The sequence below is a fragment of the Chamaea fasciata genome, unplaced genomic scaffold, assembly GCF_029207755.1.
Source record: "Chamaea fasciata isolate MVZ Bird 193981 ecotype frontalis unplaced genomic scaffold, bChaFas1.0.hap1 SCAF_3, whole genome shotgun sequence".
NCBI lineage: Eukaryota > Metazoa > Chordata > Aves > Passeriformes > Sylviidae > Chamaea > Chamaea fasciata.
Window position 1 is genome coordinate 42773825 of NW_027094088.1, and position 121896 is coordinate 42895720.

The window sequence follows — 121896 nt, forward strand, 5'->3', positions numbered from 1 at the left end:
TCGGGCATTTGGGAATACGGGGCTCGGTGCTAAGCTGCGGGTCTACAGGGTTACAGAAATCGACATTTGGATGCAAGTCTTGCCGGTGTGCTTGGTTGTGGCACTGTCGGGACACCGAGCTGGGGAGGCATGAGGCTTCCGGATGCTGGGCACAGGGAAATGTTGGGCTGGAGGGCCGTGGGATCCAAGGCCGCAGGGCCACTGAGTGGAGCGGCTGAAGGACTGCGGGGCGGCGTATAGAGGCTCTGCGGGGCTGCGAGGCTGCATGCTGGGCTAGGAAAGATGCAGGAGATGAGGAGCTGCTGCGCTGGGCTGGGCGTGGAGCTGCGGCGATCCCGGGATGCGGCAGCGGCGGGCTCCCTCTGCTGGCCCTGCTGCCTTGGCGCCCTGGAGCGGCCACGTCCCTGCACGCCCGTGCCCCGCTTCAGCCGTAGCAGCAGCCCGAGTTCACAGAGATACCCACAATATCTTGGTGGGGTTTCTTTCCCTTTGTGCATAGAACTGGCAACAGGAGCCTGCATGCCCCCTTGTGCGGTGTCCTGTGGAGCCATCGGGTTACTGATTTATTTCATTAGCCACAGCTTTGAGATCACAGCTTTGCACTCTGAGGCCAGTTTTCCACTGTCTGGAGTCACTCACAGGACGCCAAACCTTGGCATCATCCTTGTTTGCCGCTTGCTGTGGCCGTGTGTGTCGCAGAGCTGCGAGCAGGAATGACACTTGATGCCCTCAGCATCCCTCTTGTCCAAACTGCACAGCAATCCTACTAAGAACCACAACAAAATTCTGCTTATAGGTACTTGATGAATCTACCTCTCCTTCTTCCAGAGACAACGGGGGCACATACACAAGCACTACATGGTGGGAGTATTTTTATTTCCTTATTGGATACTTTTGCTTCCTACTCTCAAAAACTTCCGATATCAGGCATGTCCTGGTGCAAGTACAAATGGACTGTGCTGCACTAGTTTCTTCATCTCCTCTTGGATGAACGAAATGATTGCTCACCTGGTTCACTACTCATCAAATGTAGGCAGTGCCAGCCCCTCAGACACAGCACACAGTACAGCGAGTTTCCCAGAGCTGTCCTGTACCACTTGTGCAGTGTTAGCAGTACACCTGAGACCTGGCACAGTGTTTCTCAGCACTCACATGCTCCATGGATCACTTCTGGAGCTTTTTTTTCAAGCACACAAAACCTGATTCTTGAACTGCTCGTGAACAGCAGGAGAAAAACACACTGGTTTTTACCCAATTTTTAATTTGCAGACCCCAATATTTTCCAAAAGAGGTGCAGACCATGTATCACAAATTTAAGGAGACTGGTAACAGGGTTGGTTTTCTTAGCTCCCTTTTCCCAAGAGAAAACCCTCAGGGCCTGCAGACAATAGGCTGCAAACTGTTGGCATTGATAGATGAACTTCCTCCCCTTCCATGCAGCTTGGAAAATTGCTTGCCTGTCCCTTATTTAAATAACTGAAATATTCCAACTCCAGACAATGCTAGAGCTAATAATAGAAAGAAGGACCGGTTTAGGATTTGAGTCTCCTACCTCCTGGTTCTTTCTATCCCTCCCCACTCTCTTCTAGCACCCCCTTCTTAGATTTTCATTTAATAAGAAAATTTAATAACAAACTCAGAATGTTAACCTCCTGCTGAATATCTGTGTGAGGTCAAAGACAGAAAAATCATTTGAAAGGTATCGGTGCTTTAAGCTGTAACCTTGATGTAGGATTTGAGCTGGCAAGGTGGAGATTTACATTCTTTTCTACACCAGCAATACACACAAAAAAAAATCACTTTCTCCCTTTCCTACTCCTGACAGTCAAGCCTCAGCCAGCCGATATTCTCTGCATCAGCACCCAGGGATGGGAATCTGTCACAGAAAGGACCAAACACATATAGCTGCAGCACCAGCATGAATACAGATACACAGAGCAAGAACACATTTTTTGTTGCAGACCCCTGGAGGCAAGCTTGGCTTGCAGCTCACATAAATGTGTGCCAAGATACCTGTGTGCTGCAGTATAGGCGTGTTCAAACCCTTGCACTGCAGAATACTGGAGCTATTTTAAGGATGGGGAAGCATCTGACTAAAAAACAAGCCTTGTGTGTTTGGGCCTGGCTCATTTAAAACCCTTGTTTCTTCTAGAATATGGGAAGTAATGAAAGTGCCTGCAGTAAAATACCTGATAAGCCTCTCTTCCTCCATAGAGAGGGTAAATGCATGCCATTTTCCAATTAGCTCTTGCTCTGAGCAATTATGTTGATCAAATAATTGAATAAGTGACAGGAATGTGAATTCTGGAGACAGTTAATTTCATTCATCTGCCACTTTATAGCCTGACTTGCATGAACACATAAACCAGGCTAACGTGTTATTTATAACTTTGAAAATGCAATTATAATAGTCAAAGATGAAGAATTGTGTGTGCAGAGAGAAAGGTTCCTGCTAGTAAATTATAATAATAGCATAATGAGGGAATTTGTTCTTTATAGCCAGCCTGTAGGACAGGAAGGATGTGAGACTTGCGTTTGAAAGAGTGAACAAGGCTGGTGTCAGCATTAGCAGGTGGAGCAGTGGCCCTGACCTGAATGTGGGGCAGCTAAGCCTTACCCTCCTGTTCTGTGAGACATTGTGGGTGTCCTGCCCCAGGGACTGTCAATGAGGGCTAAACATGTTCCCCAGCTCCTCATACTCTTCTCTCCAAGTGAAGCTGAGCATCATTTTCTTGATGGAGAACCAGGACTGTGATCCTTTGCATGGAAGTGAGTGCAAGAGATACAAACAAGGTGTTTTCTGCTTGGCGTTGGTCTTGGATCAGCATCACAGTGCTCTGGGGTAAGCTCCAGTTGAGCTCGACTACAAGTTACTTGGAAAAACCCTTGAAATCAAAACCAGGTCTGTGACTTTGTATCAATCCTTCTTGCAAGTTTTCTTCATTAATTATTATTATTTTTATCATTATTATTAAAGCTCATCAGGAATGTAGACCGTTTGATTTTCTTCTTAAAGCTATCTTTAGATTGTTGTAACGGATTGTACCTTTTATCTGAACCCCCTGTAGCAACCTGGCCAACCATCCAAGGGGCACTAATTAGCAGAGATACACAGTAGTAAAAGTAGTGTGCAGGCATGAGTCACTGCCTCACAGGGAGTATTACCTGGTTGAGTCTACACTGGCTGCAAGGAGGAAATCCGTGCCATTAATTGCTTCCTGATTAAAGGCATTCGCAGTCTGGCTCTTAAATCTTCAAGGCCTAAAAACACATGCTGAGCTAAATATGGAATTTGCTCACAGTACTCAAAAACATTGCCCCAGACAGCAGGATTCAGTGTGGTAATTTTGGTTGGAAATAAACGCTTGTCAGTCTAAGCATATTTTACCCCGAGCCGAGTACTTAGAAAGTGCCCCAATCCAAACTAAAAGGCCACAGAAGGACTTGTGGGGATTTAAAACAGTTGAGCCATCTTAGTTGAGCTCTTAGCCATGTGAGGACATGCTCTTACAGGAATTAATTTCACAGGGCACGAAGCAGCAGAGGCAGAAACCCCACAGGACGTCTCAGGCTGAAAGGCTATTTAAATGGTAATAAACTTCAGCGGATGACAAAAAATAGTGACTGATTAGAGGCACACCAGGAGAGGGGCTATCTGGTGTGAAGCTGCTGGGCAGCGGCAGCACCGGGGCCTTCTGTTCCCTGCACACATCTCTTGTCACCGAGCAAACAAGATGAGGTTAATCCTGCCGGCAGGGAGGAGGCCTAATTCAGGCCAGTGGACAGCAGGAGGAAAATGCTCACCATGGGAGGTTCTGGAGCTGAGCACAATGAGGGAGGGTGGTGTGTGTCAGGAGGCTGGGACAATGGCAGCCAGCGCTGGTGTCAGGCTGGGGGGGAGCCACATCTCAGAACAGCCGGTGATCCAGCCTCGATTTGCACCCTTCCTTAAGTGTCGTCGTTTTCCCGGAGGGCATTTCCTCTACCCCAATGCGGTGTCACCTATTACAGCCGGTCAGATGAAGTGACTTTATTTTAGCATGTCCAACACTGTTATTGCTGCCTCCTGGGAAGTTGCAGACTGATGATTTATGGAGCCTGCTGCTCCCACCAAAGAAGGGGCAGGCTTTGTTTGGGACCACCATTTGTCACACAAGAGTTGAGATGTCCCAGAAACGCACATTTTGTTTACTCATGTGGTGCTGTTGCTCTGGTGCTACTCTCCCACCTCTTCTTTGCAAATTGTTTTTGCAAATTTCAAAAGAAATTTACTGATCCTCCACTCGTGAAACGTACTTTAGGATTTAATTGCCTCTGACTATAGAGTGAGCTTCCCAAATTCAGGGGGGCATCTTCAGTGTGTGTTTAAGTACCTTGCTGGGTGGAAATCAGAGGGACAAAGATTACAGATCTTTCTTTGCAAGCCTCCCAGTTCCCCTCCTCCCCATCAACTTTGTCAATGACAAGAGCAGGCACGGAGTTATATAGCCTGAATTGTGCTAGGACAAATGTATAGATTGTAACTCAACATTCAGTTTGACATCCTTCCTCCACAAAGTGAGTCTGGCACTTCTGCTGGAGAGGTTATATTGTGGAGTGGAAAAACAAATAATCCTGCCAATTGTTAGTTAGGGGGAAATAAAGCAGAGCAGAAGCTGCTTATCAGACATCTGCATTTTGAGAGAAAAATTCACTGAATCCAGAAGAAGGAAGGATTCTCTGCAGAGCATCAAGTATTCTCCTGACAATCCCATCCTGCAGGAGCTGGGGCTAGGGGCTGGGCTACTTCCTATTGTGAATACCGGGTTTCAGAAATTAATGTAACAGGAATCCCCAGACTACAGCAGTGCTGCAAAGCTCTAATTAAAACAAAACAAAGCAAAACACTTTAGTCTGACTGGCACAGATGGTTGCCTGTGAATTGTGATTTTTAGAAACAGTAGGAATGACTCAAAGTCCAGAAGTTTGGAAGAGTCTGAGGCAAAGTTTTCCCCCATCCCAGTCACTTTGGAGAAGGTCTGAAGTTCAGATCCTAATTTTGCCAAAGTTTGCGGCATTTAGATTCACATGCCTTGCATAACAATGGGTTTGGCTAACTCTTTTTTTCTTCCATGAGACTTCTGATTTTGTTTGGAACAGTTTCTGGAGGACAGAGGAAGAACTGTGTGTCTTGGTGCAATTAGATAAAGAGCTGTATGCTTCTATTTTTTTTTAATAACTTGAAAACATCATTAATCCAAGCATCTCCAAGGTTTTCCCAAACAGTAGTGAAGTGAACACTACCTGCTCCTTCCTTCTGGTGCACCTTCCTAGTGCATTGCATTCACTACTCACATGCCAAGATATTATTAGCACATCTCAACAAGATTCCCAGCAGCTTGAGGGCCACATCACATTTTGGGCAATCTAAGCCCACGCCTCAGGGTCCAGTTCCTGCCTTGACACGAAGAGATCAATCTTTCCACTTTTGCGCCAGCTTTGCTCTGGCAGTGGATGGTGAGAACAGACGGAATGCAATCGTGTCTGCTGGTGTTCCCTGCGAGGGGATGCTCCCCAAGGCACAGCTCCCGTGGGACCCCCGCTGGTGGCCCTGCGCCACCTCAGCTCGCTTCAAGAAATTTGGGGAGCAGCTCCTCTCCATCCTCCCACAGCATCTTACGCTTGGGTGGGAAGCAGGATGCTCTGCCCATTGAAAGGAATGTGCCTCCTGTGTGGGGAGGGAGAGAGAATAAATACCACAGGGCCTCAGACGGGTGATCTAAAATTGCTTTAAAACTGCCCTGATCAGCCACATAAAGCCCCAGGAAGGGTACTGCTGCTCAGTGGTCAGCACAGGCCAGGTCCCTTGCCCATACTTTATCTCTGCTGTGTCAAATTGAGCACATCGGTAGCAGATAATCTAGTTCAGCTTGTAACCCTGAAATTGAGAACTGTATTACAGGGCATGTTGAGGCTGCTGTGCTGTATAAGCAAAGTTTCCTAAATACACAAGAGGTAACAACTCTGTGTCCAAGGTGGCTCAATCAAATTCTATATATTACTCCAGTCAATATCCCTTGAAGTGGTAAATGACATAAAACTATTTTCCCCACGGTTAGAAGTGTTTCTCTCTCCACTACCCCTCAGACTTTGTAGGGATCAAAGACGTATCACAACTTCTGAACTTGTGAGGAAAAAGATGGCTATGGTCACAGAGTTGCTTGACAGATAAGCCCCATGGAGGTTTGATTTTCATCAGAGAAAATACACCAAAGAGTCTGCAAAACTACTAATATTTTTAAGTAAAAGGTAACCCAGTTAAAAACAGTTGAAACAGTTGGGCAGCAAAGGGAATACAAAGAGTGTGTAAGTTATAATGATAGGTGGTGGGGACCTTTTGTGTTACCGTGCTGGAGTGTGAGTCTGCGCTGCAAGCGTGAAATTACACAGGAATTTCAGTCCAATATGAAGTAAAATGACCAGAGGTCACACAAACTTGACTTTGAGAAGTCACTTACGTGAACATCTTACATGAGACCTAAAACTGCAGCTGGGACAAGCAACTTTTCATGTCTCTGCAGGGGCTTGAAGTATAGCAAGTGTTTTTCAGGCAGAACATAAGTCACATATTGGTACCTACCTTAAACAAAAGCAGAAAGGCGAGATACTCTGAAGGACACCAGCCAACGGCACAGAAACACCTCAGGAAAACATGAAGAACCAAAAAACAAACAGTACAAGAACTAGAAAATGCAGAACACAATGACTACCAAGGAACAAAAAAGACCTGAACCTAACACCTGGATCATTCTCTGTAGCATGCTTCTTCCCTCAGCATGCTACCCAAAACCTGCCAAGCCACACTGCAGGGCAGAAGAGCTTCCATGCCTGTGCCTGCTCCAGCTTGCTGAGGTTTCAGTGCACAAAGCTCCACCTAGTGAGGGGACAGGCTGTACTACACATTCAGCATCCAAGGTAAGTATGGATGGACTCCAGACAACAAAAAGGTCTGCAAGACACAAACCCTTCAGCATTATGCTGCCTTGGTGTTGATAATCCATCATACACACACCTGAAGCACCATCAGAGGAGAGTACAGCCTCTCTTCTATGTCCAGAAACATTTTCTTCCAGCGTTACCTCGCTGAAGTGACTCTGTAAGAATGTAACTGTAGTGATACCACTCGGCTTTCATCAGCTGGCTGCTGCTTACCTCTCCCTCCCAAGGGACTGACCTGAAGCTCTCGGACTTCACTGGGAGTCCAACTTCAAACCAACATCTTCTTTCTGATGATCAAAACAAACACACTACTAGTGCTGTATGTCCAAAAGTTTTAATACATGGTCTTCACTGTTCAAAAAAGTTATTGCATTAAATTCTAATACATAAATTCATCTGAATTTAAAAAGATCATTTTACACAATTTTGTCACAGCAGCTAAAGGAAAACAGATTTTATACGCAGTTGTTTCAAAAAAACCCAATATTAGTTCTTTCTCAAATCAGCAGAACTATTGTCGTATCATTCAGTAGTTACTGCAAATCCCAACTTGAACAACACAATGGCCACAAGTGTACAGCTTAGGAAAAGGAAACTGCCAATCCAAAACTGAAATTTATGACTCAGCCTACACTGATTTTTCTCTTAACTAAGTTAACATAAAAGGGTGTTTAGTTTAATTCCACACCATATTCTTTATGTTACTATTTTTCTTTTATTATGACTTTAATAGATTCACAAGTTACAAAATATCAATGCCACTTAAAGCAGTTTATACAAATCCACACCTGTTTGAACTGTGAGGCAAAAGAACATGATGCTTGATGACCCAAACGACAAGCCAGATTCCCTGATACATTAAAACCAACATCACTGTAAGCCCACTGCTCCATGGATGACGGCAGAGACAAAATCAGTAGGCTCAGTGTGCCATAAATAGATTGATGAAGGGCTCAGTGACAGAGGCATAACAGGACATGTGGCAGAATTACATTCTACATTTCATCCTCTGATGAGGGTAAGCTGTGCTACACCAGCTCACAACAGAAGCATGAACAGGGCTCTCCTCCTTTTCAACCTCATGTTAATGCTTGAGAATTGGGAAACTACAATTCAGCTATTTGCATAAAATCCCCAAGCATCACAATAATTAGTATAGAGTTCCAGATCTAACCCTTCTCTTTCAAACACACACACACAAAGGTAAGGCTCATCTGTATTTATTATGCTTTCTTCTGCTGTTAAAAAAAAAAAAGAATTATACCTGTGTTCACAGAAAAAAAAGCCAACTCTTCTCCGTCTCCTCCAAAATATCCACACCACAGAGAGCTCTCATTTATAACTCACTTGAAAGTATTTCTCAGATTAGGTTGACACCTTTCCCACTTTAAACAGATGACAGATTGTATTACTATGCTATACCTCACTAGGTTCTGATATCAAAAACAGTTTACTGAAATAACACTAATAGGACTCTCTCTCTTTGACAGAACATGTTACACAAGTTCTAACTGTCACTGTCCCTGTCCCTTAAAATAAAAGTAGAGCTATTTCACTAGTTTTCAATCAATGTAATCTGGGAGCAACAAGTTACCCTTTAAAAACATTTTGTATGACTTTGTGAGTTGCTAGCAAAAGGCCCAAACGCTGAAAAGCAAGAGACAATAGGATGCTTTGCAAAATCTGACAGTTCAAAAGGCATCCAAAGAGCAAGAGAACAAAACCCAACTGAGTGAAAAACTGCATTGAACTAGCACTATGAAAATAGGGAGAAATTAAGAAGCTTTAGTATAACAGTTACACAGAATGTTTTACTAGTTATACCTTTTGTTTGTTCAGGCAGTCACAAGGCATTCAGAACTATGATACAAACTGCAAAAACTTTAATTTTAAAGCCTTACAGGAATAGGATATTTAGTTATTCCAGTTAAGGACATTTTTGAGGGACTAATACAAGTTTCCTTAGCTGCAACATGATTTTCTCACAACTAAGAAAGTTTGCACAGAAGCAGAAGAAGTTTGCACAGCTTAGAAGTTGAAGCTGTGAAGACATATACTGCACGAGACAGCCAACACCATTCAATCCAAAGATTGAATTTGTATAAACTTTCCCCATCAACATTAAAATTGCCAACCAAATCCTTGTGATTTCTGCAAAAAAGATAGTTCTTCTTGCTTATTGCTGTATTACAGGAAATTATGCTAGCTCTCACAGGAGACAGCATATACTTCAAAGTTCACATCTCTTACAAAAAGCCTCACAGTCTCTTCTCAGAAGGTGCTGCTTCTGTACAGCAAAACTAGCTTTCCATTTCTTCCAAATGAAACAGCCCCTTTCTCTGCCCTGCATGTCTCAAGAGCATTTATGCCTCTTCACTATGGTTCCAAACAGGAGATGACGGCACATAATGCATTTGTGACAGCACCTCAAACAGTGCACACTTCACTACATGGACATGACCCCAATTAGATCCATGAGAAAACATGGAAGAGGAACACAAAGAGGAAGGGGAGCCATTTATTCTCACTTCTCTTGAAGGGAACAAATGGTTCTGACAGCAGGTTTGTTTTCAGACAGCTATAATTTAGGCTGACAGGCCAGCTTATTAAACAGAAGAAGCCCCTTCACCCAAACACCAGAACCTATACTAAAAACATTTTTATTTCAGTCTGCCTCTGAAATGAATGAAGACAATCTCAATGTTAAAGGTAAGTCTACACTGCTACCACAAAAATCACACTGTGCAAATCCATGTCATTTATCTGCAGTGCTGAGTCACATCTGGGTGGTGGATGTGCCTTCCTGAATACCACACCCTGGAAATGCTTCAGCACATCCCCTCCTACCAGAACACTGCCTTAAAAAAGAATTGCTACAGTGACATGATGAGAGTTGATCTTTTCCTGCCATCTGCTGTATATGTGTGTAAGACTTTCACAAACAATTGGCCAAAAATTGTGTATTACAGTTATTTCCCAAGTCACAAATGCTACAGAAGCCCTTCGTACAGGACATGCTGTCCAAGGACACGTGACCTCCACCTTCTCACTTCCCTAAATCCCGTCCACCAAGTAAAGCATTGCATGCTTGCAGGCATTGATTCAAAGTCTTCAGCTTCTGGAATGCAGCAGATAAGAGTTCTGCATCTTTCAGGGACTCAAAAACCCCCCGTTCAGTTCATCTGTTCAATATACAACATCTTCAGTAAGTGCTGCCACCTTGTTCCCAGGAACAGTTAGGGTCACTTCACACCACAGAGGTGGTACTTTCCGGATTCACACGCATCAATCTTGAGGCATTTCTCAGATCCTGGAGCTGCTTGGCTGGCTTTCCAACTCCTTCCTCAAACCTTTTTTCCACAACAGGAAGGACAGTTTCATACAGGAAAGAGGCATTCTGCCTAATGAACGCTTTTTTCTCAGGGTCCTGTTCACACCGTAAACTGTAATCGACATGCTGGACAGCCACCAGGATGATTTCCACGAGACTCTCCAGAAGAACCATATGCAGCTCTGGAAAGTAAAGCTTTAATGCTTCCTCCAAAAAGGCCATAGTCTGCTTAGTGAAAGCAACTACAGTGTAACTGAGGTTGACCCAGCAGTCATCACCCGTGTATTGGTCAAAACTGCCCACCCCACAGCTCCTCATCTCCTCCCTGAGCTTCCCCAGAGCCTCTGGAGTCATCAGGTTCATCTTTCTCCACATCTCCTCAGAGTTGCGGTGCTTGGTGGCCTCGATGATGATATCCTTGTAGCTCTGTAAAGCACCTTTGATATCCTTTACCAGGAGGGCATGAATGATGAAGGTGAGATCCAGTCCAATCTCGCTCAGCTGCTTGCAGTGCTCTTTAGCTACCTGGGATAACAAAGAAAAGCAAAGGATGTTATTACTGTGCAGGCTCCCTTTACATCTTACACGTTTATCAAATTTATCTCAGAAAACTGAAAAGTGTTACTCACACTTATTTCTCATGCTTTAAGAATCCCATTAATGAGAAATTAATAACTGAAAGATACACCCTGGCTGTCAAAAATACTCTGGACAATTATACTACAACCCACTCACACATAAGCGCTTTTTTTTTTCCCCTCCTCCCCGTTAGCAGCTGAAAGAAAGCATAACCTGAGAAAGTTAGTCTTGCAAAAAAAGTATGAAAATGTAGCTAAGGACAGCTCTGGAAAACAAAGAGAAAATTTTGACGTACTTATAATTCAGGCGTAGCTTATAAGACCTCCTACTAGTTAAAGGCAAATTAAGAATCAACACATTTTGCATTCCTGATAAAGGCAGGGTTTTCCTTGACACGTATTATAGCCTTCAGGCTCTCCTCTGTTTAACTGAAAAAACCCAAACAAACCTCGAATGAATATTAACCTTTCAACTCAGGAAACATCTCTGGAGACCCACACAAGAGTCAACAACTACACTAGAGTTAGAAAAGAGAATTGAAAGCTTTGAAGCCTTTGTTTCAGCTATTGTGCCCCACCAACACCCTCTTTGGGCTCTCTTACCTTGACGCACTCTGCCGCAGTTGACAAACTCTCTTTGCTATCAAATACTTGCTTACTGAAGGCATCCACAAACATCCTCATGGACGAGCGGGCCCAGACAACAAAGGCCGAGTAGCAGCCGTTGTTGCCGGCGAAGTCCGTCTCAAACTCCCTGGCCGTCTCCAGGAGGCTGGTGAAGAAGACATGGCAGAGCTTGTGGATGTAGAGCAGCGTGGCGCCCTCGATGCGCAGCTGCCGGATGGCCGTATGCACCGCGGCCGCCCGGTTCTTCAGGAACAGCTCGCAGGCCTTGGTGGACTGGCCCAGGCGGATGAGCTGGGACACGGCTCGGCGGGTGGCCCGCGGGCCTCCTCGCAGCGAGCGGTCCGGAGACAGCTCGAACACCAGAACATCCGTGAGCTGCCGGACGCGCTCATCCACCTTGGCTCGCAGCTCCTTCACGGGCTGGCTCACAGGCTTGTCCGCCAGGTACTCGTTCAGTTTATCCAAGAGGTCCACCGCCCCCTCGAAGTCGCGCTGGGCAATGCACACGTCCAGGTCCTCGGGCAGCTCCTGGATCCACTCAAGCGAGAGGTCAACAACCTCCTCCTCAGCGGAGGGCTCATCCTCCTCCTCGTCCTCATCCTCGTCGAAGGGGTTGGTGGATTCGGGGGGCGCTGGGGCGGGCCGGGGCAGGGCCTCCTGCTCCAGGCGCCGCTTCTCGCTGAGAGCGCGGTTGCGCTTGGTCTCCTCCAGCACCTCCAGCCACTCCTTCTTGATCTTGGCGTTCTCGGCCTGGAAGATGCGGCTCTCGGGGAACATGAGCAGCTTGAACATGTCCTTCATAGGCGGGTTGTCCTTGACGTTGACCACGGCCAGCCCGTCGAGGGGGTACAGGGCGTCGTAGCGGTAGGCGCCGCGGCGGTTGGGCAGGGCGGTGGCCACGAGCAGGCAGTCGTTCATGAGGAAGGCGTGCACCCGCTGGATCTGCGCCATGTGGTCGGCATCGTACTCCACCAGGTCGCCGTTGTAGACTAGGTACTTGCCAGGGCTCTCGGGCAGGAGGTCGCGGCAGCCCTCCACCTTCTCCAGGAGGGTGGTGAGAGTGCGCTGCCGCCCCTCCTCGTTGGCCGCCGCATCCTTGGCCGACAGCGGCAGGAAGGGGTCGGCGGCGGCGGCGCGGCGGGCGCCCAGCGCGGGGTCGTCGCGGTCGGCCTGGAGGAGCAGGGCCTGGGTGACGGCCTCCATGATGCCCTTCTGCTCGGTGAGGATGTGGCTGAGCTGGTACATCTCGCTCTCCAGGTAGCTGATCTCCCGCGCCGTCTCGATGAATTGCCGGTAGTTTTGGTAGACGTTGCGCTTCAGGCTCTGCGCCGTCTCCTCGCTCAGCGCCTGGATGCGCTGCCGGTGCTCCTGCAGGTCCCGGTCCCCGTCCGACTGCTGCGACAGCTGCTTCACGTACTCCCCCGCCGCGAAGCCGCCCGACTCCAGCTGCCGCCGCAGCCGGCTCCCGCCGCCGCCCTCGCCCAGCGACAGCGCCATGTCCGCACCGCCGCCGCCGCCGCCGCCGCCGCCCGGTACTCGCTCCGCCGCTACCGGAGACACCGCGCCTGCGCCCCGCGGCACGGCAGCAGGAGCGGCTGCCTGCGGTGACGCGATGGAGCCGCGCCGGGCGGGGGCGGAGGGAAGGGGAGGAGGGGACACGGGGACGCTGCGGCGCACGCACCCGGAAGGACTCGGCCCGCGGGTCGGTGCTGTGCGTGCGCCGCGGCGGACGCGGATTCCGGTTGTGCCTGTGCCGGCCGACGGGAGCTGCTCTCGGGATGGAGGACGAGGATTTCTTGTTGGCGCTCAGGCTGCAGAAGGAGTGGGAAGAGCAGGACAAGGTAGCGGCAGAGGCGGCGGCGGCGGCAGGAGCAGCAGCAGCAAAGCGCTCTGATGGCGCTCCGTACCGCTCGTCCCTCCGGCCGCTGTCGGTGGTGGACGAGGCGTGGGAGCTGCTGGACCCCAGCCCCGACGTGCATGCCCTGTTCGTGCAGTTCAACCAGGCGCTCTTCTGGGGCAAGCTGGACGCTGTCACGGTGTCCTGGAGCCCCCGCATGACCAGGTGCGGCACCGGGGCGGGGTGTGGGTCCGAGCGCCGGCCAGGCTCCCGGGGCTGCCTTTTCCCGGGGGCCGGGGGTGTGTGGGGGCGGTCGCCAGAGCCGGGCAGGCGGCGGGGGGGCCGATCCTTGTGTTTGGGGAGCTGCCCGGCCTGCCTCCGCCGGCGCCGGCAGCGGGCGCGGGGTCGGAGCGTTGGGAAGGACCGGCGCCCCTGGAGCCGCAGCTTGTGTCGGGGAGGAGCTGTCACTTGTCACTCCGTGCTGCTCCTCGCTGTGCCCCGCTAGCGCCGTGCCGGGACACCAATGTCCCGCATCTCTGGCAGAGCCCCTGCGGCGGGACATGAGTTGTTTCCTTTGCCTTGCATCTGTCGTCCCTGGCAGCCATCAATGGTTTTCCCCGGCGTGCAGGCAAGCCGGAGGGATGTTAAACCGGAAGAAATTACTTGGTCTGAGATGGTGTGTGTGGAAACCTCATGTGGTCGTGTTGCTCTTCTGGTTCTGAGTCTTGATGATAGTTTTACTGCACGGCAGAAAGGCAAATATGAACCAATAATAGTACATCAGAAAAAATTAGAATAGACTAGGAAGGGGAGTATAGAAGAAATCTGAGGTTAAAAAACCCTAGGAATCTTTGAAGTGCAGTCTGCAGTTCTGCAGCGGATGCAATTGCTGGCGGCTGGAGTCCTGCTACCTCATATCCTCTGCTGGTTGCAATATTCTTTAGACATTTGGAAATAGTTGGATATTGCACTGATAGGACTAACTCAGTAGGACTAACACAGACAAAAAAAGTGGTGTTTGCTGGCTTAACGTACAGAAGTGAAGGTGTGTGTAGGTTCGGTATGAGTCAAAAGTTGATGAAGGGTGGGGGCTGAAATTGCAACAACCAGAAATTAAGTCAGTGTTTGCTGCCAGCCTCCAGCCTCCGTGTAGTGTATTTCAGTCCATCACAAGGAAACATTCTTCTGCCTTCAGAACAGGTTTTTCTACTCTAAGGAACTTGTGGGGTTTTTTTTCTTTGCTTAACAATGCTGAGTTTTTCAAGTAACTACTCAAAGTGATTTTATTCCGTGTTCTGAGTGACCTAGCATGTGTTTACAGGGGATAGCTTTTTAACTTAAATTCTCCATTTTCTTCAAGTGCTACAGAAGCAAGTAGATTTTCATATTTTCTTTCTGTTTTTCCTCTCAGCTCTGCTGGCATCTGTTCATATCACGAAAGAAGTGGGTTGTGTTCCATTCGTCTCAGTGAGCCGCTTCTAAAGTTACGGCCAAGGAAGGATCTTGTGGAGGTATTTGAACCTGGGTTATGAATCTGCACACAAAGTGTATTGTGCCCACTCCACCCCTTCATACAAGCATTTTAGATTTCATACTGGGATTCTTTTAGGCAGTAACTTACAGATCATAAATTAGTGGTGGCTTTACTGTTACTTTTGCATGGCTTGTGTTGCAGTACCGTGGTAGTCATTAATTTTATGTTTCCAAGTGGGCAACTCCAAGTAGAAGTCTGAAGTCACTTGTTTATTTTATTGACTTTATATAGAGAAAAAAAAAACACCCCAAGTTTTTAACTCCTAAATTATCCTTGAATATTCAAAGCAAGCATGGACTGTAGTTTCGAAAAGGCCAACAGCAGAAAATAAGAATATAGAATATGACTTAACATGACTTTTTGTTGCTTTGTGGGCCTCTGCCAGAGCTGCTGCTTTGAGCTGGCTGAACATTCAGATTTGTCTAAGAACAGAAATGCTGTAGAGTTTCAACCTGCTCAAAAGTGGCTCTTTTTTGGGGTTGTGTAGGGGATGATGTCTTTAAAGATTTTAATTTGAGGATTATTTCTTCTTTTTGGGGTGCTGCTTATTGTCATGATATTCTGCAGCATATTTTAGTGATGTGGGAATAGGGGTAATTTGATTTGATAGATCAAAGTATTATGTTTTTATGACGCTGACTGAATATGTGAATGATCAAAGATAAGATCAGTACCACAATCAGTGTCGAAGAGTAACATACTCGCAGCTTAAACATGAAACTGAAAATACAATGCTTTTCAGCCAATATCTGATGGTTGCATCATTTCAGACCCTGTTGCACGAAATGATCCATGCCCTGCTCTTTGTTACTCACAACTACAAAGATCGTGAGTCTCATGGACCAGAGTTCTGCAAGCACATGCGTCGCATTAACCTCTTGACTGGAGCCAATGTCACAGTAAGAGTGATCCTCTTCACCTGATTTAATGGAGCTCTCTTCCTCATTTGGTGTTTTACTTGACTGGTGCAGAGTAAATAATGTTCTTGTTAGACACTCCTCAGTTGGTACCAATAGAAATTTGCATCCAAGTGTGTGCCAGTTCCATAGTTACTTTGTTGGGGATGGTGGTGGGAACAGGTTGAGGAGGATCTGGTGAGTTGTTAGTCATAAAATTTTCAGGTATGTTTTCTGTAAGAATTTTTCTTTAAGCTTTTGTGGTAGACTAGAAACAGCTTAATGGTAGCAGGGACAGAAGTGCTCCATGTGAACAGCAGTCAAGATTTAAGTCAATAGAGGGGAATGATATTTATGTTAATATTTAAAAATAATGTGTTTAATAAGATCAATTAAGGTAATAGCTGAAGGGAGAATACAATACTGGTATTGTTTGCAATGCATTCTAAACAGTCCTTCTTCTAGGTGAAATTGTAGGTAGATTTCTGAAGTCATTTTACTGCAGTTCAAACAAGATAATCAGGACATATTCCTACACATCTTGTCTTTTTTTAAAAGCTTTATTTTAATGGTAGCTAAATGTTGATCAAATTTTGCTCAGGTCCACCTCTGTTAACTGCTAATATAAAAATCACAGCAGTAGTGGAAGGAATTGAATGGAAATGGATTTTTAAAAAAATATTTTAGAGCTAGCGGTATAGAATTTGTAACTTCCTGAATGACTGGGTTTTTTGTTTGTTTGTTTTTACATAGATCTATCACAACTTTTATGATGAGATTAATTTGTACCGCCAGCACTGGTGGCGCTGCAATGGCCCCTGCCAAAGCAGAGCGCCGTACTTTGGGTACGTGAAGCGCTCAATGAACAGAGCACCCTCTGCACATGACTTCTGGTGGGAGGAGCATCAAAGGACCTGTGGGGGCACCTTCACCAAAGTGAAGGAGCCAGAGAAATTCTCAGAGAAATCCAAGCAGAAAACTCAGGCAGCAAAACCACCACACCCCAAGTCAACTAACAAAGGTATTTTATTATTATTTTTTTTTCTTTTCCAAACTGATTTTTGTCCAGACATTTTCTTGAACGAATATGGACCAAACACTGCATAAGCTTGGTTTAGATGTTACTGTTACATAGCCAAAGAACAGGGCCTGTTTGTGTGTGCATTTCTGGGCTGCTCCTCAACTGAATTGTCTACAAAAGGCAGTTTAGTTTGATGCATAATTTTCAAGCAGCGTTATTTTTTTTGTGTGTGAAGCACCTCAAATACTAAGCCCATGATTATTTTTTTAATGAAAAAGTTATTAACTTATTTTTTAATCTGATTTTGCAGGCAAGACGCAAATGCATGGTATGCAAGACCTGACTCCTTTTAGTGGGACAGGGTATCGGCTTGGAGGAGGGGATGGTGTACTTTCAGAGAAAAACACAAATGCCAGCAGCTCCACTGGAAACAGTGAAGCACATGGCTCACTGCATCACTCAACAGTAAGGACAATACCAATCCCTAGAAAGGAGATAAAACTGGAAAAATTACCCCATCATGGCATCTTCCCACTTCATACCAATGGTGCCAGTGAGAGGAGCAGCTTATCTTTAAAGCGTGAGTTTCCGAAATCCTCTGCTGCGAATACAGAAGACGATGAGAACGACTGTGGATTGCCTGCAAGGATTGCTCGTGTTGCTGAAGATACATCAAGCCAAGGCTCACCAGTTGGCAAGAGGGCTATGCCATCTTCTAACTGGTCACCAAAACAAATTTGTTTGGAGCAGACCCCAAGAGCTCAGGGTGCATCTGAGAAGAAAAGCTTAGAATGTGTTAATACACTGCAGCGATGGCCAAAAGAGGATGACAAAACTGCCTTTGAAAAGTATTTCCTCAAAAAGGAGGGTACCGATGTCACTACAACTACAAAAACCAGAGCTGAATTTACACAGTCCTCTGCAAGTCCTAGCAATCCTGTGAGGCAGGATAGAAGAGTCAGTTGTCCTGTCTGTGAGACTGACGTTTTGGAATCTAAAATAAATGAACATCTTGATACTTGTCTTGTGTAAAACAACAGAAAGTTTCTTAAAAAGATAAACCAGGGCTGGAAATGTTTGAAAAGTAATTGCTCAGGGTTTGCTTAGCCATGGCTACACTCCTGTGTGCCTGTTCTGAAATGAAATTTAAAATGTAACTGACCTCCATATCCTCGCACAAGTACGTAAAAATTGTGTGTAATGCTGCTAGGAATACTGGTAAAGACTGCTGCTGGACATGTCATAAAAGCTTTCATGATTTCCTAGTCAAACTTCCAGTGCTATACAGGACAAATTAGTAATGAAGTGACATTACCTGCCAGTCTTTATTTTGCTGCTTCTGGAAGCCAGCCAGGTTTGTGGTTAGCAGGCCTGTTAGTTGAGTACTAAAGCCATTGTGCCACAAAAAGTTATGAGTGCCAGGCACATGTGTTTTCTATGTGAGCTCCCTGAAATGTTCTCTTGCTGCACTAAGGTATTTAACGGGTTAAACAGTTTGATTCCTTACAATCAGCAAAACTGATTGTGTGTTTGCTTAAACATAAAAATTGTTTGTATAAATAGCTTTTAAACAAAGTTGTTTTATATCTTGTCACTTTAATTTTAAATGGCTGTATCAGCCTGGTTTTATATGATTACAGTATTACTCCTGCTCTCTTTACTAATTCTAAATGCTGCATATTTTAAAAAATATTGACACTACAGAAGCTTAATGTAAATTACTTTGTTCTTGCATACTTCAAATAAATTCTTACTGAAATTTAATTTTTCACTAAGCCTGGCCATTTTGTGTCACTTACCAGTGGGTTCACTTGTATATTTGATTACAGTCTTGTTTATTAGAGCCTTTCTGTATTAACAGAAATTTTCTTTTTCTTCTTAAATTTCCCTGTAAAAATAGGTGCTAGTGAATACAGATTGTATCAACTGCTGCTTTCTCCATCCTGTTTTTAAAACAGTTTCACTATTGCTGCACTTCTGTGAAAAATTTTCAAATACTGATAGTAAAACTTGCTTTGCCATGTTAATTTTCCATACTTCCTTCTCGAAGCTGCAGCATTTATCAGTGTTTCCAGTGATACTTTACATTTGCAAGGACAGGACTACCAAGAAGTATTTGTATTACCTTGTGTTTTTAAGATGAGGATGAGAGTTGCACCACAAAGCATCTCTCACATCATGAAACATTTTTGAGAGATATTTCCATTAATATTGCTCTCTGCAGTTTCCTCATTTGTCTTTCCTACTGTGACAGATGGGAGTAAAGGAGAAGGATTGTGGGTATTTTTAAATGTGGGGCTTTTTCCCTAATGTCTTCTTTTACTTCTGAATTGTTCATTTGAAGGACAAACAGAAAACGAATGAAGAATTTAGTGAATAGTGTAGCCTGTTGAGGGAGGGGGGAACTTAAGCTGTGGGCAAGTCTGTCCCTCATATACACATGTCCTAAAATAGATGATTGTCCGAACAATTGAGCAATTCTGGATAAGCTATGGAAAAATAGCACCTCTGTCATATGTGTTTGGACAAGGAAGTATTCTAATACCAGGATCTCTTTTATCCAGAGAGGAAGGCTTTGCAGTTGCTATTTATTGCAGGCTGTTATTAATGGGTCATGGCCAGCTTCATTTTGGGTATGTGACTACGAATGCTGTTTCTGTAAATTGTTGTACCCACAAGGACAACGATGACTACCAGTACGTTTTTTAAATACACTGCTCAATTTGGGTCAAAGGCGAGAAATTTCATCTTCTCTATCGGTTGTCTTTGTCCTTGAGTGAGTTTAGATACTGCCTGGAACAGCACAAGCTGTCAGTGAGCCTTGAACAAACATGCTTCACTGAAGTGCAGCGTGAGTTGCCTGAATGGAAATCTGAGCAGCAAGTTAATAGACTCGATTTCTGAGGGAAAGCAGCTATGAAGGAGGGTCTGGCCTGTGTCTGCATTTCGTCACCAGAAGGTTCCACAAACTGAGGTAAAAAGCCATCTCATTGTGTGGTGACCTACTGGGGTTGCTCTGCATAATTCAGAGAGGAGTTCCAGAGGTTAAAATTACCTAAGTGGGGGTTACTTGGCCCTTTCATCATCATTAAAGACTGCTCTTCAGTTGCCTTGAAACTGGTTATCAGGCAAGAAATGTTAAATTTTAGCAATTATTTAGTACTTTATGGAAATGTTATCAAAGAAGTTTTTAGAACACTTGAGTTCTGTTGAAGCAGTGGGAAGAATTTTTCTCTGGGCTACTAAAATGTATTAGTATCTTGCAAGAAGATCTGCAATAGAAATAGTCTATTTTAGAACATATTTTAAAAGCAATAGTGTGCATTCATCTCTCCCTTAGTCCAACCTCTGTTTGTTTTCACCTGGCATATCTGGGTCACGTGGGAGAAATGTATTTTCACAGCCAGTTCAACCCTAATGCCTGTGCATAAGCTGATGAGGAAGCTATTTATGTCTAGGTGGAAGCAGGCCCCTCAGGCAGGACAGGCCCTGCTGCTCAGTGTGGAATCAGGAACCCATTACCTGAGCCCCCTTTCTAGGAACTTTTTCCAAAAGAACAACTGGAGAAATATTGCTGATTTGGAACAGGCTGTGCTACCTGCCTCTGGGCCAGCATAATGAGGGTCACCAGGTGGTAATCTAGTACAAAATCAAAGGCTAGAGAGGGCTTGGTCATAACTGGACAAGAAGTGAACAATGGTTCCTGAGGTGCAAAGTAGCTCTTCAAACTTCAAAATTCCCTTGGTGCAGCAGGAGGATGAGCAATAGACTAAATGGCTTGTGAGGGTTTTCTTCCTTGTGTGTTCTTCTGGACTTCCTCAGTTCTCTTGCATTTTCCATACACACAGCACCTCTTCAAGTAAAGCAAGATATGCTTTACTGCAGGGTAACAGCAAGAAGGAATCAACAGCAAGTTCCTGAGGAAAAAGCCAGATGCACATCTTTTCCAAGTGGTTGGAGCAATCCATGGTGATGGTGGGATGGTGCAGGCTACTCTGGCTGGAGGACATTAAGAAACTGCCACCACAGCAGTTTGCTTCACCACTGCTGGGTCTGGTCATCCTAGAACATCATGTCTGTGCCTTTTGTTGAATCTTGTCACCTTAAATTGTAAGGCCACTAAAAGGTTGGACGGGGTGACCTGGTGAGGTTACACCTGACCTACACCCCCCTAGGAGCATGTTTGTTGCTGCCTGACATGGTGAAGGCAGCAGTGAAACTGCTAGTCTCCAGCAGCTGCTCCTTAACAGATAGCCAGCATTCATCAGTTTTACACTCCAAACTGAAATCCCCAAGTTCTTACTTGCATCTGCATTACTATAGCTGTCTTGAAGCCTTGGGATTTAATAAACTATTTTAAAAAATATGAATGTAAAGACTTCGCATGAAAGTTACCCTTGAAGTGTGGTCTATGGGCATACAGACCATGAAAGAGACTTGGATTTCACTGTATGTGAAAATACGTGTGTGTGATTTCATAAACTCATGTGTACGGGGAAAAAAAAAACAACAACCAAGACCCCAGGCTGTGTGGAGCTTTGGGATCCTTCAACAGGCCGTTAGGTGGCACTCCTTGCAAGTAAGGAAGTCTTACTTCGTCCTCTCTAATCTGCGCGGGGTGAGAACAGAGAGTGCAGGATTGCAGGCTTGTATTTCACCTACGCTGCACTCCAGGCTCAACGGGGACCAGCAGAAACCCTGACTGGACCACAAACAAGTTAAAGGAGGAGGAAGAGTGGTGGTGGTGGTGGGGAAACATCTGCAACTAGCTGGGAAATGAAAAGTAAATGTACAGCTAGCTAGATTCTGTGAGTGATTCTTTAACTTTGCTGCAAGAAGGACTGGGAAGATGAGAATGTAGCTCTAGTTTAGGGCTCAGGAGTAACCCCAAAGGCATCCTTTCGTGGGTTACAGGCATCGCAGTGCATGCATCCGTTGCAGTGACAAAGCTAATTTTCTATCACCGTTTGGGATCAACACAGCTCTGCAAGAGATCAGGGCAGAGTTTTAGGAAGTCACAGTGATTTATAAAACAAAACTCCTGTGCCTCGACTAAGCCAGGGAGCCAGAGGGGTGTAACACGCCCAGGGAAGGGTAGTGTATTAAAGGTGTGAAAGCTTAAAATGGGATGTGGCGATGGCCTTAATTCCTCTGTTCCCTTTTAGCTTCTGCCAGGCCAGGCTGCTTTAAGACTAGATTAAATTTCTAAGCAGGTGCAGCAGCTTGGCCTCAATAGCTCACCCTGTCCCTGTTCCATCCGTCACCTTTCATTCACATGATTTCACCTGCTTTTTTACCTTAGTATGTCTTGGATGTGACATTTCCTAAACTGTATAACAAAGAATTTTGAAGGGGCAAAACCCAACAAGTCAAGGATTTGGCTTCACCATTGCTTAATTTAAAAGCAGTGATTGCTTTATTTTTCTTTAGCTGATGTCAATCTCTGGATCATAGTTTTTGTGTTTACCGCAAGGACCCTCTCTTCAGAGACCTGTCACTAGTGGCATAAAAAGTCTGGGGCAAGATGTGGGCTAGACCTCAGTGAAGGCCTGGTACAGGATAAGAGGCTATAGCAACATGGTTTCCTTGGGGGTTTTCATTATTCCCGTGGCTTCAGTAAGCAATTTACAATGGCAGGAATGGCCATAGGGCCTCTCTGCTCTTACCCCACTTTCTCCCCACTGCTTTGCTGCCCTGCCTTTGTCTTCCCACTGACACTGGTCTCTTCCCTGGAGCATGCCAGTAATGATCCCCCTCCTTCCCCAAACGATCCCACTCGGCGGGTGTGCTGCCACTGATGTGTGAGCAGTTTTTGATTCACTGAGAAGGTGTTGTGTTTGGAGACAGGCACAAAGCTGAAGTGCAAGCGACTCACTTGGAAGGTGCCCTTCTGCAGATGCTGGTGCAGGGTGAGACAGGGCCTGGCTGTAGCACCAATCCCAGGAAAAGCTCCCTGGTGTGTCACAGGGGCACAGGGCTGGGCATGGGCTGCTCCGGGACCACGGCTCTGGAAGGACAAGGCACAGATCTGGGCTGTTCTGGCAGATGGCAAACAGGAACATATCCAGAGGGAAGAGTCAACCTGAGGAGAAGTCAACACCCCAAGGGCTTCAGAGAGGATGGCACCTGTACCAGGTGGAGTATGGATAGATGCAAGTAAGGGACTCTGGTCTTAAATCTTCCATGTTCCCCAGAATGTTCTGCTAAGAATCCTTTGGGTTGTTCCTTTGATTTACATTTAGCAGTACCTACACAGGAAATTTAATTTAAAGAAGAGAAAAAATTTTCTTTCAGCAAGGGTGGCTGAACATGGGAACAGGTTTCCTGCAGAGGTTGTGGAGTGTCCATCCTTGAAGATACTCAAATCCCAGCTGGACATGGTCTTGGGGAGCCACATCTGGGTGACCTTGTTTAAGGGCAGGAGAGCTGGACCAGACCAACTTCAGGAGCCTCTTCCCACCTAAACAGCCCTGGGTTTCTACCTAACAACCCCAGGAGCACTTCAGCTCAAATCGAAATAACAGCTGAAGGCAATTAAGGTCCACCTGCTTGCCCTTGCCCTGGTACAGCCCAGAGGTGCTCACACCATCTCTGACCATCAGTTGATTTCCAGCTGTGCATTTCTTCCTCTCCCTGCAAGGTTTGGCATGGGCAGCTGTCATCACTGCCACCACGCAGACCATGGGGGTGAGGGATAAGTCTCCTGTCACATGCCTCAGAGACTGGGGGACTTCAGGCAGGAGCTGGGGAAGTGCCATAACACGAGGACAGGTATAAAGAAGCCCTGCCCTGCCAAGCCTAATTGCTGAATCCTCTCCAAGTCACACTGTGGGGGGGGGAGGATTATCAGCCCTGCAGACAGCATGAATTAAAACTCAAACTTAATTAACTTCGAATGTACCTAGAAGAGATTTAGAATGCCAGAAAAGCATCCCATGAGAGGAAATAAGGGGTATTTCATGCACTGAAACACCCAGGCAGCATTTCCCAGGCAATATAGCAGTTAAGACAATTCTGCCAAGAGGTCTTGTTGCTGACATTTGGGCTTAGGCTTGGGCCACGAAATGCAACGTTGCTGAAGCAGACACACACACACTGTAAGCAATGCCACGACTTTGGAGCTGTTTGCAAGATGTTACAGACACAAGCATTGAACACAAGCATCCCCTGAAGGAATGGGGAGCCCTCAGTTTGGAGGAAAACACTGAAAAGTTGTTGCCTTAATGCCACCTTCCTTTTAATCCCTGTACAGGTCCCAGAAATGTTATCTTCTCCAAGACAATTCTTGGTGTGCAGCAGCACACTCCCACCCTGAACCAATGCCTTGCATCCTCAGCTGTGCAGGCACTGAACCATACAGAGGCTGCAGTCAGTCCATGCACACCCTGCATCAGGTATGGAGGGAAACACTGCCATAAGTTCTCCAGGAAGAGGAGAGGAATGGGAGGCCTCTGCTGTTGGGCAAGCATCCTCGCCCAGCTGTGAGTTGTTACAGGATGGGTTGATCCCAGCCCTCAGCGTGTTTTCCCATGTGGATGTGGGTTTGTGTTGAAGTGACATTTTTAGGAGACTGGCAAGTAGATGCCCTGTCCATGAAACCTACAACAGCTTTCAGTCTCCTTCCCTCTACCTCTCCTCAACAGAAAGACTATCCAAACCTGGTGAGAAGCTGCTGCTGGGTGATTGTTCATGGTTAAGGCACTCTAAATGAACTGCCATGGTTCGGCTGTGTCAGGTACAACCTCACCACCTCTGCAAAGGACAAGGAGCATCTTCAGCAATTCAAGGCTTGCAGAGGCAGTCAGCAGCTTAGCACATGGAGCTTCTGTCAGGCAGCACCGACTCAGGGCAGGCAGCATCACCAGCCAGAGGCTGTGCATCCAGCCATGACCTGGTAGCCACTATTCTCAAGGCATTTTGTACAACCCTCAGCCAAGAGCTTGGGTAGCACCTGACCACCTGGAAAGGCAGCCACCAGGCTGTGACCACCCCAGAAACCACCCCAAATATTTTCATCAGGCAAGTATGTTATATTTTAGTCCAACCCCCACTCAGGGGACACAGCAGGAGAGAAGGGCCTGCAGCTCAGTTGAAGGCAGGTAGGACAGTGCTCAGGGAGCCATGGAAGGATGCAAAAGCACAGGGGTAGCAAGGGGCTGGAGAGGGAGCAGAAATGGCAAGGGGAGGTTGGAAGCAGAGCGGTTGCTCTCCAGGCACCCTCACATGAGGAAACGAGCAAATTTTCAAACGTATTGTAAGCACTGGAGGTGTAACCACCCCCTTCCCACTTTCCCCACTCCTCCATCCCTGCCCCAGTGGATTTTTGTGCCACATTTGTGTCACACAGCATCCTCCCCCTGTAAAAGAGCAGTGTATTTCTGTCACCTCTGGGAGACAAAGACCATGTTTTTCTGCTTTGGGACGAGGCCTTGGCCTGGCTGCGACACAGTGGGACCCCACCTGCTGTCTCCTCAGTCCCATGAGCATTTCTGCATCCTGCTCCTGGTGTCCCAGCCACAGGTGGGCCCCTGCTCCCTGCCTGCCCTCTTGGATTTGTATAAGCCTTGGGTTTATGAAGTACGTGCCCTCCCTCCTCATCTCATTGCACAATGTTGCATGGCTGCGGAGTTACAGAAGCTCTCAGCTAGATACAGTCATTTCCTAATGCACTATTTTAAATAAAGGGTGTAAAGAAACCCCCAACCAAACAGCTATAATGTTCTTATAGTGCAGGTGGGAAAAATAAAAGTAGTCAAAGAAGTTTAGAAATTGCTACCTACACCCCTTCAGGAGTTCTTCTAGATACAAGGAATATTTAGGATTGAAGAGTTAACTTTGTACAGTTTTTGCTTGTTCATTAAAACATGATTGTGCAGAACACGTGCCCAGCACCACATTACTATTATGTTGTGGCTGGGGAAGGGGAAGTAAAGGGAAAATAAATATGCCTAATGTGACAGCTCAAACTTTGCTCTTTGCTATCGAGAACACCATCAACTGGACTGTAATCTCAGAAAACAGATTGTTATTACCCATGGCTCTTTGGCAAACGTTAGCAGTGTCCACAATCACATTTTCCCTGAGGAAATATTCTCCTTGACATCCAAAGATGTTCTCAAGTGTGCCTATAAAAACAGTTCTGAAGTATCTTTTGGCTCTGATAAGTCATGATACAGCACTCACCAAAACCGTACTTTTCAGATATAGGGGTGGTGGCATTTCAGTTTGTTTCTGTAGTGGTCGGTTGATTCACTCCTATCTTACCACATGACAGAAATTCTCAGTAATCCAGCTCCAAAATTCTAGTTTCCTTCTGTTCCTTAGAGCTGCCACCATGTCTTCTGCTATAATGCAATCTTTTAAAATATATTTATAAAAGCTTTCTTACATGCAGTAATATAAGCAAGATACATTTACAACCAAAGTGACCTGCCTTTGGATAGTTTTGAGAGGTTTCTTTCTTGGCTTTTTGGTTGATCCTTGGTTTCTTTAGGTAGCAAAACACCAGCTTACAATCCAGTCTGATATTCAGGCACTAGGCTTTTCATTTGTGAATAGGAGTCAAATCCCCTTACTTTAGTTATGCTGGCTTCATCTTTTTGCTTTTAAATAAAATAAAATAGAACCACATCAGCCCTTGAAACAAACCCAGGAGAGGAACTGGTTCCACCCAGGCAAACCACACTGACACAGACAGACAAGCCCACAAGGACTATTCTGGATATTCAGAATATTCAGAGATGAAATTTTACTTCCCATCTCCAACAGTATTTTTAAAAAATAATGGGTTTCAGTTCAGACACTGGTCCGAAGCGTGTGTGTTGTATCACAGCTTGCCTGTGTGTGATCCTGGTAAGTTGTTAGCCCATCTCTGTGTTTTACATCCCTCCCACTCTGATGTGAGGCATGCCCTGCAAACTTTTAGCCATATGAAAAGGATGGCACTGGGCTTAGAGGTTAAAATGAGCCAGTCACCTCTTCCACCGTTTATCACCACATTATATACAAAGGTAGTTACAGTATATTCTCCAGAAGACCTCACAAACTATTACTATTAGAAGTTTAATCCCAAGCTGCATATTTAATAAGGGGAAAGTCCAACAACTTGCTTTTGGAATATAGACAAGGAAACTAACACCTAGTTCAAGTAAAATTATGAAAATCTCATCTTCAGAGATAAAAATATGTTTGTTTGCAACACACATCCACAAAGAAAAGGATGGATGGGATGCATCAACTGTCTTTTCTGAGACAAACGATTGTGCATTCTTTTCCCCCACACTTTCAGTTCCTCTCAAAGCAGACAACTATAGCATATTTTTAATTGGAATGTCCCATATTCCTCACACCCACCCAACATGTTTTATCTTGGTCTCATATGCCAGTCGCTTCACATCCTACTTTACCATTTCTATTCAACTCACTACTTCCTCCCTCTCCTGCAGAAGACTTGAGCCTACCCCCAATAGGTTGGCAAGTTACATCTCATCTGTCCCTTCCACTTTTAGAGCCAACTCATTTGGGAGCTGTGGTTTGGGGTTTTTTTTTTCATATTTAGGGAAGGGATTAATGTTCTGTATATTCACTCAACTTCAAAGCCATTGTGAAAAGCTTGATGAAACTCAGTAAGCGGTAGTAAAAGTCAACAGAGCAAATTCTCTGGAACTGGTTTTGTCTGGTAGGAGAGAGGACCTTGAAACCTGCTTCTGTCAGCTGCTATCCACCCCTAATGACAGGGTCAAGCAACTCTGATGCAGCAGATGTTCCAGAGCAAACACAGCTCCTGTACAAACAGACTTTGGTACATCTGCAGTAATTACTTACATTCAAACTTTACATGTGAAAAAAGAAAAAAAAAAAGCTGACAACAGGAGACCCAGAGATCCATACTTCAACCTCCATCCCCTCCAAAAGGCAGGTGAGATCCAAATCTAGAGACCCATGAATTTCTTCAAAGTCTTTGCTGCTCAGTATTCATAAATCCCTACCAAGTATTTGCAAGAGCATGCAGCTATCTGCATGCCTGCAGGCAAGGTACAAATGCTAGACTTCTGGAGTTTTGTGACTTGGAGTTTGCTCTCGTCACTTGGCATTCTCTCCTCTTCTTCAGAGCATTTGGCATGCACAGAAATGGCACTTTGCAGCCTGGCCATACTTACCAACATGATAGAGATGTGATCTTTCCCCTCCTGACCTTGAAGTGGTCAGCAAAGCCAGATGTTTTACATAAGATACAGGCTCTCAGCTCTCAAATCTGCAAATGTCTTTTCTGAGAAACACTTCATTTTCCCTGCTTCAGTGTTTGACTTTACTATGCAAAACAACCCCCCTGCATATTGTGCTCAACAATGTGATAATTTAAAAAACAAAACCCAAACCAGGTCTACACAGGATGGTTGCAAGAAAGGTTTCTTCCTTGTTCAATGTAAAACTAGGATGGGGAAGAGGTGCTGTGCTTTAAAGAGAACTTGTAGGAAGTTATGCAGCACTGAACATGGAAAAAGCTTCAAAGCACTTTGCCATCAGCTCAGTGCTGCTACATTTCTGTTTCAACCTAAAAAAATGCCAGGAACCATCACCTTAGAGCAGAAATGAGCAAAACTGGCACCCAAGTGCCATGAAAGGTGCACTAATGCTGGAGACTCATCTGAAGATCCAGGTAACTCTTCCTGAACTTGCTGAAGATAGACAAGCACATGCAGGCGGCTTCACAAAAGCTAGAGTGATGTCAGAAGCACAGCCAGGCAGCTGTTTCCTTGATTACCATACAGTCATTACAAAGCTCATCAAAAGTGGAGGAATATTGTGCAGTATCTCTTACAGTTTTGCACCTGCAGACTCTACTGCTCTCCTGTCCTCTCCCAAGGGTCCATAATTCATTGGGAGCCATGTAAAACTGAGATCCCATTGAACCTTACAAATCCTGTTTGAATGAGACTCATTCTGTACCTCACATACCTGTCAAAAGTGGTGAAAAAACTAGAGCTGACTCTACATCATGATCACTCTTCAGAAAGCCTAAAAAAGGGTCCTGTTTTTGAGGGAGCAAATCATCAGGAAATGGTGACCACACCCAGGTAACTGTAGGGAGTCTAAAGAAAAAAAGTCCCAGATCCTTCTCCAGAGCAGAAACAGTTCTGATTTAAAAAAAAAAAACAAAAACCAACCAAAAACCAAACACCCAAAAAACCCCCAAACAAAAACCCACCAAAAACACAACAACAAAAACCAAATGCAAACAAAAATCCCAACCAAACTACCACAACAAAACAACCAAAATTCCACATACCCCCTTTATCAGGAGGCATTCATAAATTAGTTGCTACAGAGCAGTTTTTAAAGTTACAAAGATTACAAATAACCACATAGTTTTCAAGAACCTTTATACATCATCTTTTTTTTTAATTAGATTAGCTTTACAAGCAACTTGAGAGCTCTTTCATAATGAACACTGCTTTTGAAATTACACAACTTTATAGGCAACCTGTAAATGAATCCTGAATTTCTTTGCCTGCTATAGATAAAGGTCTCATATTTCACAGCCAGCTAACATCATGAATAAAAATAGCATTATGAAGCTTTATTTTTAACCAGGACTAGATACATACAGATCATAAGACAGTTTAAAAAATAGTTTTAAAACAAGGACCTGCTTGGTGATGCTCAAGACTGAATATTCAACCGACATGAAATGAACAGTTACTAAAGGACATGGAAGAAATGACTGACCTGATTTGTTGACCCTGTTGTAATGACTTACATGGAGTGAAAAATTAAGCACTTTTTAAACCTGTCTGGCAAGCACAAACCTACAGTGTGATTAGAATTTGATACGCTGTTTAACTGCAGCGGTTTGAATTACAGAGGGACTGAAATGAGTTTAAAGGCTCATTTCTAAATGAAATCAAAACCAAACTTCTGTTAAAGAACTACTAATGAAGATGAAGTAGAAGAGGTGACTTTTTTGCTTGTTTCATTGGTAGCCTAAAAGCACTGCAGACCAGACAGTAACGAAGATTTGCACTCCTTGGCCAGTTTGGCAGAGGCACTTACAGTAAAGGTATCCTGTCTGTTTTTCTGGGAAGAGGAAAGAGGAAGAGAACTGTACAGGGCAAGAACTTACTAAAAAAGGGAAAAGTGAAATCAAAACAAAACTGGGATTTCTGTTGGTTCTCCTAAATGATACACCAATACTGAATTTTCCCCCCTTCCGTCAGTTTGTTACTAAGCAATTAGCTTTTTCATGTTTTACATGAACAATAGTAATGTTTTTAATAAAAAATTACTGAGCTTTCCATAGAAAGGGTCTCTAATTGAATACAAACTATACAGATGTTAAAATTCTCACAAGTTGTAATATATACAGAAATACTTCTGTACAGTCACATTGTTTTGGCTAAGTAAGTAAATAAGATAGAAAACTGCAGTGGGTAAGGTGAACAACCCCCAAACTCCTGTAAATATGAATGCTGTCTTTGATTGGTTTGCTTTTGTTTTCTCAAGCTTTTAAAGCTCAGGAAAAAGAAAGGAAAGAAGAAGAAAAAAATCCGTGTCCAAAACATCCATTTCTTAAAAATAAGAATATCACAGTTTCTGCACATCTCACTTTTATTCTGTGATGTCCCATCTCCTGGATAAAATAAAAACAATGTAAAAGAAAGCAAATGTTTTCTTACTAAATATATACCTCAGTATTGATCAAAGGGCATTGCCCTTTTGGGGAAATCCTTCAGCAACAGTTAATTTCAGAAAATTTAAAGATGTATTATTGCACAAGGAGCCTACAGAGTGATGCACTTCAGCTTCAGTGTGCTGAGCACCTCCTTGATACTATATAATAGATCAAGGTGTCAACTTACAGACGGCATGGGACACCAACATTTGAAAAGGAAATTTTAAAAAGTGAATTTTAGATATTCTATTAACTTATATACAAAGGAAAGGGGGGTGGCAAGTATTTTTTAGAAAAGGGAGAAAGCTCAAAAATTTCTGTCAAGTAAGTAAGGAGGTTCTGGGTACCTCTAATAGCCTAGGAAAGCCCTTGTATATTTTTGTAACTTGTTGGTATTTACTAGGTCCCCAAAGCCAATGACAGCAATCAATAGTGTCAAGTTCACTTAGTGCCAGTCACTCAAAAAATAAAAAAAAAACCAACCAAACATCCCCCCTCCAAAATAGAAAAAAAGAAACCAAAGAAAAAACAAGAGAGACAGAAACTTCCCCTCTGTGGATTCAACATACAAAACCACAAACTGAATGTTACTACTAGCAAGATACTGATTTGCTTTTGTTAATAAGGTTCAAGAGAACATAGTCAAAAAAAAACCCCAAAAACAATACAGCAGCAATCTTTAAAAGTTAAGATTAGTGTGAGATATGATATAAAACAATCAGATTTTTAGCTGGTAATTAAAGTGCTCCTTTTCTGACTTAAATTGTAAAAAAAATTAAAGTGATTATCAGTACTGGCAACCCTTACATTAAATTAGGTCTTTCATGGCAGAGGAGAACAGTATGAATAGTCTTACAAAAATAGATCCATGTTATATTGGAGAGTACTGTAATTTTTTTCCTTTTTTTCAGTTTTTCTTTTTTTTTTTAAGACTCAATTTTGATAAACTGTACCTGGTCATACAAAAATTACCCAAAATTCAAACTTTTACCATATAAAAAAAGGGAGAGATGAAATGGATTCAGCTGGATGACAGGTCTGGCAAAATATAAGGATGGACAAATTCTATGTAGGGCACTTATTCATGTCCAGATGCATATGGTGTTTCTTACTGATTGCTTATCTTCTTCACATAAGCAGTCACAGGCCTGGAGTCACAATCACATAGTACAATGCTTCAGCAGTCAAAGAACCTTCTTTTTGATGCAACATTGAAACACTGTTTGCTTCCGTATTAAGATGTTGGTTTGTTGTTGATTTTCCTTTATCTTGTTATTCACATTCAGAAGTTAATAGATAGCATCAAGATTTATCAGGGAGAATAGCGAGGGGAGTTGCAAAATCAAAGGCTTATAAAACATCTTTCCCAACTGAGTCAGAAGGTTTATTAAGTTCAACCCTCACACCTTTTTCACCTGCAGAAATATGAAAAGGAAAATGGCATTTTTCAGCATTTATCAAACTACAGTCTAACAGTCTACATCACTTTCCAGAATAAAGTTTTACTATCAAAACACAGTATCCCATAAGCAAGAAAAACACACATAATCTGCATGGCTTCAGTTAGACTGACACTTATCCAAAAAATGAAGAGTTTTCTATTTTATGACATTTTATTCTATAATTTTATATATTATTGTCAGTAGAAAATAAATTGCATCTTGCACAATTCTTGCTGCAGATACAGAGCAAAGAATGCAATTTAAATTGCAAATGAAAACTGAAACCACAACAATATGGTAATATAAACCCATTACAGAGCAAACTGATACTGAAGGAGGAGGAACTTCCTTCAGTTCAGGGAGATTAAACATGGAATGAGCTGCACAGGGAGGTGGTGGAGTCACGATCTCTGGCAGCACCATCTCAGTGCCATTGTCTGCTTGATAGGGTGGTGTTTGGTCATAGGCTGGATTTGACAATCTCAGAGGTCCTTCCCAACTGGTTCTGTGATTCTGTGAAATTTAAACAACCCAGCCTTCTTTCCTCCTTAAGTGCCTGTAATTTAGGGGGACCCTGGAAAGAGAGGTGGGCAGAGGGGGGAGCACCTTCCCTTCAGGCTTGAGCTCCCAAACCATTACTCTGCACTCCCTTTGAAAGGGCAGCTGTCAAAGCTGTGCAGAGACAACAAAACAGCTCTGATCCAGCAAGGCTGACTCCAGGAGCGGCAGAGTTGCACACTTGTGACATGAAGGCTGGCTTAGAGACAGACAGGCTTCCTGTGGAAGCCAGGCAGGCTGACTGCCTGGGAAGTCAACTGTGCCCTGCCAGGCACGTGCCACCAAGCAGGAGAACAGCCTGCCTGGCTGGACCTGAGGGGCTCCCTTTGAAAGCCAAGCAGGACTGCTCTTGCCACTCCCAAAATGCACCGTCACCAAGAGGGACTGGACTGAACTGCACACAGCCCTGGGGCTGCTTAGGAGCTCCAGACAGCAATGAATGGAAGTCTCAGTTGGAAATGACTGGCACACATCTTCAACATCATTGGTTTCAGAGCTCTGGACAAAGCTGTGTTTGTGTGTTTGCGCGCACTTGCAGTACACCTGATTTTGGTTTACTTTTAAACTACTGTAACTAACATAAAACTGTGATGGCAATTACAAGCGTGACAGAAGTCCTAGGCCATTTCTCCTTATAATGCTAATTTGAACAGGAAAATTAGATCAACTTCCTCTTGGAGGAGAAGCCAGAGAAGAAAAACAGATGCTAGATAGTTGAAACTGGAAATGAAGGAAGTAAGTCCATTCCTTAATTACAGATTTTAATTTTAGGCTTTTGTTTCTACACTATAAAAATTCTAGTCAAGTAAAGTAGTATTCACTTGTTGAAGCCCTATATTCGATCAAAAATATTTCCAGAGCTCTCAGTTCTGCAGTGCCTTACAGTCTCTGGTGTATTTATCCTCCACATATATTAGGGAGACCAGAGTAGGGAGAAACTACTCTGAGCAGCCTCAGGTCTCAGAGGAAGTGTAAGCAGGACAGGCATTGACCTGGATTTCACGAATCACTGCCCGGGAGGAGTTCAATCCCTGGGACACCTTCCCTGTAAAACCTAGCTCGAGTTACGCCACTTTCTCTCTCTTTTTGTGCAGAGGGTGGGCCAAGGAGAAGAGGCTAGACTTGGCTACTCTTCCACAAAAAATAACAATGATATTAAGAAGAGCTTACCTGTTAGATATTTTACTTTAGCTCGTGCTCTTTCATCTGCATCAAAATACCACACTGTTATTGCGTACCTAAGGAAACAGAAGAAAAAAGCACTCCTGAACTGTGAAGCAAAATACCAATGAAGCACTTGACATGAAACACAACCTAAATTAGATGATACTTCTGTAGTCTGGCAGAAGAAAGTTTTCATAAAGCAAGCAGTGGGTTTGGGTTTTTTTTTCTGCTAGTAGGTATTATTTGAAAAGTCACTGAAAGGATGACACTTATGCTCTAAGTTTGCACTCTTTTCTTAATGATTTGCTATAATGGCTCTTGTCCAGAATAAAGCCTCTGCCCACACCACCTTGCCCTGTAACCTCATCTTATTACTAGGTCAAGTTCATCACTGAGTCACATTGCAGGATCATCTCTTTTTGGACAATATTTGCCACAAGGGACAATTAACTACCCCTTCTTACACAGCTCCTCTGGTTTTCCAGTGCCCGTAGAGGATTTAAATACAAAATTCCAGCTATTGAGAAAAGACTTTAAGGAGCTTTAGTAACTGGCGTTTCACCCTCTGACTCTTCTGGGAGTAGAAAGGGGGAGGGGAAAGCGGTATTGCTTCTGGAAAAGCTGCAATAGGATGTGCTGAAGGCAGTTTCAAGTTAGTTCTTGCAAACGTAGTTGTGTTATCTCACAGCTCCAGTCAATGTTCAGTACTCTGGCCATCCAAACATGTTAAAACATGGGCACCAGGAAGTCTGGATCAACGACTCAAATGATTTACCTATTCCCACTATCTGGAAATGTCACTTATGTGGGGGCAGCGAATGTGGGTACCTTTAGCAACAATCACTGCACTGCACTGAGGGACACAAGAGAGATCAAGTGTCCCCGGCGCTTCAGACTGGGAGCAGCTCCTCTAGTACTCCATAAAAACATCTGTGTATCAATGGTCGTTTCTGTTCCACAACCCTCACTTATTTCCAAATTAGAATGTGGTAGCTTAGCTTGAAAATTACTATTTTCTGACAGCTCCCTCCCAACAAGAGGGAACGTGAAATTGAAGTACCCAGTCAATCTTCCAGTAACATGGTAGAATGCTAAGAACAAAGGGAAGGGAGAAGGGTGAAAAGCCACTACAGAGAAGTAATGAAGATGGCACCCTTTGGCTAAGTTGGAGTCTGCTTATGGCTCTGTGTGCTCTCACCCAGTTCTGCTAAGCACACGCTCAGAAACTTCCCACCTACACACTCAGGAGGTTTTCTCCAAAGTAAGAGATTAGGCAACATTACAAACTCAGCAACACAGTGGAAGCCTAATCATTCATTAGCAGAAACAATTCCTTTTTGTCAGGTCATAATTCACAGTGTCATTAATTTCTCATTTCTTGCTAAGACAGGCATCATGCATTACAGAGTCCATCACTCGTACCTTGTAGCAAACGCTGGCTGTACTTCATGAGGGTTGCGGCGATCAGACCAGAAGAATAGCAGTCTATCAAATTTGGGTTCAATATCAGCAAATTGGGCTTTACCTTCTGGAAATATCCGAAGGATGCCTCCATTTACCTACAAATGAAATATTTTCAAACAATGCTTGAGAGCCATGTCTCATTGTATTTAAAAGTCCTGAATATCACATTTGAAAATATTTCAGACGCTTGGAACTGAAACAAAAGCCTTTATCAGGTGCTGTAGAAATTACAAATCTATGGCTTTTCTGTCAATACATTTCATTTAACAAAATGCTTAACACCTTTTTCACTGAGTGATTTCAGAATGCTATGTGCATTCATGTTTAAGTAAAAGCTTAGATGGGGTAGTGCATTACCTATTAGCAAAAAAAAAAAAATATAAGATTGACTGACATTACACAGGTGGCTAAAAACACCCTGATACAGATGGGAGAAACATTTTATTTCACATCTGAGTTTCACCTTTCCCCATTAAAGAGATTATTTCATTTAACTGTAGCACAAATTTACGCGTAATTAAAATAAGCAAAGAGTAGGAAACTTCAAACTAAAGCTTGAATCCGTACTACTCAGGGTCAATTTAGATCTCTTCCAGGTTTTGAAAACAGTTGAACCTACCTGTGAATGTCTAGAAATAAGCACAAGTAGGTGGGGTTAACTATATTTAAGTCACATTAACTTCTTCCTACTGATGGTGTTGATGTTGTTAAATTTAACTATAGATGGCCACCCTAGACCTTTATGTCATAACAGACATAACAGTGCAAGTATTAACAAGGAAATTTGATATAAATTACAGGGGTATCTGTGATCTAAGTCAGCAAACAACTGACAATTTAGATCCATTTCTTCTCCTAAAGAAAGTTTGAGAATTTTTTTTCAGGAAACAATATACTTGGTAGTTTATTAATATATAATTTAAAATAGATTTTGCAGGAAATTAACATCTCTGTTCATAAATTAAATATTGACCTAGTAAATTTTTCACAGATATTGTGAAAATGTAATATGCTTAACTTCTATACTCTGGTATGTATTTTTTTTTTCCAAGAGAGGAACCATAAATCAACTAAAAATGCCCCAAAGCTGCACTTTAAGATGATTAGTACAATCAGTATATTCATATGCAAAAATGCTATCATGGCAAAAAAAAATTATTTTCTAATTGTAGGATTCAATTTGACATGTCAAAGAGCATATGAGAAATGGAAAGCTTGAAGTGCATCCATCTGACTCAAATTTCTGACCTACCAGTTTTAAGCAAGTATGTTGTGAGGGGAAAAAAAAAGAAAAAACAACTCATCTGCAGTTTGTGTTATCCATATCTAGCGTATACAATGCACAGAATCTGACTGCTCCTATGTACTCTTCCACATGCTATTCCCTTAGCATGATGAAGCATCAGGAGTTTTATCTTGTTTTTTCCCCACAGACGATGAGAATTAACTTCACCATCATTAATGACAGAGAAATCAAAAAATTAGCAAAGCTGTCTTTGCATTATTCTTTCATGGTCTCAATACTGCCATTTAGCTACATCTGTTTTTCAAATCTACCTAGTCTCACTGAATCACTAGGAAAATCCTTATTAAAAATTCACTTTATCATATCCACTAGTAGTAAATTCTTAGACCACTTGAACTGTGGTATAAATCTCTTCTACACCTTGTATCTACAGTGATACAGGACTTGTGCTGTTTTGAACTCTACTGATGCAGCAGTGACTGTAACATTGGTTTATCTGAAAATGCTCCCAAGCTACAGCATCTTTCTTTTTATAAGCATACTCAAATAAGCAATCAAGTTGCACAAACAGTAAACTCAAAATTCAACAGGAATATAAGAAAAATTAAATTAAGAATATATGAAACTGCCTTTAATTTCTCTCTGTGTTTAGGGAGGCATTTACCACTTTCCTTCAATCTTACTGTCAAGAATGTCCTGCTGACATCAATCAAAACCTTGAAAATAAATGCTTAATCTCTATCTGCTCTCACTAACAACAGAATTAGGGAGAAAGGATACCCATAGTCCATGTGCAAAAACACACCTAAGGCACAGAAATAAGGACATGAACAAAAACCTCAAGCAAAGGCGCAATAACAAGTATGTGTGTGTGTGTGTGTGTGTGTGTATAGGTAAAAAAACATTTTAGAAAGAAATTATTGCATACCTTGGCATCCCAGTCCTTATTAAGATAATATATACATGTAACACATCTTCCATCTCCATTTGGATTATCGACGTGGCGCACATATCCTGTTCCATCGCCTGGATAACAAGCCACCATAGCCTGGAGTCAAAGAATCAATTACAAAAATTACTTTTATCTGTGTGTGTGGGAAAAGTCTACGATTTCTCTATAATAATTCTTAAGTAATTAATACATAAGCAATAAAAAATAAACCAGAAATAATGTGAAAAGGCATTTTTAGCTGTGTTTTCTTTCTAGTTAAAAACTGGTTTAGAACACAAACAGATGTTGACAACAAAGGCATGAAAGACACTGAGAGGAACACTTAATTAAGGCATGGAAGGTGGGCCTACTGTTATGTTGTGACTAATCATTCAGACTTCCCTCCCCTGAATGACATAGGAGAGAGGAAGAATGTCTTGTGTGTAATTTAATAGCTTCTTCTTGTGATAAGAAATCCTCCAGACTCAAGTTCAGACAGCTATCTTTTTTTTTTCCTGTGTTTCTAATGCAAAGAATTCCTTCTCAAAAAATGTTGTCAAACTCTTATTTTAAGGAGACTTTTAGACAAAACCAGTAGCCCATGTTACTCGATCACTCCAAGAGCATTCTTGGGCTTGTGTTTTGTCCTGTACATAGGAGGTCTTTGAACCTTTGTTGAAACAAACCTACAACAAAAACATCCTTTTCAGTCAAGAAGTGAGAAATGGAAAACAGACACCGAGCAGTAATCTGCAATAACCTTCTGACATCAAACGACTCCCAGTACAGCAGTGTATTAAACTTCCCATGCTGCACTTTGCTCAGCTGACTTGAAAGACCCCTGGAAGGCGATTTCTGAGTCTTCAGACATGCGGATGTGCGTGTGAAACAAACTGGCCCTTGCTCCCAGATGGCCTGATTAGCTTGATTAGCTATCAGAGCACACGGCTGGTTCGTTGCACAGCACATCCCTCTATCTTTATTTCTTTGCTAGAAATAACAATTATTTCAGTTTTTTGAAAGAGATCAGAACAAAGTTTTCCAGCTCAAGTCACCCACTGCCACCACAGTACTCAGATGTCTGCAGTGACAATATTCTACCTGCAAGAAATCGCAGCATGAATTAAAAAAAAAAAAAAACAAAAAAACCAAAAAAACAACAACAACAACAACAAAAAAAACCCCCAAAAAACCCAAAAAACCCAAACCAACCAAAATCCAACAAAAAGGTGAGTTTCTACCAATAAAGCAACATACTGCTAATCTCAGTGACTGCCTGCTGTATGAAAAAAATGTAAAAACTTCTATAAACAAACATTCCTGTCTGGACTTAGCCTGGTTAAGTTAGAACTCTAAGACAGACCTCTGCATTGCAAACTCTTTCATTTCTCATGTAATACATAAAATATACTTTCCCAATAAAGTGATTTTTTTGCTTCATATTGGTAATTTTAATTCCTCCCCCGCATTAATATGCTATAAATAAAGCCTTCCAGAGTTTGTACTACTTGCAAACATGGAGGAATACATTCAGAGCAGGTAGCTGGGTAAACTGCTTTGTGCAAACTGAGAAACAGTTTAAAGTACTTGCAGTTCAATCAGTAAAATATTTGTATATCACATGTAAGCAGAATGGATTTTGCTGTAGCAGCAACCTTTTAAAAAAATCTTTATTTCCATATATACTCTACTAATGGAAACAACAGTTTTTAGCAGCTCTGTCTAGGCAGAATCAGAACACAGTATCTGCCAAGGTATAAGCCCATGACTTTGAAGAATCCTAAAAATAAAGCCAAACTTCATACACATCATTTGGAAGTGACTACACTGCATGAAAGGTACTCAAAAATACAAAATCCAAATATACTTCTAATTTTGATTAGGCACTTCAGCTTCCCAACCTCTTTACTGTAATCATAAGACCTTTATCATTACAGACCTCATGTTACAAAAACGTTACACATATCAAGAATGTGATCTAATATTTGGCAAAGTCGTGACTTATCAGTTTTGCTGCAGGAAGATAAACCCACAGAAATCAAAACAGTGAGTTAAAGATACCAAATAATGTAATAGGGTTCTGTAATTTCCTTTCATAGGGACGAAAAAAAAGGAAGAAAACAAAAGCAAAGCTGGGCTGGAAGAGGAAGATACTTGGTTTCCACTGAAAGCCAACATTCTTGACAAAAAACTCCCATGTACAACATAAATCATACCAAGCTCTCGTGGAGCATGAACAGTGCTGAAAGCAGATCCAGGTCCAAATCTGTAACAGTATTCCTAATAACAGGAAAGTTTTAATTTAAGGGGCTTTGCTGAGAGACATCAAGCAAATTAAATCCTGACACTACCTGTTGCTCACTATCTGTGTGAAAACAGCTACCAGAAGTCTCTCAGAATGAGAACTTTTGAGATCAAGCAGCTACAGCAATGTCAATTCTCACTTTAAGAGTTAGACTGCAAGGCAACAAAACAATATTTCACACCACACTGCTAAAGAAAAAAGATGACCAGCAACATTTTTTGGAATGTCTGCAGAAACACCAGTTGTCGCCAAGTTCACACAAAGAGCAGCCATATTCATTTCATACAATCATTTGAGTCTAAAATACTTTCAATGTTTAAAAAGACCTCTTGCTTTTGACTTTAGAGTCTGAAACTTATATCATCAACTCCAAGTGATGAGAAACAGTTCTGCTGTGAGGACTTTTCTAATATGTATTTTTTATAACACTGAGAATGACTCAGCCCTTAGCAGCAAATTGGAAAGTAAACAAATTTGCAACTCAGCTGCTGTAGCATAATATACATTGCTTTTGCCATGTCCCCAATTAACCTATGATAAGGAAAAGGTACAAAATGTAACAATTTATCAGACATGGGAAATAGGTTGCTTTGTGCAACAGTATGAAGTGACTTCGTGCCAAACTGTCATGTAGTGCAAGATTACCCTTACATGGAAAGGACAAAGAAGTGATCCACATAAATAACGAAGCCTTTGTTGTTGTTTTAACATTTTACAGTACAAATAAGCAAGCAAAGACAAATATATCAAGAACAGAGAAAAATTCGTGTCTGTGACTTTTTTTTCCAAACACTGTTTGTGGCAGCCAGTGTAGCCAGGCATTTGAGACCTGAAAGTCCAAGATTTCCTAACGTTTTGGGCTATGAACAATAAAGTTGTTAACTTTCCAAAACAAAGAGCCACCCGTCTCATCACTTGTCCCATAAAAGTAATCAGTTAATTCAACTCAAGGTATTACTTGCATTTTCTCAACAGAGAAGGAGCCTCCTCTTTTGTCCTCCTTGGGCATCACAATTTTTACGCATTGAGTAAACTTACTCCCTGAAAAAAATATATTTAAGTCACACACTGGATTTGTTCACTTACAGGATTCCTGTGCCAACACTTTTAATATTAACCTTCTTTAACCCAAGAGCATACTGTTTTAGGTTGAGCACTCGTGTCTAGCACATGAGCGCTGTCCTAAGATACCCCCTGGAATTCATGAGTAATCAAGGAAGCATGAAAGTGCCCTCCCCACACTGATATCTGCCCAACTTGTGTCTATCAAATCTCACATGCTCACACGTTAAAGCTTCTGCTGATCATTCCCATACAGATGTTCTGTTTGCAAATGTTCTAAGTCTGGAAAATAAGGCCATCAGCTCAAATAAGCAACATTAAGTTGTTAACAAAAGAACTAATTGAAAGCACAGATTTTTTGCTAAGAATAGGCATCCCTAGTGTGTCAGACATCTCTGTAATTAACAATAAAATGCACAAAGGTAACATCAGAGGGAATAAACCATAACCCATAGTTTTTTTCACTATGTAAAGACATCAGTTAAGGCTCAGCCCTGGGAGGCACAGCACAACAGTGCAGCTGGAAAGATGATTTCATTTGGAACTAGCTCAGCCTCCTTTCACACAGAGGTATGACAGCCTCTCCCATCTACAAAGAAGGAAAACTTGCAGGTAAACAAACTGAAACTTTTTCTTCTATCCTCTTCATTCCTCTCACTGCTGGATGCCTGCAAGCTCAAGTATCGTTCCTTAAAAAAAGAGGAAACATTAAGGCAAACTCTTAGGAAAGAGAGGAGAATACCAGTAACATGAGAACACAAAATTCCATAAGGGGGGGAAAAAACCCCCCAAACCACAAACATATAATGGAGAGGATGCATGTTCAAATAACTTATTTAAAAATATATTAAATATATTAATATTTAAACTTTATTGTTAAGTTCACATTAAAGCTGCATCAGTCAAGGAGATGCCACTTTTGCTGTTTGCTGAAGGAACTGCAAATCTCAGTCAGCAAAACAAGATGTCCAAATGCGAGACCGATGACTTCCTTCCAAAATTTATCAGATGTGCTCACAAAGACTTCACTGGAAAGCCTTGGCATTGGACATCTGACAGATTATTCAAAGAAAGAAAAAAAACCTCACACACCACTGCAATGAAGAACCAAAGAAAAATAAAATCAAGTTACAAAATTACCTGAGTCTGTTTGGTCTGTAATGTATTTCTATTTCTATTTATCCCTGCCAAACAAGAGTTCTGAGGAAATATGTTTCACTTTAAGCACACATCAGGGTGTGATTTCTCACCAGTTGAACAAAGGAACAGCAAAATCAAAGGAACAAAAGATCGGTTTAGTATCACCTTCTAAGAGCAGGATCAAGATTACTGACTTACACAGGCTAGCATGGTACAACTTGGCTTGGATTCATAAGTCTTCTGCAAATCCTTCACAAGCACAGAAAGAAACTTGCAACAGAAAGAAAATGTCAACTCCTGTCAGCCTTACCCAAAACAGAGCAATCTAAAAAAGGGTAAAATAAATCCGAGACACTGCTAATCTAAGTATTTCTATACTAACTTCCATCTGAGTAAAATTTCTAGGTGGTATCCTCCGTGGTTTAGTAAGAAAGGCTAGAGAATCAAGTTTTCACACACATCAACGTTGTGAAACTAGAAAAGCTGGAGAAAATATCAGGCCCTACAGAGATTTCTTATTAAAAATTCATGCCTTGCAGTCATCATTAACTGAAGAATATACAAGGGGAAAGTAAACTACTACTTAGCAGTTTAAAAATTAATCAAAGCATTACACATCCTCAAGAAAAGAGAGGAATCTCTAAGTCAGAAACTAAAATAAAGAAAAAACTGACATGTTGCAGCAGCTTTGAATCACTGATCTTTAAGCCCTTTCTCCTAATATTAAATTACCACTACAGTCATTCAATTTGTCCATTAGCAAAGGAGTTTGGAACCATTGTTTTCTTTTGCATTTTTCTCTGCAGATATGGTAAACACCCAGCTGCAGAGTGGAGGAAAGAAAACCCCAAATACCAAAACAGAAGCCAACAGCTCCCCACCACCCAAACTAATAAACCCTGACTACAGCTGCTATCTGTGCCATCTTCTTCCAAGAACAGAGTAAGCTGCCCCTTCAGGAAAAAAACCCAAGCAACTGAAGAGGCAAGGATGACCAACACAGGTCATCCGTTCTTGTATCTTACGAAGTTTTAACAGCAAAGTTGGAAAGCTTGGCAAAGCAAAGGCAAACTGAACTAAGAACAGAGATGAAAAATGAACTTAGACAGGAAGGGAGAGAGGAAAAACTGAGAGCTGACATAGCTGCTTACACTATTAATAGAATCAGCACACAGCTATGTACATGGATTACATCTTCCATGACCTTCTAGGGAGTTCAGTAACCCGACCTACCTCCCTTCTTCCCAGGCTTTTCAATGCAATGGTCAATACAAGATTTCTACTTGCTTTGGATAGAACCACATTTCATAAACATATAGAATCAAGCAACATAACATACCATACCATCAAAAGTTTGGTACAACATATTAATACCTTTACACATTGCTTATTTCTAACTTGCCAATCAGAAGCTGATTTCTCAGACCAAATTTCAGAAAAAGATTTGCCAACCCAGCAGTTAATTCCTCTTCAAGTCATGGCTTTATTCCTGTCTTCATTTTTGTGTGACATTTACCTGCTCACGACATTCACTTCAAACATCCTAATAAACTGACACAAGCCAGAAGGCAGCAATTTTCATGCTGGTTCAGAGGTTTAGATTCAGCTGAGCTTGCTAGGGCCAGAACAGCCACATGAAATTTGGACCTAAACGGCTTGAATGTAACCATAGTGCCACTGAGCAAAAACCAGCTCAGGTATTTTTCACTGTAGCAACATCTAGTAGATGTTTACCAAAACATGTCTCCCTTTATCATTCAATTCTAATTGTGCTCAGCAGTAGGACCACACAAAGTTCATTTTCAAGCATCATTACTTTAATCCATGCATGCCCACAGACTCCAAGAATTGCTTTTCAGCTCTTGAATGCTGAAGAAAAGTGCATGTGTGTCCAGACAATTCATCAGTTCTTACACATGGCACAGGAAAAAACACAGAACTGCAGCTGCTTAAATCTGATATTCAGGAAACAACTGCACACGTGGGATGCCCTTACAGTTCGATGAATACATCTAACAAATAAAAAATAAGATAGAGAAGCTCTTATGAAACTATCAAGCAAGAGGCAGGAGGACATGGTATTGATACTCAGCATGGGGACAGCAGAAGGCATGTTCCTTGCATGGAGGCTTTGACCGAGCCCTGAGGAGAGCAGGGCAATTGGAGAAACACGTCTCCAAAGGTGAATTCACGAACAACTGAAACCAGTGCTAAAGACAGACATAACAGGAAGATCTAAAACACACTTCCCAGCTGAAGTTCTGCAGCTCTCACCGCTACTAAACTGAGATAAAAGTGCTTAAACATTTATGAGCTTTTCTGCTCTCCTATACCTCAGCTTATAAAGCTGTGAGTGTCAAATCTCCAAAGGCAAAGGAGAGGGCTGAGTCAGCTTACAAATGGCAAGGAAAAAGAAAGATTGTATCTTCTGTAACACAACACAGTGGCACTTTCCAGGCTGCGAGCCAGAGTAGGTGGGACCTGCCTATTCTCAAAAAATCATGCCCGTTTAACCAAAGGGTGCTGTTTCAAAACTGAGTCAGTGAAGGCACTGCAAATACACCTGCAGTCCTTCAATCTTGTGAAGCCCTAGTTTCCATCAACTTAATCTGTTTATCAGGAAAATAAAATGGAGTTCAAATCTAAAAATGTACACGGAGAGCTGTGCACTGGCATAAACAGAGTAATTTTTTAAAAAGTCTGTATTCAGAGATATGTTAGATAAACTTCAATGTCTTCAAGTCTAAACCATCTGCATTCCCTTAAAAAAAAAAAAAAAAAAAAAAAAGAGCATTTATATAGCACATCCAAGATATGTCAGTGCCTCAAAGCAGTAATAGCTCCCTCTCCCTAAGATTCAACATAACACATTCTGATAGTTTTGATATCAAAGTCTACTGCAAACTTTAAAAAACAGGTCAACATCACAGGACACACAAACAAAAAAATCCCCTAGATATATTTAATTGAGGCTTCCCAAAGAAAGTAGATGAAAAGCACTGTCACTAGAGGCAGAAAGTTCTCTCCTAAAAGCCAGGGAGCAAACACAACATTTGGCTTTGCAGCTAGGAAGGTCTAAAGCATACTTTGATTTGTGTCAGTCTAAATCTGTCTACGGTATGATTAAATAAGTTGACCAATACATTTCAGATTCAAACAACTGTTGAATAATGTTAAATATGTTTGTAGAATTGGCAGGCCTCCATGGCTAACTCCCCATTCCCTTCAAGAGAAGCAGACTCATGACTCACTGTTTTGGCGCTGTATAAAAATTTGACAGAAGTAAGTCAGTCAATACAAATTTTAAGAGCCTGTTTTTAATTGAACACCATAATTGCTTTGAAATGAAAAAAAAAAAAACAAACAAACCCCAAACATTTAGAAAATAAGTACTTTGAAACTTTTTTCCCCAAGATGGGGCAAAGCTTCCTGCTTACACATGAGACTACTCAACTTCCTAAGTTTCATCACTGCCCATTAAAAAAGGGCACAGAGCAGCAACATCTTTAACAACTAAATATAACATAACACTAAAGCAAATTGCAACAGTGCACTAAAATAGTACGAAGTTAAGTCTCATTCAGCTACATCACTTAAAATATATTCTGACAGCACTTTGTGCACAAAAGATTTCCAGAGCCAACCATATGACATCAGCAGGCACACTGATGCACAACACACAAAAAAGCATGGTTACTTATTTTTAGATTATTGTGTATTATAAGTTATTTTTTTCAGTTGTGTGAGATCTATTGGGTAAACTTTCAACAACTTTTCAATCAAAGACCCCTTAAGACTCAACCTTAAGGGGTCTTTTTCAACCTTAATGATGCTGTGACACACTGCCCTAAAAATATATCATGCACATTAGCCCAAACATCAAGGCTGGGGACTTCTTAGCACCAGGAGAGGCTGGGAAGGAGGAAATACTAAGGATTAAGGGTGGGCAAGAGGCGGTTATTTTTTCTTTTTAAACCAAACCTTACTGTATTATCTGTGAAAGTAAATGGCTGAGAAATTTACCATTTAAAGAATGTTCCTCATCATTTCTGCCATTCTCTCCTCAACACTATACAAACTGAAAAGCCTAGAATCTGCTTCCTATAGAAGACAAACCATACACAATCATTTTGCTAACTACTAGGACGGAGATTCATTTGTTACTTAAAACTGCAATTTTGTTTCTGTTTTAAGGAACAAAATAGCCACAAAACCGAAATTTAACTAGTAGGAAAGGTATCTTTAGATAAATTTGAATGTTGCACAACTGCATGGGAACAGGATTGTGTGTTTAGTAGTATGGTTACCCCGATACTTAGAAATACTTGTGCACTGCAAGTTCCTTAAGTTTAGTAAATGTTCATGTAGATGCAGTAAAATGTCCCAATCTAGGCCTCAGGTGCCACCTCTAGATTTTAACCACAGAAAGATTTACTGTCATAAACAGCATGCCAAGGAGAATGATCTTAAAACAGGTTTTAAGGTTATTTTCAAGGGGACAAACGTGATTCAGCATGCCCACAGAACTCCAAACTTCACAACGTATACTATAGCATTCACTCTTACTATTAGAGTCCAGACAATTCTTTGAAATTATTTATGTATCACAGAAAAAGAAGTAACTATGCACTGAAATGCTACTAGACATTCATTTATGGACAGATTTATTTTATATTAGCACTGCACAGAAGTCTGACTAAGGTTTAAAACCAAACAGCAACGAGCAGCCTGTAATATTCTTTCAAGCCACCTACAATTTAAATGCAAGAAGCGCTGACTCTGCCCATACTTTTTATGGGCTTTCACACATAAAATGTCTCCATCCAAGCTCTTCTTTACAATCCCACCACAGTCCTGTAATAGGCTGTCTTTCCCAGCTGGCATAAACAACACTTATGGGTTTTGTTGTTTTAACCAGATCACCCAGTGGATTCAGTTCAAATGCATGCAGGCATTAAACAAATCTACTGGTATTCCAGCTGTCTCAGTTCCCATTAGTCCTTGGGCAAAGCCTTGAGGAACAGCTGAGTCCATGCAGCACTACAGGCTGATGATAAACACCAGGAGCAGGACTGCTGATGTTGGCATGCCAAGTCGGAAAAGTGACTCCCAAACTCACCCCTCCTCTGTATGTCCCAGCAGAGCCAGCCATGTCATTTCAGGTTAAGGAGGCATTCTGCTGCACTGGGGAGGCTGCACTGGCTCAGTGGAACTCCTGGAAGAGAGCAGCTCAGGAATGCAATGTATGTTCTCTAGGAGCATGTGGCCTTGTGAGCACAGGAAAGATCTGAACATACTGCAGCACTGACTCCAGGGAGGAAAAAACACCTGAGGAGACTGTCTGTGCTAGTCTGGCTGATACAAAAGCCCCGCTGTCTTCTGAAATGCCAATTCAGCTGACCATACAGTGAGTTTACGTTCATGGCAGCAACAAGATCATCTCTAGGTTAGGACCTCCTGCAGAGCTCCTTGGTGCTGCTTCAACAGGTTTTTTCCCAGTCTCACCATCAATCACAACCACCGGTCCAGGAGACCAGTGTGATGGAAAAACATCACTCTCATACCCTGGAAAAAATGGAACATGCTGCATTATCAACCATAAATTAGTTAAAATGGACCCATCTGGTTTGTTCCAAGTCTGTTCATACTTGGCATCAGGAAGCTGCTATGAAGAAAACAAATCCAATCAAAAAACTTACCTCTTTTCATATTTGCTACTATTTCAACAACAAAAATAGTACTTTTTATCTATCTATACATATCTATATCTCAAATTATTCACCCTTCCTAAAAGGCAAGTAGGCTTCTCCATAGATTAGTCCTTTCCTGTGAACAACAACTAAAAAGCCTGTTAATGTTTAGGAGACAAGGCTCCTGTCAATCAAATTGGTCATGACTGTCTATAACTCAACAAGTATTGTGGTTAGAAGTCACATGTTAACCTTAAACTCCAAATTTCCCACTCTAAAAATCAGAAGGTGACAGAATCCAAACTCCACACAAAGTGGTGATGTGAGTAAAAAAGCCATGGTGCACAAAACCTGACAGGAACAAGAAAGCTTCTCTTTAACAACTTGTCACTGAGACTTCCCCCCCCCGCCTTCCAAGACATCCAGAAGAGCACAGAATCAGGACCTCTCAAGTGCTCACACAGAAAGTCAAAAATCTCCACATCAGCTGTGTTAGCATCTAAGTACTTAGATACTCTTAAACCTTCTTAAAAGGACTGTATTTAGTAAGAAAGAGAAGCACACTATTCCACACCACATCTAGAAATAATGGATTTCAAGACAGGATACACACACCTCCTTTTTTCGTGTTTCTGCAGAAAGGTTTATCTGTATGTCCCTAAAAATCCAGTCAGCAGAACCTTTCCTGGTAAACCAACGGCCAGCTAGGGCTTTGAAATCTACAGTACTCACTGGGGAGAGATTGCAGGCATTAGAAATAGTAGCCTAGATCAGAGGTGTCACGTCAGACCAAGAGGACTGTTCCACAGCACATATTTATGCAACTTACATGCAAGATCTGCAGAGCTTAAGTAAAGCCTATTCCCAGCTTAACATTGTGCCAATTAAAGAAAAAAAGAGGCGAGAGCATAATGGATGACAAAGTGTTTGCCTCAGTCTGCAAATAACCCCAAACAACTCATACCCAAGGTATGAATTTCTTACCAACTCAAGCAACAGCAGTGGAAATTACTGATGGACAGACAATGTACAGTGAAACAAAAGGAAGATGAAGAAAGTAGACACCAGAAGGAATGGCAACACTGACAAAAGTCTGCATTATTGAAAAGGGGAAAGTGATGCCGAGTATCACGAGAACTAAGGAAGAAACAAAACAGCAGCCAATTCTAAAAATCTTGGATTCCAGAATTATACACAGTCAACTTCCCCTTCAAGTCAGCAAGCAATCACTTCAGATTTCAGGATTGGCAGAAATAATCTGTCAGGCAGAGACCATATTTTTAAATAAAATTTCTACATAATTATTGAAAATAAACAACAGATCTCCTAAAACATGTATCTAGTATTGCACACTAACACTGGGTAGCAGTTTCTAAAAAGCAGATTGCACATCAAGAAATTATCTGTGGGCAGCCAATTGATTTACTAATTTCTACTATGTGTAGTAAATGGCCTTGTACCTTTATACTACAGACACTACAGATCCCAAACCATTTTTTGTATCCTCTCGAAGTCACACTTACTTGGAGATGGGCAACTAAGAAGAGGAAAGCCAATTTTGAAGCCGGAGAAAGGCTGTAGGGAAGAACAGGGAGGAAGAGGAGGAGTGGGCAAGGACCTGGGGACAGTGGATGCAGTTGCCAACCATGTACTGCAGTAATGGAGGGAGCAAGTCCCACAGCATGTGGGTTTTAATTGTGACTGCCCTGCTACTAACTCCATGAAATCAAGCTGCAAGCACTAACGAGTGAGATACCTCAGCTGTCATTGTTTTGGGGTGTCTTCCAGACCCTTAATGAACCACATCACAAAACATCTCGGACATCCAAGGTTACTCTCAGCACACAGATTTGCAAGCAAAGGTAAGAAAAAAGCTGCTGCTCCATGCACAGCACTGTGCCCAAATCCACCCACTGCGTGCAGAAGGCTGCTCACATCATCTGCACTCCAGGTAAAACGTTTGCTTGGAGCGGCCTTGCAAAAAGGTACTTACCTCTCTGAATGCCAGCTCTGCCCTCAAGCCTACTGATCAACTTATCCCCACACCTGGTGCACACACAAATAAGTAAAAAGACAGACATATTTTATTTCCAGAATCAATGCAAGCAATGTGATATACCTACCACAAAGACAACTGAGAATTACTCCAGAAAGAAAGAATTTACTTCCTCTGTAAGACAACTCTTAATTAAGGGTTCCCAAATCAAGATAACTGTTCCTTAAAAATGAAGGCTAGATGATGAAAGAAGAGTGTAACAGACTTTTCAGAGGGAAAAAATCTCAGAGGGACTCCATCTTCCCATCACTGGCAAATTCTGTTCCCTACTGAGCCCCTAAAGAATTCCATCACTCCCTCCAGAAAGCTGTTCCCAAAGGGAAGGGGTGGAGGAGGAGGAGGAAGGCAGGGGGAGGCGTGGGGGGGTTGGTGCATTGGAATTTTTGCTCTTCAAAGGCAAGTTTTCTCTGGGGTTTTAATATAGAGCTATTATAAGATGAATTGCAGAAGTCGAACTCTCAATGGTGAGGAAGCATCATTTATTACTAGCTTTGTCTTTCAGTGGGTGTGTTCCTTCAAAGTAGCAGGATGTGAGTGTAGAAAGAGTAAAAGACACAGTAAAAACTAGAAATCTGCAAAATTCAAGTTGCTTTATAAGACAACTAAACTCAAAATAAATCTAGTTGATCGTATCTTCATCTACATTTCATGTCCTGCAGTGGAATATTATTTTCCATGTTTACAAGGTCCTTTATAAAACTATAGGACTAAACAGGTAAAAATAATGTATGTTTATCTTATTAGCTCTTACAATATAATTTTGGCATAGCCTTGGCTCATGAGTGAGACAACTCCCATTTTCTATTTTCACTAAGGAAAATGACAAAGTCAGGACTCCAGTATAGGAACTCCTGTGTTGTTCTTGAGTCTGTGCCAGGTGTTAGGAGGCCTTCAAGAGTCATTACATGTCATTTTGTCCAAGCTATAGTGGAGATTTAATACAAATTTACACAAGCCATTAATTTTAATGCCAACATCAAACATTTTAAAATATAAAGCACTTGAATCACAGATTTTACTTCCAAGACATTTCGTAATGATGAAACGGGCAAAGAAAAGACCAGTAAAACAATAAATTCCAGTTGCAATTTCACTATATCAAATCAACCTCCTCTGAGTGAAAAATGAGGTGCTACCAGCAGGATTCCCAGAGGACCTGTACTATTTCTCTATGACCTGGGAAAACGGGGTGAAGAAGCAGAGTGATGGTGTTTATCTGCAATACCTAAACATGCTGCAGCGCCTCCCAGCCCTGGATGCAGAAAGGCACACAGAGGGTGTAAAATGATACCGACTGCCTAAACAACAAAATGGGAGGTGAAATTCAGGGAAGTGTAAGTGTGAAGAAAGACCCCTTGGGGGGAAAAAAAGCTTGCTTATACAGTGATGTCTTCTAAACTGGATACCATCACTTTAGAAAAAAAAAAAAAGGAAAAGTAGTAAATACAGGCTGTTCTCCCAAGAACTTCATCTTAGCACAGCAGAGGAAGCAACTGAAGTGTCATAAATCACCAAACAAGGAAAGGCAACACAGAATACATCACCCTGCCAGCACACAAAATCAGGATATATTTGTACACTAAATACTGTGCTTCTGCTTGCCTTACCTTGATCAGCAGAACCAGAAAAGCTGCACAGAAGTGCAGCAGGAATAACTAGAATCATGAAACAGTACCCATTGGATAAACACTAAAAAGACTACAATTCCTCAATTTAGGAGGGAAAGCATGTCAGCTGAAAAAAACACATGCAAACAAATGCCAAACTTCTTAAAAGAATATGACAAGTAAAACTACTGTGAAGTGAGTTTTCACAATACAGTCTAAGAGACACTGAAATCACCATCAATAGGTTTTAAACAAAAGGAAGTTCCTTTTCCATCTAATCAAACTGCAGGACTCGCTGTTACAGGATGTTGCAGAGGCCAAAAGTACAAATGGCTTTTAAAACAAGATTACATAAATTAATGGCAAACGTGTCCATCCATCTGCACGTATTACAGGCTAGATACAAGCTCTGTCTTAGAGCTCCTGGATTGCCAGAGGTAGATGGCATTTGAGAACATCATTTTATATACACTTTGAAGCTTTATATACAGAACAATTATTGATTAATTACAACAATTACATAATAGTATAATCATAGATGACAAATACTTGTGTGAAACAGATATTTGATGAGGAAGAACTCTCACTGAGCAAACACAAGAGAGCAGCCTGCTAGAACCTCAATGAAATTAACCAGAGAGCAAAAAGTGTAAGCTTTGAGCAGAGAGTCTTCAGCATCTGAACAATAGGAACAAATGGTTTTAAATTTTAGGTGTTTTTTATAGTAAGACTGGATACTCCTCAAAAACGCTTAGCTTTAACCTACAATTCATGGCCTAGCATCTAGTTCATACAGAAGGTCACTTCAGATGAACACAACCCCGTCTGGCTCCAATTTACTACTAGATATATGGCAGGGATGGCCAAGCTGCCATCTCCCGAGAGGCGCATGGCTCTTATCTCTGTCACACAGTCCCTGCCGAAGACAAGCCATTGACCGGGTGCCACAACTGCTGTACCTGGCAGAGAGCAGCAACTGAGGCAAGTCCTGTCCCCTGCACCCCTGCTGGGCCAGCCGGCCTCTCTCAGCACCTGCTCCTTCTCCCTCCTGCTCTCCGTCAACAGGAAAGGAACACACCACTGCACAAGGTCCCCAGAGGATCATAGGCAGGATGGAAGTGGGCAGGAGCAGCAAGCTTGTGTGGGGAGCATAGATGAAAGAAAATGACTAGCAGGTAGATGGAAGAGGTAAGGACTGTACTTGAGAGCTGCAGGTTTTTGATTTATTCAACAGCCTGGCAAAATACATAAGCCTGACTCTTACCAGTTCAAATGTTTCCCCCCCCACACTTATCTTTTTTAATATGGAGCAGGTGGAATTTTTCATAAGTAAGATAAAACTGAAATGTACCAAAAAAATATTTGGCCAGATGCTTGTTACAAATTTACTACATAAATAAAGTGAAAATATGTGAAATATTAAAAGTAAAGCACTTTTTAGTAGTTTGTGGCTTTGAAACAGCATATTTCATTGTTCTGTCTGTCCTGCAAGAAAAGGATAACTATGCCAGGTGCCCTTATGCCCTCTCAGTACAGAAGTGGATCCAAGATCATATATAACTTTAAAATAATTTTGGAGAGAAAGTATGAATCCCCTACAGGTAATTGACTTTAATTTCTTAAACGTTTGCTTAAATCAGTCTTGTGAAGTGTACACATGCTTTGTATCAGCAAACTATACTAGGAAAGGACTGTGCTGTGAGCATATGCACACACGAAAGGAAAAACAGGCAACCTGGGAGAAAAGAAGAAAGAGGCAGCAGCACAGACTTAGTAAAAGACCACCTGGATGACCAAAAGGGATCCAAGGCAGGAATATTTGAAACAGTTACCTTACTGGCACATTTGACACAATGATCCCTTAGGGAGCAAATGACCACTAGTAGGAAGCCAGACTCCGGGCAACTTCATTCAGAGATGCCATGAGCAGGACTTATACTGACAATGTCATTGCTGGAAAAAAAAAAATTAACAGATTGCAAAATTTGGCTTGTTTTGTATCTTTTCCATTTCAAACTGCAGTATTTTTTTTCCATGGGAGCACTGAGGTTGGCAGGCACCTTTGGAGATCATGTGGTCCAGCCCCCTGCTCAGAGGTGGGTCATCCAGAGCAGGCTGGGTGACCAGAGATCAGGTTTTGAGTATCTCCAAGGATGGAGACTCCACAGCCTCTGGAGCAACCTGCTTCTTGGTTCATCACAATCGAAAATGTGTTTCTTACATTTCAATGGAATTTCTTGCATCTCAGTGTACCCACTGCCTTGCCAGTGAGCACTGCTGCCAAGAGTCTGGCTCCCTATCTTTCACTCCTCCCATCAAGTATCTGTACACACTGCTATAATCCCCTCACACCTTCTCCTCTGCCACATAAACAACCCCAGCTCTCTCAGTGTCTCCCAGTATGACCTGAAAGAGCAAATCCACCACAATGAACAGCACTACTGCCTGACTGATGTGCTGTCATAGAGGCACTAAAGCACACACAAATAAAGTCAAGGCAAACAGAGGTACAATTCAGCCAGCATCTATTTCACTGGGCATCATCCAGTGTGCCAGCTGAAAAGGAGTCAGTTTAAGATGCCCTTATCAACTGGCCACAGTTTCCTTTCTCACAGCAGTAAGGCTGCATGCCAGCTGCCTGAACAACAATGCAGCAACCACTGAAACTGGAAGGGCCCAATGCCTTCAGCAGAGAACAGACCACACACTGTTCGAATACAGCAGAAGCTGTTGAGGGATCTTGGCATCCACGGCAAGGTTTAGCTGCTTGAACAGATGCTTGAACGGGACAGAGAGCAGCAACAAGAGAGATATGTTATTAACTAATGATAAACTGCTTTGGAAACCTTACACGTTGCATCTGTGGACTTTTTCACAGCACAGAGAACTTAAACATATGAGGATTGCTGCCTCCAAGTTCGGACAAGTTTTTAATCTATAGCAATTTAAATTCCACATTATCACAACAATGAGGCTAAATTATTATTGAAACTTTTTTGTTTCATTTAACTAGTAACTTCAAGGCTGTTATAACTATGTAACTGCAGCCACCTGACCTACTCAAGCAGGAAGACAGAAGACCCTGGTATACAAGAAGAGCGGCAAACCACAGCAAGACTATGCCCAGCAGAGTCCTGCAGCCTCTGACACCTCACCAAGAATTTCAAGGTATCAACAGAACAAATTGATATGAATTGATAATACAACCTCTTCCTGGAAACAGATTTAAAATATCTTCATACAAAAAGACAAATCAAACAAAACCCAGGCAAAATAAACCAAACCAAGCAAATACATATAAGGCCCTAAAGTCTTCAGCATTTAGTGCACTTTATAACTTCACAGGCAATGTAACAATTCCTCTACCCTGCTAGGACTAAAAGGAAAATCTCCCTCACTGCATTCACCTTTGTATCATTTTCAACATCATGTTTATTTTGCTGAAACAAAGCAAGGCAGTCTCAGGCTCCGCTCTCACCGCAGCACATTGAGGTGACACAGCAGCATCTCCTTGAAACTGTACATAATTTCTACAATGCAGAATGCCTTCATGGTCAAACTATGAGCCCTAAGCTGGTCTGAGCCTAAATTAATGTGTAAAATTAATCCTGGGGTATTAAATAACCTTTTTCTTTAGGCCCCATTAGTAACCCTACAGGCATGGACTTCATCTCTTTGTCAGAGCACTACCCACCCAACGTATCAATAACCACCCTACCTCCACACACAACCTCTGCACAGACGTGCAGGCACGCACATTTCTACCAGATTCCTATTTATAAAAATACTCTCAAGCAGTTTTAAGTTAAATACCAAAGAACAAGAAAGTCTTCAAGTGAAAGCAGCTGTTACGTGCATAAAAGCATCGCTCTATTTTTGACAGACGCTGCCCTGGAACAGAGAGTGGATTTTGACCTGAAGCTCATGACTGCCACTTACCAGCTAATTCTGGCACAAGCCCGCACTGGAAATGTGCCTGACCACCCATCATTAACCAACAACCTTCAGAAACTTGAAGGAGTTTACAAGCATTTCATCAGCACCAAACGACTTTCCCAAGAGACCTCAAAGACAAGCATTAGTCCTCCTTCTGAAGGGTCTAAGTAAGTCACAAATGCAGAAGACAAAAAGGGTATAATAAATAATGATTATTTCACTCAGTAGTAACTGCAAAGTCAAGTAACTCTACTGTTCTACTCACTAAAAATACTGCTTTCAAAATACTGTTTTCCTAGTGGAGTGTAAAAAACATGCCCATGAATAAAGAACTTGAACTGACATAATCTGAGTATGTTGATTTCCAAAAAACACTTGTACAGTCCTTGCATTGTCTGCAGTCACTCCCCCACTGAAAAGTAACAAAATACAGCAGCACAAGAGCCAGGGAGCCCCATGAGTGTCCTACTGAAGAATTCACTAACCAACCCACTCACAACAGTCCCAAAATTAATTTTTGAACTGAAAAAAGTGCTGTCTTTGTACAAGAGCTCTCTAAGGAGCCTAAAGAGAAACGATTTAGTCTCCAGACAGGCAAGAAAAATTTTTTGCTTTATATAGAGCATCCATTTCTCTTTTATAACAGGTTTCCTTTCTGCTGCAGGAGAAAGCCTTCATTTAGATTCCAAGCATGCTATGTACATACCTAGAGGTACAAGCATATGTACTAGCACCAGTACAGAACAACACAGAAGCAACTAGAAAGACAGCATCCTGCACAACTTCAATAGCAACCTGGCCTATTCAAGCCAAGAGCCATCAGATATTAGCCAAGACAGGCTAAATCCAACTAAATCACAAATCTAATGAACATGGTAAATACCACAGAAGAGAATAATATGCTGCCGACCTGTTTTTTCAGGAAATGGCTAGCAGCCTATTCAGAAATTAAGCACCATCCAGAATAAAGGAAAACATCTCTCAACCAACCAGTCAAGGTTACTGATACAACTAACCCAGGGATCTGAGAACTGCTGTTCAGACAGTCCTATGACTTGGCAGGACATCACTTGCAAAGAATTCCAGTCCAAGAGGCCACAGGGAAGGGAAGACAGCTCTTCCTCTCGAGCTGTACAGCTACGATGAGAAACATCCCACTTGATTCTTAGGCAGTATTAAATGAGCCCATTCTGTGCAGAAGAGACAGAACATCCAAGTAGCAACATGGTCAAAAAATCATTTATATCACTCACAGGAAAAAATTAATTATCCACAGTGTACTGAAATCACTGATGAGCACAAACTACAATTTACGGGTTCCTTATCTTCAGAACAGTAACAACTAAAAAACGTGAATTCCAATTACAGTCAAAAATGGTTTGGAAAAGCGAGTGACAAACCAACCCAGAATTTCATACAGCTATCCTAACGCACCAGGCAACAGAGAGGAAATGAGCAGGACATGAAGTGTGAAATAGTACTGAAACTGCCCATATCAGACAGAGCCCCTGAAGAAGAACAAGTACGGGAGCTGGCACAAGGGGATGGGGCTGAGCAGGGACCTTCCTTACCAGCAGCAAACAGTAGCAAGCTGCAGCACATTGTTCATGGCAGATGATGCCAATCCAGCTCTGTCTTGAAACTCAAGAACATCTTTGATGCTAAGTAAACTCTAGAATAATGGATAAGAACAGACAGTAAGCTTAAGAGTAGGTTGGTTTTGAAGCTGGGAGTGTGGGGGAAATCAGTTTTCATTTGGAGAAAATACATGTTTCCACTGTACATGTTACATGGAATAATCTGGTGGGTAGATGAGCAAAATTTCTGTATAAAATTGTGGTAAGAAGGATTCTTGGAGGACAGAAGAACGACTTTCTGATGGCAAGAACCAAGTCTCACACCGAACACAAAAGAGGAAAAAAAAAGAAAAGTTAAGAAAGAAAAAAAAAATACATAGCTAGTGAAGATTTCTTAAACTGTGTTTGAATTTTCAGGGGCATATTTTGGGAGAATCAGACTCCAAGTGCTAAACTAAGACCGTAGTTTGGCAAACACTTTAAACTGGCATAAATTTGCATTGCTGCTGAAAGAAAGTCTCACCATCTGCCAGTCCTCAGTGCCAGCACAAACATCCGAACACTGAACCAGGAGCACTTCTTTTGCCAGTTTATTTTTCAGATGGATCAGTTCCCCAAACCAGTTCACAGGATGGCCATGTAAATACTTGTGCTGGCAAAGAAGAGTGACTACTTCTCCAGCACTGCCAGCCCAAAATGTTCATTGAACTACAGCCTAACACAAAGGGGTGTGGAGAAGTTCTAGCAGTCACAGGTGGTGCTCCCCACCCTTGGACACACTACATTCACATCACACTTCAAAGTTGCAATCACCACACAGCTGCCCCTCAGAAACCAGCATATCTCTAGAATTTTCTCTAGTAGGAGAACCTGCCAGAATCTCAGCAATGTTAACGTTGGCTGTATACAAGAGTTTCTTCTGGATGCTGTTGTACTTCTCAACCAAAAGATCGTTTGCAGGAGAAATCTCAGTCAGTGTTCTGATCATCTGCTTCACCTGGGACCCAAAAGACTTGTACGTGAGGAACAACAAATGAAAACTATAGTCATCACATGTCAGGGCTCTACTCCAAGAGGGATTTAAGAACTGTGTGTAGGCTGTTGTGTATCCATGAATCACCACACAATCCTCTGCTGACCTGCACACTCATCTACAAGAAAACATCACCAACAGAAATTCTGCTGTCAGGGAAAGAAGGAACAGATAAGGACAAGCATTGGTGATGTTCTGTATCAAGGTCAAGCAACACAAGCGAGTACTGGGAGATGGAGAGAGACCTACCCACACTTTCCCACAACAACTCAGTGGCAAATTCACCCATATATGAGGTCATTCACTAGGAACCAATGAGATGAGTAAGTTTTCTACCAAGAAATGAATTCAAGGTGTGACAGCAAATAAAACTCCAGAATGATACAGGACGATCAATGTAATCACACATGCCACAAGCATATTGAAGGGAAGCCCCCCACACTTTACAGACATTCCTAAGCCCAGATCTCCAATGACAGCCCTTGGGTCCTTCAATCAGAGCAGGATTTACCCGAGTTGCACACCTGCCCCTGTGCTCGCTTTCCTTTCTTCTACCAGAGTATTGGCATCATCATCATTTTCCAGTACCTGCTTGGTTGCCAAGTCCTTATTTCCTACCTCTTATTTTTCATCTGTCTTCTTATTGCCACACATGCTTAAAAGGTATATTTCCTAGAATAAGATACAGTAGAAAACACACCCATAAATCTTACTTTTCCTTGGCAACATTAATCTAACATGTTTGTAGAAAAGCTGCAACACAAATAAGTGGCAAGAGCAGAGAGCCTCTTCTGTCCACTTTATAAAAAAGCTAACAGCAGGGTATGAGGAATCCACTCACTCTTAGAGAATTATTTTCTAAAGAAGCATTACTAACTTCTAAAGAATCTAATTTAATAGGGCACAGTCAGACTAGTCTGAATCCAGAGTCCTCTAGGTCTTCAGAGAACCCCAGGATCTCCGGAGTAAGAGATGGGCAATTGTCAGAAAAAGCAGAAAAGCAAGTTTGCACAATGTGTAACAAATAAAGCAATTTTTTAAGCTACAGGTGGCTGAAAAGCAATGGGTGCCAGTGGTCTACTAGAAGAGAGAGTAGAGCATTAAAATGCAGCAATTTGAACAGGACTGGTCTCCTGACAGGTTTCAAGACACAGGAATGAAGGAAAAACTAAAGGGATGCAACAGGGCCTGTCAAACTGTCTACCTAATGTCCTTCCAAAAAAAAAAAAAAAGGCAAGGGGTAGGGTTTAGGAGATGGTTGGCACTGGGTGAAATGGCAAGCAAAAAGAGGAATAGCTGATGGATTGGATGTCAGGTCATATGGTGATTATTAGGAAACCAGTCCACAACTGGGAGGTCACAGTATTACTCCAGGACCAGTAAAGGATGTAAGCTTCAGATCAGCAGAGTCCAAAATAAGGGAAAGAGAAAGCTGTCAAAAAAATGATCATAAATCTAACCCCACCCTTAACGCCTTCTTCATGCTCCAGAGGGGAAGGAGGAAAAACTTTCTCACCTGAGTGAGATTCAGGACAATTTCTTTTCCTGATTTTGATGAGCAGGCTTTTACCTCCACTAGCTATGCAAGAACAAGACAGGCAGGAAACAGAAATAGATGCATGTACATATGTGGCAACTGATAAGACAAAGGAAAAACGAAGATAATTTATGAAAAGATGAAAGAGGAAAAAACTAAAAAACAACAGGAAGTAGAAGAAAGACACTAGAGCTCAAATATGCAAGTGTCTGCTAAAGAAAAGAGGGAAGCAGAGTCTAGAAAGAAAGAGAATAAAAGCAAGGAATGCAGTAAGTCAGGACTTCCAAGATGACTAAATAGTTAGCCATTCTCTTATACTTGCTGCTGTCTCCACACACCTCAAAGGTACTTGGCTAGTTTATAACTATTGCTGTACAGATATCTTTCAGGCTGGAGAGTAATTTGCTGACACTCAGGACTAGGTAGAACCACATCAGTTTAAGCAGATCAGTTCTAGGTGGCCCAAGTAGTCTAAAGAAAACACCTATCAGAGACTTTAAAATATAAAAATCTCAGGTCACGACCAACATCTTACCCTGTTTCATGTTCTTTGCCTTAATGGACTGGCCCTGGTGAATGTAAATCAGTTTGAATTACATCCTACTAACACAACACAGCTTTTTTCCTGACAGGCAAGTTTACAACGTAAGAGATTCGGGACATATATACCTCAGACCCATATCTTCTTGCTTCTTCATACACTGCTTCTAGACAGTTTACAGAAGTGATGGCTGTTCAATGCCAACACCACCAATGGGTTACAAGTTACATGGTTATAATACAAATTAGTTGAAGTAATCCTCCAGGTATCATCTGCTTTTGTTTATCCAACTCTGAGGTAACTCTCTGAGAGTGAATGACAGTTTTCACTCTGCTTTTGCTGGCAATTTTAGAGAATTGAGCTTTCCTGCACACTAAAAGCACTGACTTTTGTGGGGAAATAAGCAAGGGAAAGTGAGAAGACAAAGTAATGCATTTCTGTGCCACCAAGGAGTAAAGTATTGTACTTTTATTTATCTGATCCCTGCACCTGTTCTGATCCCCCAGAGGGATTTCAGCAGTGACTGAAAATCAAGTAGGAATGTAAAATACACTAGTCCAGGAATTACAGGCATGAATCAGGATTATGACTCCAAAAGCCCCTGAACCTATTCTTTACAGAAGCATACCACCCCACATAAAAACAGAAGCAGTATTCCTTTTTGCTGCATAAAATTGAAATCCAGCAAAACCACTGATGTTCTTAGAGTGCAAGTTTGAAGCCTTGAAGAGATAGATTTAAGACCTCCTGAAAGCTTAGCTGGTTTAGAAAAGTCCTGCAGGGATCTATGAGGACTCTACACCATGTTCCCATTGAAAAGTTTTAGCTCAGTACTGGTTCAACTGAAGAAATACAAAGACAGCATTACAAAAAAAAAAAAAAAAAATTAAAAAAAAAATCCCACCCTCTTCTTTATCACGGGAGTTTCCCGTGCCCTGAACAAATCCAGGGCTGTTTCTTGCAGTCCAGTTTCTCCCTTCCTCCCTCCCGCAGCTTCCTACCAGCTGAGATTCTGCAGCTGCAGCAACAACAGTCCATCTGTGACAGTGCAACCACCTCGGCAGGATGACTCCTACCATTTCACTGGCTTCCTTATGCTTTAACAGAGGTAGCAAAGTCTGAAGGGGCTTCACCCCTCTTCTTTTTTTTTTTTTAAACTGAAAAGATACTGATGAATATTCATTACTAGCTCTCTACCAAGGACACGAGTTTTATTTAAAGGACTGGAAGGGAATCGCAAATTAGGCTAATACAATGGGAGATTTTGACTCAGTTCTCTGGTCTCGAATTAAGAGCTAAGGAGTAAGATTTTTGCGGAAAAGTGAGTTGATGAGAGTAACATAAAAACTCTGCCCAAAGCCGCTCTGCTCCACGGCTGTGACTCTGCTGCCTGCCACAACACCATTTGCCAGAGTGCTGCACTGTAACTCACAGGTTTATTGTGCCACCGGGGCACGCAATGAGGTGGGTCTCCTGACCACATTTTTAAGTCCCGCACTCAGCAGGCCACATCCTGAGCCAAGGCTTACCAAAACCCGGCCCACTCAGACGTTTCTGTGAGCCTACAAACGCTATGCACAAGTGGTTCCACGCTCCCCAGCCAGCGCCGCTGCCGGGACAGCTCGCAGTCGGGCCCCTGCTTCCCGAAGCCTGTCATAGCACTGTTACTTGGGGTTTTTTCGGGAGATCACGAAAGAAGTCGCATTTCAATACTCATCACCTAGCGGATAAGCTTCCAGGTCAAGAGTGTTTTAACAAAACGCAGGCATATAAACAAGATCACCTTTTTTTCCCCGCAAACAAACCCTTTGGCACCTTCCCGGCAGAGAGCAATCCCCAGGCTGACCGCGGGACAGCAATCCGCCCGTGGAGGCGGCGGGTCCCCCGCGGCCGGGCGTGAGGCACAGAATTGTTCGGGCTGGAAAGGACCTCTGGAGATCACCCAGTCCAACCCTCCTGCCCAGGCAGGGTCGCCTGGAGCAGGTGACACAGGAAGGCGTCCAGGTGGGTCTTGAATGTTTCCAGATAGAGACTCCACGACTTCACTGGGCAGCTTGTTACAGTGCTCTGCCACCCTCAACGTGAAGAAACTCTTCCTCCTGTTGAGGTGGAACTTGTGTTTTAGTTTATGGCCACTGCTACTCGTCCTGTCACTGGGTAACACTGAAGAGTCTGGCACCGTCTTTTTAACATTCACCTCTGAGATATTTACATACATTAATGAGATCCCTTCTATCCTCTTTTTACTAGACTAAAAGGGCTCAGCTCCCGCGGTCTCTCTTCATGACAGAGATGCTCCAAACCCCTAATCATCTTTGTGACCCTCTAGAGAAAAACAGGAGCTTCTTTCTCGTACTGAGGAGCCCAGAACTGGACACGACTCCCAAGCAGAAGTCGGCTCCGGGGAGCGGAGCGGCAGCGGGAGCACACGCACGGCACAACCCCGCGCAGGCACCCGCACGGACGGACAGACAGCCGGACGGACGTGCGCACACGCACGCAGCCCCGCAGACGGCCGCACACGTGCACGCACACACGCCCGCAGCCGGGAAGCGCCGGCTCCGCCGCCCCGCTCCCGCCCCTCCGCCACAACCCCCTCGGCTTCAGGAGCAGGGGGAGGCAGGGCACCGGGGGTCCCAGCTCCCTTCCCCCCTCTCTCACTCACTTTCGTCCTGCCGTTGATTTTGTAGTTGCCCAGCTTTCCGTTGCAGTGCCGGATGAGATCGTCCATGCTGTTCATGAGGAGCCGGATGGTCTGGCAGCCCGGTTCCTTGCCCTCCACCCAGGTGATCTTGTCGCCGCGGATGTCCTTGGAGGAGTCGCTCTTCTGGCTGACGAGCTGCCCGTCGGTGAAGCGGCCGGTGTGGTGGAGGGCCCGCACCTCCTCGGCCACCAGCCCGCCCAGCTCCTTGCCGAGAAAGTCGTCCACCACGCAGATACCGTGCTTGTTCATGCAGGGCACGATGTACTCCAGCGCCAGCCGCTGCGGCACCAGCGACTTGGTCTGCCCGTTGGGGCGCAGCGCGGCCCCGCCGGGCCCCGCCTGCACGCCGCCCGGGTACAGATTCGACTTGTCCCGGTACAGAAGCACTGCCTCCCCGGAGGGCGACGGGGACTGGGCCGCGGCCTCCGCCTCACCGCCAGCAGCTGCAGCGGCGGCGGAGACGTGATTGTTGGTCAGCGGGGCGGCCTCGGCGGGGACCTCCGGGGACGGCGGCGCTGCGCCCTGCCCGACCCCCGCCCGGCTGCCGCCGCCCGCCGCGGCCCCGCCGTGGGCGCGGGGCGGCAGGGGTTGCCCGCCGCGGGGCTCGGTAGCGCCCCCTGCCGCGCCAGCCGCGGCAGCGCCTCCGCCGCGGCAGATGAGCTTGTGCTTCTTCCAGTCCTGGCGCTGGTGCTCCTTGCTGCAGTAGAAGGAGCTGCGGCAGCGCCCGCACCGCAGCAGGTTCTCCATCTTCCCGCACAGCTCGCAGTACTGCCGGTCCCGCTCGCTACTGCAGCCGCTGCTGCTGCTGCCGCTGCCGCCGCCGCCGCTGCTCTCGCCCTGACCGGCGCCTCCGCCGCTGTCATTCGCCATGGCGCTGGTGGTGCCGCCGCAGCCCCGCTCCGCCGGGTCGTGTTATGTAAGGAGGCGGGCGGGAGCGGCGCTAACGCGGGCCCCCGCCCGGCCGCGCGGGGAGGGAGCGCTCACTGCATCATGGCCGCCCGGCTCCGGCTCTGCCGCGGCCCCCGCCGCCTCCGCCGGCCCGCGGCCTCCTCCGGCGCGCGGGGGCCCGCGCCGCCCTCCCTGCGCCGCGAACGCTGCTTAGCGCCGCCTCATCGCCGGCGGCGGAACGGCCGAAGGGGAGCGGGGTAGCGCGGCGTGTGGCTGCCTTCCGCTCCCCGCCGGCCGCTCTGCCCGGTGCCGCACGGGCCGGCGCGGCCGCCGCCTCTGCCCACCGCGCCTCGGCCGCTGTGCCGGGGCGAGGAGGAGGAGGCGCCACTCCAGCGGCCCGCTGTGCACGTACGCCACTTCCAGCCCGCCAGCGCCGCCGGCACGTCAGGCGGGCGTGGCCGGGCGGGCGGGGCCGGGCCGGGGCCGGCCGCGCCCTCCGCGCCGCTGCGTGGGGGGCTGAGAGGCGCCGCCGCAGCCGCGGGTCTGGCCCCGGGCGCAGGGAACGGTTTCGGGCTGCGCCGCGGCGGCCTCAGTGCTCCCGGGGGGATGGCGCCCTGCCCCCGCATGACCGAGCGCGGCCTTCCCGGCAGGGACAGTGGGGAAATTGCTGGGGTTGTCACTGGTCTGTGCTGCCGGTGCCGCCCCGTCGTCGCTGAGCAGGTCGCTAATCTCAGGGTGCCCGTGACCCCGGGGTGTGGGCCTGCCGCAGGTGAGGCGGGGGCACCGAGGAGCGGCGGGTGACGTGGAAGCTGGGCACTGGCTTCAATGACAGGCAGGGTGGCTGCGGCGGCACCCGGCTACAGTGAGGGGCTAGGTTTTGTCACTCCCGTAGGCCCCAAAATACTCCTGCCGGATAGCTGCTAGAGCGGGAGAGACATGTGCTGTCTCCTTCGTAAATAACACGTGGCTTGTGTCCCGCCTCACGGGGTGGCAATGAAGGCCGGAGCTAGGCTGATGAAGCGAAGAAAAAGCAAAAAGCAGGAAGAAGGAGCCAGTTGATGCAGCTGCCAAAACAAGGCGAGGCCAGGAGTTGGGGCCTGTGCTGTGACGAACATGGCAAAGTCTCTGACAGGAAAAAGGAAGCTCGTTTGGGAGAGCAGTGCTGGTGGAGGGACAAAGGTCTCGGCTCAGTCACGTCGGTTGTCAGAAGCCACATGGGGATCTGTACTCCTCTGAGGTGATGTTAAAGCTTCCACTGATTCGATTAACCGTGGCTTTGCTTGCTTGTGGTATAGTTTAGGAAAGTGGAGTGTATTCTGCAGTTTCCTGTAGTACAGCCCAACAAGGTAGTCAGAGCCGTGTGGTGAGGCAGAGCAGTGATTCCTCCTGGGCTGGGTGTTCTCCCATCCATCTTCTCAGAGAACCAGTTGGTGATCAGACCGCCAGTATCCGCTGCCTGGGCTGGGCTGGTGAGACACGATAGATACCCTTGGTCTGCACTGCCTGTAAGTTAAGCAAATCCATTCTAAAGCCCAAGAAGTGTAAAATACATGAGCCAATATACAGATCTTGAGGTAGAAAAGTGAAATGAATCCTCTTGTTGGTAACCCAGAGGCTGCCACAGGACTTCACGTGACTTTGGATAAGTGATTTGTTCTCTGCCACTGCAGAAGAGGAATACTAATGCCTTTGCTTCTCACTGGCTTTTGTGAGGTTTAACAGTGTAATATTCTTGTATTATAGTGAGATGACTTTATGTATGCAATAAAAATGGTGTAGTTCTTATCTCTCCTGTAGAACTGGATTTAAGACTGATTGGCATAGTAATAGGACTTGGAGGAATGTCCAAGTACACTGAGTGTACTATATGAAGGATGTAGGAGAAACAAAGTGTACCAAGGCTATAAGTGCCTTGTGGTACATACATGAAAAATGAGAAGGAAAACCAGGGTGAATTATTAGAAAGGCAAGAGAAGTGCTGAGGGGACAAGGTCATGAAAGCCCAGTGGAAAAAATTTCAAGGTGAATATGACTAATGAGCTCCAAGGGTGAATTAAAAACAACAACAACAACCCAAGGGAAAAAAAAAAAAAGGTGGCAAATGAACTGGAAAAGATGGAAACTAAAAACAAAATTCCAGATTAGTAATTTCTTTGTGGTAAGGGCATAAGGAAGTGGATTAAAACCAAGTTTTAAATCCAGAACATGAAGTGGACAGATTTTTAACGTAGGTTTAATGAGAGTTTTTCCTTCAACTATAGGTATCTGAGGTATGTCAAAAATACTGGGCTTAGGCATTCCTCTAGCATGCTTTAATATTAATTCAGTTGATTTCCTTGGACTTGCAGTATTGTTAAACTGGGCTAAATGACAAGAGAGGAACTTGAGAAATGCAAATAGTGGTATTCTGCTAGATAGAAACAGAAGAGTTAAAGATCTTTTGCATTTGTTGTGTACTCTTTCAGCATACACAATGGAGATGAAAGTCACAGACTCGAAACTCAATCATCCAACCATGAAACAACTAAGAAAAAGACCAAGGCACAAATATGGTGCCTGGCTAAAATCTAATGATAGTTATTAATTTACAGGCTAATTTGGCTTCAAAAGTCTTTTGTTCTTTCCCTCTCTTTTCCACATGTCTTTTCGGATGCAATTAAAGGTTTGCATCTTAGTTTTTTGCATTTGCTAATGTGCTAAGCTACTTCAGGTTGTCTTGACATCATACTGTTTCACAGCATGGTCAACAAAAATCCCAAGTTCAACGAAATCCATCTCTGGGTGTATAAGGCATTTGCCTCATTATTGCAGCACTGCACCCGTGACACAAAACTTAACTTTAAAATGACAAAGCTGTGTTGAAGAGCAGTGCTGGTAAGGAAACTCAGGAATACAATGTGTATTTATATTACAATATTGTCTGCAACATGCTAGAAATGTTTTCCAAGCATATTAGGCTCTATTCATTGCCAAAGAGCTTGTTCCTTAAAAGACAGTGTTAAGGACAAAGCACAACAAAAAGCGACACACAATATATCAATATGATGGTTGCCAGAACAAAGGAGGAAGGGGCTTCCTTCTCTTTCTTTTTAGCTGATTACTCTTCACTTGGTCCTGAAAGTGGCCTTTCTAAGATAGTGAATTTCTTGTCTATGTCAGTGACTGCTGGAAAACAGCTTTACTGGTGACTAGGTAATGATGAGACATACTGCTTTGCAGAGAATGCAGTGAAAAGTCTTTAAATACCAGTCATGATGAGGATGTTGGGGGATAAACTTAGTGCAAGGTCATAGTTTTTTATCACCACTTAGATATGGATCTGATATGTTTATTAGAAAGGGGGGAAAAAAAGGTTGGTCAATGAATAACTTCGCTGTTTTTATTAAGTAGCAATAACGGCTGCATTTATACCATGCTTTAGATAGCTTGTGTACTGCAGTGCTGAGATTATATAAGCAACCAAAAAAGAATCTCTGAAGCCTGGGGAGAAGGGGAATGAGAGTAACAAGATTATAGAAGGTTACAAATCAGTTTAGAAATAAAGTTGAAATGAAAAGTAATCTCATGTTGAGATAGTTTTGCTGTGAATGGGAAAAGAATGCTCAGTCGCCAGGCTAAGTTTTTCATTGCTGCCAGAAGGCCTCTTGGAAGCTACACATGCTCCTGAGGGTCGTGGTGTCTGGTATCCATGAGACAGATGCATGTCCATAACAGCATCATCATTAAAAGTCACAACTTGGGGGCTTGTAGCATTTGCTCTCCTCCACCCAGACCACTCCACCATGTTCTTCAGCCTGACTGCTACTTTTCCACCTAGACCGTTACGCATTGGTCTCAACAGTGCCATTTTTCAAGCTTGCTTTTCATACTAGATAGTGAACTGTAACAGGTTTGCAGATTTTCCAAATTAAAGGAGAGAACTGTTTGTCTGAATTGGATTCTCTGTTAAATTCACTTCCTTTCTAATCAGGACAGAGTGTACAGAGTACATCCACAAGGCTATGCAAGTGCTCCTTTGTTGAATGCACGCTCTTTTCCTGAGGTACTCAAAGGGTTAGCATGGTTTATTCATCTCCCAGATACCTCCCCTGGCCCCTGTTTCTGCAAAGCAAGGAAAGGGTCACCCCGTAGAGGTGATCTGGAAGGTGTGGGGTTATTGCCTGGTAGGACTAGTGCCAGTCATTGCACAGGAGCACGAGACCAAACACAGGGTCCCTCAAATCATTTGGGCAGCATAACTGAAGAGGTCTCAGAATGTTTCAAGATCCAGGCTTTGATATGCCAAGAACTTGGTGTTTACCACAGTATGAAGTGGCAAAGGGCACTTGGGAGAACAGAGACTTTGGCTCAGAGCCCTGAAAATAATCTGCAGTACCCTGTATCATTTCTCATTCTGCTTACTCCTTGTTGATGCCATTGTAAAGTTTCCCTAAAAGGTTTTGCTGAAACTAAAGTAATAGAATAAGTTGGTTGTTTATCACTGAATATGATAATGGTCTAATGTTTAAAAGAAAAAATCTTTCATTATAATCTGAGTTTATAAGTGTTGGACTAAATTATAAGAAGTATTCTCAATTATTCTACGTAAACTTGTGTTTAATACTGTCTTAAATATTATGAAGTTCCTTCAGGCTGTTTAACTAAAAGTGGTTTTGCTGTCCCTGAATCTGTCTGAAATTATATGCATTTTCATATCTGGGAATATAGCCTATTTTTATTACACCAAAAATATTGTTAGGGTTGATCCAGAGAGATTAATACTTACTAATTTTTTTTGTCTACTGTAATAATTTTATTCATGTTTAAGGCAAATTAATTATGCCAGTGAAATACCAAACAATGGGGTTTTTTTCTTTTTACATGAAAATTCTACTTCCAGATGTCTGGATCTATAAAGCTATGGAAATGCAGCATAGCTTAGAAAATGCTCAAGACCAACTCATTCCAGTTTTGTCCTCATTTTAAACTTTGTTCCATGAAAAGCTCAAAAGCTTTTTTTCACATTGTTTGCAAGATTTCTCCAGAGGGAGTATTTCTGGCTTTGGTTAGAAAAGAACTCCCTGTCTTGCTAAAGATTGACAATTATGTACATTTTTGGCCTCTAACTTAAGCAAGCCAGCAGGCCCTCAGTATGCTTAAAGCCCAATTATGAACAGAAAATTTCTTTTAAAGAACATTTTTCAAACCCATTTGAAATTCATGCATTGATACAGCAATAAACACTTTTGGGGGAAAAAAAAGAGAGAGGTTCCTGTTTTATCTGTATGTAGGTCAAATTTATCTGAACTGCTCCAGAAACTTTTCTTGATTTTGGTGCAGACAAGTCTTTCAGAGTGAGAACAGAGAGAGAAATAAAGAAAGCCCAGCACTTCATAGCGGCACAATCACAAGAAGACCTGTTCATTCTGCATCTGATATGTGCTTCCTGCCCCTCTGTCATCATGATTCAGCATGGTGACATGCTGAAAGATCATTAAGGTGGAAACAATGCCGAGCAGTGTTAGGATGATGTGACCTGCCGTGATTATTTTGTGTGTACCTGATTTATTGCACATCATATTTTCTCTTTCCTCGTCTTTCGGCTGCCAGGCACGTAGTTCTTACTTCTGCCAGTGCCTGGTCTTGTACTTGGAAAAGAGAACAGGGATGCCCTGGGGTGTAGGCAAGGACACTTTGCCCTCTGCCCCTTGGTTTGGGAAGTTTGAGAATACCTCAGCTCATGCATTGCAATATATCGTGCTATTTAATGAATTACAAAGTTTACAGTTTATTTATTTGTTTATTTTTGTGGGTTTTTCCTTTTTTTTTTTTTTTTCTGATTACCTAGGAGCAGTTACCCAGAGCTCAAGACAGGAGCTCAAGAAGTGTTCCTTGAAACTATGGAGACAAATGTGTTAAAAACCTGGACATTTTATCTTTGGGTAAAGATGCAGTTTGTTTTCCCTTTCTCCAGATGACTAGCACAATTTCTGATACCCCTAAACTATTTTTCTTGTGGAGGCAGTTGTACAGGTAGGGGAGATTCCAAGAAAACAGTGAGGTTAAAACATTTGCTGCTGTGAAAGGAGAGACCTGTCTCAGTAATTTAAGAGAGGAAGCAAAAGATAATAGTGAGTGAGGTTTTGAACTGATAAGACTGACTAGGTAGTATTCCTCAATAACACTCAGCAGTTTGATTTTTGTTCTTATTTTGATGAGGCAGTTTCTTGAGAAGAATGGAGACAGGCTTCATTTTTGTTTGTTTTTAGGTGAACAATGGTGTCCCCCCTCTTTTCTGGAACAATGGAGATACAGTATTATAGCTGATGTTTTGTTAAAACTATCAAAGTAGCACACGTGTCCCAAAGAGCTCACCTTTGCCAGGGCTGGCTGCACACACACACACACACACAGGCACAAGCACTGTGAACCCCAGAGTCACTGCAATCCGGGCAGACTGAGTGTTGTGTTTTCTGTCACTACCCATTCTTCCTCCTGCCAGGGTGGTGCCTGTGCTCCCATGCCCCCCTCTGATGCATTACACGATCCAATGTCCTGTTGCTCTCCTGCCATTGCACCCTTCAGTGGCTACGCCATCCCAAGGGCTTTGTGATGTCTATTCTTGCATTTCCATTCTTCTAAAGACACAGGATTTTACTCCATGCCCTTCTGTTGGCTTTCAGTGCTCCTCATGCCCTTCTTCAGTGCTTTCTTCAGCTGTGGTTCATTTGAGACATGATATTGAGTTGCTGCCACCTGAAGGGGTAGTTCTGCTCCCTCCAGACGCATTCTCCCTGGCATCACTCTTTTCAAGCCCTTTGGTGAGTGAGTTCAAGAGAGTAGCTTTCTGTTGGATTGACAAGTTGGATCTGCTTACCAAGTGGTTTGATGTGGTGTGAGAGAGGGTGTGAACCAGCCGGGCCAGGAGTTGGGGAGGGAAAAGCAGGACCACCCAAGTCAGAATAGTGAGCTGCCTCAGTCATGTCGTGTAACTTCACTCTTGTTTACTTCACATTATGTAACTCAACCCATTTCTACTTTCTCTCTTCTCTGACTGAAGAGAAGCTTTTCATTTTGAAACTGTATTGAGGGAATCAGCAGATCCAAAGTGCAGGAGATTCTGTACCAAGACAGGATAATGGCTAGCATCAACTGATACTGCTATCTGAGGATGCAAGGAGAGGTATTTCAGGCTATTGATGGTGCAAACAGCATGCCAGGCACTCTGATTTTGTAAGTTTTTGTCTGTTTTTTTGTTTTTATTTTCAGGTTTTAGTTGCTGAAAGGTTCTGGCTATTTATGATGATACTTATTGATATTTTAGAACTGAACAAATATGGTATTGTGATTTTGATGCACACTCATTATGATGGTGTTCTCTGTCTTCTTATTCTCCCTGTGCTAACCAGCACAACCCTCTGTGCAAATACTCTTTGACTAATACCAGAGTAAGGTATTTAATCATGTTTTAAAGCACATTCCAAGCAACTTATACCAAGGACAGATATTTACTAAACTAGGAATGCTCATAGTAGTGGATATAGAATAATTTAAATTCGCATATTATGAAAATTGTTGTCTCCTTCCTGCATGATCTAAACTGACACTATTCATTTTATCTCTTAGTGGGCCTTGAGATGACACAGTGCTGTTCATGAATCCACTGAAACATAATATTGGAATTGTACATTGGAGAGCTTTTACAAAGCAGTACTGAAATATTAAGTCCTGGAAAACTAAGCTTACAAGGACTTTGTGCAAGTGCATAGCTGAATTTGTATTATTAACATCCTTGATTTGTGTTCAGAGTGATAGTAAGTGCTGCAGAGCTGTAATTAGTGCTGGGTTGTGATTGAGTCTTGCTATCATTCTGCATCAGTTTGTTACTGTTAGAGTCACCTGAACCTGTTCCTTGCTCATCCAGTCAGCTAATTAGTGACTCAGAGAAAAGGTGGTGTTTATTGGTACTAGAAGAAATGGCCTTTTATCTTTATGCATAATCAAAAAACAGGTCAAAAAGCAACTTGTTTCTTCCTCATACCCCTGCAGCGCAAGGCAAGATGATAATGCTTATCCCATCAGGAGGTGGATTTCACTTTTTTCTTCATTTCCTGTTGCATTAGGCTTATATTTTCTTCCTGGAATTATTCTCTCTTTTTTGTTGTTGTTTTGGGTGTGTTTTGTTGTTTGTTCATTCGTTTGTATTGGGGTGTATGTGTGTACCCTCAGATTGTTGGTAATGCTGGGACCATGTTCAGGAGTTTTCATTAAAAAGCAGATTCCTGAAAAGGGTTTCTCCTTTAGATTAGAGCTTCCTCACTGTGTGATTGACTTCTGACTGGAGGGGATAGGCAGACAATAGATGAAGACTCTGTCCTCACCTATTTACCAAATTGTTCAAATGATTGTTCAAATTTGTGTGGGAGGCAACACTCCTCCCTTTGTGTGAACACATCCTCCAATAAAAGCCATGTGCTGTGGGCAAAAGTAGTCAAGGGCTTGCTGCCTTTTTTTTTTAAATAAACAGCAACTTACCAGTTTCAGAGGCTGAACATGTCTAGCTCATATATGCACACAGACTGTATTTGTGGATATGCCCATCCTGTGAACCCAGCCTGACTCCTACTTTATTTTAGCTACAGACATTTATCCACTATTTTAAAGCATATTCTGCATTTAACTTGTGACTTGAGTAAAAGAAATGCGGAATCATGTCTTTATGGAGCAACACTCAGGAGTGCATTTGTTAATGGAACCTTATTTTTGATTTAAAAATATCAGCCTCAATCTTTTAAGGAAAAACCACAGCAAAAAGCTAAAAACAGGCTTTTTTCTCTCTGTTATCTTAAGATAGCACTGAATCACAGACCTAGAACGAAAATCAGTTGAGAACATGAGTTCATGGTGGAGAATCTGCCCCAAGCATGTCAGCAAGAAAAGTTTTCAGAGGTTCATAAATGCTAATATATAACATCAAACACATGCCTGGTGCACTACATACTGTACTGCAAAGGTTTAGTGGTTTTTAGATGCCAGGCAAAGCTCTAAAGCAAGGTGCAAGCTTGTTTCCGTTTGTAAGCCTTCAGAGCAGCTAGATGTGAGCTCTTCCAGAAAACTCTCTGGGAACTTTCATCTAGCCTCAGTGCTCTATAAATAGAGGAGGTCTTCATCCCTGAGGAGGTTTTGCAATGTCGTTGTGTGGGGGAGTGCTGATCTTCGATGGAGGCAGAGGAAGCAGAGTTGTGGAGCAGTGTGTTGGGACCAGGAGAGGGAACAAGGATCTTTTTCATTGTGAGATGAGGTGTAAGTACAGGTTGAGAGGAGAATAATTAAGATGTAAGGCTCTTCCCAAAAATGTGTGTGGAGGGAGAAATTCCCTTAGATGCTATATAGAAACTACTGCCAGCAGTGTGGAAAATGCAGCTGTGACTGTCAGCTGCAAATGACAAAAAAGATACCCGCCTAAATCAGTCGAGAAACACTCTTGAGGGGAGTGTTTCCCTCCCCACCACAAGTGGAGAAATAGTTTCATCGGGACCAGTGAATACAGCAGTACCTGCTGTAAGAAATTCTGTAGTTTACCATGTAGAAATTATTCAATTTTTCTGATAGGCTGTCAAGAGTGTGATAATATGTGACAGAATAATCACAAACATAACTCTGGCCTAAGTCTCCAGAGCAAAACTCTTGGAATTTTGTTTCTAAAAAATAGGTGAATATAGAAGGAAACCAGGTGACTGTTATATAAGCTGGAAGATTCTGACCTACCACTCTGTCTTTTCATTAATGCAAGTCTCCTTGACTGTGATGGCAGATTAAAAAGCACTCTCTTCCAAAATTTAGCTACAGTGTGTTTTTCAAGATTTAGCTGCAGTTTAATTATTGGGGGGGGGGGGATGGGGATTGTGTTTGGGTAAAGTTTCATGTATTATTTTCAAAAGAAATAATTTTGAAAAATGGAATTGAAAAAGGAAAATTTCACTCTTACTTCTGATAGCTCAGCCTCATGGCAATAGCAGTCTTGCATACTATACAATTGAAAGATGCATATTCCATTACTTGTTTGATTACTTCTGAGGGGAAAAAACCTAAAAATATAAAAAAGGGGCTTAATTTTTGCTAAGCTCAGTAATTTGGAGTGAACATGGCTAATTTTGGAGACAATATTCTGTCTACAGAAGAATGAAAAAATGAAAGCAAGCTATTTTCCTGCTTACAGACTGCATATTGAACACTGGTCTATAGATAAGTTATTGTTTGATCTCAAAGATCTTTGATATGCAATCTTTGAATGTTTTTCTTCCTGCCAGCAGAGTTTCAGAGTTAAGAGAAATCTTTATTTTGTTGATGTAAAAACAATATGGAAATAATGTAGGAAAACTGAACCATTGCCCTGCAAGGCTATCATTCCTCTGCCTTCCTAAATGTATTATCCAGCTACAATTTGTTTAAAAATGTTTACAATGTGTTCATCTCTTTAAAGGTGAGGGAGATGTGTTTTCCGTACCAGAACAGTACTTACTTCTTTCCGTGTGCTAAGGTTTTATGGTAGAATTTTAAGACCACCTTAGACGGGCTAGAATGTATGGTACAATGTGTTAATTGTAAGGTAAATTACAAGGAGAAAAACTTTACAAAACCAAAACTGATGACAAATCACTTGGTCATGTTTGGCTTCTAAGTAATCAGGACAAAATGTACAAATGGGAGGGGATTTCTAACAGTGTCATGTATTAGCTTCCTAAAACTTCCCTTTACTTTTTTATTCCAGTGAGTAAAGTCATCCTTGCATATCCTAGCCTGCTGCAACTGAATCGTCTACTGCAGTCTCAAAGGCCACAATGGAAAGAGTTTCTTCATGTAAACAAGCCTGTTCACACACACAAGAGAGAAGTAGTCACTCCAATGTTGGTGTAATCCCTCTGAGCAGCTTCTCAGACACCCTGAGGCTGAGGTGCTCTTGAAGTTGTGCACCCATAGCTGTATGTCTACAGTGGTTTTAAGAATGTTTTAACATTTTGCTAAGTACTGAAATGTGTTGTTCATGAATTGGTCTGGCTGTGTGCTGTGTTGCTCTGAGAGTGTCAGAGAAAGAAGGGAGAAGCTAGAACTTGTTTTCAAGTGGTTTATTGACTACTAAACTCATAGCTAGAATAAAAGCAGCAGCAAATAACCTCATCTTTGTGTTACAACAGTGCAGTCTCACCTTCTCCCTTATTGCATCGTGTTTCCTATCTAGGTCACTGTGCAGTGTGAGGCTGTTGATTTACCCAGATAATGTTTCCACATATTGCCCCAGACATGGTGATGACAGGTAGGTTTTCAGACTGTTTATGCAAATCACTAGTGTCTTGAGCCTACTCCTGGCCCAAATTTTACCTTCCTCCTTGCTGATTTGGTGCCTGGTATGGCTTGCCCAGCCTTATGGATGGCACTGGCTATACTGACATCTAAACATCTTTGTAGATAAAGCCATCTTGCTGTCAGCCTGTTAAACATAGATTCCGTCACTACCCTGCAACTGCTGTGTAATTAAATGTTCTACTAGGCATACTCTGGCTTAATGAGTTTTATGAGTCATGGTGGCAAAGGAAAAAGGAGAGTCCCCAAAACCAAGAATGGGCACAAACACCCTCTTTGTGATTATCTTTTTGAGAGAGTAAGGTTCTTGCTTGTACAGAGAAGTCGACAGCGGGTCTCCTTGGATCCCTTGCCAGAGAATCTCACACTAATGCCTGCTAAGGTACCCGGAGAAAGTGATTGTGCAGTTCTGAATTACATAAAACAGTAGTACAGGCACTTGCAAGAAAGTGGTTTTTTTGTGGCATCTTGATTTGAAAGTGCTTGAGAAGGAAGGATGAGGTGAGAACTTGCAAATTCTGTGCTCTCATAAGCTCAACCCTAAACCCATCTACACCACAGGACATGTATTACACATAGGAGGAGAGCATTGCTGGGCCCCACTACTCAAGATCTGAACGTTGAAAGCATCACCAAAACCATTTCTCACTAGCTGCAAGAAACTGGGGGCACACAAACTGCTGGCAAGAGAAGGCAGCTCAGCGGCATCAGACTCCTGTGTGTTGAGACAGAGGGAATGCACCCTACATGGCCAGGACCATCCACATGCCCTGCTCTCATACCCTGGTGTTCCAGGAGGGAGGGACTGTGCCCCTGGCACTGTGTGCAGGGTACTGTGGCTCTGCTTGACCCCAGCTGGAGCTCAATAGAACCTTCTCCTTGACTGCCGGTGGGGGGAGGAGGCAGTCAAGAGCATGTAGGAATGAAAAAGTGTTGGAGTTCCTCTGACCAGACTCACCCTCTTGGTGTAGCTTGCACTGAACACAAGCCAAAGTCAGCTCCTGGGTGCATGGGGCAATTCAGCACAGAGGTGCCTAAGTCAGTCTGTAAACTCCAGATCTGTCGGCTGAGGAGATTACCACTCACCCAGCACTTAGAAACACACACACCCTGCCAAGCTTTCCTTGACCTATTTACTAGCATTGAACTAGATACAGGCAGATCTTGCTCACTTTGACTCCAGAGAACCAGGGAAAGCATGTACAGTTTTGCTGACAAACTTGGGAGGGTAGTGGTGGTTAGGAGGAGAATGGTAACAGCCAGGGTAGGATTGGGCTGGGGTACTGACACTTCAACAACAGCTAGAAGAAGACTTGAGTCTCCAGCCTGGTTGGGTCCATATGGCTGCTTACAGGCTGTGGTTGCAGACAGGCTATGACTGCACAATCAGGGCTTTGAGTAGAGCTGTTCCCTCCCTTCCTTTCCCCATGCTGCTCCAGGGGGTGCTGCAGCTGCCCCAGCAGCCTGCCTGCCCCTCCCGTGGCTGCCCTTGTTTTCCCTGGGACTGAGCCTGGTGTGCTCATGCAGGGACTGCTCATGCTGAGCCGGCTCATGTCCAGTGCTTGCAGCAGCACACAGCACCAATGACAGGGCTCTGTGCTGTTCCCCAGACAGGACAAGGATCAGTCTCTGCTGCAGCCCCTCTGCTTAGCTCATCCTTTCACCTTAAGCTCTTCATCTATCTGGGTCCTGTTGCAAATGCTGAATTAAACCCTTAATACCCCTGAGCAGGGATGGAGGGTTAAATCAGATGAAAGATTAGAGTATCTTAGCAGGAGATATGCTTAACTAAGGGTCCTGGGTCTTTAACTAAAGTCTAAAATGCCCCCGAGCACCCCTGGTGATGCCAAGACTTGCTAAGCAACTGCCTATGTGAGCTGCTGGTCCCTGTTCAGAGTCAGATCTGCTGCTGTCTGTTCAAGAACAGGACATCAGCTTCATTTGGTGGGCATCCTAACCCATAGGCAAGAGAAGGTGGCACATGAAATACTTTGCAAAACCCTGCAAACCTGAGACAGTTGTCTGACCTGCAGGGTGGGATTCACAAAGCTTGTTCCTTAGGCTTTGACACAGACAGTTTCTCCTCGCCTTTTCAGTCCTCCAGGAATTTTTTGAGGTAGCCACCAAAGCACGTGCTTGAGGTGCTGGCAGAAAAGAGAGGCCTATACAAGCAGGAAACATGGTCTGTATATGAGAAGCATGGGAGGTCTGGCATACAGCACCCTCAGTTCGTACATCCCAGGAAAAAAAAAGAAAAAACAATAAATAAAGCTGTCTGCTTGTTTTGGCTTTGGTTACTAGAGATTGAAACTGGGTAGTGTGAATTAGTATAATTTAATTTTCATCACTTTCTTTTATAAGCTCTGTAAGTTCTGCATCTCATATGACTTGCAATCTTTATGGGCTTCATTTTTGATCTTTTTTAAAACGGTATATCTATGCTATTTTTAGTCATGCAGACTGTTTTTGGGTAATGTCTACAAGATACAATCTTTTTTTTTTTTAGCCAGCCCGGTAGCCCAAACTGTGCCAGATTCTCCTTCTCTTATGTCTTGATTGCTGCAACGTCCTTTCTCTGGTTGTGAGACACACACTCACTGACCCTGCAGCTGCATACATATCCACAGGGCTGCTACAAATGTTTTCTTTGCTTGCTGTTTTGTCACCCCTTTCCACTGACCTCCTCACCTCAGTAAGAGAAGAATTCAACACGACTTATACAAGTGCATTTATATTGTGGCTGGTAGTATTTCTCTCTGTACATGCAGATGGGCTTCTTTGCATGTGCACAACGGGTGGAGGACTTTGCTGTGCCCCAGGTTGCCGCAGGAAGGAGCACACCCCTTGGGCCTCACTGCAAATGAGCTGCGGGCCATTGAATCACTGGCAATGGCTGTTTGTTTCCAGCACCACCTTTCCTGGTGTCCCAAGGCCCCGTTACTGTCTGTCGAATCAAGGATATGCATTACTCCTGTGATGGACAGGAGAGTGAGGAGCCCTGGGGAAAGCCAGCTACAGGGTGCCAGAATAGCCCTGACACCCTCAGAGCAAATTCCTCCCACCCTCAGCCTAATTGCTGTGAGCTCCAAGTTGCCTCAAGAAACAGGTTGTCAAGGGGAAGCTTTAGGACAAAGTGCCTGTGTTTCATTATTCTAAACCATAATGGGTCACTCAGAAGCAATCTGCAAATTGAGGCTCCTTCTTCCCTTTCAGATCCTACATAGACTCTTTGACCTTCATCAGCCCTCCCATCTCTACTGGGATGTGTGAATTATCTCTGAGGCTTATTTTAAGGAACACTATGGTACTGATCCGGAGTTTTCCCATGGTGTGTGCCATACATGGGGAAATAGTGTAAAGCTGCTCTCTACAAGCACAGATTGAGTTTCACTGATTTGAAACCATCAAACACAGCTGCTTATCTTTGCTTTAAGAACCTTCTGAGCCTATCTCCATTCTTTCCAGGACAAAATACAAGGTGAAATCCCACCTTCAAGGAGATGCCCCACATTTCCCCATACTTAGATTTTTACCCCTGCAACTTTGTTCTCTTTATCATACTCCCTTTCACTTCCAGGAGATGCCCCAGGGAATATATGCTTCCCAGAAGTTCTTTAGTCCATCTGCAGTCAAACTGGCAATAGCAAATCTATGGGTGTCCCACTGCCCCTTGGGCTGGCCAGGCAGTGATACTGCAGGGCTACTGCACTTCTCAGTGGGGTTGACATAAAGTGGTATCACATCCTGCTCAAGTTCTTTGTGTGCTGCAAACAAGATTAACTTGGATCTTAGAAATGAAAATAGACATATACAGGCTATAAGTTCATCCAGATGTTTAGAGATTGCTTAGGAAATAAAGATCCCAAGTGAGATAAAAATAATGGAAGAAAATATTCTAGATTATTTTGGTGAATTCTGTTCTCTTACTGTCACACAGAATTTACCTTGCAGGCTATTATAGGGCATTTATATATTTTATTTTAAGATAGTAGTTTCTTTCTTCCCCAACCATATCCTAATATTTGCATTATACAAAATAAAATAGTTTAGACATTTTAGCTTGTGTGTGCTAGAAAAGGGTACTGTTACAGCAATGCAGCAATAGTCATTCACACTTATTGTGCAGACAGCATAAAGACATTTCATAATAGAACAGCAATTCCAAGGAAAAACTGGAAGGAATTAAATGGTATAAGTCACCTCTCTGTCATCCAAAGAAGGGATTTTGCCAGCATAAATGAGTTTGGTTACAAAACCTCACAGTTCTTACTGCAATTATTATACTAGGAAAACTTGTAGATCCAGACTGCCTACAAAAACATGACTGCAGCAGCACCAATATCCCGAGGACTTGTTACACTGAAGTCAGTCCAGTTGTAACTCTTGATTTCACTGAAAGTTATTCCAGGAATGACTTTGTCCCACTGGAGTCCCTTTCATAACGGGAGCATAAAATGCTCTTCTAGTACAATCGCATATTCCAGGAAATATATAAAAAGGATTTTTTTTGGTTTTTTATGGTGGGGGGAGGGACCGTGCAGTGAAAAAGAATAATTTCTGTATTGGAATTCTTCCACTTTAGTAAATATCCAACCTCCCACCAGCATGCTGCCCTCCTTATTTTGCAGGCTTGTGAGATTTTTACAGCTTCAGGTGGCCTCTTTTTCCCTCCTAGATAGCACAACTGAGCCTCACAGCCAACACAACAGCTAACCAGAACTTTTTTTAGCTTGATAAATATATCCGTGTGAAGGCATTGTGTGGCGTGTGTGAATCCAAGTGGGGCCAAGGTGCAAGCAGGGCAGCACGCCGCCCGGGGCTGAGGCAGCTCTGTGCCAAGCAGGAGGAACTCTGTCCCTCCCAGCACGTAAGCAGGGGGAGCTTGCAGCATGTAGGGCACAGCCATGTAAATCCCTCTCAGCTACACCATTTCCCAGCCGCACATTTTAGTTTCCACCCAGCACTCAGGTGCCTCGTGCTGGGCATGCCAGGTTACCTGTGAAGGGATGGCTTGGGCGCCTGGCCCCATACTCAGCCTGTGCTTTATCTGGGCTCTCCTATGCTCTGCTATGTTATGGCTTTTCAAAGCCTGAAAGAGAAATAAAAGCACCCTTTTCCCTCCACCAGGAGAAATGAAGCTGTTTCTGGGCTTTGAATGCTCACAAGTTGGCTGTCACTGGTGGCAAAGTAAGCAGCTGGAATGGTGGCAGCTTTCCTAGGTATTTTAGAAACAGCAGAGCCGGAGAGGCTGGAATGGGAGGATAGAAAGTACTGCCCTGCTCCCGCCTCTGCTATTTCTGCCTCCTGTGATGGTGTTATGACAGCATACCTGTTTCTCCAAGATCTTCTGTCAGCTCCCTGTAACAGCTTGACCATTTCTATGTTCTCTTGAGTGGTAAGAACCAGTCCCAGTCCTGGCCTTTTATCTTTGGAGTGGCAAAAGTCAACTTTGCCAGTTCAGGTGGGGAGCCAAGAGAAATGGCTTTGGCCAGTCAGACCCAATCAGGTGCCCTGAACTGGCAGTGTTCCCTGGGTCTGCTCTACCAAGCCCCACACAGGGGTTGACATGTTGTTTTACCTTCACTTATGATCAACACAGACCTGTTTCATTTTATATTGCAACAGCCTAAGAAAGTGCAGATAGTCAGTGACTGGACCTCATCTTAAAACTCGTTTAATTCAGGCCTTTGCACTTGTCAGTCAGCAGTTTTGCATGTAGCCAAGTGATGCTCAGACACCGTAGGTGATATGGCCTACCTATGCAGTTTCATGTGGTTCTAGCTTTGATTGTCATTGCTGTTTCCTCTTATGTTTGGGATGCTTTTTAGAGATGATGCTTCATTGCCAGGGTGTGTGTAGCACCGTAGGATCAATGGTGAGGAAAGCCTGTTTCACAGGCTGACTTCTGGCAGGTGTTCACGTGTGGTCGGCTCAGGCCTGACTTTGCACTGAATGTGACTCAGACCGCATCCCTCACTGCACTGGGCAGAGTGTAGGCATGTGCATCTGGGCAAAGCAGGTGCAAACCACTGTGTCCTGGGGTGTCCTGGCCATTCATATGTGCAAATGTCCCTCCTCAGGCACCAGGGGATGTGTCACTTGGGGTGTTTTAGGTGAAGAATCCTGCCTTGGGCTTCTTTCCACTCCTCTGCTTGGGTAAGGGGAGTTTGCTTTAACATGTCAGGTTGAAAACTTCAAGTGGTTTAGGAGTTGCTTCACATGCAGCTCAGCTGTCACAGCTCAGCAGTAGCTGCCTCGAGGGGAAGGGGTGAGTGGGAAGTGAAGCACAGACACCCTATAGCTGTAGGACTCTACCTGTGTGGCTCTGCTTTTGGCTGGTTTTGTAAAACAGTGCAAAGTCTATGCCATTTCAGTGTCTGCCCTGTGCACATATTCCTGATTTGTTTAAAGCCTGCTGGTTATTCCCCTTCATCTGTTGCACACAACTACATTTTATCCTAATTTGGTGTCTGGAAAAATCTCATCACTCAAATTACACTAGCAGAAGGTGAAAGTAAGCAAGGAGGAAACAAGGACAACTGCGTATATTCCATGTGGGTAGATTACTTGTTCTTTTCCTGTGGAACAAGTGTGGATGTTTTTCTTACTTAAAAAAAAAAAACAAAACCAAAAAAAACCACAAAAAACCCCCAAAAAACAAACAAACAAACAAAAAAAACACCCCAACAACAACAACAACAACAAACCATAAAAAGGCTAAAAACCCCAAAACACCAATCAAGCCCCAACCTCTGGCTAACTAGCAGCTTCAGCTACACCAGACATACCCAGCTGTATGCATGTAGCTGAGTGATGCCCTCCCAGAGCAGGGCACATTCCAGGAACTTGGCTCTTTGGGATTAACTGTCTCTTTCATCAACTTGGCTTGGACTACTGCTGCTGTTGATCATGCAATGCAAATCTTTCTGAGAAAGACTCTTGGGCTATTGATTACAAAACATAGCCATTTTGACAACCACCACACAGGATCCAACCCTCGGTGTTGTGGGCTGTTGTTACCAGAGATAGGAACTGTGTTATTGATCACAGCCAAATAGGAAAATATGCATCCTTTGCACTACACAGTGTTGAATTATCTAGTGAAGCAAGATGAAAATTATCATTTATGTCACTTGGGGGAAAGAGCTCTGCCAGAACCTGGGTTGATGTACTTTATCTAACATCCTATCTAACATTAGTGGCTGGGAGCAGCAAGCAGGAGAATTACAACACTTCTGCTTGTGAAACATCATATGAGAAGTAGAAGGGTGTGGATTTGTCCACACCTCATTTTAGGTGTTTAAATGAAGCACCAATGTCAGGAGTGAAGTTGTACTGGGCACTTCCCCAGAAAGAGACATGGCTAAGATTTTAGGAGGGATAAATTGCTTTCTGCAGGCACCTCCCTCTCTCTAGACCACAGAAGACCACAGAGAACTGCATTGCTCACCTCCGCACTGGCTGCAGTGAGGGAGCAGGGTGGCAGAAACACTGCCTGAAGGGAAGATACTGGTACTTGTTTGGGGCATCTCTTAAGGAAGTGAAGAGGGAAATTCTAAATGATTGGCTCAGGATTCCTCTGGCGGCAAGGGGACAGCCACAGACAGCGGTAGTCAGCATGTACAGCAGATCCTGTTATCTCCTGCCCAGAGGTGTGCTCTGGAGGAAGGTTGTGCTGGGACAGTCCCCATGAGGTAAGAACCTCGTGTGATGCCAACCCCGAAGTTCTGCTGATTTGCACTAGGATGAAAATAGCCCTCAGAGGTTTCACACTAGTGAAAGGTCAGTCAGACTGAGATGTCAGGGCCAACATATATAGGAGTGGGCGAAATAGCTACTTTTCTGTTTATGTGCAGGAGCTCTGCTCTAAAGATAGACTGCTGAACTATTTATTGTGACATTTGTATGTCCCATCTGCATAGGAACAGGTTTACCTCTGAATGCTATCACCATTAGAGTAGGTATTAGGCAGTTTAGAGAAGCCTTGGGCCCAGGCCAGGATTGGACTGTGGTAACAGAAATTTTAAACAGCCCCGTCCCATATTCCCTGCCTTCCACAAGCTTGCTCACAGTGTGTTCCCTGTTAATGCTTTTCTGTGAAAACTAGCAAGATCCTCTTCTCAAATCCCAGGGGACTTCTGGGTTCCAGTAGAAGTGACGTTCACATGAGCTGCATCTACGGGCACAAGTTCTGTGCACCTTCTTGATGCCAGCATGTGCAAAGGAAAAGTCAGCTTTAACCTTCCCAGCAGACCCTGCTTTCCTGGGGTGCAGAGGACACCCTGCAGGTACCCACACCTTCATCTGGCCGCAGAAAGCCTCTGCCAGCAAGGAGGGAGAGCAGAGGCAGGGTGGCTTCAAGCAGTATTTGGAAAAGTTCCAGTTCTTGCAAGGCCACTACAATGCTGAATAAAAAAGGTGAGTGATTTAGTAAACCTGGCATGGCCAGCAATGACAAAGTGACAAAGGGCATTTTCCTCGTGGTCAGCCTCAAGGTTGGGAAGGGGGGGCAGATGCAGCTGCATGTCAGAGCAGTGGTGGTGAAAGTGTGCATCGCTATGATCACACAGAAAGCCAGTCCCCAAGAGATGATCAATGGCTTTGGGGGGTCTAAGGTGCTCCAGATGAATTGGTACGATTGACAGAGCTTACAGGCCTATTGCCTGACCCTCACTCTCCTCTGCCCCTTCTTCCAAGAAGGAGGTTTTGCAGTTCAAAAATATGAAAGAGCACTTCTGTGTCATTCTTTAGCACCTGACTGTCCACCATAGTCAATATGCTGTTTTTAATGTAGTTAGGTCCAGAAAAGATAACGTTAAAGCTTTCAAAATACACATTTCTTTCCCCCTATGGGGAAAGGCCCTATGGATGTGTAACCATAACATGGATAATCAGCAGTAGCTGTGTGCCTCTCCTCCTCTCCCCAGGAGCCTGCATGCCCCTGCCTTTCAACTGCAGTAGTGCGTGTGTTTTGTACAGAGCAGGTGCTGGCTCAGGCAGGTCCCCATAGATGCTTGTGCTGCCACAGCCAAGAGCAGGGAATGCTGCAGTGCTGGGGCAGGGGCAGGGGCAGAGAGCAGTGCAGTGGTAGGGACAGAAAAGCTGCACAGGGGCTCGGCAACCTGCCTGCCTCAGAGCCTGCTCATTTCCTGTTGCCGTGCTGGAGGAAGCACCTGGGCTGGAGAAATGAACTGTTTAACTGCTGCCTAAGATCAAAATGAAGAATGCCTCTAGAAAACTGGCAGCTGGAGAAATAGAAGAGGATTTTGTATTTTGCACACCACTGTGAGAAAAGGGAGTGACCTTCCCTGAGGGCTGGGAGACAGAGGTTCAAAGATTTGCCTCTCAAGTCTGTGCAACCAGAGAGACTCCTACTTGTGTAAGACCAGAGTTAAGGGACACCTTCCTGGGACACCACCAGCAATTGCTGTGAGGACAGGAGTAGAAACAGAGGTGGGAATTGATTTCTTGGAGCACTGGCCTGGGTCACTGCAGGCAGCCATGTGGTAGAGGTTCTCTGGAAACTAGAGAGATCTCGTACTGAAAAGCAGAAACCTCTGGGGCTGTCTTCCTTGGTGGGTAGGCTTTTTGGTCATGCCTCTGGTAACTAGAAACTTTCCTCTCATTTCAAGACTTGGTGTGTTGATGACCAGCTTGCAGTCAAATATTTTTGAGTCAGATTGTCCTTCCAGTTGAACAGTTTGACTTTTTCCCTCCTGTGCCTCCACAGTGTTTATGGTGAGAAATCATAAGCTCTCTCATCCTTTGCTTTGCTGAAGTTCTTCCAATGTCTTATAGAAAAGGCAGTCTATTCCCTGTAATGTTCCTGAATACGTCTTCACAGCATCTGTTCCAGTTTGAGTGCTTTCTGAAAATAGAACTAACTATATGGAATGTAGTTAGTTCTATTTTCTGGAATGGTATACAGTATTCCAAATGAAGTTTACCTAGTGTCTTTTCCACAATGCTATTAGAATAATTTCTACTGCTTTTCTGTCTGATTTTTACTACACCATTTGACTCCATTCATATAATTTAATCTCTGAGAGATTTCTGCCTGTGATATCCATAAATTTTTGCGTACCAGCAACACCCTCCAGCTGTCTACTGTTGACAGATTTCATCACATATCAGTCATGTTTCACAACACCCCTGTTGGGTTGGGGTTTTTTTAAATATCTAAACTCTCAGTAAAAATATTGAAAGTCCTAAAACTGGTACTTGTGGAACCCCCACATCCCAGCAGAGCACCTTTTCAGTGCAACTTGTCTTCTTCCCCCAAGGCAGTTCCTCACCGCTTTACAGTTTGTTGACTAATCTCCGTCTTCTCCAGATTGCCTTTTAAATACCAAAGTTATGGCACTGAATCAAATGCTTTGCTAAAGTCCAGTAGCTGAGACAGACCATGTTACCTCTGCCTAAAGAGGGATTGAGTTAATCACATCTAAGAAAGGTAATTGCTTAGTTTGGCATGATGTAGTTTTAAAAGACCCATCTTGCATTTTATCCTGATTCACAGCTACTCATTACATACAATTTGTAGTTAGTCATTCTCTAAATTTGTTCTAAAGCTCTTGATATGCACCTGGTGGATAATCTGGTGAGGACATGCTCCATACACTTTCTTTTGTGTGGCAGATCTAAATATGCTATACCTACTTGTGCTTTCATCAGCTTTTAATACGGTCTGGTTTTAACTCTTAAAAGTCAGGTGAGTGCTTGCTCATGAAGGTGTAGGTAGATTCACTGACCTTATTCAGGACTGTCCCTACAGGCTGTGTGTGTTTTCATGCATTTTATGCTTTAGTTCTCAGGTTGTGCACTGTGTGAATGCGTCGTGCCTTCAGGCTCTTGGGAGAATGGGTTGTAAAGTTTGTAAAGAGTTGCTTGGCTGACTGTAGAATATAAAATTAGTGTTTGAAAAGGGAGAGCAAAACAGTCAGGGTAAATGCAGTTTCTCCTTGGAGTCACTCAAGTTTTTTGACAGCTGTAGTGTTGCAGCAGCAACTCAATGTCATGGGAACACGGGAATTTGTTTTCATCGGAGAGCTGCTTTCCCTGCCAAGCTGGCAGCAGCTATAGATGAAACCTTAACAGGGAAACACTTTCATACTGCCTGTGCTAGGAGGGGAGTTCTCCACAAAGTGACAGAATAGCAACCTTCACCTTCTGATCTTCTTTCACCTTTCACTGCCCTGGTTGTGTTTTGAGTTTTGGTGGAGGTTTTTTTGGTTGTTCCCCCCCCCCCCCCCCTTTTTTTTTTCTTTCTTTTTTTTTTCTTTCTTTTTTTTTTTTCTTTTTCTGCTTACCAAGATGCTGGATGACAGTGAACACAGGGATGCCTAAGGATTTGCACATTGTCAAGGGCAGAATTCAAAAGGTGAGAAAAACAAGTATTGTGTAATGCTCAGTTTTCCAGCTCAACAAAGTTAAGATTTCCTTCAAATCTCAAGCTCTTTCCTACAACCATTCTGAGGATCATCCTTACAGCCTGGTCTGAGGTGTGGGATATTCTGGAAGAAGTTAGTTTTTAGCTTTGATCCTGAATCAAGCCTCTGTCATTTATGGGCCAAGTGCCTCTATGAGTTATGTGATCCACTGTGTTTTGTCCACCACAGGGAGGGGAGAGAGATTCCTTGAGGTTCAGCGTGTAACTTAACAACCCTAGAGGGACACAGCCCAAGATAAGAGTTAGAGGGGATGCTGATGGCCAGCCCAGTGATAGTGTTTGTTTTTGCAAGTGTTGGAGGGTGTGTTCCCCAGACATGTGAAGAAACAGCAAAGAAAATACCTGTTTGCAAGGGTGAAAGGGAGGTCAGTGGGATGAGCACTAGAATTATTTCCTAGTATGGGCCCCCTCAATGTTCTATACAGTAGGATATAGGCACTAATAAGCGGGAAAAAGATAGCCACAACCCTGTGGATTTAGAAATACACTGAAACACTCTCTGCTTTTTAAATTCTATTTCAAAATTCTTGCAAACAGACTAAAATTTCTCTGCCATGGATATTTCTGGGCTGGTCAAAGCACAGTAATTCATGTTTTGAAGTGTGCTGTCTACTTGTACTTGAAATATTGCTGTCATGTATGTGGTTTAATCCACTTCTCATGCTGCCAGGTACATAAGGCAGATGTGTCATCACCAACCAGTTTTGTCCCAGACCAGTCCCCTGAAGATGTTCAAGCTGCTGACTTGCGATGTTGCTGCTTTAGTCATTACTGAGTTTCCTCCTGTTCCTCTGGGTCACTGTCTCTTCTTTCCTTTTCATGTTGAAACAGAGCTTGTCGAAGGACCTGGTTATCAGGCACTCTCAAAACATGGCCAAGGTCAGTCTGTTTTCTCCACTGTACTGTTTGTACAGCTGTGGGTAATCACACAGGCTCTGAAATCTCAGCATTCCTTTGGCTCTCTGGCTGCTTTATGATCATTGTCCCCCCGCAGGCATCTGCATAGAAAGCCCTTTGATTTCTGGGGAATAGATGTGTTCTTCCAAGCCTTCAACTTATACAGGTGTATGTGTAATGTATATTTAATAAGAGTGGCTCAAAAGGGCTTAAAGGGAAGCTTAGCGTTGATACTGATGACTTCCACATGGAATGTATTCTTGTGATGGAAACAAAGGAAGTATTTCACCCATTTTGGTATCATATTCTTGGACCAGTGAGTAAAGATATGCATGTCATGCATAGGTATCCTCAAAAGATGTGTGCTCCAAGCTTCCCTATTTTGTTCATTACCCTTACATAGCCTGTGATAAACTTAGAAACCATTAATAGAAGCATTTAAAAGTAATTAGGATTTATGTTTCAGTTATTACAGTTTTCTAAACCATTGTTGGTTCTCTGGGATTTATTGGAATAGGTGGATTTTCCTGGAGGACAGAAAATAAAAACTTCATGCTGACTTTTTAAAGGTGATTTTAAAAAATATAAATGCATATGAAACCTTTATTAATTTGTACTCTGGGGCCTTCACACAGTGAGAGAACTATAAAATGTCCTGTTGTGAGTACAGTTTTAATATGATTTCAGTTTTCCAGGTCAGAGCTGATCATACAGCGCAGCACTCAGGAAGAGCAGGGCCTGAATTTTGGAGATACCTGCTGAAGTAACAGCCTGTGACCAAGTCATAGCTTTGGCATGTGTATGAAAGTTTCTTTGAGGAGGTTTTCAATCCTCAGTGTGTTCAAGGTCATCATTACCCATGATACAAAATGACATTGTTAGACTACTACGTCTTCTCCAGATAATTTTGAATGGACATAGGTCTGTAACACAAGTGTACTTTCTCTACTCATCTTTAACTCTTTATTTTGATGCAGCTGTGTCAAAACCCGCCCCTGAGACCAAGCATAAAAAAATCTGGTTTCTGTGCTTGGACCAACACAGGTTTGCCTTTCTGCAGAGGATGAGAAGACTCACAAGCCCCGTGGCACAGGGGCAGCAGACAAAGCCTATTAGTGTGATGCCAAAATATTGTTCCAGAGCACCTGGGTATAAATGCAGAATTAACTCTGTGTTAGCATTTAAACAACCAGGTGAAACCTCTCAGTACTGGTCACTGTGACCCACTGGAGCAGAATAAACTTGGATGAAAGTAGCCACTAGGTGTGGGAAGGTAAAAAGCTATGTAGGAAAGTAGATGGAAGACCACCACACACTCTGAAGCAAAGGCTTCTTCAATACAAGTCTGTAACTGGCACCCCCTGTTCTTGACCCCTCAAAATAGGGCTAGTTTAACTAATGCCAGTTAAAAAGGCAAATGGCTATTGTCTGTGATCAAACTGGTTATGTATCAGTCTCCTTTCCCTTCCTCATCAGGTCTGGAAGGTCCCAAGCACCAGACAGAATTCTTCTCCCTCTTCCCTATCAGCCTCAAGGTTCCTGGGCACTGGGTTCACTTCTTTCTTCCTTCCTTATCAGTCTTGAAGGTCCCAGGCACTCAGGTTGTGATGACACCATCACAAAACAGGGAGGTGTGGCAGAACACAGAGCACTGTCTATAAAATCAAGCAGTCATGAGACCAAAGTGGGACTTGGACCACAGTTGCTGCTGGACAGCAAAACCCATTATCTCCCTGTGGTCAGGGATATTTCCACCATCATCTGCTTCCCCCCAATTTCTGAGTGAGTGATTAATATTTTTCCACATGTTTTTATTATTATTATTATTATTATTATTATTATTATTATTATTATTATTATTATTATATTGATACCACAAGCAGAGTACTAAGATTTGACCCATTCTGCAGAGCATCCAGGTGATTAGGAACTGTAAGCCAACCTTAGAGTTGATACGAATTTTGTGCTAAGCTACCTAGAAAATTGTGATATGCTGATTCTAATTATAAGCAACCTGTTCTATTCTGGTCACAGAATTGTATGCTATGCCAATCATAAAATTCTGCTTAAAAAATAAAGCTTTAATCATAATTACAACTTTGTATCACCATCCTTCCACCCCATAGTGTTGGGTGACAAAACAGCTTTCACATAAAATCTTTTCTGGCCCAACTGGGAATAAATCATTTAGAAGAAGCTGCATACAAATACCTGGTGCAGATGTAGCTATTTTTTCAGCAAGGGAAAAGATTTATTCTGGTGTAAGTATATCAAATAGCTCATTATCCAGGCTAATAAAAAGCAACAGATGGCTCTTCAGCTCTACATTGTGGAAGGGGTCTACTAAGTGGAGTGGCCAACCACAGAAAAAACAGAGTCTGATGAAGTCACAGAAGGTCCCTGAGACCAGCAGTACCAACAGAGCCTATGCTCAGGGGGCACTTAATCTCCATTTTCCCCCTTTAATCACCGTAGACTCTCCACATGCACCAGCTGCTAATGTTAGTGTTACAAAAGCCAGAGGGTTTTGCACTGAAGCATGTAGGAGGTGTTCAGTTTGTTTCTTTATCCTGCATAACAAGGGGAACTTCTTGTTGGGGTTTGGAGTCTGTCACTGGGAGTGGTTAACATGAGGTGTGCAGGATACCTTATGCAGGGAAGGTTCCCCTAACCTGTCATTTCTTGTGTGGGTGTGTTTTGCCCTGGAGCAACCTTAACTGCTTTTTTAACAGAACTTTTTGGTGGGAATTGTTAGGAAAGCATTTCTCTAACTACCTAAGCCTTGCTGTGTTTTTTTGGCCCTACCTATACCACAGCATAAAATATTCTGAAAATTGGGAATTCTCAAGACTTGATAGTCATCTCAATGGCACCCAATTTAGAGATAATTATTCCTGATTTACATAGGCATGAATAAGGGCTTTCCATATATAATATAATATATTGCCTCTCTCAGATCTAGACACAAAGGCCATTCTCAGATTCCTTCTCATAGAGAGTTAAGTGCAGATATATCAGATTAACTCCTTTGCCAAGAGCCATTACTTCCAAACTGCAGCATTGGAGAGGACCAAGAGGGTGAAGGAGAATATGTATTTGGCACTGCAGTGCAGGGGCACAGAGGTCCTGAGGGCTGTAGGAATTGAAAAGTATCTGAGATTCTTTAAGGTTCATATAGTTCAGATGAGAAACCTAGGCATGCATACCAAAACCAACCAAACAAAAAAAAAACACCCAAGCAAATTTTGCTGTTATATAATTGGATTTACCGTTTCTGACAAGAGCCACACCCTCAGGTTCCCTCACTTTTCTGACTCCCAAAGCTGAAGGAAATGTTTTAGATTTTCTTTGTTTGCAGCTCTTACTCCACCAGCATTTTTTCCAAAACTGCAACACTATAACTTTAGCTGTTACATTTTCTCTGTCCTGCCTCCATGCTGTGGCAGAAAACCCCACTATTTAATCGACCAAGCCAATCTGGAGCAGCTAGAAATACAAAGGATCATACCATTTCAGTTGGACTTTGCAAGGAGCTCAGACACAGAGCAGGACATGGGAGAGATGAAGGAGAAAGGTAAATCTCTGCATTTCACTTCTACTGCATTAAGGGTGTTGGTGTTGATGCAAAATAAATATATTCTCACCTTGAATTCCTCCAAAGCAATTCTTTTATGTGGTTGCCTCAGTAGAATGAAATCTTTATGAAATAGCCAGCACACCCACCCAGACATAAGCCAGGCACTAACTGTTCATGTTTAGAAACAAATTTTCCCCATGGGTACATTATTCACAGCCGGTCACTTGCCAGTTTTCCCTTGGAAGATATAAACTAAACATTAGGAATAAAGGCAATGCATAGTTTGGTCTCTCTCTTTTTTTTTTTTTTTTTTTTTTTTTTTTTTTTTTTTTTTTTTTTTTTTTTTTCCCAGATGGATGGTGCTGCAAATCTGTGGTTTCTCTCTGTCCTTTTTTCCACTCACTCGTTTACAAGTCAGCTAAATCAGTGGTTCATTCTTTAAGTCTTCCTGTTGATCCACTCAAAGGCTGCACCATGGTGTATTAGCACTTGGATCCTGAAATCTCAGATTCTACCAGCAGAAAAATATTCACAACTTTCAAACCTTATTCCAGGAAATGAGGAAATCATCCTCCTGATCCATCCTGCCACTGCTGTGGGCATCTCTGTTGCCTGAGAAACATAACAGGTTGCTGTTATAACAACTAGAGACCAGCTGACCTCCCGCTTCCTTTTGTCAACCAGCTGCGAAACTCCTCGGTCATGGGACAGTCTCAAATTGAACATCTGACCCCAGTTTATGCAATTCCCCTGTGACCGTTTCATAAGCTTTTTGTCACTTCACTTCACTCAATTGTTTGTGGAAAGCATTCACAGTTACCCTGGCTAATGGGAACGTTTCGGTGTGACAGCTTGCCCCGTGGCTAAGCCCTCCATCTCCAAGGCAACCTCACAATCTTGCTCTAAGAGTACTACTGCCATGTCATGAGATACAATGAAACCCCAAAGGATATGCCAGGATAATTCCAGCTCTAACTATCCATAGTGCTATTCTGCTTTAGCAGAAACTTTAGGAAACATTCCCAGAGTGGTTATTTAAACATGCGAGGGCACCACAAAGATAGCATTTGTCTTTAAAGCTCTACAAGCGACACGGGCATGAAGAGCTACACCATGAGCTCTGCCAGGGATCCCAGGGATCTTAAACAGTTTCCACAGAGCTACACCAAAATGATTGAGAGCACATAAAAATGGTAATTTCATGTGTCTGACAAATCACCTGGGTCCTACTTCTGCAGCTCTACTACTTGAAGCTGTAGGTGTTGAAGCAGTCTCACTAGTGTGGTTCTTGAGCTGGCTCCACCATACTCCTCTATCTGCCCTTCACAGCTGAGTCAGTGTTAAAGTCGGTCTTTTACAGTAAAGGAAGGAGTCCTTTCCAGCTCCCTTGAGTGCCATTTCAAGGTGGTCTCTGCCGGTAGTACTGCAGAGGACCAGAAACCTCACAGAAGGACATTGTGTAGGAGTGGTACTGAAGTAGTTCATTTCTCCAAGCAGCAGACTTCAGGGATAAAATGAATGGAGAAGTTCCAACCCCTTTACAGTGGTTGTTTTCAGCTGGTTTCCCCATTCAGAAAGGCTCAGATCCTGTCTGGTCCATGCACTCCTGCACTGTCCTCACAGCCCTGAGTCTTGGAAAACACTTCTTTTCCATGTGAAAGCTGAATTACCAACCTCGTCTTAGGATCTGGAGCACAGTGATGTGCAACCCATACACAACATCTTAGTGTCACCTTAGGTGTCTGAGAAAACCTTGTTGGTTTGTTGTTAGCTTGTTTGGGGGTTTTGCCCTACCCCAAATTCTTTCTCCTACTAATTCCTCCTTCAAAATGTTGCTATTCCACCTTCACACCTGTGGAGGTGCAGGTGCCATTGTCTTCAGGCATAAAGAACACAAAACTGTAAGGGGAAGGGGAAAGGTTTAAATACCAGGTAGAAGAAAATGAAAAATATTGCAACTAACCTGTTACCAAAGTGGTTTAACACAGCCACATTTAAGTGGATTGTTTCAGAAAAAAACCCCAACCAGTTCTTTTTCACAACATCCCATTGATGTCAAACAAGTTGAGTATCTCAGTGCACGTGCAAAATGTCATTAAATCCATCAGAAATCAGCTGAAGACCTGACCTTCACTCCCTTCACTTGGCTGAAAATTCTCCACTGCTGGGAATCATTCAAAAGCAAGCACTCTTTCCACTCTCCTGTGACATCAATATAACCAAAACAACTCTGCTTTTTGTCCAAAGAGCTGCCAAGAACAGGGAAATAGCACAGTTAAAAAAAAAAAAAAAAAAAAAAAAAAAAAGTATGTGTTTCCAAAAGCAGTTTTGTACATCTTCTAAAACAAAAGGCTGTGCCTGAATGTGTGCAGCGATAACACTGACACAAATCATTTCATGTCCTGATTTTGCCCCATAGAAAGTAGAAATCTCCTGTGCAGCTGGTAGGGCAGCAATCAAGCTGTTGCACAACTCAATATGCAGATCAGGCCTGAGGAAGTTCTGCTGTGATCCTCTTTGTCCTCTGTTTTTCAAGGGTGATTGAAATCTGTTTTCTCAGATTAGGAAATTGGAGAGAGGTTTTATGTTACACCTCTGAATAATTTTGAACACTGCATGATAGTCACGCGTTCTCAATAGTTGAAAGCACCAGATTTCAGCAACTTCTGCTTGGCTGCCTGGAGAGTTTAAAGCTCACTCTCGAAGTTCTACTCCTCTGCTATCTGTGTTAGGTGATTTACTGACCTCCTGAATCTTTTGATGGATTTGTCTGATATTCAAGTTTGTCAAAAACTGTCTTTGTTTATTTGTAAAATGCAAAAGACCTGATACTAGGCTAATGTCGCGGCTAATTCCCGAAGGGTGGGCTCTGCTAGCTTTGGACTCTGAAGCATTTGCATTTCACAGCTGGGCTTATCTGGTTTCTAGTAAGGTGCAAGTTCCACCCAAAATTTTTTCCTTATTCAGGATGTTTATAATCACTCCTGGAGGCTCTTTCCCTCTGTCAAATCAGATCGACCAGTTGACCAACAGATTAAAAAATTATTAAGGGTGGGGAGGAAGGACAGGCACACACGCACACCCACACACAAAGGCTGCAAGCACTCCGCCTTTGTGCTCATATGAGCTTTGTTTCCTTGGGAATCCAGCTACTAAAACAGGCAACAGCTGTGACAAGAAATGAGATCTAGCAGCAGAGCAGCAAGACTAATGATTTGCGAACCTTTTGGTTTGGGGGTTTGCAAGACCCATCCCTATTTTAAACATGTCGAGGAATGCATCAGGATGCATGTGTAGGGAAGTACGAATCTAGTGGGCAAGCAGATGTTTTGTAGCTCATCATTATAAGAAATGAAGCATCATGAAGTGCCCTCTGTGCTGGGAAATATTTGCAGTGTGCATCCATCTCCTTTGTGCTCAGTCCTGCAGTGTCTCCTGAGAACACTCACACTAAGCCTCAAGTAGAGGAAACACAGTTTTTACCAGGCCTGACTAAACATAGGATGCAAATAACCTGGGTTTGGGAATTTGCCTCTGTCCCAACAGCTACATTTGCTGCTTAGATTTCTTTTCCTGATATCAAGTGGCTTCACTATCAGATCTTTTCAGTGTAACAGTTAGTGTCTCCAGTTTCCAGCCCCTGTCTCAGTGTCACTTTGCCATCCTCCCTGGGCTCTTTCCCCTGGCACACGAGGTGGGTGGGCACTAAGGGGAGTAACACGGCACCTGGTGCTGCGCTGGAGGTGCGCTCCCGTTCACCTTGCCTGGAAGGAAAGCACCTGGATCCTGACCAAGCCAGGGAGCAAACGGGCACTAAGGAGACAAGCGTGGACAGGCAGCAAGCAGAGGACACGGTCTCAAGCTGTGCCAGGGAAGGTTTATGTTGGACATGAGGAGGAATTTCTTCACAGAAAGAATGTCGCTATTGGACATTGGGATGGGCTGCCCCGGGAAGGTGGTGGAGTCACCATTCCTGGAAGTGTTTTAAGACTGGACGTGGCACTCAGAGCCATGGTCTGGTTGACATGGTGGGGTTCAGCCATAGGTTGGACTCGATTACCTCAGAGGTCTTTTTTAACCCAACGGATTCTGTGATTCTGTGGAAGCACCGTAGTCCTGGCATGCCAGGGAAGAAAGGGGCAGTAAGGAGACAGTCGGGGGGTGAGGGGAATGCGACATGACAGCCGCTTTATGCGGGTCTGGGCTGAGAAATGTCGCTGGTTTCCTGCGGGTCCAAGCCGCGGACCGGCGCTGCGCCGGTGGCGGGACACGCCGGCCACCGGCGAGACGGCGGGCAGACAACGGCACAGCTCCCCGGCCGCACTCCGACCACGCCGCCGCCCCGCCCGGCACTACAAGTCCCGTCGTGCCGCGGGCGGTGAGGCCCCGCGACGGGGTCGCACACTAGCTGCCCACGGAGTCGCCTTCTCGGAGGCACGGCCCGGCCTCGGCGTTGCCCCGATTTCACGAGCACCAGCGTCCGAATCACGCTCCCCGTCGCCAGGGCTCCGCGCCGCGGGCGGCGGGCCGGGCTCCTTCCGCCTGCTTGGAGTTTCGCCGTCAGGCGCCCGCGCGGCGTCCCTCCACGGCGCCGGGAGCGCGGGGGCGGCGCGGCGGGGCCCTGGCGGCGCGCGGGGTCGCTGCGGGTTGCCGGGGGGACGCTGCGCGGCCGCGGCTCCGGGATGAGCGGCAAGGAAGGTGATGTCTCCGTCCCTCCCCTCCCCTCCCCTTCCCACCTCAGGAGACCGAGGCGTGAGGAGCTGGAGCCGGCGGAACCGCGGGGAGGCCCCGCGGCTCGGAGGGGACGGGGGTGCGGAGCCCCTGCCGTGCCCGGCGGTGCCCTTCGGCTGTGTCGTGACACTCGCACTGCCGCTCCTTCGCGGGTGTCCCTGACCTTTCCTTCGTGGGTGCCCTCCTTCCCGTTGTACGGGTGCGCCAGAGAACCTGGCTATAGGGATCTGCATCCCTGGGGGTGGAAAAGCAGATGCCAATGAGGGAAGCTGAGTGTGTGAGGCCTGTAAAGCGCTTGTGCTAACGATTCAGTATAGTATGTGTCTGTATATATATATATATAATCTTATATACCTAGCATAGTATGTATGTGAAATACATATTTTTTACAGCTTGTTCTGCCGCCTGTGTGTTGGTTTAGCCCTGGCAGTCACAGAATCAGAGTCACAGAACGGGTCAGGCTGGAAGGGACCACAGGGGGTCCTCTGTTCCAAGCTCCCTGCTCAGGCAGGGTCATCCCAGAGCACCTGGCACAGGATTGTGTCCAGATGGTTCTTGAACATCTCCACTGAGGGAGACTCCACAACCTCTTAGGACAACCTGTTCCAGTGCTCAGTCACCTGCAGAGTAAAGTTCTCCCTCATATTCAGGAAGAATGGAACTTCCTGAGCATTGGTTTCTGCCTTTGCCTCTTGTCCTGCTGCTTGGCACCACCGAGAATCACACAGGCCTCCCTTCAGCACTCTTTCAAAGGGGTGCATTTTATGTTTTTGACTGCTATAGGAAAAACAAAACCCTGAACTCCTGTCCAACAGAAAAGAAGGAAAAAATTATTTTCATTTTCCTCTTTAAGAAAGTAGCTACGCCCACTTCTGGTTTTGGTTTGGGATAATAAACAATTAAGCGGAAACATTTTAAAATCCAGTGTTCCCTTGGTTCTTCTTACAAGGAAATTGAGAGAACTTCATGTATTCAAAAAGTATGCCTGTATTCAAGTTTGCCAGATTTTGGGCTCTGTTAGGAGCAGTGTCCAGCTGTCACCAAAAGGAGGGAGAGGGAGGGAGGAGTGGGTGACACAATGAGTTAGTCCAAGGTGAAGGAAGGATAAAAGGAAGAAACAACAGAGGGTGTACATTGGGAGTAAAACATAGTCCAAAAGAGATGAATTTTGGGTATGGAAAAGGAGGGTTAAGGAAGAGGCACACGAAGCAGCTGGAATGAGCAGCTACATTCAGAGAAGAAACTGGTTAATGGGCAGAGGGTAAGCACCTAAGAAGTTACCCTGCAGGAGCTAAACCTAACACATCTGAATAGGGGTAGTTGCTTAAATTGTGCCTTACTTCTTTTTCTGGTTACTGGAGACCCATGACATAAATCACAGTAACAAAAACTTGCAGGTTTATTGACTAGTTTCAAACTGAATATTTAAAATAGTTAGGGGGAAAAAAAAGAAGAAGAAAGGTCTAATCCTGTAGGTCCTTGTTCACACAAGGATTCCTATGCAACCATTCACTTACAGCAAGACATCATAAAAGGGTATGAAGACCCAAACACCTTACAAAAAAAAGGTTTAGGTTTCTGCCACACTCTTCCATTGAAATAGATTTTTTTTTTCTAATATTCACTGGCAATGTGGTACAAAAAGTAACATGATAATGTGAAGCTGGCATCAGTTGATAATAAGGTTCATCCAGTTACCTTATTCTGTCCTGTGGAATGCTGTCAGGAATGCTCTGAAGAGAGCATTGTGGTGCTCCTTATGTTCTGGCAAAACTGTATTTTTAAGTTTTTGTTTGTTTGTTTGTTTTGGTTTGTTTGTTTGTTTTTTGTGGTTTTTTTGTGTCTGTCTTCTATTTATTAGGATCAGGTGGGTTCAGAAAACGAAAGCATGACAATTTTCCACATGGTCAAAGAAGAGAAGAAAAAGAGAACGTTAACCCACCTTCAGCTATGATGACATCTTTTAAATGTAAGTAAGCATTTGGAAAACCAGATATTAAAAATGTGGTGTAGAAATTGCTGGGAAATTATTAGTGGAATAAACCAGCTCTCTCTGAGGGAGAAACTTGAAACTAGTTGGACTCACACTCCATTCCTTTAGAGCTTAGTGTTTGTTCTGCATTCTGTGCAGTGAAGTCCTGGGAGTGGGATTTTGCATAGGATTTTGCCTGGTTCATGACTTGCTCCTGTTTCCATCCCACCTGCTGTTCCCCCTGCCCTCCTCACTTGTGCTGAGCCTGATGCTGAGCAAACTGCACAAGTGTTCAGCCAGGCAAAGGATGACCAGGCCATTTGGTGGCAGAAAACTGTAGGATCTGCAGATGGGTAATACAGAATCTGAGCCACAGGGGCAGCAGGAGGAGATGGTGACCTTTGGGAAACTGAGGAGGCTCTGACCTTGGCTGTGGTGCACAGATGACTAAGCTACTTAAATGTAAATCTGGATGCTTTGTTTAAAGAGTTGGTAGTTGTTTATACTTGCACTTTTTCAAGAAAAGACTTCAACTAACTACTACCTTTATGTAGTCACTTTATTCACTTTGATTGCATTTTAAATATTAACATATATTTGAGATTGTTTAAATAGGCAGGTGTAAACTTCCCTTCTGCCAAATCATTTTTATAGGATTTTTCACCAAACCAGAGTTTGGTGAAAAATCAGTACATTTAAATTTCTCATTAGACAACCCCTAACAAAGCAAAGTTCGGAAATGAGAAGCCTTGACTGAAGAAGGAAGGAGGTGTGAGATGGGGAACAGATTAATTCTTCTTGTAAAATTTTTCCTGTGCCACACATTTTCTATGAAGCTTAAGAAAGGTGAAATATAAGCTGGCTGGCTGCTTTAGATGGTTAATGTGTACTTCAATGTCATTTAATTTCCTGGCCTTTTTAAAAAATGGGTGTTTCTATATTTCTGTGTAAATCAGCTTGGCAGATGATTAACCATGACCTCTGAGCTTTGCCTAGAGAAGCTGTGGCTGCCTCATCTCTGGAAGTGTTCAAGGCCAGGTTGGAGGGGGCTTTGAGCAACCCAATATAGTGGAAAGTGTGCTTGCCCATGGGAGGAGGGGTTGGAACTAGGTGATCTTTAAGGCTTCTTTCAACCAAACCACTCTATCATTTATATTGACTATTGTATATACACACTTGTTCTTGAACTGAGTAGAGCAACTGTACTTTAAACTTTTAATTTTTCAATGTCATGAATATCAGTTTGTCATAAAGTTGCCGTTACTTCCACTTCAAAACAGCTTGTTTCCTTTCCTTCTCATGAGATCCATTCATCTGTGTTTGGTTAATTTCAGAAAGAATTTAAGGGACACAGTTTCTTCAAAGTTTTTTGAAGATCCACTCTTTGTATTTATTGCAAAGTGTTTAGTGCAATACAAAGTGCACCAAGTGCACTGACCCAGACAAAGATGCTGGTGGTCTTTGTCTCCATGTCAGGCACAAGCATTAGGAAAAGGTATGCTCCAGATGGTTTATGATTGAGCAAGTTGTGTAGGGTGAACCAGTTGTGCACTATTTCTGTGTACGTTGTCTGAATCTAAACAACTTAATCATAGAATGTTGGACTATGCTAAGTTGGAACTGATCCATCAGGATGATGGAGTCCAACTCCTGGCCCTGTGCAGGACATCCCAAAAATCACACCATATGCCTGAGAGTGCTGTCCAGTCATTTCTTGAACTCAGACAGGATTGTTGCTGTGACCGCTTCTCTTGGAAGCCTGTTGCAGTGCCCAGCCACCCTCTGGGTGAAGAATCTTTCCTGCTAACTAACCTAAACCTCTCCTGACACAACTTCTGGCTGCTCCCTCGAGTCCTGTCACTGCTCACCTGAGTGAAGAGATTGGTACCTGCCCTTCTGCTTTCTTTTTCCCTCATGGGGATGTTGAAAGTCTGCCTTCAGTCTCCTCCAGGCTGAACAGACTGAGTGACCTCAGCTGCTGCTCATACAGCTTCCCCCCCAGACCCTTCACCATTTTCATTGCCTTCCTTTGGATGCTCTCTAAGATCTTAAGATCTTTTTTATATTGTTTTGCCCGAGAAACCACACACAATATTCGAGGTGAAGCCGCCCCAGCTCAGAGCAGAGAGGGACAACCCCCTCCCTTGCCTGGCTGTGATGCTGTTCCTGATGCACCCCAGGACAGGGTTGGCCCTCTGGCTGCCGGGGCACAATGACTCATTTTCAGCTTGCCATTCACAAGGACCCCCAGCCCTATTTCTGCAGCAGGGCTCTTCAGCCCCTCATTCCCTGGTCTGTACACACAACCAGGTTTGCCTTGTTAACGTGTGGCCTTAAATGGGTGTACACATTTTGCTCTTTTTAATCTGTGAAAGAAAGATGTGCTTGAATTGATCTATTTGCACCAGTGTTTTTAAAAAAAAAAGGGAGAAATTGTCTTCTAGAATAATCATAAGAATCACAGAGTGGTCCAATTAGTCAAAACCCAAGGAGTTACACCTTTTTTTTTGTTTTGTTTTGTTTTGTTTTAAATATGTTTCAAATATGACAGGTCAGTGATAAAGAGAGGGGATGCTACCTTGATTTATAAGATTGAGATTTAGTAAGGGTCTTTTTTAATGGTCTGATTTAGCAGCACCAAAATTATTAATAGAGTTTGAATCTTTACTTTCAGTGCTAAATTAGACATTACAGTGGAATGCGTATAGGAAATGACTGTGTGGTTTTGATGTGTTAGCTTGGAGAACCCCCAAGGTCTAACCTTTTGCAATTTTAGGCACTAGCACAATACAGTAGGTTTTATTGCATCTTGTTAAGCGAAACATTATTGTATTTGTCTGGTTTACTTTAGAATATAAAGCACTTCACAGTAGTCCCTAACAGGTTTAAAACCTAACATAAAAGTCTAAAAGCCACAACTATGCAGAAAAGTTAGGGCATGTTGAAATATTCCAGATGTTCAGCATAGGGAATGTCCCAGTAGATGAAATTTGTAAATGGTCTTCGGAAATTTCATCTGTATCATCCTATGAAGGGAAATCACCCCTCCTCAAGTTCCTGTCACTATGATCTCAGGGAAACTTTCTTGATCTTAATTCAGGGTTGGAATTGACTCTCAGAATTTGCAGGAGACAGACCAGACAGACATGTATAAGAATTAAAAGATCAGTAGGAGCATTTGTGACTTATTTTAGAATTTCATAGTAAGATTGGGAAGAACAGGTCAAAATGAGAAGAACCAAGTTTTTACCAAGGCAGTGACAAATACAGAACTGTTTTTCTAGTGTTATCTAAACCTTGCTTGCCAGTGAAGTGCTATGCTTTTTAAAAGGTTATTCACTTGTCAGACCCTTTAGAAATGTAACCTCTTGGTTTATTTTCTGCATCTTCTTGCACAGAGACTTTGACACCTCAGACATTTATGTAGGAAATTTGTTAGATTTCTTGTAAGCATCTATTAGTGATTTATTTACTAGAATAATGGTGTATAAAATGTTAATGGTATTTATGAAACTTTCATAATGTTTGACTGTCAAAACCAGAAACACTTCCTCTCTTCTCTGTATTCATTGTAGAGAGAACTAACATCAGCAAGTCAGAAATCTTATTTTAAATAATTGATATCACTTTTCTTTAGTACTTCTAGTCCTTAGGGATATTAAAATATTCAACTTCTGGCCTAGTCTAGCTGGGATGTGAAGTGCAACCTTTCTTTAAATGGTGCATTTTGAACAGTATATATGCCTTAGCCAGATGCCTTTTATTTGATTGGTTTAGGCACTGGTGAATCTTATTAACAAATGATGGTAGGGTTTTATTTTTTGATTCGTCTTGCTGAACTGGAGTGAAATTTTCAGTCCGTTTCCAGAACAGCAGTATCGTGGAATAGATTTTATTAGTAAAACCAAATATTTTACCTTAAAAATTGCTCAAGATGCTTTAAGGCATCATCAGGATTGATATCTACTTAAACCTGACTTATTAAACAAAGGTGATATTAAATAATGAATTTTGCAGCTCTGGCAGGTGACAGGCGGTGATGGTGTCTGCAGCCATGCCTCACGCAGGGACAGCCCACCCTGGGGAAAGGCTCCCAGGGACAAGGCTGATGGAGTCTTGGAAGGAGTTAGTGCAGCACAGGTGCTTTTCTCTTCCCCTGCACTGTGTTTGTGTGATAATTGAGCTTTTGCTGTAATGACTGACTCCACAGCATTCCAGCTGGAGCTTGACACCAGGCACGATAAATATGAGCGGCTCGTGAAGCTCAGTCGGGACATAACGATCGAAAGCAAAAGAACCATATTTCTGCTCCACAGGTTCACCAGGTGAGTCACACCGAGTATGAAAATGTTCATAGAAACCTACACTCTGCCTTGCAGTGTTGTCTGTGAGTAACAGCTGCAATGTTCTGTTGAGAGGAATTTAATTAACTTCCCATAAATGTCCTTTAGGGTGGATGAGAGCTACTGAATCCACTCTCCAGTTAGAGAATTAAAAGATGCTGGTTCAGGTTTGTGGGTTGGTTTTATTGGTTTATTAAACCAGTGTAAAGCAGTAGAGTGAGCAGCAGATGAGAGCCGTTCAGCTTTCAGCGAGCTGTGAGAGAGGAGTAGGCACCCTTCCTTCAGGTTACTTGCCCGGGCAGTTCTGTCACTGTTTTGGTTGTTGCACCCCCACCCGAGGTCATCAATGCAAACAGGAGGTGACCTGGGGTCTGTTTATCTAAATACAACAGCTGGATAGGCTTCTGTGTGAAGTTTTGAGCTTCTCTATGTTTTGTGTTCTCATGAACCTTCAAGCAATCTTTGGAAGCCAGAGACAAATTAGGATAACAACAGGAAAACTTGAAGCTTTGCATAGGCTGCTGTATAAAGTGTTTGTTGTACGTGACAAACACTGGTCTTGCATGTTATAACAGCTCTCCGTTTCTTTTCTTTGCAATTTCATTTATTTTAATTTACATTTTGTTACCTATCAATATATTTATGTTGAAGTAGTAACTGTATGTAGGTACAGTTATAAATGGAGATTATGAAGTTGCCTGTTCTTTAACTTGGTTCTCTTCTGCAGAGAGGTACTGTGATAGTTCCAGTAACCTTTGCAGCCTTGACTGTAAATAGCTACTTCCACTGCAGGGGCTAGGTAGCTGGGAATGTGTGGAGGAAAGAAAAACAACAAAGAACTCCTCATTACTCTGAATTTAGATTCCTGTTTTATCAGGCATTCCTGGTTTTGTGAGAGTGGAAGTTTTCCAAGCTGTATTTTTTATTTCCTTCTTTGAATTTTGCAATTATTGTGGTTTTAATTTCAGTAAATTTTCCTGTTTGCTTTTAAATATTTTCTTGAGACCAATTAACCAGTGGTTCCTTTAAGAGACTGTAAACTAATATAGCATGTGGATTATTTGGGCTCAATGGAGGAGAAAGTTTAAAGGAAGTTAGATAAACTGAGCTTTAAATGCCAAGTATATGTTGTGGTTGTGAATCAGATATTTCAGCTGTTCCTGAACAGCATAGTCCATAACTACTTCCTTAAAAAAAAAAAAAAAAAATCACATGTAGAAGTACATAATGTACTGTATTTTGCAATACTGTCAAGTATTGCAAAATATTAATTTTTAAGAGGTTGAAGGACTTCTGTAAATACTGCTAGTTTTATGAAATATTTTTTGAAGCCTTTGTATGTGTTTCTCCTTTTTCTTACTTAAACAATAATCATGACTGTAGTCTGGAATAAACATCATGCTACCAGAACTCTGGCTGGTTGATTATTTTCTTGGTAAGAATCTCTAGGATTTCAAAATCTGCAATAGGTATCTGTGAAAGTTAAACTGTTTCTCATTGTCGTATCAGTTTTGCTTTTTCTTCAAGCCAGTAAAAATTTATTGATTAGTAAAAGAAAAAGTGTAAATTTTTAACTGTTTGTTCATGTTGTGGAAACTGCTCTTTCAGTTTCTATTTTATGATTGCAGTGCTCCCAATGGAGAAGAGATACTGAGTGAATCTGAAGTCAAGCTAGATGCTGTCCGACGGAAGATCAAGCAGGTTGCACAAGAACTGATTGGAGAAGACATGTATCAGTTCCACAGAGCTATATCTCCAGGTAAATAATTTTAAAATAGGAAAAGTGTGCAGTTTTGAGCTAAGCTTAGTTTCTCTTCATGTGTCAATACTTCCTCTTCATGCTACATGTCTGAATTTGTTACATTTCTGTGGTTATAAAGCAGGACTTGGGTTAATCTTTGTTATTGGCAAAGTTAGCTCTGGTATTAGAGAATCTGTTGTCCTACAGTTTCATTGCAATTTAAAGGAAGATGTAAATGGGGGTCTACAACTGAAACAATTTGGACCCTGCCCTAAACTGAAATTGAGAGTATTTCTAACAAATGTAGTGGCTGGTCTTCTCTGACTGAGAGGAATATATGGAGCATACTCGTTTGTCCCTCCTGAAGGATTACAATTTCTAAGAGGAGATTGAGAACAGCTGTCTTGTAAAATTATCCATTTTGAGTGATAAAGTGATTTTGAGTTGGTAAAGTTAATGAATTTAAATCCTTAGATTAGCATTTTCTTTCCTCTAGTCTCAAAATATGCTTCTGCCTCTCTGTTACAAGCATTAACCCAGTTTGTGTGTTTCAGTTGCATCTTTTTCTGCTCCTCTTTGTAAACAGCTATCTTTGCTAACATTCTTTGGATACTAAATTCCAATTTGTTCATAACTCTTGCTGCCAAACCCTATTTCTTTGCTGACTCTTTGATGACAATCTGAATATTACCTAAAGTTGGTATGCCTTGGTTGTGGCAACACATGAATAAAATATGTAACTGCTTTTTTGACATCTTGTATTTATCAATCTCATTTTAAACAATTTGGAATTGTGTGTATCTTTCCTTGTTTAGGCAAAAGTTCTTCAGCTGATGAGAGCTGAAGATTTGCCCTGAATTATTTAATTATTTAAAAATGTCCAAAAGACTGATTTGATAAACCAGCAGCACATACGTGTACATAATTTACAAGACAAACAGTGCTCAATTTAACTTGAACTCATGTCTTACACAAACTTTACTTTAAGAGTGAGAGAGGTCTTGAGTCTCAGTTTAGCAATTTGGAACCAGAAGGAGCTTGCCCTGATAGTCTTCAATGGCTCTGATTAATTCCACAGTGCTCTTTCTTGTGATGCATTGGGTTGTTCAAATTAGATATTAGTAGTTTTTCCTAGAGCCACTTAATCTGTATGTGTCCTGCTGCTATTAATAGCCAAGTACTGTAGTGACACCATGAAAAGAGATAATTCAAAATGCTGACATTAGAAATGATCAGACTGTGAACAATACTGTTGCAAGTGTATTATGAGTATCTTGACACGCCAAAATGTCTTTTGATTTTCATTTTAAGTACAGCTTATAAAAGCTGAGAATCCTTGCATTCAGTTTTATGAACAAAAGTTTTTGGAAGCTTCATTGTGACCTGCAAATGTAAAGTTTGTTTGAATAACCCCTGAAATTTGTAGTCCCACATGAGTCATATAATGGTGTGTATAAAGCAGCAGTGTTTGAGGTCTGCTACTTCATGGATGTTTGTGAGACTGTGTGGTGCAAGCCATCAGCCATGCCACGTGAGCAAGATTCTCACAGGGCAACCACTTACTCTGCATCAGCTGCCTCACCTGATCTGTCTCTGTTTTGTTAGATACTTGTCTTTGTGGCAGTAAATTCAAAGAGGCTTATCTGCCTCTAGTTCTGCTGAGGAGCAGTTGGCCTGGGATTAGATTCACTCATCTCACACGTAAGAGAGTGTGTATACCTTCATAGCAGACATATGGGAAGTTACTGCACCGTAACTTCTGTGTGTACCCATGTTCTTACAAAACAAGTAAGCAAACCTGATGCTAGTTTTCTACATCCGGATTCTCTCTTCTTGGTAAAAAAAAACAAACTGTTTTTGTTTCTTTTAAAAATACATATTTTCAGTAATCAAAAGTTAGATTTCTTTTTTACATGAACGATACCTAAACTTAAGCTAGCCATAGCAATTTGAAAATAAAGAAATTAATGTAAAAAAATTTTTGTTCAGCTTTGCTTTGTGTATTTGGTAAATACACACAGTCAGCTACACCGATTTTCCTGCATGATTTATTCCTGACTTGCATAAAGGTACTCATTAATACCAGAATAGACCTGAATAAACTGTTTAGAAAACAACTGCAAGTATTCTGTCAGGAACAATTCAGAATTTTTAATAGTTTTTTCCGGTGTTGTAAATCTCAGCCTCTTAAAATGACTAAGAGGTGTTTTAGAGCAGGATGAGTTACTCTAAGGGAGGTTAGTAGTAGAAGTAGTTAACAGAGGAAGTTAAGAGACCTACTGCATGTGTATGTTGACTCAATGCCTCCACAGCTGCAAAACTTTTAGAACAGAATAGGCAAATTCAGACAGAAAGAACCTACAGTGATCATCCAGTGCCTCTACCTGACCACTTCAGGGCTGACCAAAAGTCAAAACAAGTTGTTAAGAGCATTGCCCAAATGCCTCTTCTAAACACTGACAGGCTTGGGGCATCAACCACCTCTCTAGGAAGCCTGTTCCTGTGTTCCTTTTCAAAAGAAATGCCCCTGCCTGATGCAGCTTAGAGCCATTCCCACACATCCTGTCACTGCATGGGACAGGAGATCAGCACCACCGTCTCCACTTCCCCTCGTCGGGAACCTGTAGGGAGCAACGAAGTTGCCCCACAGCCTTGTCCTCTCCAAACAACACAAGCCCAAAATCCTTAACTGCTCCTTACAGGACAGTCCTTGCAACCATTTCACCAGCTTTGTTGCTCTCCTCTGGATGCCTTCAGGGACCTTCATATCCTTTTTAAATTGTGACACCCAGAACTCCACACAGTTGCATGTATGCTAGCACATCCTTAATGGGACTTGGGGTGAGATTGTCATAGAATTACAGAATTTTCTTACTACATTCTTAATAAGACTTAAGAGAATGAATCTTACTGACCTCTCGAGGTAAAAAGAAAAGAAGGCAAGAAGGTACTAGTGAGCTAAATAAGGGGGAGAAGAAGTAGACTCTGTTGTCCATCTTTCCAGCAGTCAGGTGTGCAATCTGTCAAATACCTGAACTTGGCAGTTTTTTTGAACCGAACTAAAGAGTAGAAATACACAGCTCCCCAGTGCATTTCTGAAGGTAGAACTGGAAGTGGCTGTACTTTTACTTTTCTCCTCTTTTCAGGTGAGGTAAATGGCAACTCTCTGCACTCTGCTTGGCCTTAGGGATCTCCCTGCTGTTTCTGTAATTAGGTATTTGTGCCTCAATAAGAAGACTGTTTATAAAATTCAACTGAAATAAGTTGCCTTCATTCTATTTTGGTAAATCATCCACAGCATCAGCTTACATTCTAGCTCTTCTACATATGCTCCTCTGCAAGGTAGGTTTGTTCCCATAGTACCTGTTTAGTAAGGGAGTGTTAGAATATACCTGTGTGTCACTGGGAAGACAGGGAATGCTTTTAGGCATTGTGTAAATGAGCTTGTGTGCATAACAAGTATAAAATGCTAACTTTCAGCCAGACCTTTACTCTTACCTTCATTAAATCCTCTGCTCTCCAGTTAGTCATTGGGATGGCAAAAAAGAAAAGGAATATGCAGGCTTCAAGACATGTAGATCTTGATTGTGCTGAAGCTGGGATCAAGGAGGTGTCAGAGATGTGAAGAGGCTTGATGTCAGTATTATGAAGCTGCGATAGAAAACCTAGAAGCAGGAAGAATGTAGAGACAGTTAGATGAAGAGCAGCTGGGAGAGAGAATGCTTTATTTCATTGTTGCTTTGCTTTTTTTTAGTGGAAAAAGCTTGCGTGTCTTCTTGAAAATAAATGAGGCTAAGAAAAGTGCTAGATCCTTTGTCCTTATGTATTTCCTAGGGCTGTAAGTCTTGACCTTCCTTTAACCTAGTTTTCAACTCTGATTTTGTATTTTAAAGAAATTCTGGAGAACTAGTTAAAAAGCTTTTTATGAACAAAAACATTGCCATTAAACTGCTTTTTTCTTCCAAAAAGAATAAAGAAGCACTTATGTCCCATATCTCAAAAGCAGCATGTCTAATTAACCTCAAACTTCCTAAAAATATTCTCCTTTGTCTTGAAACCAAACATGAAACATCCTCCTGTTCCCCACCCTACCTCTCATAGAAGGAGTAAAAGGGTTCAAAATGGAGCTTATAATGGAAACCACTGTAGCTGCCTTAACTGGGGAATCATGATTGTCTGCATAATGAAGCCGCCTAATACATATTTTATTCAGTATAATAACTGTTAGCCTATAAATAGAAGAATGCTATGAGTATTATGCTTGGAAATATTGTTTGCCACTTGCAATTGTTAAATGCTTTTTTTGGGGTTACTCCAAGCAGTTGTTCTTTTGACTTGAAGATAAAACAATTCTGGCAGAGCACTAAAGGAGTTTCATGCTTTCCCTCATTAAGAATAGTGCTAATGGCACGCAGGACGTTTCCCCAAAGGACACTTGCATGAGCTCAAACACTGAGTATAGCACTAATTGAACAACAACAAAAACTGATGACTGTTTTCTACACGTTTCTTAACAGTACAGATTGTCCCAGGGGATGATTAAACAAGCAAACAAAGAGATACTGAAATAATGAAGTCTTTTTTTAATGCAGAGCTCTTCATTTGTTATGTTAGAATGTTCTGCTTTGTTGATATTTTTAAAGCTTTACTATTTGTAATATAGAATTCCTGCTCCTTTGGCCCTGCTTTGCAGTGTATACCTTATATATCCTGTGAGGAAATATGTACTCTTTCTTTAAAATTGTTAAGAGACACTATGCAAGAAAAGGACTGAAAAAGATTGTATGCATTTATGAAAGGAAGGAAGAAATTTTTCAGGATTTTTTTATTTGTGTATATATATGTGTTTGCGTATTTTTATATATATATATATATATATAACTCTCAGCTACTTAGAGAAATATTAGCAGTATACAGAGAAGATCTGTACAGAGCTTAAAGACAAGAAAGAAATGCTCTGCAACATGTGTAGGGTCCTACACTTCGGCTACAACAAACCCATGCAGTGCTGCAGGCTGGGGGAAGAGTAACTGGAAAACTGCCCACTGGAAAAGGACCTGGGGTTTCTGGTCGACAGAGGCTGAACGTGATCCTCCAGTACTTGCCCAGGTGACCAAGGCGGCCAGTGGCATCCTGGCCTCTATCACCAGTGGTCTGGCCAGCAGGATCAGGGCAGTGATTGTCCCCCTGTATTTAGCACTGGCTGCAACAGAAGTTCTGTGTCCAGTTTTAGACCCATCACTACAAGAAAGACATTGAGGTGCTGCGGCGTGTCCAGGGAAGGGCAGTGGAAGAAGTGAAAGGTTTGGAGCACAAGTCTGCTGAGGAGTGGCTGAAGGAGCTGCAGGTTTAGCCTGGAGAAGAGGAGGCTCATTGCTCATCACAACTACCTGAGAGTGTAACCGGGTAGGGGGTGGTCTCTTCTCCAATGTAACAGGAAATGGGACATGAGGAAGTGGCCTCAAGTCACCCTAGGGGAGGTTTATATAGTACATTAAGAAAAATTTAATCATGGAAGGGGTTGTCAAGCATTGGAACAGGCTGCCCAGGAGAGTGATGGAGTCACCATCCCTGGAAGTACTTCAAAGACATATAGATGTGGCTCTTAGAGACATGGTTTAGTGGTGGACTTGGCAGTGTTGGGTTAGTGGTTGGGCTCAGTAGATCCTAGAAGTCTTTTCCAACCTGAAAAATTCTATGATTCTATGTTAGGATGTATATAGTTATTCAAAGTGTGTTCTAAATCTACTCTGCATAAATGCAAAACGTGTGTACTGCAGAGGGAAAATTAAGGACTGCTTGATAAGTTGGTACTGTGTGGGATTGAATGAAGTACCTTTTTAACATGGCTTTGTTAAATGAAATCTCTAGCTATTTGAGGACTTTACTCAGTAAGACAAAATACTGAATGAGGAGCCCATAAATGTTCTGGAGCATCTTAGGTGGAATGGCACAGAGTGATGATGGTAGATGCAGTGGAGCCCTGTTGGCTGACCTTTGCTGTGTGCCTGTGTTTGCAGCAGTGGCGACTGGAGTGCTGTGCACAGGGAAGCTCATTAGCAGTTTATCATGTCTGCACTTGCTCTCAATAGGATTAGATGACGAGGCTGTAAAATGTCAGCACCTTGTCAAAACTAGTGCTCTGTGACTGCTGATGGTGATGCAGGAAATTCTCTGTAAAAGTTCACTACTGACGCAGTCTAACACATCGTTTATCTTGTGCAGGCGCTATTTGTGTTCTGAGAGATTGCTATAATGGAGCTTATTTCTGTCTCCTGCCTTATTCCATTTGGAGTCACTTTAGGCGTGTAAGATATTGCAGCAAACTGCCTTGCTCAATTGGACCAGACCAGTTCAGTCTGTGTGGATGAAAATACTTCAGTTGCACTAGAATGCCACTTTCTAACTGCAGTATTTTGGACCATCAGACAGGATGCTGTGAGAAATGCTATGGAGATGAGTGGGGTCTGTCCAAGCAAGCCAGCTTTAGATTACTGGTGATTTAAGTAACAACATTTTTGTGGGATTGCATGAAGGATTTTAATTAGAATGCAAACTTAAGGAACTATCCACATAATGATTTCAATGTTTACCTGGGATTTTTTGTTGTGTTTTTTTTGTTTGTTTTTTCGTAGCTTTTTAACTCAAAATGTGGAAATCATATACTCAGATTGTTGTGCCTTTGTAAACACATGTATTTCTGAAATAATACTAAGGTACATAGTATCAAGGATATAATATTAATGTACTTTTCTGCACATCAGGAACAGTGTAAGTAGGGCACCTGTTTTTGTTCCTTGAGAAAGCTTAAAAACTGTAATTAAAGTAGATGCCATATTTAATTTTAGGTTGGTAATAGAAAGGAAAAGCTTTGTACTGCAGGAGGAAGGTATCATGAATTGTAAATGTCTCACCCAGGATAAGACCTAAATACACCTAAAACTTGAAAGGAAAGCTGACTGTGAAGGAAGCAATCAGGTTTATGCAAGATGGTGGGAAAACACAGTAACACAGGAACAGGATGTAACTGAAGAATTAATCTCTTGCTGTTGTAGGTGAGGGGTAAAATGCCAGAAATGGAAACAAAGTTTCCTGATTATCCTGGAAAATTAACAGAATTTGCAGTGAATAAGCTTATGGTTATCAGATACAATTTTGTTAATTTCTTTCTTTCTGTTTTGTTACTTTCTGTGTTTTTCTTTACTCATATCCTCCCTTGGTCAAGCTGGTCTGGTGGTTTTTTTTTTTTTGGTTTTTTTTTTTTTTTTTTTTTTTTGTTTGTTTGTTTGTTTCCATTCTGCAAGTTGCCTATTTGAAATTTGATACCTTCAGTTTGTTGCATTTTACTACCCTTTTATTATTTTTGGTTCGTGCCTTTTTCCTAGGTTCTTCTAAGGAAATGGAGAAATAGCAACTGCAAAGCCTCTCACTTTGTATTTTCTGCTGCAGGCTTTATATGTCCATACACAAAAATTAAAACAAACCTGCAAACATGAATGCAAATTCTGACATGGACAAACTAGGCATGCACTATGTGAGAATTGATTGTCTCCTTGTCCCTGAATGAGATGTACATCCAGCAGGAGCCGTTCAGAGCAGCAGAAGTCCATCAGAGAAACTGTGTAGAGTCTTTTAAAGATGCATGCTGTGGGTCAGCATGATCACAGAGATTGTCCTTTCCTGCTTCTAACTTAAGACCTGACTGTCCTAAAGTCCTGCTGTACTGTTATGACAAATACTGCAGTTTCTCACATGACAACCTAAAACTAGTGACATTGTTTGTCTTTTAATTCAGTTTCATAGCTGGCAAATGGAAGAGACCTTGTGCTCTGCCTCAGGAATTTTTTTCAACCCTGCAGCTATTGAATGTGCAGCTATTGACATTACTCATTCACAGACCAGATCTCTCCTGCCTTTGCAGGAACCAAGTGCAGCTGGATTAAGACAAATTTAAAAAAAAAAATAATCTATGAAGCTTTTTTGTTTGTTTATTTAAAATCACACAGGAGTGTGTCATAGAGGAACTCCATTCCAAGAAGCGACCAGGATAGCACATTGCCTTTGGTTTTTGTTTTGCAATCATGTGGGGAGAAATAAAGGTTGGCAAATGGTGAAGTACCTTTGTACCATCTCAAAGGTCTGTGTTAATGAGGATAAATGGCCACTGTTGGTTCTTCTGGTGTGTTTGTGAGTTTGGTCTGTTGCACGGAAACAACATCACCTTAAGAGGAACTTTCACTGTGTTTTGACCTGCAGAAGCTGTGTTGTGTTAGGTGCTCTTTCTTCTTTGATCATGGAACATCCGGCTGAGTCAGAGCTTCCTTTCTTTGGTATCTTGAATACTTGCCGTCAAGGCTGTCAGTAATGTAAAATTTGCCATCTGACTGAATGACTTTTAAAACTCTGTATTAATTATGAAGGCAGTTGGGGGTAGTCAAAGAGGTAAGGAAGACCACTTGTCTCAGGAATAGGTTTTTCTAAGAAGTCATGTGAAACATTAGGTGCACTTCAGAATTACTACATTTGGGGCTGGCGAGTTGGAATAAAAGCCAAACTTCAGAACCTTGATTACAAAAACCTTGATTACAAAAGTAACCATGGTACATCCCTCAGGTCTCCAAGTAGAAGCAAAATAAAAGTTTGTGAATTTCTCACCCACAATTATTCATCTGCAAAAAGGCCTATCATTTGTCATATGTCCATGTGTTTTTAATAACAATATAAAAAAGGCTTAATTACCTGTTCTCTGCAATGAGAGATTAAAATACTGTTTACAGTTCTTTGAAGGGTTTTTGTGCCTGTTTGGAGAAATAATTTAACTCTCACAGGCATCTGTCTGATGGGGAACTTACATTTTTTCTGAGGTTTCTTGGAAAACTGACTAGTCTTGGTATTACCTTTTTCCCTGAATTTGATGTGTATTCAACTTTAAACAAAATGCAAACAATATTGACACTTCAGTATCTGAAATACATCACTTCAACACCTGCAGCTAGAAGAGAACAGAACTTTTGGTGGGTGTGTCGAGTACCAACTGACTAATGAACAAAGCATTCGGGGCTTTATAGAAGAAATGTGCATTACTTTAATGATTGATATAATAGTAAACCTACTCAGCTTTTGAATTATTACTCAGTGAATAGGAACACTTTTTTTTTCCCAAATATGTAAGCTCATATAGACTTTCGTTCTAGTACTTTTATTTCTATTTATTAGTTAGTACTGTTTCATAAAATCCATCCCTGACTGGAATTACTCTTTTAAGCCATTTTCACAACAGGATGTCCAGAACATTCCTGGCTGTGAGGAGAGCTGGCTCTATCCTCTTTTCAGTGTATGTTATGAAATTAACCTTTGGCTTCATGCTCACAATCAACAAAATGGTTTGATTGTTTCATAGCGTCAGTTTAAGTTTAATTACTTAAGTTTTTACCTCTTCTGCCCAGAAAAAGACCTGAATTTTAGGAATCATTGTCAAGTATGCAGAGAACTTTAAAGGAATAGATTACGGTGTGAATTACCAGTTTCACAGTTTCATCTTAATAGGACACTGGATTTCGTTTTTGTATTAATACTTCTAAACTTACTATGTGTACTTGTTTCAATTGATGTTGTTGTATCTGGTTCATTGTTTGCTTATTTCACTCCTTCTCCCCTTTCATTCATCCATATGCTTCCAGCAACAAGTTCTTTAAGTTCACCATGCTCCCCATATTCTTTGGAATTATTTCTCTGTTTGGGATTTCCACAGAAATATGACCTTTTTTTTTTCTGGATTATGGCGGGGATTTCTATGTTTCGGTGGTGGTGTTTGGTTTTGTGTTTTTTTTTTTTTTTTTTTTTTTTTTTTTTTGGTTTTTTTTTTTTGTTTTTTTTTTTTTTTTTTTTGTTTTTTTTTTTTTGTTGCTTTCTTTGGTTTTTGGGGGGAGGAGAAAGAAGGGATGTTTTTTTCTGTGTTTGTTTGGGTTTTTTTAATGACAATGTAACTTGCCAGCCTAAACCCGAGGATAAGATAGAGCCTTGTCGGTGCTGTTTTGGTTTTGTAATGAATCAGCAAGTGGGTAGTTTCACATGACTCGCCCTGTAAATAATGTGCCCCACCCTTGGTGCAGGGATCCTAGAAGAAACTTGCTGTGTATATCTTCCTACCATCTTTCTAGTGGCTGCTCTTGGCCTGTGATTCCTGCTGCACGGCTTAGGGGAGGAGCTCAGTGAGAGAGCACAGGCTTGTGTCTATCTGCTTGTGTCCTAACCATCAGCACAGGCTCCTCTCTAAACAAAAAGACAGAGAGAAACAGGACAAAGGATGGGAAAGAAAATGAATTGGAGAAGAAACAGGGAGAGAAGCAGCTTATTTGGGAAGATGGCAGGTGACACTGGCATTACTAACCTTAACAACCGAGAACATGAAATCCTTTTGAACCTGTTTTGTAACTGCTGAACGGAGATTTAAAGGAGGAAATGAAGTAAACAGAATTTTAGGAGGAAACTTTCACCTTTTATTTGGTTGTCATTCTTCGTTGAACCTTCCATGCACACCTGGATGCATGCACATTTCAGGTGGAATTAGATTCTGTTTACCCTAATATGACTCCTGCAATTAAGTAATTTCTATTACTTACTCATTCTTTAAATAAAACTAGCTTTTCCTCTGTCTTATGCATTCATTTGACTCTTGGATTGAGTGCTCCACTGACTTGTTTAAAAATTTGTTTTCATTTAAGAAACCTAATTTCTGGCTAAGTTTCTTAGGGAAACTACTTTTTCTTCTTAGAGCTGCTTATGTAGGTAAGGAAAAATGTCTGCTGGAATATCAGCTGGCAAAAAAGTGCTCAAGCTTTCAGGCAGAAAAATCTCCTTTATTTATAGATACATTTTCAGAAAATATCTCAGTGTAGCTTTCTAGTTCTTATGTAGAAAATAAATTTTTAAAACATAGAAGGGAGCTGCTATACTGGGTCACTGTCACTTGTCTAGTACAAGCTATTTATATAGAATAAATGTAATAAAATACCAAAATACTTAAGCAGTTACTTTTTTTACCTTATATCTGTAATTTTAAGAGGTGTTAGTAAAAATAATACAGTGTTTTCAATTGGTATTTTTGTCCACGTACTACAAAAAAATCCAAACCTATAAAGGGCAGTCTTAAAAACTATTCCATTACTGGCAGCTCAATCCATAAATAAGCCAATTTTGGAATGAATCCAAAACAAGAGCATAAGGGGAAAGGTATTGTTGGATGGTGTAGTGAAATGGGATGGGGTTTTTCACCCTGGGAATTATTTGCTGAGAGTAGCGGATGTCCTACCATTAAGCTAAAACATAACATGTTTAAACATACTTACATCCTTCTACCTGCACATGGAAATACCTTATTTCAAGGTCTCAGGTCATTGAAATGTCATATTGTAGCTACTTCTGGAAGAAGGACATTAAAAAAAAAAAAAAAAAGGAAAAAGTAAAATATTCATGTTTTTTGCAAAGTAGTTGTGAACAGGATTTTTTACCAGTCTATTTGTGATGGCAACTTTAATTGAGTTTTGTAAGGCTTACTAAATAGTGGGGATAGATTCCCTAATTGTGAGAGGGTGACAGTAAATGGCAAACAGACTGTGTGCAACATTCTCATGGTGGTATTAAGCAAAAGGAAGGAGCACGGGGCTGGAACATGTCAGCTAGGGTGGGATGGCAGGAGGAATCAAAGATCTATGTGTCTACATACAGATAAATATGCCCACGCTGAAAAGTATATAAAGGAGCAGAGGAGCCAAACACTGACGATGGAAAAGGACAAAATGTGTGTGGAGTAGTAAATTGGAGTGAGTTGAAAGTGGGAGATCTGACTAATCAAGAGAATTGTTTACCAAGAAGTTTGAGGGCTGATTTGATGTCTCTGAGAGCTGTGGAAAATGCCAAGTTGATTCTTCATATGTGATAGTCTTCTCCACAGATAGTAGAGGAAGATTCTCAATGATGTTGTCATGTTGAGTGTTGCTGTATCTGGTAGCTTACAGCTTATCCACAGAAACAGCCAACATTTCATAATAGATTACTGTTCCTGTTACATCAGAAGGTAAGTCAGGGAAAGAGTGAGTGATGAAATCTACCTCTCTGCTGCCTCTGAAGTTATTTATCTTAAAAGATCCTGTGTAGCTTTTATCTAGTGTTTTTGTATTGCTTGTGCCCAGAATGCTTTACCTGAATTCTGTTGATTAAATGATGGTGTTTAATTGGTCTTGGCAGCTCCCTGTTTGTCTTCTGGTTTGTGAACAGCAATGTTGAGTGTGAATTTGGCTGCTGCATATTTATTCTGCTTTTCCTAGTGCTGCTATAGACTACTATAAAGGAATTGCCATTCTGAGTTGCTTCTGCTCAAGTATATATTTGAAAGGAAAAAAAAAAAAAAAAAAAGCAGGTCACTTATGCTTTTGTGATTGTAACTTGGAAAGACTCTTACCCCTTCAGGTTATGTCTAGTTCTTGGGAGTATTTCAAATCTATGTTCTTTTTGATTTAGACTATTTCTTTGATCCAGGTGAAGTCTAAATTTGCTTCTTCCTGCATATTACTATAAGCTTAGGTCCTGGCACAGTTCAGGTCAGTTGAGGGTATTAAGATTATTCTAATAGAAACAGGATTCTACTTCTGGTACCCTTGGTTATATCCTCATTTTCTCACTGACAAAACTACTGTCAAAACACTGACAAAAATCCTGGCCCTCTTGCAGCATGATTCCTGTTTGCTTCTCTTGAAGTGAAGTCATCCCCTTAAAATGGCTCAGAATAGCACGGCTAGAACCATCTCTGTCATGTGTCTGTTCCTTTAATGTCCTCTTTGGGCTTTCTCTGTTCATGGGTCAGATATACAGAGGCATTGACTTTGTCTCTACAATTTTTTTAGCTTAGTACTGCTGTGGCTGTTTGTTCCAGCTTTGTTTCTGGCTTTTATTCCACCAGCAGTGCCAGCTTCAGCTTTCTGCTTATGAACTTTTCTCACATGCTTCCCCCAAATCTGCTCTCTGCACATAAGGATAAACTGACAACCTGTGAAATCTCTGTCTGAACATTCAAACTCTTTTTCTTTAGATCTCACCTTTGCTGTAATGCATAATAAAACCACCATCTGCTAAGTAGGTAGGGAGAGATAATTGTGGCAGGTACCTGTAGATGGCATACAAATCTGGTACAAGCTACATTTGTTATCCCATCTTTTATTCCCTCTCCAACACACCAACTCCTTTTGTCCCCCTGCACGCCTTAATTTTAGAGTGTAAGTTCTTTTGGACAAAGCAGTTATATATTCATAGAATCACAGAACAGTTAGGGTTGGAAGGGACATCTACTGATGACCTAGTCCAACCGTTCTGCCAAAGCATGATCACCCGTTGGTCTTCTTACTGGACATCACAGTCCTGTCTGTTTTTTTCGTTTGCTTATTTATTTATTTGATCTGGAGTGATTTGTAACAACAGATGCTTTGTCTTGAACATGAATTTCACTGCATATTTTAAGGAGCCTGATTGTTGCAAAATGGAGAAGTGGGAAGTTTAGTTTTAAACAAGTATCTACTACAAGTCCTCCTGGGCAGGGCTGCTCTCGATTTGTTCAGCCCCAGCCTGTGCTGATACTGGGGATCCCCTGATCCAGATGCAGCACCTTACGCTTGATCTTGTTAAACTGCATGGGATTCCCATGGGCCCAACTTCTCAAGCTTGTCCTAGTCCCTCTGGATGGCATCCCATCCTTCAGGTGTGTCAACTGCAGCACTCAGCTTGGTGTCATCTGCAGATTGGCTGAGGGTGCATTTGATTCCACTCTCTATGACATTGATGCAGATATTGAACAATACTGTTGTGAGTATGAGCTCTTGGGAACATTGTGGGGAGCTGATATTCAGTATGTTTCTGAGAATGCCATGATGCTTTATATTGAAATCACAGAAGGTGCTGCGTGAAAAATGCAGATGGAGTGAAATGTTTGTCTGTGTGCTTGGTCTGACTTTCATACTTAGAAACCTGCTTTGTTAGATTATGTTTCTTTGTTATTTCTGGATTATGTTAGTTTTCACTTTTTGCTGGTAATCTTCAAATCGTCTCACTTAAAAGATTTCTTAAAAAATAGATAATTGTGAGCATGGATAATAGCTGGAAAGTTTGAAACATGAGCTTATTTCTGCTGTTCTTGCAGGACTTCAAGAATATGTTGAGGCAGTTTCGTTTCAGTATTTTATCAAAACACGATCTTTGATCAGTGTTGAAGAGATCAACAAACAACTAATATTTACAGCAGAAGACAGAGAAGAAACAACAAACATGGTAAAAGTTTTTCTTTTCTCAATTGACAAACATCTTTCTGGGATGGAAATGCAGCGAGAAGGCTTAGTCACATTTTTGGCATCTGATTAAATAAGGCCAGTTAGTGGAATGGGATTAGATCTATATGTGGGCTTTGACTCACTTGTTCAAAACATGCCTTTTATTCTGATAAGTAGTAAACTAAATCCATGGGATACAAGTTTATAAATTTCACATCCTTTTTTTTCAGAGCAAACTGAACTCTTTCTGATACCGTGAAAGATGCAGGACAGTGAAATACTAGCTAACAAATGTAGCGGAGGGATTTTTAGTGCCTGGGACTGTCACGTTCTGGTGTATTGTGATGTTGCAGAAGTTGAGGGACTCAAACAAATCCAAGGCAGAATTAACACTGTAACGGAAATCTTGTTGCTGGTATTGAACTAGTCACTGGAGGCACTGTATTTGCCTTGTGCATATGTCTTAGCTGCATAATTTTTAACTCTCCTGGAGCTGATTCCTTTCAGAGGACAAGCTGGTGTCCCATCATACCTTAACACTAGTACCATATCTGCTGTTTCTTGACTTGCCTGTACTCCTGCCCTGCCGTAAATGTTTCATAGGGACAAACTGCTGCCACCAAACACGGTAAACTGGGTGCAGTTTGACTGTTGGCAGGGGACAACAGTGATTTGGTAGCAATCTACAGAAGTGCACAAGCAGTTGAGGTGCAGTGTACAGTAATGCTGCTTTATATGAATTCCTGAGTCTGCTTCTGCTGAAGAGATTCTGCTGTAAAACACTTCTCATTCTTTCTTTATTCTTTTGGTAAGATATTTGCAGAGAAGCCTGATTTTTAAGTAAATTCATTTGTTTTTATCAGAGGTAACAACTATGAAGTTGTTAATCCCAGCATGCCCGCCTCTGACCAGATCTGTCAATTTGGGTAGATAGCATATTATGGGAACAAGTGAACAGAAGAAAACCTGCATTGTCTCCCATGTTACCAATATTATGGCAATAAAAAGTATGGGAAACTTGGATATTGGAGCAAACTTGTAACTTAGTAATGGGTTTGCTTCATGAAGATTTTTGTGTGCTGTTTTAATGAGCTCAGTTGCTATAAAACAGAGCTGAGAATACTATAGCTACTTGTAGAGAATGTATTTTGAAATTCAAGATACTATTATGAAATAATATGATTTGTTTTCATAATGCAGACTATTTTTGTTTGATTTGCTAACTTTGGACTGACTTTCGGAAAAAAAATCTGTCAGGCTGAGATCTGTCAGATGAAAGAAAACTCCAAACAACTGCAGATAAACGTTGCTACAAAGATGTGATAAATCTGTTTGCAAATAGAGATGGTAGAGTTAGGGTATGTTTATCATACTTGCTAGAATGAAAATGACATCTCAAGTAGAAATTCTTTTATATATATATATATATATATATATAAAAGAATGTATTTATATTCTTAAATAAATATATTATATATTCTTCTTATATACTGGAAGGAGATTAGTACTTCTGAAATCAGCCCATGTGGAAGTGCCATGCAGTTTAATTTTCCAGAATGTTTTAAATTTTCAGTTATGTTAGATGAGTTAGTGCATAGTGGAACCATTACAGATGGCTTTCTCACAGTTTTTTGTACTGGACTTTCTTCCGTTCTGTCCCCAGACCTCCAATTCCCATGAAAAACAACCCCACACGTGGAGCCTGAAGGTAACACCTGTGGATTACCTGCTGGGAGTGGCTGATCTGACCGGAGAGCTGATGAGGCTGTGCATCAGCAGTGTTGGGAACGGGGACATAGACACGCCCTTCGAACTGAGCCAGTTCTTGCGGCAGATTTACGATGGGTTTACTTTCATTGGCAACACTGGACCTTACGAAGTCTCAAAGAAGCTCTATACCTTGAAACAGAGTCTGGCAAAAGTAGAGAATGCCTGCTACACCTTAAAAGTACGGGGATCTGAAATCCCCAAGCACATGTTGGCTGATGTGTTCTCCACCAAAACGGAATTGATTGACCAAGAGGAGGGGCTTCCTTAAAATCAGGAGGCTCTTGCTACTCAGAAGGGAAGAGGACATAGAGAAAGCTCTTTATGGTTTGTGAGGTTTTGACCCTTCTCAAAGCTTTTTAGGTAGAGACATTTTTAGTTTTATCTATGGGAACGCTCTTTGCAGTGGTAATTTGTAACCAAAAATACTTTTTATGATGTGCAAGAGAAAAAAATGTTTGACTTTGGCCTCTTGGTATGGAATTTCCTGTATTGTTCCATTGTATCTTCTTTCAGAATGACCAGAATTTCCACTGCACTCTACTCCAGTGACTGTCATTTGTGTGACTCACCTCAAACTGTTGTTGGTACAAGTTTTCATCAAGCACAGCAGTGGAAAAAATGGTTAGGTGCTCTCACTTAGCATTATCCATATGTTTCTGCTGACCCATTTTCTGAGTATTTGGGTTTGGTACTCACGTCATATGTACAACAATGCACCTGTGTTTAAGTGCATCTCTTGACTTGAAACTGGGGTGGTCTCAACAGTGCCATGTAATTCAAGTTTTCTCTGATTAGTGCTTTGAAGTATGAAATGAAGTCAACCTTTTGCCAATTGATAATGAAGCTAATTGCACCCAGTAAATACTACTGTCACCCATTATTTTGGGTCTCTGTTAAAACTGAGCTCCGTTTGAGCTAACACGGGTACTTTGCAGTGTTGAGATGAGCTAGGAAATCCACAGAAAATAATTGTGGAAAGTATTGTTTTGAATTTTTTTTGTAATACAATTGAATGCAGAATTTGACATATTTCTGTTTGTAGACAAAAGAAGTTGTCATACAAAGTTTGTAATTTGGTGTTAAGACAAGCAGTTTTTGGCCAGAACAAATGCATTGCAGTGCTGGAAGTCTGTTCTCCATTGTTCGTGCTGCCCTGAGGACCTCCAGTGGGATTGAACTGGTATAAGTGAAAAAGGGCTAGCCAAGCTTTAAATATATGTTAGCAGGAACTATATCATGTGCGTGTTCCTGTGGAAAGGAAATTGCAAACAGAAGTAAGGCAGGCATTCTGGTTTCCACATTTATCTTTGAGGAGGGTATGTCACTGTTGGCAAAAAATCAGGGCTTTATGCTGGTGTCTGAAGTTATGAAAGTCTGATAATGTACATAATGCTAAAGGAAAACAGATAAAACAACATGATCTCTAGACTCCAGGAAATAGGCCTCCCAACTGCAATTGAAAATACTGCATGTTTTTTATTTTCACTTCCATATGCTGTGATACTGCCAATACTTTTCCCATGAGCATGTCCTGAGTAGCTGGAATCATCTAATATATGGATAGGAATGGGTAAATACATTTTTGTCACATTTTTCCATTGTTTCCACATAAAGTAGTATGGGGTGGATTGAACAAGGGGTGGCATTTTTTCCTATTGTTTAATACTATTTTTTACAATAAATTCTGAAAGGTAGTCACTGTCTCTGTGTTGGTGCTTTTGCCTGTAAGTCCAAGTGGTAAATTATGATATGAGTTCCCCACTGTGAAGGACTTCACTTGGAAGTTTTGCTCCATTCCTATATTCATACTTCCATGGGCACTTTCTAATGCTGAATTTTTTTTTTTCTCCCTTAGCTTTATTCTGTGGCATCTAAAAACTAGTTAGGATAGAAACTTCATGTGAATCTCTTGAATGAAAAAAATGCAAAGGATTTAGGTGACAAAGCAAGTATATCCCTGGAACAAATCTGCAACAGTACCCGTGTTTCTACATCTCACCTTTTTTTCCTGCCTTTTTATTTTTTTTTCCTGTGATGAGAGGAGGGGAAAAAACAAAGACTAGTTGCTAAAAAGGAATAGTTTTGGGGTGTCACCCCCTCCCTGAGATGTATACATCTAGCAGTTCAATTATGCACCTACAGTGCAGTTGTGTCTCTTCTGGCACACTAAATTTACTGCAAGTCATTGCTTGTTTAGTGTGTGTGAAGCGAAAGCAGATACTGTTAGACATAGTGTGTGATATTAAACAGAGGTCTGTCTCTTGTCTGTCCTAGCAGCTAGCAGGGGGAATTAAAAAATGTTCATGGCACAGTTTGAAAAGAGATGAGATGAATTCCAGCACATTGCACTGCTTGGCTCAGTGACATTCTGCCTCTAGCCATGGAACAAGCGCACAGTGGCCACCA

At 42.6% G+C, this 121896-nt stretch overlaps 4 protein-coding genes across 6 annotated transcripts; 2 read left to right on the forward strand and 2 right to left on the reverse strand.

The window, feature by feature from the left end:
- Positions 1–7296: 7296 nt before the first annotated feature.
- On the reverse strand, positions 7297–13018 carry EXOC8 (exocyst complex component 8). Its single transcript, XM_066178768.1, has 2 exons — positions 11491–13018; positions 7297–10834 (listed from the first exon to the last, which is right to left on the reverse strand). The coding sequence occupies exons 1-2, from the start codon at positions 13009–13011 to the stop codon at positions 10226–10228; spliced, it is 2130 nt and encodes a 709-aa protein (XP_066034865.1). The 5' UTR covers positions 13012–13018; the 3' UTR covers positions 7297–10225.
- Positions 13019–13219: 201 nt separating this feature from the next.
- On the forward strand, positions 13220–18573 carry SPRTN (SprT-like N-terminal domain). The gene is made up of 5 exons (XM_066180443.1): positions 13220–13576; positions 14763–14862; positions 15656–15784; positions 16535–16802; positions 17113–18573. The coding sequence occupies exons 1-5, from the start codon at positions 13293–13295 to the stop codon at positions 17832–17834; spliced, it is 1503 nt and encodes a 500-aa protein (XP_066036540.1). The 5' UTR covers positions 13220–13292; the 3' UTR covers positions 17835–18573.
- A 10595-nt stretch (positions 18574–29168) lies between these two features.
- On the reverse strand, positions 29169–63744 carry EGLN1 (egl-9 family hypoxia inducible factor 1). The gene is made up of 5 exons (XM_066178769.1): positions 62429–63744; positions 37277–37396; positions 35061–35197; positions 33645–33712; positions 29169–31889 (listed from the first exon to the last, which is right to left on the reverse strand). Exons 1-5 carry the CDS (start codon positions 63335–63337, stop codon positions 31825–31827), a joined length of 1299 nt encoding a protein of 432 aa, XP_066034866.1. The 5' UTR covers positions 63338–63744; the 3' UTR covers positions 29169–31824.
- Positions 63745–64171: 427 nt separating this feature from the next.
- Positions 64172–121184, forward strand: TSNAX (translin associated factor X). 3 transcript variants are annotated; one of them, XM_066178772.1, is made up of 6 exons: positions 64172–64592; positions 97211–97318; positions 101532–101646; positions 103293–103423; positions 117594–117721; positions 119384–121184. In XM_066178772.1, exons 2-6 carry the CDS (start codon positions 97300–97302, stop codon positions 119756–119758), a joined length of 768 nt encoding a protein of 255 aa, XP_066034869.1. In that variant the 5' UTR covers positions 64172–64592; positions 97211–97299; the 3' UTR covers positions 119759–121184. The 3 variants fall into 3 exon arrangements, with proteins under 3 accessions (XP_066034869.1, XP_066034867.1, XP_066034868.1); XM_066178770.1 differs by lacking the exon at positions 64172–64592 and adding an exon at positions 74621–74648; XM_066178771.1 differs by lacking the exon at positions 64172–64592 and adding an exon at positions 95219–95316.
- Positions 121185–121896: the final 712 nt, after the last annotated feature.

Bases quoted from the DNA above. Each gene is read 5' to 3' on its own strand.
- EXOC8 (XM_066178768.1), bottom strand. From the start codon at position 13,011: ATGGCGCTGTCGCTGGGCGAGGGCGGCGGCGGGAGCCGGCTGCGGCGG. The intron at 10,835-11,490 runs GTAAGAGAGCCC...TTGTTATCCCAG, and splicing joins CTGCGGCAGAGTGCGTCAAG to GTAGCTAAAGAGCACTGCAA.
- SPRTN (XM_066180443.1), top strand. From the start codon at position 13,293: ATGGAGGACGAGGATTTCTTGTTGGCGCTCAGGCTGCAGAAGGAGTGG. The intron at 13,577-14,762 runs GTGCGGCACCGG...TTTTCCTCTCAG, and splicing joins TGGAGCCCCCGCATGACCAG to CTCTGCTGGCATCTGTTCAT. The intron at 15,785-16,534 runs GTAAGAGTGATC...GTTTTTACATAG, and splicing joins TGACTGGAGCCAATGTCACA to ATCTATCACAACTTTTATGA.
- EGLN1 (XM_066178769.1), bottom strand. From the start codon at position 63,337: ATGGCGAATGACAGCGGCGGAGGCGCCGGTCAGGGCGAGAGCAGCGGC. The intron at 35,198-37,276 runs GTATGCAATAAT...TTTCATTTGTAG, and splicing joins ATAAGGACTGGGATGCCAAG to GTAAATGGAGGCATCCTTCG. The intron at 31,890-33,644 runs GTAAGCTCTTCT...ATATTTCTGCAG, and splicing joins TAAAGTAAAATATCTAACAG to GTGAAAAAGGTGTGAGGGTT.
- TSNAX (XM_066178771.1), top strand. The intron at 101,647-103,292 runs GTGAGTCACACC...TTATGATTGCAG, and splicing joins CTGCTCCACAGGTTCACCAG to TGCTCCCAATGGAGAAGAGA. The intron at 117,722-119,383 runs GTAAAAGTTTTT...TTCTGTCCCCAG, and splicing joins GAGAAGAAACAACAAACATG to ACCTCCAATTCCCATGAAAA.